This window comes from Trachurus japonicus, chromosome 17 (assembly GCF_045865225.1).
Source record: "Trachurus japonicus isolate A0001 chromosome 17, Traja_1.0".
In the NCBI taxonomy this organism is placed as follows: Eukaryota; Metazoa; Chordata; class Actinopteri; order Carangiformes; family Carangidae; genus Trachurus; species Trachurus japonicus.
This window is the reverse complement of record NC_140923.1, coordinates 10,464,031-10,587,404: the sequence shown is the minus strand read 5'-3', so window position 1 is coordinate 10,587,404 and position 123,374 is coordinate 10,464,031. Positions and strand designations below refer to the sequence as shown.

Sequence of the window (123,374 nt, the reverse complement as noted above, 5' to 3'; positions counted from 1 at the left end):
AACTAGTGGCCCAGAGTCAGTCAGCGCACGGTGGATATCGTCTACTTGGGTAAACAATCCCGCTAACAAACAATCTTTTCCTCCCACATCTGTAGCGGGACCCAAGCTGCACACTGGGAACCTAGTTTCAGTCACGTCCCTGCACTTAGGCTACCTGGCCTCTTTATACAGTCTATGGTCCCAACTCACCTGTGTGTGCTCGGTCAAACCGGAACAAAGGACTTCCGCAGGTTTAAGTATGTTCATCTGGCGCCAGGTTTGTGGTCATGTGGCCGGAATTTGAAGGGCCATTACTGTTTTTTCTTTTCTGTAGGAACCCTGTGTGGTAGAAAGGTGCATCTGGTAACTGATAGAATTAAACCTTAATATTGAACCGGAGAGAGGAGGCAGTAGGTTTAGGGTCGGACATTTTGCGAAACATTGCGTAAAATTGGTAAGCATTCAGATGCAAAGTGTGAGCATTGTGATTCAATAGACTCCTACCCACGTAAAAAGATCTCAGTTTTCTGAGAAAGAACAGCCTGGATTGGGCCTTTTCAATCACAGCATTCAGGCCCTCGTCAATCAAGGTATTTATCAGAAGACACTATTTCAATCGGACAATTACTGATGAGTGGAACAGGCTTGGCTTTTAAAAATTTTTTTTTTTTTTTTTTTTTTACTAAAGTCGATAACTAACTCTTTGGTTTCAGTAACATTTATGATTAAATGGTTACCATCACACCATTTTACAAATGTGTCCACTTCCTCTCTATTGGTAATAGGGCCGACCATGGCTGAATCGTCAGTACAGAAGGCCTATATTTTTGTAGAAAGAATAATGTAACAAAACCAATGTGGACCTAATATTTATTGAGATGAAAATTGTTTAAAATCTCAGCTCTACCAATCTTGGTCACTTATAATCACATTTACTCATGTGGGAGCCAATTCTATCAAAAGCAACACACAAGTCCCCCAACACACAAGCGTCAATGCAACAAGAAACCTTGGTGTAAGTATTAAATACTACATCTATTATTATATGAGTGCAAGGAGAAGGTGAACCAAAAGTTCAAAGTAAAAGCTACTTATCACTGAATCTGTGCAGCGTGTGCTTTTGGAGTGTAGAAAGTATGAGGGGAAAAGGAGCTGGATTCTGAAGGCAGGAGTGGAAAGTGCAAAACTAGGAAGTCAAAGGGAGTCATAAAGTACCTATTTATCTCAATAACACAGCGTTGATGGCGGTAATGTTCCTGGTTGCCAACTGCCAAAAACACAACAGAAGAAGATGAAGAAGACCCAAACCGTGAATGACTCCAGCACCTCCATGGCATCTCTGGCAAAACTTAGTAACTATGTCACCTGCACTTTCCAATGTGACTTTAAGTGTGTATGAGATGTACATGGGTTTCTAAATGTCTAGTATCCACATGGATGCATAGTCTATGTAGTGTTTTCAACATGCCACAGTGTTCATGGGACCTCACTGCCGTCCATGATGCCTCCAGCTGTCCCTCCATCACAGCTGCAGCCAGGCCCCCGGTAAGTAAACTACTACATATCTATCATTACTGTACACCTGTCAGCCGTGCTCGCCCCTGCTGCTTGGGGAATAAGTAACTCCATTAATGTCACAGTGATAGTGACAGTTGTCCTCCTTCTCCTCCACTCCTCCTCGCACACAGACAGAGTTCTCATCTGTAACCACACCCTGAAAGACAGAGAAGGTGAAGCTGCTGAAATATGGCTGCAGCAAATAGAGGAAGGTATGGATCGAAACAAAACAGCTGGTAGTTCGGCCAGAATGCGGCATAGACATGAAGATACAGTTAAATATGTACATTAATTAAACACTGCATTATTTTACTATGAAATATAACAAAAGCTACGACGGTGTATTGGGGCTATTGTAGGTTAAAGAAACAAGTTGTTTCATTTACAAGAAAATCAATGTCTTTTTCTTTCCTTTCAAACATTTGCAACACTACACTTTTTGGACACGTTTGCATATTTGCCTGCATCAGAAGATCTCATCAAAATCTACTTTCTTTTTAGCAGGATTTATCACGGAACATTTTTTTTTTTTTTCTCACAAATATGTGTCTTTATAATGGCAGAGAAAATCTTAAAAATTCAAACCCATTATTTTACCTTAACTGGCCCTAATATGTTGGTACATAAAATTAACCAACAAACTCAAAAAAAAAACTCAACAGCATCCTAATGTTAAAACATATTAACCTGTCTGTATTATGATTCATTTATATTCATTTTTTATGGATAACTTCATAATAAATTAAGATTCTGGGACTTCGTATTCCTGCAGTGGTGAGCTGAGTCCACAAGATGGAGACAAACAACAAAAAACAGAAACGGGCACCAAAAGTCCAAACTGTCTCTGGTCCTTCACTTTCTCCACAGGACCTGAGCACTGTTAATACTTTAACCTGTTCACTCTAACACACACACACACACACACACACACACACACACACACAGCATAACATGTCATTCTTTGTCACCTGGACATAGTAGCATACTGGCAGGTCGCTCTTGCCCTCTGGATATGATTACATAGAAAATGCAAAAACTCACATTTCATCCTATAAACAACTGTTTCTTTGTTTTTTTACACTAACTACAATGCTGCTCTTGCTCTATAACTCCAGACATGTTGCTGCCAAAAGAGCTTTACATTGCAGCTGCTTAGATTTGGAGCGCATGCTGCAAATTCCTTTAGCGTTCATGTGTTTGTGTTAGAGGAAAGGAAGTCGGGGAGGTTGTTGAATTCAGCGCTGCAGTGGCAAATAAAGAGTTTGTTTGCGTGCATGTTGCCCTCCCTTTCCCATTTTTGGACATTGAAAACAATAGCTGCATAACTATTCATAAATATTTACACTTTTGCCTTAATTGCATGTGTGTGTTTGTGTAGGTGGAGGACGCCTCGGTTTTTGTGCAGCGCAGCCAGAAGTCATGATCCTGCGAATCACAGCTGTTTCATAGTAAGTACTTTGGCAAGGCTCATCATAGTCATAATGCATTCGATACTGTAGATGGAGGCTCCTCTCTTTGTCTTTAATTTTAGATTCACTCAAACACCTGTTGCTTGTGGCCTTTAAAACTATGTCGTGTGATGTGATGTTTATAAAACTGCTGCTGATATACAGATTTAGATGCACACTACCATTTGGATGATATTAATGATGATGATTATGATATTAATGCAAATAAACCTGATCCATGCTTCTTTAATAAAAACCTGTGAAGTTAAATATGGTCCCGCTCTGTGCTGTATAAGACTCCTGTGTACTGTAGCAGCCCCCTTGCAGAAGCTGGATCGCACTGTGCTGCTGCTGCTGCTGGATTGTAGTTTTAACAGCTGATTCGATCCCTCCTGCACTGGGAGCCCGAAGCTTCCTGGCTATTTATGGCAGATGCCCGTCTATCGAGGCTGCTCTCTTCAGCCCATACATGGTTGCTGTGGGATGAGGTTACCACCGCCGGTTTTGGCCCGCACTCCCTCCCCAAACCCTTTGGAAGCAGTGTTGTGTCGCCTCTCACTGTCAGTCCCAAACTCTGATCAGAAACACGGGTCCCCAAAAACAAGAATGGCCGTTTCAGGATCCACAGACTTTTACGCTTTTGCGGATTAGTTTGAAGAAGCACTTAACTGTACTGTAGGAGTATCAACCTGTTGCAGCTGTACATTTTTTCTTTTTTCTTAGCTTCACCTCAGTCCCCGCTGCTGCTCTGCTTCACCCCTCTCCTGCTATAGCCTCTACCCTTCTCCCTCTCATTCTCTCTCCCCCTCTCCCCTCTTCCCTTTCTTATTTGCGTGGCTGTTCCTGGACAGATTTATTTGGTCTGGTGCAGCAGAGCCAGTGGGGAAAGCACCGGGCTATATTTGTCAGCTGCTGAAGTTGGACCTGCTTCGTGGTGGATGACTCTGGGGATCTTTTGTTGGGTTTACCTGCGCACACCTGCACTCCTCCTCCTCCTCCCGCTGCATCGGCACCTGCTTCGCTCTGACTAAAGGAACTAGTGAGACCCTGTGTTGGGTGGTTTCACCTCCCTGAATGCAACTGTATGGATAAATGGACTTCACCTGCGAAGCATCTCTCCCCGACCTGTATTATTGGAACTAAACCTTGTAAGTACTGTTTTCTCTTTCCTTGTTTTATTCTCCATACTGTCAAATATATGAGGTTGGCAATAAAATAGACAGTCACTAATTTATGATGTAGAGTTGCGAAGCATAAATTCCCACTTGGATGTTAAACTAAGAGATTTTTTTCATACATTTTATGATGTAAAAGTGAATTTTGTAAAGTACCAGACGGGTTAAACCTGTCACAGTTTGTTCAACCCAATCACGTTCACTCACAGAGAAAATATCAGAATCATTTCATCTGCAAAAAAAAAGTCAAAATGAATTTGATTCTTCTTATTCTTAAGATCACAGACAAGTGTTTTCTCCTGCAGCCAAAAAAAATACAAGTTTAAATATTGTACCATCTAAATATTTAACATCAGGGAAGTCATTCATTATCGCTCAGTATCATCTTTGTCTAAACCACCGTACAGAGTTAGTAGAAGACAAACACTGGGACGCAGCGCGGCACCGAAATGGCATCTGGTTTAATTTTTCTCCCCTGCTGAGCCTGAGTGTGTGGTGTCCCAGCTGAGCCCCTCTTGTTGCTCTGAGCTGTCTCAAGTAACCACATGGGTGTTAGCATACCAGCCTCCAGATTATGGTCGTGTGTGTGTGTGTGTGTGTATGTATGGTGGCATGTGTGTGTGTGCAGCTGATCTATCAGCTATGGGGTATTCTGGTGTGTTGTTCCAACACCGAACAGGCGTCATGCGTCTCCACAGTTTTGTTTTCATAGTCATAGTATGTGTGTGTGTGTGTGGCAGAGAGAGAGACAGAGAGATTGTGTGTGTGTGTGTGTGTGTGTGTGTGTGTGTGTGTGTGTGTGTGTGACTGCACCTGCTCCGCCCATCAGAATGCACAGACAGGTTTACTGGTCTCTTTGTGGACTCTCTGCCACCGGATCGTCTCCATCCAGTCTCAGACTACAGACATGCTGTTCTACATGCGTTCATTAGTTTTAAGATCAGTGTTCAAATATACAACACAAACGCACAACGTAAAGGTACTATACAAGGTAGTTTCATGTATTTTTCTCTCTAAGAAAACAAGTGCACGTTCTGTAACTTGACAGTGACTCCATGTGTCTGTGGTTGGTGTTTGGAGGGAGATGATTCTGGTATGTTTGTTGGGGATTTTTGCAGCAGATTGTTGTAGCCGTAAATGAACGGGCAGAGATTCAGTTCTCAGTACAACAAACCGGCTTGTTGATGAGTCTCTTAGTGAAGCATTTCAACAACAACAACAACAACAACCACCACCACCCTCAGCTCCTGGAAGTGATCAGCGTCTTCTACGTCCTTAGTTTCATCACACTCTCACTCACATTTATGACCAGAGTGACTCCAGCTCACAGACCAGCGCTGTGTTCATGCACCAGTTCTCACCAGCTGGTTCTCAGCACCGTGTCTGTTACCGTCAGCACCTGGTACGTCAGAACTGTCCACAAGCTGCTGCTGACCCGCTAACATGCTAACATGCTAACATGCTGGCCTCTTTCTCAATGTATGATTGCTGGCAGGGCCGGCCCTGCACTCTAAGCACAAACACCAAATCACTGGTTAAAACTGAACACAGACGTGTTTATGCCCTCTGAGGTTTGAGGCCATTTTCTCGACTTTTAAATATTTTCTTAAATGTATCTTTTTAAGATACTTGCAGATGTAACATTACTCAAGTGTTTTATGTCTAAATATTAGAACCTCCGCTGTAAGCACACTGAGGCCAGTTTGTCCTAGAACACTGTAGAAAGAAATAATTTAGGACAAATGCTGGAAATTTGAGGTCTGCTTTTTGAAACATTTCAAATCCCTTGTGACAACACTCCTTCAGTCATGAGAATGAACTGTTTTGGTGCTTGAAATAGGATATGAATACAGTAATAGATACGTGTAGAAAACAAGTCTAAAATGACATTTTGTAAGATTGCTTTTTGAGCATAAATGTTGTCATTCTGCCGTTCTATTTTCACCAAATGTCTCAAATGTGAGATAAAAGAAGCTGAATATTGACTTCACATTACATATAAAGCTCATAGCTGCACGTGCAGACCTCAGGATGTTTAAATGACTTGATGAACCCCGGTACCTTTCTGATCATGTGGCCCCCCACCTAACGGCTGTGGCCCTAAACAACGGCATACAGTGTTTATGCCAGGGGCCGGCCCTGATTGCTGGTTGGAATATACAAGATACAGGAACTATAGGTTACAAATGGTCCTTTGTTTTATAGAATAGATACAGTATGTTTCTTGGGTAACACTTTATAATAAGTACACACTATTAAGCATTAAGCATTAGTTAAGCATGAATAAATACTGAATTATTAAAAACACGTACAAGAAAATAAAACAAAACTAAAGAACAAAACTACAACAAAAAAAGGATGTGAAACTACTAAAATTAAATTAACAGTAACTACTTAGTATACCTTCACTCAAAAGTAAGTTTTTCACATTTTTTATTATGCATTTCTATCTTGTCTTGATTGGATGCGATAATTTTTTCCAAAAGAAATTGGCGTCACACTTTATTTCTAAAAAAACGTGTTTTTATTTTTTATTTTTATTTTTTTTTCTGTCCTGTTTTTGGTCATGTCTTTGTTGTGTTGTTGAATCTGCTCTGTCTTTTGTCTTCTGTCTGTTTGTTTATTGGTCAGTGTATTGTCGGTTTATACATTGTATATGCCTGTTCCCATTAAAAAAAACAAAAAACTGAATTCTTCATTTATAACACATGAATACTCATTAGTATGTAGTTTATAAATACAGTTGGTGCTTATCAATGATGAGTAAAACATTTTTAACTGTGTTTATAAACTACATACTGAGTATTCATGTGTTATAAATGATGAATTCTGCATTTAATGCTTAATAGTGTGTACTTAATATAAAGTGTTACTCTTGCATCATATGATGTAACGTTTTGTGAGCCGGCTGGATCTAGTAATTGTCTGTGTTTCTGGATGTTGTGCAGGTATTTCAACAGAAAGGAAATCCAATCCAACTTTTTGTAAATTAAAACAGTGGGAAACGACTGCATATAAGCCCAAAAATGCGTGAGTGTAGGTTATTGTCATTGCTTTAGTTCCGGTTGTTTTGTACAGGTATCATTAGTCACTAAGACTAGCTGTTGTTATACTTGATTATCCTGCCAGACTGTGGATTTGTAAATGTGCTGGAGAAATGACTAATGTCATAATTTCATCGTTTGTTTAGGGCTGCAGGGAAAGAACCAGCTGTGGATTTCACAACACGTACAAAAAATGAATATCTGACCTTTTTAAAGTTCACGTTCGTTTTGTCTTGTTTGTGTTATGATACATTCTCCACGTTGCGCAGCCTACCGTCTGTCTGGAGACACGCTAACTGACGACTTCACCCGTAAACTGATTGCTCTGTTTTGTCTGCTCTTGGATTGCACCACGTTGCCTCATCGTGTTACATAATGGGAAGATGTTCCTGGATGATTTACCTTTAAGAGAGTACAGCCAAATCCTCCAGTAACCATTTCTGGCCTGAGATCTTCATCTTCTTCCTCCTCCTCCTTCGCTCTGTCTCTCTTTGCTTTCCCCCAGCTCCCTCCCTCCTTCCCTCTCTCCCTCCCTCCCTCCTTCCCGCCGTGCCGAAGTGTTGCAGAACTTCCTAAGTGTCTCTCCTCGGCACTCAGCTGTGTGCTCATCGATATCCATATAAGAGCAGAGCAGGCAGGTTTCTGCGCCGAGTGTCAGGCAGAGAGTTGATGCAGGGCAGCGCAGAGGAACGCAGATCTGGATATAAAGGGGGAATGCCAGAGTAAATGTTTAAGGAAGGATGAAGGTTCCTGCTCTGCTGCCTCAGGCTCTCACTTGACCCGTGCTTTTCTCTGTGTGAGAGTCGCTTCGGAGCGTGAACGTCATCTACATCTACTGTATGTGTGTGTGTATTTGATCATTTTAGCAGTGGACAGTAACGGAGTAAAATTTCTTGAGTACTGTACTTTCCAAGACATATATTTTTACTTTTACTCAAGTTAATTTCTAGGAAGGCTGAAAAGTACTCGTTTCTTTCAGGTCTGCTCTTTTTTTTTTTTTTTTCTAAAATCCTATTGGACACAAGCTGTGTTTGTCAAAGAAGGAAACCCTAACCCCTAAAAGCAGCACATCAGTGCAGCTGCTTTCAAAGAGTTCATTCTCACAAACAAGAGTTAAAAGCTCCTTATATTCATTTAGAAAAAAATATAGTAATTCATTGATGTGAAAAATAAGAAATTTACTCTTACTTTTATTTTTACTTAAAGCAGAAGTAAGTGGTCCGGTCGTTTTCGCTAATGCTGCGTTCCAGGCAGGCTTTTGAAATCGTAAATTACAGCTTCAAGTCACAACTTACGACTTTGTAGCGTTCCAGGCAACCCACTCGTGTTTCTCCGACCTGTTTTACCGGTGAAAGTTCCCTATAACGGCCACTCGTAACTTCTGACCCGTGAACTCGTACCAGATCCAACTGGTACGACTTCACGGTCGGAAAAATACGAGTTTCCTTGAACGCACCATAACAGTCCTCGTCCCTACGTCACCACATTCACGGCGTTCCTTGGCTGCACACACAGCCCTGCATGCCGTTCTCTCTCCTCATTGGATAAAAACTGTAGGATACGAAAAAGTTTTCTCCTGGGCTCAGAGCAGAGCAGAGTGACTGACAGACCCGTGTTTCAGACCAAACACTCTATGTAAGTGATTGCTGTCGGAAGATATAACTATTTAAGACTTATATTAACACAAATATTCCGCTTACTTCTGATTTAATTTCTAGGAAGGCTGAAAAGTACTCGTTACTTTCAGGTCTGCTCTTTTTTTTTTTTTCTAAAATCCTATTGGACACAAGCTGTGTTTGTCAGAGAAGGAAACCCTAACCCCTAAAAGCAGCACATCAGTGCAGCTGCTTTCAAAGAGTTCATTCTCACAAACAAGAGTTAAAAGCTCCTTATATTCATTTAGAAAAAATTATAGTAATTCATTGATGTGAAAAATAAGAAATTTACTCTTACTCTTATTTTTACTTTAAAGTAAATGTAAAAGTATGTACGTTTGGTTACTTAAGTACCTTTAAAAGCAAGTACTTTTTTACTCTTACTGGAGTAACATGTCGACTGAGCTACTTTTACTTGTAACGGAGTAAATTTTGACCAGTAGTATTTGTACTCTTACTCAAGTATTGGGGTCAAGTACTCTGTCCATCTCTGGATTTTAGTACAGTGTGTCTGTGCCTCAGTGCATGTTAGTGAACATTTGTGCCAGCTAAGCTAACCAGAGAAAGTTTCTCAGTGTCTGTCTCTAAAGTGCAAGGAAGACCTAAGTTGATTATCATCACTAATTCTCATTCAAGAAAAAAGAAAAATACCTCCAGCTTACACACGTACAAACACCTATAAACAAAACAGGCAGAGAGACAGGGAGGTCGATATTGGAGGTATTGTTTGATTCCCAATACAACCATAGAAGAATAAGAATATGAATACAGTGCAGCTTTAGTTATAGTTTACTTTATTTATACAAATCCCTTGTGTTCAGGGTGTTGTCATTAACAGTGTGGTTACGGTAAAGGTGCCAAACCTTTATTCAAAAAAGAAAAAACCCAAAATCTGTTAGCCCCAATGATTTTTACTAGTCTGTTCTACTAATGGTAACATGGAGGCACTTGATGGAAAAAAACAAAACAAAAAAACCCCCAAAAACCAAAACAATCCTGTTTTTCACTTCTTTTGATTACAGTAATACCCCAGGTCTCAGAAAGATACTGAACCAAAGTTACACAATCACAAACATGGTACAAATGTAAGCTATTGTTTTGGGGTTTTTTTTGCATAAAAAGTCAATGCAAGGTTTGTAGAAGCGTTTTCTGTGTGGAGCAGATTGTGAATCCACAGCTGCTGTCGTGATACGAGGAGTTCATTGCTGCTTTGTACAGATACAATCAGGAGACTTGTAGTTTTAGAACTGTGTATAATTTGTCAAGGCTGACTAAAGACTTTGAGTGTGGTACAGACCATAACACATCTAAAGTCGCCCTTAGTGTCCTTAAAGGGATAGTAGCATTTTTTTAAAAGTGTGGTTGTATGATCTACAAATAGCCCCTAAGTACATTAATTGCAGTAGAAGACTCTCTGCACTCCTCCCGTTAGCAACGCCAGCCCATAATAGCCCTGCCCAGAGATTTACAACATACATTGTTGTGAATGGACCCAAAGAAACGGCCTATTTTTACGACCTAAAAGAGGTTTACGTGAAAAAAAATACACAGTTCCATTGTTCACTATAATATAATTTTTTCCAGCCCTTCAAAGTGCAGGAAAAACACAGTTTTTATTTGGACCTAACCAACTCACGTATCCCTCCGCCCAGGGTTAGCGCCCGCCGATCAGCAGTTGGTTAGGTCCAAATAAAAACTGTGTTTTTCCTGCACTTTGAAGGGCTGGAAAAAATTATATTATAGCGAACAATGGAACTGTGTTTTTTTTTTTCAGGTAAAACCTCTTTTAGGCCGTGAAAATAGGCCGTTTCTTTGGGTCTGTTCACAACAATGTATGTTGTAAATCTCTGGGCAGGGCTATTATTGGCTGGCGTTGCTAACGGGAGGAGTGTAGAGAGTCTTCTACTGCAATTAAAGTACTTAGGGGCTATTTGTAGATCATACAACTCCACTTTAAAAAAAATGCTACTATCCCTTTAAGGTTTGATTGTGCATTTTAAATACACAGTATGTTACTATTATGTAAGTTTACCATTTACTTTTTGTTAATCTAATGGCTGCAAGAAGGGGAAAACATCCAGCACACTCACTGGTTCATACTGGTTTAGTGAGGTTTAGTGTTGTGTTTGTCTGGTTAGTTTGAACACTATTTTGGGAAGTTTTTTTCTCCAAGCAGAAATTAGTATCAAAATATTGGTTTATGGAATAGCTGAGATAAATGTACTATTTAGGAAGTGACTTTACTTGTGAGATAAGCTTTGCTTGTGGCTCAACTCATCATTTACATCACAGGCTGAAACAAAAGATGGTGTAGTATCGTCGTCATCCTCGGGGCTGTTGAGCTCCGCAGCTTAAAGTCTGATTTGCTGAGAGATGCTTTGATGTTGAGTCACCCAGGGGTTTGTCGAGGCCTCGGCTCGTGGTGTTTACATCATGTCCTGGGTGGTGAGTTTTTATTGAATCCTGTAGCGCAGCACAAGGAGGTTGTTGAACTGAGATTCACGTCTCGATTTGGCTATAAGACCCGACACATGAAGAACCAGAGAGCTGTGAGACTGAACCAGCTGAGGTGACGGAGAAGCAGGATTAAACAGGCTACGAGCCCATTCCTTATGATTTATGTGCAGATAAACTTTTGGCCGTCGTTTTATTCACACTTTTCATTTCTCTCTTTTTTTATGAGCATGAAAAAGCCTGAATACTACTCTGCACATCAAACATTTTTTGTTTATAAAAGCAAAATCTGGCTCAAAAACAGCAGTGACAGAAAAGGGCTTTTGTTTAAGGCTGCAAACCAGATCTCAGTTCTGCACTAAATGATTTTTGACACACGTTCTCGCCTTGTCACATAAGAGTCACCTGAGTTTAGTCACTAGGAAGTCTCTAAGTGTTGTTTCTCATGAGCCGGTGGTGTAGTTTACTACGAGGAAAAGCTTTATGTGTGACACGTGGCGTGTTTTGAAATTGCAAATTTGCGTGCAACCGACGAGACGGGACGCTGAGTGACGGGAAGCGTATCGTGTTTGTTGGTGTGTGGGCGTTGGCACTGAGAGGAGCGGTAAACATAGAGATATAAAAAACAAAACGGACAGAAACAGGTGAAGAATCAAATGCAGAAGGACAGGATCTTAGACGGGAGGAAAGGAGAAGAGGAATGAGAGGGAGCTGAGAGGAACGAGTGGGGAGAGGAGAGGGAGAGAGGGAGGAGAGGGGGAGAGAAAGAGAGAAGAAGGAGTGGGGAAGAAAACAAGGCAGAGCGTCGAGCAGTCGTGGAGACGATCCGGTGGTAAACACGGGCCGGGCCGGCTGACAGGGTGACCTCTCCCTCAGGCAGCCACTCACAACACATGTTGCCTTATTAGGGGCGTCTACAGGGTTCGTAGGCAGACGAGTGAAGGTGGGGAGGGGAGGTGGGGGGGGGTTGTGTGTAAAAGGGTGAGAAAAAGCATCACACAGGAGGTGTGTGAGTGTGCAAGCAAGGAAGCAGAGAGAGTGCAGTGTGTTTTCATTATGAGGTTACCTGTTCACTGTTATGGATCTCATGATTATCATTATTAAAGCAGAAGTAAGCAATATTTTTGTGTTAATATAAGTCTTAAATAGTTCTATCTTCCGACAGCAATCACTTCTATAGAGTGTTTGGTCTGAAACACGGGTCTGAGGAGAGAGAACGGCATAAAGGGGCAGTCCTCTCTGTGTGTGCAGCTAAGGGATGCGCCTGAATGTGGTGACGTAGGGACGAGGACCAATAGATCCATGACGAGGGCGGGGGCTGCTAACTCCATCTGCTGACAAGAAGTTATGGTGCGTTCAAGGCAACCCGTAACTCGTGTTTTTCCGACCTGTGAAGTGGTACCAGTTCGATCTGGTACGAGTTCACGGGTCAGAAGTTACGAGTGGCCGTTATAGTGACTTTCACAGGTAAAACAGGTCGGAGAAACACGAGTGGGTTGCCTGGAACGCTACAAAGTCGTAAGTCGACTTGAAGCTGTAATTTACGGTTTCAAAAGCCTGCCTGGAACGCAGCATTAGCCAAAACGACCGGATCGCTTACTTCTGCTTTAAACATGCACTTTGTTGTTTGTTTTGTTACATACATCCTGAAAAGAACGTGGTAGGAGCGCACACCAGAATTGAAGAGGAGCTGACGGCCGGAACAAAAACAGTGAAGGAAGAAAAAAGCAGTCGCTCAACTCATAACCTTGATGTAGAAAAAATATATATAATTTATTAAAAAAGGACCGACGTTTCGACCTCACACAGGTCTTCCTCAGGGTGTACTGGCACACAACACCGATGAGGGGATAAGTAGGTACAGGTGTGTGGGGCTCGAGGGGGGCGTGTCCATCCACAGTCGAGCCAAGACAACATCAATATAAACAGGGTGATTAACCTCATCACATATTGTCACAATGCATGCCACAAACAATAATACAAAAAATATATAGAAAATCTTATGGACACCACCATAATGTGGTGCCAAAAAAATGCAAAAGATACAGCCACAACACGAAATACATAGAAAAATTTAAAGAATACGAGACCCAATCAAATAAAAGAGATGAATAACAATTAGTAGGAATGGGTGTCTGCTATAAACCATATAGAAACTGTGGAGAAATATGAGAAAACAAAACATCTCAACACATTAGACCGGTATGCCGTAAATAAATCACTAAATGCCGTATTATCTCAAAACATGCTTGTTCTCTTTCATCCTGGACAAGTGTTGTGTTTTTGTTCCAAGACTGGAGTGATTCATTGATTAGCTATAATTAACAGTAAGTGCCAGGTATGCAGTTTTTACTCTTAGCAGGAATTTAGGTTTTTATTTATTTCACAGACTCTCTATCTCCTATTATGACATAAATACGTGGTTTTTGTCATGTCTTAGATTAGATTTGTTTTTAAAACATGTTTATTGATTTTCAATGTGGAGAAAAATGAAAAATAATATAAAATAAAGAAAAAAGAGAGAGAGAAAAAGGAAGTGTCTTAGATTAGATTTAACCAGCAGCCAGTCTGTGTAATCACTGCATGTCTGCACCTTTGTGTTTAAGCCAGTGTTTGTAGATCAAGCATGAAGGGTTTCACCTGTACGTGTTCTAGGGACGATATCAGTAAGGACAGAACCTGAAATAGAAACCGTTGCACTAAATAAGAACGTATATGGCAGAGAAATGAATTATGAATACTGTCTCTGCATCACAGTGTCTTACTGTACTACAACCATGAGGAGTCATATTTCCCTCACATCAGTACAGTGAGTTTTACCACCTTGTCCGACTCAGTTCAGCGACAGAAAGAGAGCGATTTCACAGCCAAACTTTTTTTTTTTTACAACTTCATAATAATATTAATATCAATGCAGCTTTTTAGGAGTCAGTTTAGGTGGCAGTCGGCCATCTTGGTTGAAGCCTGCCTGATGTGAGCTTTAAGGACATCATCCGACTTCCAGTAGCCGCGGACCCCTTACCACCCCCCGTAGTCCTGCTGGCACCCTCCTCCAATCCTGTTCCAGAGTTTTTATCATCAAGGCTAATTTCTGCCTGTAATCTGATTAGGGCTCTGAGCTGCTTTAGCGCCCTGCTGTGCTGTCTCTCTCTCTCTCCCTCTCTCTCTCCCTCTCTCTCTCTCTCTCCCTTGCATGCACACACACACACACACACACACTGACACACACTGGCATGCACACTGACACACAGCCAGTCTGTGTAGGCTGCAGCTTGCTATGCAGCGCAGTGGAGTGGCAGTCACTCGGCCGTGGCTGCGTTCTTGTCCGCAAGAGTGTGTGTATGAGTGTTTGTGTGTGTGTGTGTGTGTGTGTGTGTGCATGTGTGTGTTTGTAGCAGCCCTCACCTCCGCCGCTGTCTCTCCTGCCGTCCAGCGCTCTGACCGGACGGGCGTCCAGCAGCAGCAGCAGCAAAGACTCTCTGCTGTCCACCTCCTTAAACATGTTTCGAAACCCATGGATCTCTAGTTACCATGTGAACCATGTGCAGCCCTGTGGCCCAGGTAAGGCCTGTAGGAGGAGGCGGCTTCATCCGCCTGTAGCATGACTTGAATTCCCATTAGACTATAGACCCATTGTGTGTGTGTGTGTGTGTGTAGGGGGGACTTGGATAATGCAATTTAGCTGGTTAGTGAGTTAAATGACAGGGTGTGGTGGGTGTCAGTTATAGAGTGAGGAGGGGATTCAGGTTGCCAAGGTGTTACAGGGAGGCTCCACACTTCGCTTCCTGTTTGTTGGTGTGGTAAAAAAACAAAGATTCATGCTGAGTGTTTGAATTCCTCATGTCAATCGCAGTCATATGAGCAGGTACAAGTGCTCTGTGTCTGTAACTATGGGCGTTGGTGTTGTGATGCAGGCAGCTCTGAACAGGTTTGGAGCTGCTTTGCTTCTTCTCCTTCTGCTTTTCCCTGCTCCCTCTTTACATGAAACACCTTTACCAGATATCACAGGCTCTTATCGCTGCCTGCCGAGGTGGAAGAGACGGCCGGTCGTCATGTTCCACCACAAACCTTTTTACCCGCACAGACTGTGTGCAAGCGAGGGCCCGGTTCAGTCAGGGAGTGTCTATTTTGCACCTCTGAATATTTATAGAAAATCCCTCTCCTCACCACGCTCACTTTGAGACCATCAGCGGCCTAAGCTGCTCTCTGGCACGGCCAGCCCCGAGCCTTGTGCTGCTTGTTTTGTTGACAACCTGCAGACGTTTCCAAGGAAAAAGCCAGACTGACTTCCGAGCAGGGGGCTTTCCATCAGAGGAAGCTGACGAAGCTGTGAAGTCACAAGGCCGACAGATAAACAGGCAGATGCAGTACATGGACGCACACACCTCCACACAAGGGCTCTGGAAATCTGTCATATTCATGGATTTCCGAAGAAATAATGTGTTAAAGCAGAAGTAAGGTGAATGTTTGTGTTAATCTAAGTCTTAAATAGTTGTATCTTCCGACAGCAATCACTTCTATAGAGTGTTTGGTCTGAAACACGGGTCTGTCAGTCACTCTGCTCTGCTCTGAGCCCAGGAGAAAACTTTCCTTGTATCCTACAACCTTTATCCAATGAGGAGAGAGAACGGCATAAAGGGGCAGTCCTCTCTGTGTGTGCAGCCAAGGGATGCGCCTGAATGTGGTGACGTAGGGACGAGGGCGGGGACTGCTAACTCCATCTGCTGACAGGAAGTTAGACAAAACCACCGGATCACTTACTTCTGCTTTAAATGGTTACGATGTCATCAATGTTTGGTCTAAAAACAGACTTTTATGACCAGTTCTTTACACCCCTGCGACAAATGTAATGAAAAATTATATAAATCCAGCAGCAGTCACAAAACAAAGGGCTCCAGTCCAGATTTATGACCTCTCCGATGTCTAATTTTGACATAGTACGTCCTTTCTGAGGTCACAACATCAGATCATGAATTGCATCGGAGGCCTTGAACTTGAAGTTCAAAGTGGGCTTTGCGTCACACACCACATCTTTCCACACACCTCACTCTTCTCCCCTGCCGACCGTTCCCACTCGATTGCCACACGGTCTTTCGGTGGCCAAAATAAGTGTCCTGGAGGCGTCTGGAGCGGTAACACGAGCCGGCTCCTATACTGGAATACAACTTTACAACAAGAGAGAGTTAAAGGGTCGGCTATCGGCTGGGAACTTTCTGACTAACTGTTATTTAAGTGACTCATAATGAGGTCGGAAATTTCCCTGCATGGTGAAAACACAGAGAGATGAAAAACAACTTCTGTTTATCAACTTTTCAGTTTCGAAAAAACACATTTTAGTCGATAGTTACCAGAGTTGTAACATTGTTTTACTGACTTTGAAATATAATGATGTATCATTTACTAAAGAGTTGGTGAAATGTGGAAAAGGTTAAAAAAAAAACCTGATGATTAATAGTAATCATTATGTGTATAAGTCTGATCAAAACAACAGCATTTATTATCTTGTCTGTTGTTTTGTGATCGTGGTGCCTTATTCAGAACAAAGAGAGTGTGTGAAAGTAGGAGAGTATTTACTTTAATTGTATTATAAGTTACTGATTGGATCTTATTTTTTTCCCCTCTCATAGGATTTGGATCTAAAGCTCCGGCCAAACTTCGCAACTCGGCCTCGTTTCCAACCGGAGCCTTAAGGTGAGGAAGAAGACAGTACAAGTCTACAAGTTTAAAGACAAAAGAAAAAAAAAGCAGGTCTACAGACAGAGTTAACACGTCTAAGAGCATTTACATTCCTCTCCTTTGCTTTGTCAACAAGACGGGGATATATACTCTACACAGTATGTGTGAGGATCCAGGTTTACTAGAGTGCTTTAGCTCATCTTGCACAGTAAGCATTAAAAGCTGAGGATGCCTGGAACAGCTTATCCTAAGACACTTTTTTGTTCACATGGTATTAGAGCCATAATACTTCCTTTAGGAGTACTTTGCACCAAGTCCCATTAGAGCTCTATCGCAAAGAAAAATATGTTTCCAGTCTTGAAAAGTGGTTTTAAATTGTAGTTTTTTGCCTGTTTGTAGATTAGTGTGCAGTTGCAGCGCTTAACTGTCCAGTTTATTGTCATAGCTCTGAAGAGTAAAGATTTCTTTCAATGATACAAGCAGAAACTCAAAGGGAATGTACTGTATATACAGTATATCTCTGTATATATAAACACATACGTGAGCTCATGTGATGTATAGATGCTGATACGTAAAGACGTTAAGAGAAGAGCCATGATGGTCTGTTTCCACTTGGCTCAGTGTCAGGGCTTCACGACCTAGATCCTAAGCTGGATTCTGATGGAAGTGACACCACCTGAGCTTCACCTGCCATCACCTCATTAGGAGAAGTCACTTAAGGCGGAGTCGGAGTTAAAGCTCAGATAAGAATTCAGGCACCCGCTTATGTGTAATGTGCTTTTAATTTGACTTCTTTTCCATATGCCATGGGAAAGGGATAGTTTACCCAAAATTCACTCATTATCTCCTCCCCCTCATGTGGACTAAAGGCTGGGAGAAGTTTCAGAGTCCTCCGTGCCTTCTCTGAGTTACAGCGGGGCTCCGTGCAGCAGTATTTGTCCATATAATGATTGTGAATGGATACCACTTTTCTTCGTCCAAAAAGACACACCAAAAAACATCCAAATACCTCCATACTGCTCGTCTGTAATGTCCCTCTTGTATTGACATGAGAAATTGTTCCGCTGGTCTGCACTGACACAGGAAGAGCAGTGAACTGAGACACTGGGAGCTTCCGCTACAAACAAGCTCAAAATAGAGACTTATTTAATTTTTTTCGGAACAATTTCTCATGTCGGGGCTTCAATACAAGAGGGATATTATAGACGAGCAGTATGGAGGTATTTGGATGTTTTTTGGTGTGTCTTTTTGGACGAAGAAAAGTGGTATCCATTGACAACCATTATATGGACAAATACAGCTGCACGGACCGCCCCGTAACTCAGAGAAGCCACGGAGGACTCTGAAACTTCTCACAGCTCTTAGTCGACATGAGGGGGAGTAGATAATGAGTGAAATTAGAATTTTGGGTGAACTATCCCTTTAAGGCTGCTGCATTTTATTTCTCAGCAGGTTTGTGACTTCTGTGTCTTCTCCTTCAGTTTTCAGAGTGACTTCTCCGTGGGTGACAAGACCGCCTTGGTCAAGAGCGTTTCGGATACAGATGCCAGCCTTCTGGCTTCCCCTCCAAAAGGTCTGCACTGGTTCTAATCATTTATAATAAACCAAAATTAACGAGTATAACAAATAGTGTTACTGACGTTGGAAACACTCAGTTTCAGAGCTGAAGAAATACTTTGAGGGAGCTGTGGTAACGAAGGATTCGGGGATGAACAGGTACACTCAAAACTCACCAAACTGAACTTTCACATCATTTCATAAAGATAAATTTAACATCTTTTATCCTCTGCCCGTTGTGTGTGACAGGAAGGAGAGGATAGCCCGGCGCCTGGAGGGGATTGAGAGCGATGTCCCTCCTGCTCTGGTGCCTGGTGGTTTGGTGGCCAACAGGATGCTAGAGGAGGATCCCCCACGGTACACCCGTGCCTCAGACCCCTGTGAGCCATGTGTGATGGGTAAGCATGGCACGATGCACTGCAAAAAAAAAAAAAAATGTACGAAGTGGAGTGGATTTGGATTTGGACTGACACTGAAAAGTATCTTGTCTGTATTGTCAGAGCTGTAGTCAGTAGTTATGCTCGGTATCATAGTACTGCAGCTTGTCAGTGGGGCTGTCTTGTGCGCTGGTGGAAAAGAAATCTGGTGATAAGATATTTCTGATATTTATTCTTCCCTGTATTTGTATTTCACAGTTATTTATTTTTATTACATCCTACATCTGAATCTATAAACATCTGCCTCAATCAGTGAAAATAACATTAAGAAATTAAATTTGTGAGCACTATTTTTATCATTCAGAGGCTCAAATAACAAAACAACTGTCATCACGTTGAACTATTAAAGGGATAGTTAAACATTTTGGCAAATTGGCCCATTGCCATAATCCCTATAGTCATAGCAGTAGGTTTGTTACCTTTAATTGTCGGTGCAAGCTATTTTTAGAACGGCGGAGCAGAGCCGCGAGCTGCTCAGAGCTACGCTACGGAGGCTCATTATGGGATTTCTTGGTTTCCCTCATCAAACTCATCAAATACACAATCCAACAACTCCACAACGCTCTGGTGGACAAGTTGTGAGCTGCACATTCACCACGCTATGAGATAATAACACAACGTTACCACACAGAGTTGTTTTAGAGGGAAATTCATGCAAAACAGCTGATGCACGTTGCCTTCAGGGACAGTTTTTCATCAAGCAGTCTCTGCATTTCCCTCTAAAACAACTCTGTGTGGTAACGTTGTGTTATTATCTCATAGCGTGGTGAATGTGCAGGTCACAACTTGTCCACCAGAGCGTTTTGGAGTTGTTGGATTGTGTATTTGATGATTTTGATGAAAATAGCTTGCACCGACAAAGGTAACGAACCTACTGCTATGACTATAGGGATTATGGCAATGGGCCAATTTGCCAAAATGTCCCTTTAACTATCCCTTTAATACAAAATATTGATATATATTGCGATATTTTGATCTATCAATATTTTCTTACACCCCCAACTTGTCAGTGATGGTTGAAAAGTCGCTTCATGATGTGATGATGTAGATGTTAAAACCATCTACTGTTATTTTGTTTATGTTCAGTTACACCATTTGTACTTGTATAAATTAGGAATGTATGTGCAAAAGAAAAGAAGCTAATTTTACAGATTTTTCCAGTTTAGACACAGACACAAACTGTTGTTCACCTGCCTTCCTCTGTCTCCAGCCACAACATACACCTGTGCTGTGTATTGATAAAACCATGGCGCTGTCCGTGGTGCTGACGTAACAAACAGATTTATACAACCTCCTCATCTGATAAATAAAGTAAATTGTCTCTAAAGTAAATATCAAGTTCCTGTGCGTTAATTTTAGTGAATTCTTGCAGTTTGTTTGCATGTTGTTGCATTTTGTTAAATGTGTATTTTTGTGATGCATGACTTTTTTCTCACGCGGGATGGAAGATGGTGTGTTATGTCATCCGTATTTTTTTTTAACCTTTTGAGCCATAGTAAGGGTGAATTCCAATTCCTATTTTAACCCTCAATCTCAAAAATGCGCACTCCCACGAAGTACTAGTGCTGTCCCGATTCTCAGGACTCTCAGCCTCAGTTTGAAGGCTGTATAGCCTCAATATTGAGATTCTCCGACACCACCCTTGGGAGCAAGGGCTACCCAGAATGCAGTATTTTCTTTATAAATATTAGAAAAACCATCGTCTTATCTCAGTTTAGGCACATTTTATGGATTATTTACCTCATTGTTGCATAACATTTATTTTATCACATACATTCCTAATTCATAGATTATTTTTTAGTTGAGTTAGTTAGCATATAGCTACAAAAAAAAGAACAAATAACCGAAGTAATAACTGACAGATAGTCCACAACAATTTCAAAAACATGGACCTGATGGACCCGTCGATGATAGAGCTGCGTTTGTGGCTTATGATTAAACTGGCAGGGTTCAAGATTCAAGATTCAAGAAGTTTATTTGTCACTCAGATGTACAAGTACATACATTGTGAAATGTTTGAGTTGGGGGCTCTACAATATGCATAAATAAATTAAAAGGAGACAGTAAATCAATACAATACTAGAACCTAAAAGGTTTAGGGTTTAAAGGGAAGTTAAAAGAATCCAGACCAGCTTACAAGGCCGCAACAAGAATCCATTGTCCATTTGGATTGATTGTTAGGTTGGTTTATTTAGTAGTCTGGCAGCTTGGGGGAAAAAACTGTCTGAAGACGCATCTGCATTTAAGGGGTGTCCCATTTCTAAGTCACAAAATAGCCCTTAACACTTGGTTTTGAGGGCTACTAAGATTAAGAGTTGAGCTGGAGGGTCAAGATAGGAATTGGAATTCACCCTGACATTATCTAGCATCAAAGCTTCACGAAAATACTTAAGTTCTGTTGTAACTGTCGATGAAGGTTGATGTGAACGGTGTTTGAGATACCGGTGTCTCCCATGTGGCATGAATTTGGCTTAACTCCTGGTTGTCACAATGTTGTGTTAAAGGGATAGTAGCATTTTTTTTAAAGTGGGGTTGTATGATCTCCAAATAGCCCCTAAGTACTTTAATTGCAGTAGAAGACTCTCTGCACTCCTCCCGTTAGCAACGCCAGCCCATAATAGCCCTGCCCAGAGATTTACAACATACAGTGTTGTGAACAGACCCAAAGAAACGGCCTATTTTCACGGCCTAAAAGAGGTTTTATGTGAAAAAAATACACAGTTCCATTGTTCGCTATAATATAATTTTTTCCAGCCCCTTCAAAGTGCAGGAAAAACACAGTTTTTATTTGGACCTGACCAACTCACGTATCCCTCCGCCCAGGGTTAGCGCCCGCTGATCAGCAGTTGGTTAGGTCCAAATAAAAACTGCATTTTTCCTGCACTTTGAAGGGCTGGAAAAAATTATATTATAGCGAACAATGGAACTGTGTTTTTGTTTTTTTTCAGGTAAAACCTCTTTTAGGCCGTGAAAATAGGCCGTTTCTTTGGGTCTGTTCACAACACTGTATGTTGTAAATCTCTGGGCAGGGCTATTATGGGCTGGCGTTGCTAACGGGAGGAGTGCAGAGAATCTTCTACTGCAATTAAAGTACTTAGGGGCTATTTGTAGATCATACAACCACACTTTTAAAAAATGCTACTATCCCTTTAAGTATTTCCACCTTTTTACCACCAGTGAGGCGCTACAGTCGAGAGGATCTGGAGGCGCCTCAGAAGCAGGTGTCATCTCCGGACCGATCGGCTCAGGTCAAAGGCGGAGTCGGCAGCAACCGTCCAGACCCGGTGTTGGTGTACGTCGACCCCGTGACTCTGTCCACCCCGTCCACGCCCACATCCGGCCCGGCCGACGGCACCAGCCTCAGCTCCAAGGCCGAACGCATCGCCCGCTACAAGGCCGAGCGCCGCCGCCAGCTGTCGGAGCGCTACGGCATCCTCCTCGATCAAGAGGCGGACATCGATTACTCGCCGCGGTACCGGTCCCGCCGAGAGCCCGAAACCCCCGAGAGGCACAGTACCACGACGACGACGACTTCTTCCAGACGAGACAGACAGGAAGTAGTAGAGGAGCCGGGACGGGAGCCCAAGGCGCCGTACCGCTCCGGGGTGGGCCGGGTTTACATGAGGACTCATCCAGAACCGTCCGCTGCACCTGTTCCCACATCGAGTCCCGCCCACACAAACCAAGCTCCTCCTCCTCCGCCGACGACACAAGAAAGGCCGAGCAGATTTTCGGAGCGGGAGCGAGCGATGAACATGGAGAACTACCGGCGTGGAGGAGCTCAAGAGCGCTCGGCAACGTCGAGAAGCAGAACCCAGCAGGAGCAGCATCCTCCTCCCCAACACCACCACCAACAACAGCAACAAAGCCCCCAACACCACCAGGAGCCGAGCCCCCCCGCCGCCGCCAGGGATTACAGCATCGCCGCCGTGCCCAACTCGCCTCGCACCGCCCGCCGGGCCTCCCTGCCGTCCGCTCGCTACGGCATCTCACCTGGGGATTTATTCATAGAGCAGCAGGCCCAGAGCATCCTCAACAGACAGGGGTGAGTTCATAACCTCATCGTAAAAGGTTGTAAGGTCGTCACGAGCTCATGAATGTGATAGACAACGATGTCTTTTAGGGAGAACAACCCTCAGGAAGTGTAGTTTTTATGATCTAGATGGTAGAACGTCCTCTACATGTATACTAGGGGTGGAAGAAAAAATCGATTCACATAAATATCGCGATATCTTTTTTGACGATTTTTAAATCGATTTTTTTTTTCAAAAATCGATTTTTTTTCAAAAATCGATTTTTTTTTCAAAAATCTTTTTTTTTTTTTGAATTTTTTTTTTTTTTGATTTTTTTTTTTTTTTTTTAAATATTGTGCAGTGTGCATTTGTTCGCCTTTTTTACATACAGAGAGTACAGGTTTTGAAAAGGGTTTAAGTTCACTTTATAATGGAGTATGTTAATTTATAGGCTCCTACAGTATTTGTGTGCAGATAAATGTTAAAAACGCTAAAGACTAAAAATCGAGAGAATCGGCAATATCTTAGAATCGCAATTTAAATCGAATTGCCATCCAAAAAATCGTAGAAGAATTGAATCGGGAGAAAAGCATATCGTCCCAGCCCTAATGTATACCCAAGAGAATAGCCTCAATGCACCATCACGCCCTCATTATACCCCTTTCCCACTGGCCAAAAACCCGCTAACAGTCAGCTTTTGGTGGCAGTGGGAAAGGCACCAGCCTTCAACAGGCTCGGCTCTGATCGGCTTGCAGTGGGAACGCCAGACCCGGGTCAACCCGCTAATTTACGTGATGACGCCCACGTCATAACATCGCGCCGTCTACGTACCGAAACAAAGCTCTGCTCGCATTCCAGACTGGGATTTGATCAACATGTCGCAGCACTGGCAAGACGGGGAAATCCGTGAGCTTCTTTTGTGTCCGCTGCCTTTCCACCGTTTTGAGTGCGAAACAAGAAAGAGCACTGACCACCGCCTGACTCGCTTCCATGTTGCTCTCCATTGTTTACTTCACTGAATTCTGTCGCACTTATGATAGCATCAACGTGATCTCAGCGTGATGACGTCACCAGGCCCGGCTCCTTTTGGTCAATGGGAAAGGAGCCAAATGCCGATTGTTAGCGTTTGGTAGCCCGTGTTTAAAAAACCCGCGTCGACCCGCTAATTTTAGTGGGAAAGCGTCTTTTAGAGATCATGAAGTTCCTCTCTGGGTGCTTCTGTTTGGTGTGTGATGAAGTAATCTTCCCCGGAAGAATCTGATGTTGTGTCTTCACTTCAGTGTTATTTTTAGAGAACATTAAGTCCCAGAGAATTCAAACCCCCGCCATGAAGCACAGCGTAGTCCCACTGATAATAATCACACCAGTCCACTTGCTAGTAACTTCCTGTAGAAACACAATCCATCTCAAACCAACAATGCCGCAATTGGTGGCACAATCAAAGCCGAGGTATTGAAGCACAGTTGTTTGAAGGTGAAGTCGGTCCGAGCTGTCGACCGGCTGCTTCCACCGCTATGCCGGCGTCGGGATCTTTCTAGACTGTGGGTGTTGCTCCGTCACGCTTGCCCTGCTCCAGTTTCACATAGAGAGGTGATCTGGGGAGCTCATCAGGGAAAAGGCCGACGGGGGCAACAGGAAAAAAAAACTGCTGGGTTGCTTTTTGGGAGGGGATATGATTCCCCTGCTCACCCTGAGAGATGACCCTGATCTGACAGTTAGGTGCTTATGTCACTTTCTACTGATGAAGGATTTAACTTGATGACATTAAGTGACCGATTGGACTCTGAGCTACAGCCTATAAATAATGCTGTTTATTGATTTATTTATATATATCTGCTCAACATGGTTCAGCTGAATTTGATTTGATCGTTGAAAGAATGATCAGAAGTTTCCCTCAGGGTTTGACACTGTCACCACATCATCCTGCAGCCTGGCTGCGCTGTCAAAGAGCGACCGGTCTCTCAACACAGACTCAGAGAGCGACACTCAGACAGTCTTCGGCTTGCCTTCAAGGTACTGTCCACTCAGGATGTCGTCAGTGTGTGAAGACCTATCAAACATCAAACATCCACCGGGTGCATGTGTTTTTGTTTTTTTTAGCTGGCAGCTCTCGGGCATTTCCATTAATCTTTTAAAAGTGTATTTACGTGTCTATAAACAATTAAAAGTGTTAGGGATCTATTGAATACAATTCTTTAGGTAAAAGAGAGCCTTGGAAATTGTACGACCTTTATTAAGGAAAAATTAATCATTAACTAAGCCAGCACTGTCAGAAACACATTCCCGGTGGACAAGTAGCTAACTCTGTCCAACATATAAAAACCTATAACACATCATTCAATAATACTTCCCCATTTTAATTGGTGTCATAACAGTCGTTTGGGGTTTTATATAATTTTCATTCTTCAACTGACGAACTTTCATTTCTAACTTAGTCTCATGGTTAAGATTTAACAAGATTTACCAGACATGAAGTCTCATTTTACCTGGTTTTCTTCAACAGGTCAGTCTCTACTGTGGTAAAATCTTAGATGGGAAGATCTAAAGTTTAAGGACAAATGAATAATAGCACGGACACAGCTTTGTTTGAAGCAGTGAAACACACAGAATACATCTTGACACTGGCAAATCTTTAGTGCCATTGTTTAATACTGTGAACCACCACTTTCTTTTAAAATAGGTTTGTCTAGAGCAGAGGTCTTCAACAGGGGGTCCCCGCTCCATCTCTCCATCAGTTTGGGGGTCCTTGGCCTGGAAAACGTTGAAGACCCCTGGTCTAGAGCCTTGTTCTAGCACAAAAATGTTACATACGGAGTACACCAAGGATCAGTTTTAGGACAACTACAGTTTGATTTTTATAGTTTTTTTTATATGTTATTACTTAAAAGTACAAAACTTGACTGATTGATTGAAGATTACCACTTTAAAAATAGATAAATGCAATTGCAATTGTCTTGAAAATGTCTTGTTTAATTAGGTAATCCATTCTTTCTCACTCCTGTATCAACTCTGAAACGATGTTGTTCATTAGACCTCAGGCCTGCCTGAGACACCAAAAAATCAAAGTCTTGGCTTTAATATCGCCAAAGAGCAGACTGATGAAGCTGCACTCACATGCTAGACGATTTTGAAATCTTAAATGTCATAAATAAACTTGTGAGGTCGAAATAATTCCACCAGCAGCTCTTATTGTATTTTCCTGCCAAGTTTGTGAGCTGTAAAAGTACACAACATTCAGCTGGCGATGCTTCCCATCTGGTCACTCTCATTGGTTATTGCAGGTATTTGGTACATGTTGATCATGATATTTATATTTAAAGATCGGTAAAGTCAAATAATCTTATTGACACAATATACAGTAGATTATTTGGACAAATACCAACATGCAACATGCCTTGGTATATACGTAGCTAACATAATATAATGTATCACCAGGCCAACTCAGCACTCTGACCCTAAAAGTGAGATCTCACTGTGGTCGGTTTTCCAGTACATTGTTCTGGGTATGTTCACACCTTGTCATCAGTAACACCCCTCACCCAACTCCCACCCTACATTCTTGTTAAATTAGTGTGACTGTGTGTGGCCTGGTTGTCTTCAGCAGTCGAATGGTGTTAGTGAACCGGAGTTGATGGGGTGACAACATTAGTCAGCTTCAGACCCTGACCCAGTCAGTCGCAGACCCACTGACTCAGCACTTGTCAGCTGAGACTCGCTCTCACACTGCACCCCCACACCCCCACCCCCCCCACCCTGGCTTCTTACTCAGATTCTGGCCTGTTAACCCCTATGAAATTACATCTGAGTCTTGACCCTCCGTCAGTGACTTTGACAATGTCGTTGCATAAGGAATGTACGGTGGCCCGGATGCAAAGCACAGTTGGCTTAAGCTGATAGCTTATGAAAAGACGAATGTTCATAACCAACCTTTGTGCTCTATGGAGATGTAAAATCCATAGACGCATGGATAAGTTTAGTTGTTAGTATAGCTTTATTGGTTTCATCGATTTCTCTCACATGCTAGTTTGATGAACTAAAAAAAAAAAAGGGATTCTAACATTGTCTTTTTAGAGGCTTATTAGGCTTTCTTATTTTTATGTATCTCTACTCCACTTGTATAAATGTCTGTCTCACGCCACCGGCACTTGACCGCCTTTGTGGTCTTATCAGCTGCTTATGCTTGCTAGTATTCGTGTGTGTACTCATGTAGCAAGAGCACTGTTTAAGTCCTTCATGCCGTGTCAGATAAAGCAGAGGCCCATCAATTATGTCTGGCTTAGTGGTCTACAATGAGATTAGAGCAACCTTTGGCCACCACAGGTCAGAAGTTGTAGATGAAAATAGTTTGGATTACTTTTTTTTGGCACGGAGAGAGAAACAGAGAGGGAGAGAGAGAGTCATTTGAAGTAAAAGACTAAAATTCAAACCCAGGTCATGCTGCTGCTGCTGCTGCTGCTGCTGCTGCTCGACCTTGTTGCAATCCTGATGTGGGATTTAGGAGGTTCATGTTGGTCCCATGACGGTGTAATGCTGTAAATCTTTGTGCAACTTGTTTGAGCTCAGAACAGCCTTTGCAGATGATATTTGTGATTAGGGATGTCACAATTACTTGTTTTCACAATTAATCGTGGTATAAAACACCACAATTAATAAATACAAAAAAGATTATGTCGGAACAGATGTGAAGGTAAATTTGCAGATTCTGGTCCCTTTACCTAATGTAACATTGAATCGGTAGGAATTTAAAAGTTTGCGTGTCATTTGTAAATAAAAACAAAAACGATTGACAACTAATGACTTGAATAATTCAAACACTTCCCCTGAAGAATATAATTGGTCCTTTATTAATGTTTGTGTAAATAATTAGCATTGCAATTATTTAGGCTAGACTATATTTGATTTTACACATACACAGTGTTGTGAAATTAATTAATGCATAATAATCGTGATGGATGATCGTAATACCGTGATTATTTCTCAGACAATGATCGTACCAAGAAAATCTACAATCGTGACATCCCTATTTGTGATAAGACAGAATTAACTAGAGAGTATTCAAAATCAGTATCGGCCAAATGTTGTTAGATTTGAGCTCCTGAGGTACCAGATACACCCCCTCTACTGAAAATAGACTGTTTGATCGTAAAATTGTGGCTGGTGCGAGTGTTTTTATTGAGTTTGCAGAGCGCCGTACTGTAGTTGTTTCATTGAACTGGATATTCAGTGACCCTTATCCATTCCTTTTCCCAAGAATCCGAGTAAGGGAACGATTGTCAAGGGATGAAACTGTCCAGAGGCCTGACTGGAGTCCAGATAGGCACCAGGCTCACAGACATCGTACTCAGGGGAACACTGTGCAGCACACGCCGCAGCACTCAGAGCCCGTCCAACAAAGGACTGTTTACCAGCCTCCCCAGCCGAGCCCGGGCCACCATCCTGCTGCCCACGGCCAGACGGCCTATCCCTCCTCCGCCCCCGAGTACCAGCACTCTGGTCCCGCCGTGGACTCTCAGCCATATTTGGCCATGCCTGCCCCAGTGGCCACCGCCAAACTTCCCGGACCCCCCGAGGTGCAGCCGCGGAGGAGAGTGAGTTCTGACCTGATCTTTGCCGCCCACAAGGAGGCGAGATCAGAGGCCAGGCAGGCTCTGAAGGAGGAGGCCCAGACGGAGGGCCTTCTGAAGAGCAGGAAGGCCGTGCTGCCCTCGGAGATCCGTCGAAGGGAGAGGAGCGTGGACGACATTCACAGAGGCCGTCACGAAGATACGGACTGGCAGAGCTACAGCCCAGAGCAGAGGAGGATGAGTCGAGGAGAGGAAGACTGGGATTGGGAGCGAGGAAGGGAGAGGGGGAGGGAGAGAGGAAGGGAGAGAAATGTTGAGAGGATCAGAGAAAGGGGGAGAGAGCATGTCTCCAGCCACGATAGCCAAGAGGAGAGAGGATTTAGATCCGTGCAGCCTTCCCTCTCATCCGTTCACCAGCAGCCCAGGCAGCATCAACCCATCGAGCCGGTGTACAGCCAAGAGCCCCAGAGTCAGCATCAAGAGCCGCCGACACAACCGCAGTATGAACCCAGAAGGAGGCAACACAGTGCTCAGATTCACCAACAAGACCCTCAGAGGCAGCATCAGTACGACCACTCCAGACAGCCGCAAGAGCCCCAAAGGCAACAGCACCCTCAACGGCAGCCGGAGTCTGATCTCCAACGACAAGAGCCTCCGAGTCAGCATCAAGACTTCCAGAGGAAACAACCAGATCCCAAACCAGATGAAGAGCTGGAGCCTCCGAGGCGGCATCACCATCATCATCCTCAGCAGCAGCAGCAGGATCCATCGGCGCAGCAGAGGTCTGACTCGGCCGTCTACCTCCAGAAGGGTTCCTCCTTGCCACAGGCCAAACACAGAGGCCTGGAGACGAGCGGAGGGCCCAAACCCAAGACGCGAATCCGCTCCATGTCCGACATCGGCATCAGTCAGCATTCTGCCCTGTACCGGATGGAGAGGGCAGCGGCCAGCAGAGAGAAATCGAGGGCCGCCGCCGCTCCGGCCTCGGGGATGGCGAACGGCGAGATGGGCACCCTGGACACCAGGGTGTCGGTGGCGCAGCTGCGACACTCTTATCTGGAGAATGCCAACCGGAAACCTGAGTTGTAGGTCCCGCGGCATGGTCTCTGTGTGGCATCGCTAAGTAACTGTCTAACTCTTGCATTAGTGAGCTGCTGCAACAAATAATCCAATGATGATTTAGGAAAAATAAAACTGATAGAACGTAACTCTGAGGCATGAAATGTGTCAGGGTGTATCTTTATAATATCACCATTTGCAATTTTGTGTTTCAGTTCTTGCAATTGATCCTTTGACAGTTGTCTCCTGCTGCATGTTAACATTGGGTAATGGCTCTTCACAGTTAGGCTGCAATTAGTGTTCAGTGTGTGAGGCCCTGTTTGATCTGGTAAACTGTTAATCTACCAAAACAACATCAAAACCAACTATTCTTAATTTCTTTCTTTCTTTTTTTTTTTACTTGTACTGTCCCTTTTCGTTGTCTTCGTCAATCCGTCTTATTTGACCCACCGCCCCAAAAGTGAGACGACTAAAGTCGATCTCTCAGCAATGGAGGTAGAGCCCGCTAGCAGCAGCAGCATCAGCGATCGAGACCGGGGCGCTCGGAGGCCTCGACGCTACATCACTCCAGGAGAGAGTCGCATGTCGGAGAGGTTTAGGACCCAGCCCATCACCTCCGCAGAGCGTTTGGAGTCCGATAGGTACAGGAGAGCCTCTCTGTAGCCACCTGCAGGAGCTCTTCATTATCACTGAATTGTGTGGCAGAGCATGAAAATATCCAGTGGTTCCAGTTCCCTCAAAAAAAAGTTTTTAAATGCATTATTCATACTGATGTTTCCATGCATTTATGTTCTCTGCAGGTCACGTCTAAGCCCATCACAGCTGCAGGACAACGAAGGCAAGTTCACTCTGTTGCATTCATGCACAACACATACAGATCTGTCTTTTTTGATGCCATATAATGTGAATCTTTCATGTTTTCAATAGATGAAGAAAAGCTCGATGACCGAGCTAAGATGAGTGTGGCTGCCAAGAGGTCTCTCTTCAGGGTAAACGTCCTTTTAAACAATGAAGTCATGCAGTACATTTTAAGATTAATAATGTTTGAATTTCATCATTTCAACACCAAAAGACAAAGTCGATTGTTTGAACGGCGGAGCAGAGCTGCGAGCTGCTCAGAGCTACGCTACGGAGGCTCATGGGATTCTTGATTTCCCTCATCGAACTCGTCAAATACACAATCCAACAACTCCACAACGCTCTGGTGGACAAGTTGTGACCTGCACATTCACCATGTTATGAGATGATAATGTAACATTACGAGACAGAGTTGTTTTCGAGGTAAATACAGACTGCTTGATGAAAAACTGTCCCCGAAGGCAACACGCATCAGCTGTTTTGCATGAATTTCCCTCTAAAACAACTCCTAACGTTGTGTTATTATCTCATAGTGTGGTCAATGTGCAGGTCACAACTTGTCCAGAGCGTTTTGGAGTTGTTGGATTGTGTATTTGATGAGTTTGATGAGGGAAACCAAGAAATCCCATAATGAGCCTCCGTAGCGTAGCTCTGAGCAGCTCGCGGCTCTGCTCCGCCGTTCTAAAAATAGCTTGCACCGACAATTAAAGGTAACAAACCTACTGCTATGACTATAGGGATTATGGCAATGGGCCAATTTGCCAAAATGTTGAACTATCGCTTAAATACAGTATATTTAACAGAATAAAACAGTTTGTTGTTTTCCGACATCTCCCTCCAGGAGCTGGAGAGGACATCGGATGGAAGTATTCCCAAACCACGCTCTCGAAACGCTGCCGTTGAAAGGCGTCTCCGAAGAGTTCAGGACCGCTCACACACACAACCCGTCACCAACAAGGAGGTGGTCAACGCTTCGAGGTTGGTCTTATATATATTTATCCTATAGCTGTAGTTTAGAACAGTCCAATTTCTCTGTTGGTGTTTTCTGTTCTTTCTCCTCTGTATTTTTCCTGCACCCCTGTCAACTATTTACTTTTTTTTTTGCTTCTCTTGAATGATCTATATTTCACTTTCTTCTCTCCATTTGTACCTTTTTGTATCTTTTTCTTCTCCACCTTTAAGTGATCCTGCCGCCTCATCACAACCTATGGCCGTAGTTTGCATCCCCAACACCTCTGTAGTCAACACCAGTGTGACTAGCATCAGGTACAACAGGGCTGGGATGTGTTTTATCCACATGTGTGTGTGCAAAGTGTCTATTGCATCAAAGTCGTCTGTGATTTTCAACATCTCAGTTCTGTTAAAGTATTAACTGGATGACTCACAAGATGTTACCAGTTGGATTCTTTACTATAATCCTACATTTTGCATTAAAGCCAGAATCAAAACAATCCTTTTCTTGATACCAGGCAGCGTTTTTCATCCTTCCCACTTCATGCCTCATTTGTACCGATTCTAAACTATGTTAATATGCCTCAGAGGCCTTTAACTCACCATCTCCCTCTCCTGGCCGCAGTGCAGATCTGTTTATCCAGCTCATTTTAACCCCGTCACATCTTCCCCCCGCCTGTGCTGTGCTGTGTAATAGCTGTGTGTGCACCTTTTAGGGGAAAGAAGCCGGTGTTTACACAATGGCTCATTCACTACTTTCCATGCGCAGTTTCCAAGCATTACTTTGTGTGCACCGTTTCCCACATGCAGCAGCAGGTCACAAATGTCAGCAAAGAAATAGGTCGCATATCTTATGGAAAGGTCAGAGGTTGAGCCAGTTAAAGCCCCCCTGCATGACTGGGTTCACGTGTCCCGCGGCTTGTTTACCAACTCTGGTTTAACTGAGCGCACTGCAGGGAGATCACCATAACCCCTGCAAATATATGAGTGCATTATATGATTATCTGGCATATGTGCGCTGATCTACTTAACGTCTCTGTTGCTGCGCTTGTAATCGGACACAGCTGTCAGAGTTATTTACCTGCCTGGGATCAGCATGCATGTTCAGTTGTTGGATATTCAGACAGTGCAGGAATACATTGTTGTCTCAGATTAGTTTCCTTAAAGCAGAAGTAAGTGGTCCGGTCGTTTTCGCTAATGCTGCGTTCCAGGCAGGCTTTTGAAATCGTAAATTACAGCTTCAAGTCACAACTTACGACTTTGTAGCGTTCCAGGCAACCCACTCGTGTTTTATATCACTTACTTCTGCTTTAAATTTAACAAGATTTTCATTAAAGGGATACTTCACCTAAAATCAATAATTTGCCAATTTTCTACTCACCGTCATGCCAAGGAAGGGTTTGGAGAACTTTCAGAGTCATCAAAACGCTTTTGTTTATTGTTTATTTTTTTATTTAACCTTTATTTAACCAGGCAGAATCAATTAAGAACAAGTTCTTATTTACAATGATGGCCTGACAAGAGGCATAAGCTTCTGGAGGGGGAGGGGGAGGGGGGCTGTGAGGGAGAAAAGATAGGTTAAAAGACAATAGCAAATATGCACAACTATACAAACATTCAGCAGAAAACAAGGCATAAAAGTTAATAACAAGGGTATTCAAGCATAAAAAGACAAGATTTTTACAAGCATAAAAAGAGTAAATGTCTGTTACAGACATTACAGGATTCTTTAGAGAGCAGTGTGTCACAGAAAGTGGCCTAGGCCGACGGCGGCAGGTATGGGCATGCAACAAGCAAAAAACTGAGGAAAAGGGTTAAATAGTTAAATAGTAGGGAAGCAGCTGCAAGAATCTGTAAAAAGGTGTGAGATGGCGTCTTTGAAGGCCGGGATGGAGATGAAGTTATCCAGTTTAAGGTGTTTTTGTAATGCATTCCAGTCAGAGACAGCAGCTGACTGGAAAGATGCAAGGCCGGATGTAGATCTGGTTTTAGGAGTTCCAGGGGGGGTCCGGCTGGCAACGGATTTTCATGTAATGGCGGTGGATAGAGTTCATTTTTGAATCGTCCAAAACACACACTATGAAACATCCAGATACCTCCATACTGCTCGTCTGTACTGACCCAAGTGTCCAGAAGCCGCCAAATGAAAAAGTTGATAGGAGAAAATAATTTGATCTCTGTTTTTATCCTTGTGGTAGCAGCAGCTCCCAGTGGCTGCTGAGATGTTTGTGCTCATGTGTGAGATTTGCTGTGAGATGTTCGTTCGTCGTTGTAAACCATTGGATGTTTGATGTAAACACGGAAGAACATCTCGCAGCCACTGGGAGCTACTACTACAACAAGGATAAAAACAGAGATCAAATAATTTTTTCCAAACAACTTTTTCATGTGGCGGCTTCAGGACACTTGGGTCAGTACAGACGAGCAGTATGGAGGTATCTGGATGTTTCAGTGTGTGTTTTGGACCCCCCCCGGAACTCCTAAAGTGTTTTGATGACTCTGAAAGTTCTCCAAACCCTTCCTTGGCATGACGGTGAGAAGAAAATGGGTGAATTATTGATTTTGGGTGAAGTATCCCATTAAATTCTCATCCATGTACTGTAGATTTTCATTCATACGGGTGACAGGATATCTAAAAGAACCAAGTCAAAGGGAGGTGGATTTAGTGTTTTATCATTGAAATTGATACATGTAACGATACCGTCGTCTAAAGATATGACCTGCTATTTAGTTTTAGACACCCATATAATGTGTACCCATTATGACATTTAGGAAACCTTGAGTTATACATTTAAGCTACTTAAATAGGCTTTATGCACAGCTCTACTACTTCCTGAACTTAAACAAGCTCCTTTATTTCCTGTCTTACATTATTGGACAAACTGATTAATCATTAGTCACAATGGTCAGACACACCTGGATTAATCAGTTTGTCCAATAATGTAAGACAGGAAACAAAGGAGCTTGTTTAAGTTCAGGAAGTAGTGGAGCTGTGCATAAAGCCTATTCAGGATTTAGCATTTTTCAGTAGAACAGCAAAGCCATGTACTGCTGTGATTAAGACATAAACACTTCCTGGTTGAAAAGAGGACTTTAAAATGAAGTGGATATTAAAGCACTGTCACCCATCACCTCCCCCATGCCCCTCCCTCCCTCCCTCAGCATCCAGGCCCCCTCCCAGCCGAGCTCGGCAGTGCAGGAGCCGGAGACCCAGGAGCTCCAGAGACCAGTTCAAGCTCTGCACGGCGGGGCAGAAGGAGACAGACAGCTGTCGTCTTTCCTGGACGAGCCCGACCTGTCCACCCTCAGCCTGGCGGAGAAGATGGCTCTGTTCAACCGCCTCGCTCAGCCTACAGGTACAGGCCAGACCGCTGACGGGGCCCGGGGGGACACGCGGCAGCGCAGGGCCAACGCCCGGTTTCAGACTCAGCCCATCACTCAAGGAGAGGTGGATCAGGTACAAACGTTTAGCTTTATTGAACTTTTCTTTGGTAGAAAACACTGGTGCTATACAAACAGTAATAAAAATGTGACATTTTCCTACATAGGAGAACAACTAATAGAAAAGAAATAGAAAAAAACCCTAACCCTACTAGAGATTCATAATTCAATCATTTCACGCAGAAACAACATCAGATGTACAAAAACCACCACAAGTGAATTAGGGCTGCAACTAGCGATTATTTTCATTATCGATTAATCTGTTGTTTATTTAAAGATCGATTAGTTGTTCGGTCAATAAAATGTTCAAACATTTTGAAAAATGTCAATCAGTGTTTCCCAAACAACAAGATGACGTCTTCAAATGTCTTGTTTTGTCCACAAACCAAAGAGAGACTCAGTTTATTATCATGAAGGAACAAAGAAACCAGAAATATTCACATTTAAGAAGATGAAATCTGAGAATTTTGACCTTTTTTTCTTAAAAAACGACACAAACCGATTATTCGATTATCAAAACAGTTGATGATTTATTTAATAATCGATTATTGTTCGATTAATTGTTGCAGCTCTAAAGTGAATAGAAATGAATAGCACTACAACTTTATCAAAGCGTTACATGGATGTACAGTAGGATCCTCTGAACAAGCCCAGCAGCTACAGACAAGACAACTCACTTCCAGGTCACTTGCACTTAGCACAGTGAGTTTTTATCAGTGCACCAGTTTCCCTCGATGGACGACTGGATGGATCTCTGGGTATTAGCATCACATAATGAAATACTCTCGCACTGATACTTGAAATAAGGATCAGAAACGGTTCCTTTGTGTATTTGTGCTACAATCCAAACATGTTGTTTAAAGGGATAGTAGCATTTTTTTAAGTGGGGTTGTATGATCTACAAATAGCCCCTAAGTACTTTAATTGCAGTAGAAGACTCTCTACACTCCTCCCGTTAGCAACGCCAGCCCATAATAGCCCTGCCCAGAGATTTACAACATACATTGTTGTGAATGGACCCAAAGAAACGGCCTATTTTCACAACCTAAAAGAGGTTTTACGTGAAAAAAAATACACAGTTCCATTGTTCGCTATAATATAATTTTTTCCAGCCCCTCAAAGTGCAGGAAAAACGCAGTTTTTATTTGGACCTAACCAACTGCTGATCGGCGGGCGCTAACCCTGGGCGGAGGGATACGTGAGTTGGTTAGGTCCAAATAAAAACTCTTTTTCCTGCACTTTGAAGGGCTGGAAAAAATTATATTATAGTGAACAATGGAACTGTCTATTTTTTTTTCATGTAAAACCTCTTTTAGGCCGTGAAAATAGGCCGTTTCTTTGGGTCTGTTCACAACACTGTATGTTGTAAATCTCTGGGCAGGGCTATTATGGGCTGGCGTTGCTAACGGGAGGAGTGCAGAGAGTCTTCTACTGCAATTAAAGTACTTAGGGGCTATTTGGAGATCATACAACCCCACTTTAAAAAAATGCTACTATCCCTTTAAGACACAGTGACATAATCAGCTATTGGATGGTAGCTTTACCTCGCCCCCCCACCTCTCAGCTGTCAATCATAGTCGATCACTGGTGTCCACACAGGAAGCCGAACCACCTGCAACCTCAGCAGCGTCTAACCACCACCACTCTAACTTAGAGGGAGAACATGTAAGACCCCTGCTGCCTGTGCAGAGCGTGTGATTGGTTTCGTTGACCAGTCTTGGTTTGGCAGTGGATGCTTCCTGCAGCTTTTAGTAGTGATGAGCTTGTTGGTTGCTTGTCATCTGTGTATTTTTATGGTTTAAACGGCTGTTGAACTGTGAAGTTTTTTTAGAAGTTTAGGACGCTCTGTTTTCCGTAGCTCCTTTTGTCATGGGAGCTGTTTTCTGCGACATGCTTGTTCATTGCATAACAAGCATGAGCTGTTGGAGTGCTAAATGTGCCTGCTACTTTATTCAGGCCTCGTATGAACCTGAATAAACCAGCAAAAAAAAAAACAGCTTACCAAGGGACGGAGTATACGGATGTAAGAGTCAATACTCAAGACCTTGAATTGCAACAAGAAAGAATCAGTAGAGAAAAGCCTGGTGTGGAGTTTGAGCATCTCACAGACGGCTGCATAATACTGCAAAAACATTCGATGGTTGCACTGAACACAGGAAGAAAACCACCACTGTTCATTATAATGTAACTACACGAGCTAGATAGATGTTAATTGTGCTAGAGCCATTGTGTTTAAGGCTATTTTGATCATAGGTAATTATAATTTTGTGATCTTTAAAGCTCAGTTTATATAAACACCACACAATATAAATGAAATGTCTCAATCGGCTTTGCCTTCATTAAGATATTTAATATTATATGAAATATGAAAGGTTATCAGTGTATTTTCTTATATTTGATTCCACTGTCAGTTTCACACTTTGTAAAATGCTTTTGTCATATTATTGTGTGATATTTCGTTATAAATGAGTCAGTTGTGTTAACATCTCTACTTCCTGCTGCTGTTTTGTGAATGACAGTAATTTGCTTTGATTGTTTTTCTCTCTATGTGTCTCTCTCACGTCCTCTAACATACAAATGTCTTTTTATTCATTTATAACGCTCCTGCCTCGACCTTTATTATATTTAATCCGTCGTTCCCTCTTCTGGCTCCTCTGACACGACTCCTGCTGTTCCCTGCAGCTGAGGAACGGAGGCGAGATCAAACTGGAGCCCCTGTCGGCTTCTCTGGTTCGATCCGTGGCGGCGGTCACCTCCCAAGCGTCTGTCACCAAGGTAACCGACAACGATGATGACGATGGCGATCTCCTCCATCGAGGGAAGTCCACCGCCGTCCCCTACATCCCTGCCCAACAGCAACAGCACCAGGAGAGGGCGCTGAGGTATTTCTCCATGAGCCAGAGCCCCATTTCTCATTATATTTATCAATATCATTTGTTATACTATAGGATATCCTTTCAAAAGCAGCTACTTTGCCTAACTCTAGCGAAGCGTTTTCACACTACATTTATGAGCCTCGAAGACGATCACATACCGTCGTAGTTCCCACCATAAACGGCGATTCGGCGGCGTTATTCTCATGACTCGCCACGCAAAACCGGAAGTAAGGAAACGCTGGTCGGATCGACCAGCATTTCCACCACCACTAATAATAACAAAATAACCACAGAGACAAAACCATAGATTTATCGAAAATGGGCCCATTAAGTGTCTGTTAGAGGGGTTAACATCTGGAATAACTGTCCTGAAAATATTAAATGATGCTGTACTCTAGTCAGCTTTAAAAAACTTTATAAGAACAACATCATTTCTCGTTACAGTATGGAAAATTAAGTTCTATGATTTTGTACTATTTTGGGTTATGCGCTGTACAATTCTTTATTTTGTTGTGATCAGAAATTTAAGTGTACTGATTAATTTCAAATGTCTGTGATCTGATCCTATTGTATTAATGCGTATATTTTTTATTTTATTTTATTTTATTTTAATTTTTTAAGGTAAAAGGGGTAGGGGTATATAAGCTTTGGCTTCAACCTACACCCTTTCGGTTATATAAGCTTGATATACCGAAATAAATAAATTCATTCATTCATTCAAGTGTGGGTAGCGTAGATTCATCCACATTAATATGAGACTTTTTTATTGTCGTGGAATTTTTGGTTCTGCCGATGGAGAAACTCCTCGTTGTCCCTTTAAATCTGATTCTAAGCACGAAAATCAAGAAAAAACACAGTAATATTGTGGATGTCAGGTGTTTGTGAACATGCACATTACTCTGAAGAGTCGACGTTAATCTCACACATTGTAACTACAAGACTCGTGTCCTGTGTCCTCCTCTTCCAGAGTTGCTGCCCAACAACAGCAGCAACAGCAACAGCAACAGCAGCAACAGGCTTCCAGCAGCAGCAGCAGCCACCAGGAGAGGGCGCTGAGGTACTTCTCCATGAGCCAGAGCGCCGGCGACCCCGAGCCCAACTTCTCCTCCTCCCCTCCTCCTCCTCCTCCTCCTCCTCCTCTCCTCGCCGAGAGCCGAGAGAGAGTGGGGGCTCCTCCTCCCGCCGGTCACAGGCAGCAGGGGGAGGCTGTGGCGGAGAGCTGGAGAGAGCAGCAGCAGCAGCAGCAGCAGCAGCAGGAGGAGGAGGTTAGGGGGAGACACAGACAGCAGGGAGGAGCCACAGACCAGAGCCAAGGCGGCGGCACTAAGGGGAAGCCGCCGCACTCCCCCGATAGAGACAGAGACAGGGACAGGGACAGGGACAGAGATAGGGACGTCCGGCAGCAGCAGCAGCAGCAGCAGCAGCAGCAGCAGCAGCATCCTCCTCCTCAGCCCGTGCACTCTGCCGAGCCCCGTCTGTGGAGGGGCATCGAGTCAGAGCATCTGCCCGGCTGGAGAGCTGCTGCAGACGGAGGAGGAGACTCCCAGGAGGGCAGAGAGAGAGCAGAGGGAGGAGGAGGAGGAGGAGGAGGAGGAAGAGGAAGAGGAGGCTACCTGAGAGAAGCTGCAGCGGCGGCTCACGGCTCATCCACACAGGAGAGGGAGAAGGAGAAGGAGAAGGAGAAGGAGAGGAGCGGCGGCCGAAGCCAGGCGGGCGTCTCAGGTACGAGGCTACTGTTCACTCTGGTGACTTACTGTAACGAGGGCAGAGAGAGGATGGATGACAGGGTGGGTGAAAGGAAAAACCTGAGATGTGGGTGTGAAAATGAATTTAAAGATAAAAAAAAAGAGGGAGAGGAAGAGAGGAGCTGGAATAAAAGAAAGGGAGTGACAAAAAAATTAAAGAGGAGGCAATGTCTATAGGGAAGGGGCTGCTGTGCTCTCATTATCCTCATTGTCTTATGCAGCATGCTCCCACGCATGATTGCTCTCTGTCGACTGCACACACACTTCCAGTCCCAGCTGGGGGTATTTGATTTGGCTCAGAGAGAGAGAGAGAGAGAGAGAGAGAGAGAGAGAGAGAGATGTCTGAGGCTGCATCTAATTAGCATATCTCTCCATGCATTTGCCTCGTGGCTCTCTTTGTCTAGAAACAGGAAGCCCCTCTCCTGACACGCCGTTTGTCAGCTAACAGATCAAACTGTGTGTCGCTCACTGTCGTGGCCTTAACGAAAGAAAAAAGAAAAAAAAAAAGGGGCTGTGGTCCCCCATGCACCACATCACGCCTGTGAGTTCACCGTTTGCACACACACACACACATAGATACATTCATTCATTCATGCAACACAGTGATGGACCTGACCTGCTTTTATGTCCTAATGCACAACGTGTCCAGGGGTGGTCTTTTTCCCATGCATGCACACACACAAACAACACACACACACACACAAAGATGAAAGCACTCAGTGAGAGAGAGCGCAGAACAATTGGCCGGCACTTATATGAAGCAGGTAGAGGACAGAAAAGGACACAATGGACGCCTTGTCTGCAGGCCGTACTCTCACTTAGTTCTGCATGGACGGAGCTTAACTAAAGTTTCGGCTGTTTTACTACACTACAGCGCCATGAGGTTACAGGGACTTGCACCGATTTACACTTTAATTCCCCCGGGGACTTATCGCTGCATTATGTATGACACCGGCTCAGAGCACCACCTCAACAAAAGACTGATGTCTTCCGCCTGACGGCTTCTCTTGTAGGGACCAGATTGTTTTGTCCCAAATAGGAGGAGAGTGTGTGTGATGTGGACACATGGACAGATTTATTTATTTTTTCTCTTTTCAGGGACGTCCAGGATTCAAAAGACAATTTAGCACCTAAAACACTCCATATATATAAACACACAGTGATATACATGGTGGTAGAAACACTACACATCTGCCTGTCAATTCACTTAAACAACTATAAATATCTGATTAAAAGACGTCACACTCACAAAACACACAAGTCTCCTTGATAGTGCAGTAAAGGTGGCAATTTAGTATTAATTATAAGCTAATGTACCCAATTTGACCACAATCCCTTTAATTTATCTGATTCTATCTTTGCAGAAAATGTTTTATTAACATTTATTTTTTAACTTATCATCTAATGTTTGATAAGTTAAGTCTGGTGTTATTTGAGTTTTGTGCAGTCCTACATTAATAGATAAAAGTCAGACACATCTGAATCACACAGTTTGCTCCAACACAGACAGATTTTTATCCACATTATGTGATGAATACAGAGACACAACAGACTTTGTGTGGTTTTAATTTAGCTTTTCCCTACAAACTTACTGTGCATACGGATGAAAACTGGTTAAACTGTAATTTAATACAGACCTGTGTACATTTGCTGACATGCACATTGCACATGCACGTTCATGTCCATACTGGACAACTATGGGCATCATGATCTGCCCTGTCAGCAGGTTTGTTTATACAAAATCCATAAAGCTCATAGGATATCAGAGGTTTTTTTTGTATTTTAGCTGATGAGCCTTAAAAGAATCGCCTGCGTCTGTCAGTGTGATTTAATATGATCCCTGCTGATGCATTAAACAATGATGTAACAGATCAGAAAACGCTGTGTGTTGTCAGAAAGGTTCATTTAGAGGAGAAATACCACATAGGGTAATAGTTTGGTTTCTACTAGGGCTGCATGATGCATTTTTACTTAAAAAATATAAAATGATGATATGATTTCTTTTTGATCTCGTCTCTTAGAGGATGTGATTTGTTGTTGAGGACGTCTCTGCTGCAACATTGCCCTCGGCCACATTGCGATTTCAATTACATTGTGATTAATTGTGCAGTTCTACTCTATTTTCTATAGCTAGGAAAACTCCAACATGCCAACAGGCTACTGCACATTCATGTTCTCTGTTATCTCATGTTCAACCTGCTGAAGGTGGATTTTAAGGCACCCACACTGTGTCTTTTTTTTACAAGTAAAATTAGTCCCTGCTCAATATGTTAAGCAGTGTTACCAGGAGACAACCTTCACACTGTTGCGTGTCTATTAATTAAAACATTTTAAATGTTTATTGTCTGTCTGTCTACTGTCTGCACCGAGGGTCTGAGAGTAACACAATTTCGATTCTCTTATGTCCCGTACATATTGTGGAATTGACAATCAAGCTGACTTTGACTTTGACTTTGATTGTCCCATGTGAAATTCACTGTGCACAGGTAGTCTTCCAGTTAACAGATCCCTGTATTACACCCAGTCCACCTCCACCTTCACTTCCACGCCAGCCCCCCAAGAACAGCCCATAATGATCAGTGTATGCAGATATACTGTATTTTAGCTACCCTGTAAAGAATATAGTCTTAAAAATATTCCCCATTTCTCATTATATTTATCAATATCATTTGTTATACTATAGGATATCCTTTCAAAAGCAGCTACTTTGCCTAACTCTAGCTAAGCGTTTTCACACTACATTTATGAGCCTCGAAGACGATCACATACCGTCGTAGTTCCCACCATAAACGGTGATTCGGTGGCGTTATTCTCATGACTCGCCGCAAAACCGAAAGTAAAGAAACGCTGGTCGGCTCGCCCAGCATTTCCACCACAACTAATAATAACAAAATAAGGATAGAGACAAAACGATATATTTATCGAAAATGGAGCCATTAACAAGTGGTAACGTAGATTCATCCACATTAATATGAGACTTATTTATTGTCGCAGAATTTTTCGTTCTGCCGATGGAGAAAATCCTCGTTGTCCCTTTAAATCTGATTCTAAGCACGAAAATCAAGAAAAAACACAGTAATATTGTGGATGTCAGGTGTCTGTGAACATGCACATTACTCTGAAGAGCAGGGCCGGTCCCTGGCATAAACCCTCTATGCGGTTGTTTAGGGCCACAGCCGTTAGGTGGGGGGCCACATGATCAGAAAGGTACCGGGGTTCATCAAGTCATTTAAACATCCTGAGGTCTGCACGTGCAGCTATGAGCTTTATATGTAATGTGAAGTCAATATTCAGCTTCTTTTATCTCACATTTGAGACATTTGGTGAAAATAGAACGGCAGAATGACAACATTTATGCTCAAAAGGCAATTTTACAAAATTTCATTTTAGACTTGTTTTCTACACGTATCTATTACTGTATTCATATCCTATTTGAAGCACCAAAACAGTTCATTCTCATGACTGAAGGAGTGTTTTCACAAGGGATTGGACATTTTTTCAAAAAGCAGACCTCAGATTTCCAGCATTTGTCCTAAATTATTTCTTTCTACAGTGTTCTAGGACAAACTGGCCTCAGTGTGCTTACAGCGGAGGTTCTAATATTTAGACATAAAACACTTGAGTATTGTTACATCTGCAAGTATCTTAAAAAGATACATTTAAGAAAATATGTAAAAGTGGAGAAAATGGCCTCAAACCTCAGAGGGATAAACACGTCTGTATTCAGTTTTAACCAGTGATTTGGTGTTTGCGCTTGTGGACCACAAACAAAAACCTTGTTTAGGGGGCCACCAACATCCTAGGGCCGGCCCTGCTGAAGAGTCGACGTTAATCTCACACATTGTAACTTCTTGACTCGTGTCCTGTGTCCTCCTCTTTCAGAGTTGCTGGATCATCCTGCTCCACTGAGGCCGCTGATCGCTAAAGTTTCCTCCAGGACGGTGTCTCACGTGTCGGGCAGCCAGCAGCAGCAGCAGCAGCCGCAGCCGCAGCCCCCTCCTCAGACGCTCCCCAAACCCTCGACCTTCATCGCCCCCCAGCCCCCGCCCCCGCCCCCGCCCACCTACCCCAAACCGTTCACCCAGTCCCCTCAGACCCAGCCCAAACCTCAGGGCTTCTTCGTCCAGCCGCTCCCGAAGCCGTTCCCACAGACGGCCCCCCCCCAGCCTCAGCCCAAACCTCAGGTGCCTCCGCAGACGCCGCCCAAACCCCAGTCCTTCCCCCAGGCCCTGGTCAAGTCCCAGTCGCTGCCCCTGGACCCCAGCGAGGACTTCAGCAGGCACAGCGTCCACTCAGGAGACCCGCTGTCCCCCACGGATTCTGGAGACCAGCTGTCCGACAGCATGTCCAAACAGATGTCGATCAGGGAGAGGTGAGTCCTCGCGGTTGGGTTTTTATTTAACAGACATTTGAATTGTGACATTTATTGTCAGGTCAAATGGTGGTGACACTGAAACCAGGAAACTCCAGAATCTGCCCATCTGTCTGAAACTAAAAACTGATTTAACATCATTAACATAGCCTACTGTTGTTACCAAAATCTACTATAATGATAATGTAACAATAAACTTCATTAAAGGGATAGTTCACCCAAAATTGAAATTGCACTCATTATCTCCTCCCCCTCATGTGGACTAAGGGCTGGGAGAAGTTTCAGAGTCCTCCGTGGCTTCTCTGAGTTACAGGGGGTCTCGGCGTAGCAGTGCATGTCCATATAACGGTTGCAAATGGATACCAACTGTCTTCGTAACAAAAAGACACACCAAAAAACATCCAGATACCTCCATGCTGCTCGTATGTAATGTCCGTCTTGTATTGAAGCCCCGAAATGCGAAATTGTCCCAAAAAAAAATTAAATAAGTCTATATTTTAAGCTTGTTTGTAGGAAGCTCCTCTTCCCAGTTTGTCCAAATTTGACAAACCGGGAAGAGGAGCTTCGAGAAGCTTCCGCTACAAAACAAGCTTGAAATATAGACTTGTTTAATTTTTTTCGGGACAATTTTGCATTTCGGGGCTTCAATACAAGACGGACATTACATACGAGCAGCATGGAGGTATCTGGATGTTTTTTGGTGTGTCTTTTTGTTACGAAGACAGTTGGTATCCATTTGCAACCGTTATATGGACATGCACTGCTACGCCAAAAAAAAACAAAATGTGTAAAGACCAAAAAAGAAGAAGAACAAAACCAGAGAAAAAGTAAAATCCTGTTTATTCAAAAATAACAAGTTAAAGCATAAAAGAGCCCAACAGAAAACAGTATATAGTGGTGAAAGATGTAGCAACTATTCGCTAAAATCAATTTATTATACTCCTAAATTTATAAGAAAATATATTTTTAACACTTTTTTTTCCTATTGGTATATTTTCTTCTATCTTTATTATTTTACTGACCAAATGTGGACACTGTGAATTTCTCCATCACAGCTGCAGGAAGAGCATCATCCACAATTAAAGGATGAATGTTAAACCTCATGTTTTGGTATCTATCAGGACTCAACCAGCAAAATGCTGAGCTGTAATTTTGCACAGAAGCCCAGAGGTCGTCCAAGGATAGGGAGATGCTGTGGAAAAGGGGGAGAAGCATCAGGCATTTTGTATCAATAAACATGAACATGAATTATGTGAATACCAGAGTGAAGTTTGACCAAAAGACATGAAAACGCACTTTGACAGTCTCTATGAAAACCTGCAGAAAAGTTGCTCATCTGGCTTAAAAACATCATCAAACATGATCAATAAAGTCTGAACACACTGATCTCCATGTGCAAAGGACTGTTAATAACACTTTAATAATAATAATAAGCACTCGTCATCCTGCCCTCTTTTGTAATATCAGCCTCAGTTTTCCAGACAAAGCAGCATCTGAGTCTCTAATTTTAGCTGCTTGAAAAACAAACCGTCCTGGAAAAGTTACAAGCAGCGTTCCACCTTGGATCCCATCAGTGCACCTTACAAAATGAAAACTGAGGCGTCAGACTCCGACTGAGAGATTTCCTGCTCGCTGGGTCAAAAGTCGGCGTCTCATAAATTAACAGCGTCTGACAGAATCAGGCCTCTCCCTGCGCCGTCCTTGCAGAAGACAAATGTAGGTTTGTTCCTCCGTTTCCTTCACGTTTTCTTTCTTTTGAAGGTGAGAGATTTTCATTTTTAGCATCATTGTGTTTCTCCTGGCAGCCGGCACAGAGCTCTATGTGTGTGTGTGTGTGTGTGGACGGGACAACTCCTCTGAGATTCAGCAGATTCCTCCTCGTTGCCCTCATTTCTGCCCCGTCCACGCTCCAACAGCGGAGACGGTGACACACTTTTTGCTTTTACCCCTCAGCCATCCGTTATCAGCGCTGCTCCTGCTGCTGCCTTCAGAGGCCGTTTCAACCGTCACGTTCGCCGGCCGCCGAGCAGAAACCTGACCTGGTTTTTCACCCTTTTTTCTCATGACCTTGATGGACATAATGGAAATCATAATAGTTTACTAGCATCCTGCAAAAAGCAATTTCAGCCACAATTGATTCTCAAAAACAGATAAATCCCAACAACTCAGTCAGTGCAGAGCAATTCAAGAGGTTCAAACTAGTCACAACAAACAAATCAACCATTAACCAAGTTGTAAACTTTTGAAACTTGATCTAACCACTGCTGAGCTTCGTCCCTGAGCTTCTGGAGGCTCAAGATCAGTTGGTGCTAAGGAAATCTCGGTAACCCTTTAATGTACAGGCCGCTAATTATGTGATAATGTCAAGAAATAGCCAAGAAATAATGGTCAATTTCATAGTAATGTCATGTTTTTCAAAAAGACAACAGACTACACATTTCATGCTTTGCATTTTTTGGGAGTCCTTGCAGTTGACCGATGTTTCTGGGCTAATTCTACACAATCAATCGTTATTTCTTGGCGATATTTCTCGACATTACTATGAAATTGGCCGTTATTTCTAGGCTATTTCTAGACATTATGATGCAATTACTTGTTATTTCTTGACATTATCACGTAATTAGCGGCCTGTAAATTAAAGGGTCACCAAAATCACCCCCCCCCAAACCATCACATCACCACCAGCAGCCTGGACTGTTGTTACAAGGCAGGATGGATCCATGATTTTACATCGTTTATGACAAACTGTGTCGCTACTGTTTGAACGCTGCAGCAGAAATCGAGACTCATCAGAACAACGTTTTTTAAATCTTCTTTTGTCTGAAAAAAAAAAGCATGAAAATCCCAGTGAATCAGCAGTTTGTGACCACGCTGCGTTCAAAGTCACGTCGTAAAATCACCTTTCATCTCAGTTTGAACATCAGCAGATCATCTTGATCAACACGTCTACGCGTGTAAATGTTATCAAGTTGTAGATGTTTGCATTAAAGGGATAGTTCAACATTTTTGGCAAATTAGCCCATTGCCATAATCCCTATAATTTTAGGAGTAGGTTTGTTACCTTTAATTGTCGGTGCAAGCTATTTTTAGAGTGGCGGAGCAGAGCCGCGAGCTGCTCAGAGCTACGCTACGGAGGCTAATGGGATTTCTTGGTTTCCCTCATCAAATGGACCGCTCGTTGTGTCTGCAATAAAGATTAATAATAATAATAATAAAACTCATCAAATACACAATCCAACAACTCCACAACACTCTGGTGGACAAGTTGTGAGCTGCACATTCACCACGCTATGAGATAATAACACAATGTTACCACACAGAGTTGTTTTAGAGGGAAATTCATGCAAATGTTCCCGTTGGGGGCAGTTTTTCGGCAAGCAGTCTCTGCATTTGCCTCAAAAACAACTTTGCCAAAATGTTGAACTATCCCTTTAACAACAATAAAGTGACCAGTGAATGGATAAGCTGAAATCTTTTCAGAGTAAATCTCCACCTCCTCACATATAAAACACGATCGGGTTGGAGAACTTCACACCAACAATAATCAAGACTTTAAACATGTGTAACAGAGGCTGTAACGCTGTCGTCCTGTGTTTTCTGTCTCGCCTCAGGGTGGCGCTGCTGAAGAAGAGCGGTGAGGAGGACTGGAGGAACAGGATCAACAAGAAACAGGAAGTGTCCAAAGTGGCGTCCACCGAGCAGCAGGCGGAGGTGTGGGAGACGGAGCAGACGCAGGTCAGCTCAGAACAGACACGTGTGTGGTGTCATTCAACAAAACAACAAGGCATTTCTAGACATAACGTTACTATTACACCATGACCATGTCGAGTTTGAAACAGCTTCAGTATTAACTCCATCACTCTCATCTAATCTCTGTGTTCAACTCGAGGCAGCTCTACAAACCGTGGCTCCACGGTGTGCGTGACTTTACATTTTGTCAGACTTCTCCATCGTCCTGAATGTTGCCGCCCTTTTTTTTTGTTTGTTTTGTTTTTCACAAAGCACAGGTGTGCAGTGTGCAGAGGCTCTGCAGCACCGACTGTCTCCCCAACCAAACTATCACTGTAAACTAAACTGTGTTTGCTCATGAATTATGACGCATCCTCTAAATTTAACCCGAGGATCTGCAGTGTGGTTGACGTTTGCAATAAGAAATCAAGGTTACAACTCGAATCATTTCACTCCTAAATGATTAAATTGGATTTTTTTCTCATAATGAAACAGCTGTTTGCTCTAATTCAGGCTCTGCTGCTGATTCCTATATTAACATAACCAAAGTTTAAAGGGATAGTTCAACATTTTGGCAAATCGGCCCATTGCCATAATCACTATAGTCATAGCAGTAGGTTTGTTACCTTTATTTGTCGGTGCAAGCTATTTTTAGAACGGCGGAGCAGAGCCGTGAGCTGCTCAGAGCTACGCTACGGAGGCTAAAGGAATTTCTTGGTTTCCCTCATCAAACTCATCAAATACAAAATCCCAAAACTCCAAAACGCTTTTGTGGACAAGTTGTGACCTGCACATTCACCGCGATATGAGATAATAACGCAACGTTATGAAACTGAGCCGTTTTAGAGGTAAATGCAGAGACTGTTCGCTGAAAAACTGTCTCTGAACGCAACGCGCATCAGCGGTTTTGCATGAATTTCCCTCTAAAACAACTCTGTGTGGTAACGTTGTGTTATTATCTCATAGCGTGGTGAATGTGCAGGTCACAACTTGTCCACGACAGCGTTTTTGAGTTGTTGGATTGTGTATTTGATGAGTTTGATGAGGGAAACCAAGAAATCCCATGAACCTCCATAGCGTAGCTCTGAGCAGCTCATGGCTCTGCTCCTCCGTTCTAAAAACAGCTTGCACCGACAATTAAAGGTAACAAACCTACTGCTATGACTATAGGGATTATGGCAATGGGCCAATTTGCCAAAATGTTGAACTATCCCTTTAAGGAAATAATAAACTCTCTAAACACTCTTCAACCTATTTCCATTTGCCACATAGTGCTGTCAGATCTATACATCTCCAGAAAAGGGAATTGATTTCTCTCTAATATCACCCACCCTGGTGGTATTATGGTTTAGCAGAGTAAACACCAGTGCCACATTTCATCCCCCATCCTTCACGGTTGCCATGCCAGCTCCCGTCCTCTCTGCTCTTTTTAGCTAAGTGCTCCTTTCATTTCCCCCCCATTTAGTCCATCTGTTGTTTGAGCCCAGGCGTCCAGATCCCTGCAGCATCCAGCCCCCTCGTGGACTCTAAGACTGTAAACACCAAAACATATGGCCCAGTCTGTTCTTTTGTAGGAATTAGCAGCGTTTAGCAGCACTGGGTGTGAAATTGTTCTCTTTTTCTTTTTTTCTTTTTTTTTACAGGATCAGATGTGAGTAAGCTTCAGGATAAGTTTCACTTAAACCTCAGGAGATAGACACTTTGAAACGATTCCAGGATCTCTTATACAAGTTTCTATGTGTCAGTATTAGTTTAAACAGTAAATTTCAAAGCTGAAAGAAACGTCTGATTTTCAGGATTTAGGCCTCTTTTCTCCCTGCAGCTCGTCTACTTCACATTAGTATTCAGTGGGGAGACTGTCTGCCTAAACCCTGGATGGTAATCCTCCAGGCAGTCTCACCCCTAAACCCATTAAACCAACAATGGTGGCCCCCCTCCCCCTCCTACAACCCTCCCACCCCTCCTCCTTCTCCCTCTGACCAAGCACTTCCCCTGTTTTTAACCCCTCAGGAGGAAGGGGTGGTCGTTCAAGACTACTCTGCTGTGTCTGTGTCTGAGCAGCTGTGGGTAAGACCCGTTGGCGGCCTGAAGCCGGTCGGTTGGTCGGCGTGCGTGCGTGTATGCGTGTGTGTATGCGTGCGTGCGGTGGGACCTGTGTCGTCCACTCACAGTTTTTTGCTTGGATGCCGTGTGAGGCTGATTTTGCTTCTTGTGAATTTCTCGGCAGCTCCACGTTTTGCAGCTTGTAGCAGCAGCAGGATGGTGATGATGATGATGATGATGGTGATGGTGGTGGCTGAGAAGTGGCTGAAGCTTTTGCTTTTTCTTTTTTTCTCTCCTCCTCTGCTGATTCTGTCTTACAGGAGCATGAAATAATCAATTTAATTAGATGTAAATCAGTGTAGTTTTCATCAGCTTTAGTTCAAACTCGGCTGCACTTTGTTTGGATTCAAGTTACTCCACAGACACTGTAGCGTCTGGATAACTGAGAAAAACAAATTAGACATGTTAGAAGTGGAAAGAAAATATTATGTTGTATTGGTAAGATGACATTTTCACAGTAAAAAGCGATATATGCATGAGAAAAGTCAATGTTTCTCATAGATATTTGTTTCTCACTGCCCTGTTCACAAAAGCAGCTACTTAGGACTTCATGCATGTTTTTAAATCAGTGCACAGGAAACACTGGGTCATTCATTCACAACATCTCAGGTTTGTTCACCACTGATGATGTTTGGCCTCTCTATACATTTCATTTCATGTTATCTACCTTTTTTTTGGCTTGAAAACAATAGAATCTATAAGTTTAAAACCTGCAGTTTCTAAAATAAGTCCTCAGTGCTTTGTTTATCTGAGACGTAATGAACTGATAAATACATTTGGACAGAAGATCAAAAAATTTCAAAGCCTCTAAGAACAACTCTCCTGATCGTTAAGGCACAGACATAAACTTGAGTCCAACATGCAGCTTAAACAAGGACGGACGTCTCAGTGAAGCAAGAGACACGTTGAATTCTACAGTTAAATTATGACATGAACGCTCAAATATAATTAATATATGTCATAAGATCCTGTCAGTGAGAGAGAAAGACTAGTTTTAACTGTAAATATTGAACTAGTTTGTTGAGTTAACATTTGATTCTGATTACTGTCTGTCTTTGGACTGTTTGACCAGGTTAAATAAAACAACTTTCACCTAATGCACCTCTAATCTCAGTGAAAGAGACGATGGGTTCTGCAGTTTGCTGCCTCGTTACTAACAGCACATGTTTAAACCTAATTACTTATTTCTCTTTGATTCAATCACATTTTTTTCTTTAGAAATGCTTTTGTAGTTTTTTATAGATGCAGCCAGCAATACATTGATGGATTTGTTGTGTGTGACTTCATTCATTTAAATGAATGAAGTCAGATGTTGGTTGTTGTTGTTGTTTACAGAGCTGTTTGGATCAGATCGATAAGTTTTGGAGTTTGGGCTTCTCTCCTCTGCATCCTCCATCCTCCTTCTTGCATGTTCAGTGTTTTCCTCCTTTCTTTTCCCCCCCTCTCTTCCTTTTCCTGTCGTCCACTTATCCATCCACCTCTACATCCTCCTCCAGGAACCTGTCTTCTCCTCCACCTATTCTCCTCCTATCTCACTCGGCCAAAAGTGTCAGTACATTGACCATCACAGCCAGGTAAGGACGTGAGCCCCCGCGGCGCTGAGCTGCTGCATGTCCTGCAGTTTTTTATCTCCCCTGCTCGGTTTGCAGCCTCCGTCCGGTGTGAAGGACGCTCTTTCTCTCTGAGTCGTTTGATTTGGACAGCATGAGCACAGTTGGGTGGACACACGTCACTTCTACTGTGGTTATTGAGAGGATTATATACAGTATAGTAGTGAGAAGAGCATGCAACTCGCACGCTTGGATGCATCAGATCTTTTTATATCTGCCTGGTTTGATACTGTTAGTTACTATATGAATAATAGCTCCAGAGGGAACAGAGGAGTCACATGAAGTTTAGTGAAGCCGTGTCAGAAGTGATGAGGGTGTTATATCGTAGATGCAGCGGTGTCCATGATCTACTTTTAGCTTTGATGGAGCTCTTAATAATAACACCAACGTGAGAGAAATGAAACCCGACAGTCGGACTCAACTGTGCAGACTCAAAGTTCATTGTTTTGCATGAGAGAAAAACTTAGTGATGATGAGTCATGTGTTGATATTTTGTCTGGTTTCCTCCTGGTGTGTGTGTGTGTGTGTGTGTGTGTGTGTGTGTGTGTGTGTGTGTCTGAGCAGAAGATGGGAGAGGAGATCGAGGCTCAGGTGACTCAGATGACCATCGAGGAGCGGAAACAGATGATTTCGACCCGTGAGGACGCCTGGAGGTCGAAGGGCCGAGGAGCGGCCAACGACTCCACCCAGTACACCGTGGCTGCACGGATGGTCAAGAAAGGTCAGAGGGCAAACCTGAAAATAAATCGAACTAACTTAAAGGGATAGTTCAACATTTTGGCAAATTGGCCCATTGCCATAATCCCCATAGTCATAGCAGTAGGCTCGTTACTTTTATTTGTAAGTGCAAGCTGTTTTTAGAACGGCGGAGCAGAGCCACAAGCTGCTCAGCGCTACGCTACGGAGGCTCATGGGATTTCTTGGTTTCCCTCATCAAACTCATCAAATACACAATCCAACAACGTGCATCAGTGGTTTTGCATGTATTTACCTCTAAAACAACTCTGTGTGGTAACGTTGTGTTATTATCTCATAGTGTGGTGAATGTGCAGCTCACAACTTGTCCACCAGAGCGTTGTGGAGTTGTTGGATTGTGTATCTGATGAGTTTGATGAGGGAAACCAAGAAATCCCATGAGCCTCCGTAGCGTAGCTCTGAGCAGCTCACGGCTCTGCTCCGCCGTTCTAAAAATAGCTTGCACCGACAACTAGAGGTAACGAACCTACTCCTAAAACTAAAGGGATTATTGCCAAAATGTTGAACTATCCCTTTAAATGCAAATATCAGTTTCCTAAAACAGCATCAGTTATTTTTATCCTTTTTTTCTGTGATTGATTTACCTGAGAATTTGAGATAAATATTCAAAACAGTTGTTGAATTCATTGTGGTTTACTATGCAACACCAGTCGACTGTCTATTTGCTTTTCAACATGAATACAAACAACTAGAACACAACAAACAAACAGTGGCCACACAATCCCAAAACAAATGTGCACAGATACATATAAAGGTTCAGTCCCTTTACAGAAAGACAGTGATGTGACAGAATGTAATGAAAACTGCACAGTAATATGGACTTGGAAATACCAGATGAGATATACTGATGTAAAATGGAGTTTCCATGTCCTTATTGCTCCACTGTGTCTGACATATTTAAGCAATATATCACGACAGGCCATGGTATATGCTCATTATACCACGTTGTTCGGCCCGACGCGAAGCCTTTATTGGTAAAACGGTTACCAATAAAGGCAATATGGAAGAGGGATACGCAATCAATTTCATGTAGTTTTACTCAACCATAAATACATATTATCCAATAAAATAGCCTCACTGTGAAAAAAATAGTCCCACCTCTCCAGACGTTAGCTCCAAGTAGCTCTGCATCTCGTCTTTTCCTCCGCTTTTTTTCAGGTGAAAGTCACTGCTCAGTCCCCTCTACCAGTTCACCTTAAACATGTGAATTCAACTACTTTAGTCCATTTTTTAACATCGTAAAAACACAGACTGTCTTTTGCTACGGACTGCAACAGTCCGTTGTCACGGATACATGACAACAACTTCCATTCATAGAGTGCCGAAGCGGAAGCAGCCCCATGGGTCCTCAAATCGAAAAAAGTCTCCATACGAATGAACGGGAGTCCAAGTTTTATTTCGTGATCCGTTTGAATTGTGCCATGAGAAAAAAATCTGTCTACCTGTTTAAAACATCACGTTTCATGAAGAGAAATCAGCAGTTTGTTGTAAAACGGCAACAGAAGAATGTATTTTGTGTGACGACGCTCTGCGGACTACAGATCTGTGTCCCACAAAAAATACCTCACCAACTGACACGGGAAAGGGCGGCAATTGGTCGCCATGGTGACGTCACCTACGCGACTTGTAGTCTTTCTGGTTACGGACTCTTCGGGATTTTATTTTACAATAGTTTTACAACAAACTGCTGATTTCTCGGCATGAAACGTGATGTTTTGAACAGGTAGAGGACAGAGTTTTTTCTCATGGCACAATTCAAACGGATCACGAAATAAATCTTGGACTCCCGTTCATTCGTATGGAGACTTTTTTCGATTTGAGGACCCATGGGGCTGCTTCCCTTTCGGCTCTCTATACCAGTCATACGTGCCTGACGCGGAGTGATAGCCTACGCTGTGATAAGGCTTTAGAATAGTACCACGGTTAACAACCAATCAGATCGCCGGATTTCACCTTTCCGTTTTATAATGTCCTATATATGTGTGTGTGTGTGTGTGTGTGTGTGTTTGCAGGCCTGGCAGCCTCCTCCTCCGTTATCAGTCCCATCCTGTCACCAGTCTCCACCAAACTGAAGAGCAGCAGCGCGCCCGCTGTCAACAAACCACAAGAGGGTGAGAGAGATCACAGAGTCTCGTGTCATCATCGCCGCCACCTCAGCTAAACAAAACCCAGACAGAGGATTTCTCAGTGAAGTCCTGTGACTTTAACCTCAGTGGGCTGAAAGACACATTATACTCAGATGTGATCAGTAGTTTTACTTATAAGCTTATAAGCAATTTGCACAGTTGCACAAACATTATTAAAGCCAACCAAAATACAAAATAAATTAGAATGAAATCACATTTCCAGAACTCGAGGCTCGGCCAGACATGGAGTCAGATAAGAAGCTGGACAAGTTGGAGAGCTTCTTGGGACGTCTGAACAGCAAAGGTCTGTTGTTTTTCCGTTGAGCAGTATTTTCTGCCATCGTCAGCTTCCTTTGTATTGATCTGTGTATCGATTAATTTGTCTTCTCTGGTCGATCAGTGTCGGGTCTCCAGGAAACCACCATCACAGTGACTGAGAAGGCGGTGAAGGAGGTGATGAAGCTGGACGACGAAATCTTCTCCAAGTTTTACCGACGCGTCGCCGAGTTCCCACGCATGCCCACCAGGATCGAGATCAGCGAGGACTTCGACGCCATCTTCGGTTCTCAGGGTCCCAAGTAGGTTTACATTTTTTACACAGGATTAAAGGGATAGTTCACCCAAAATTCAAATTGCACTCATTATCTCCTCCCCCTCATGTGGACTAAGGGCTGGGAGAAGTTTCAGAGTCCTCCGTGGCTTCTCTGAGGTACAGGGGGTCTCGGCGTAGCAGTGCATGTCCATATGACGGTTGCAAACGGACCAGGGTCCATCCTCTTCCCGGTCCGTCCAATTTGGACGAACCGGGAAGAGGAGCTTCCGCTACAAACAAGCTTGAAATATAGACTTATTAAATTTTTTTCGGAACAATTTCACATTTCAAGGCTTCAATACAAGACGGACATTACATACGAGCAGCATGGAGGTATTTGGATGTTTTTTGGTGTGTCTTTTTGTTACGAAGAAAAGTGGTATCCATTTGCAACCGTTATATGGACATGCACTGCTACGCCGAGACCCCCTGTAACTCAGAGAAGCCACGGAGGACTCTGAAACTTCTCCCAGCCTTTAGTCCACATGAGGAGGAGGAGATAATGAGTGCAATTTGAATTTTGGGTGAACTATCCCTTACAAAACACTAACCTTTTGCAGGTTGTTTCAGTAACTTCCTCTCCACCTTTGCCAGGTTGACTTCGGCCATGGTGCAGCACAAGCGCTCGGTGCGGCCGTCCAGGAACGTCCAGGCGTCCAGGAACCCTGTGAAGATGCTGGCAGCCAGACAGGACATCAGACACGAGTACACGGAGCAGAGACTCAACGTGGCGCAGCTGGAGAGCAAGAGGATGAAGGCCGAGAAGGGTGAGAGCTCAAGTCCAGTCCAGTCAGTTTCATTTCAGATTCAAATTATTAAAGTAGAATTTAGCAGCAGGCTTTAGACAAGATCCTGCAGTAGAAGATGGTTCATTGTTGCAGATCTGGACTCAAAAGCTCTGCAGCAGCTGGTGAAATGAACAGAGAGGGAACTAAAGCTGAAGTTTAAACTCACACTGAAATATAACTGAAAAAAAAGATCCATTCCATTGAACCTAATCTTGCAGCAAAGTGATGTCTGATGGGGATTTTAAAACAGGATTTTTAAAGTTTTATCATTTTTACAGGTGAGGATTTTCTGTCTAAAACCAAAGTTAGAGCTTCGTACTGCAGCGGTGTCAGGGTCTTGTCTCTTTAAAAGTTTAATGAAGCTGAATGTGCTATTTTCTTCTCTGTATTTCTGTCAAACTGTGTGCCCTCTCTCATCCCAGTAACTAAAACCTCAGAGTACTCTGAAGCGGCTCTGGCTGGTCTGGCCAGTAAAGAAAACTTCAGCAGCGTGAGTCTGCGCAGCGTCAACATCTCAGAGCAGACGTCCAACAACAGCGCCGTGCCGTTTAAGAATCTGATGCTGATGCAGATCAAAGGTAAAAAGAAAATAGATAGATATAAAATAATGATAATAAACATGTTTGCATTGGGTTTAGACTGACATTTCATTGTTTTCCAGGGCGCCGTCATGTTCAGACCAGACTAGTGGAGCCCAGAGCATCGTCACTCAACAGTGGAGACTGTTTCCTGTTGGTCACTCCAGAGCACTGCTTCGTCTGGATCGGAGAGTTCTCGAATGTGATCGAGAAGGCAAAGGTGAGCACCACATCTGGATTATCTCATCCTGACCCCGACCTGAAACCTCCTCAAGGGGATCTGCTTTCAAATATGGATCAAACCTGCACTTGCACTCAAGGATGAAGTTATTACATTTAGGAGTTTGGAGTTGAGGGTTCGTCTACCCCATCATCTCGCTGTGAGAAAGCCTCACACAAACGTTTGATATTGTGTTTATTGTGGCCAGATGTTCCGCTTTGTGCAGGTTAGTCCCGCATTCCCATCAACATTCACACGTCCTGCAGATTGAGACACTGTCCTGAATTGTTATTTGACAGGCTCCTGTTTTGTGTTAAAATCTGGCATTTATAAAATGATTTTGTGGCGAAAGCAATGAAGGGTCGAGGCTGATTTGATTGACATGAATGTCAATCAAGCTAGGAGGCGGAACATTAATACAGGTTAAGGCATAACAAACAAACCAAAAAAAAAACGGCAGAGTGAGCATGGAGGAAAGGGAGACAACGACTGCGGCGAAGAAAAGAAAATGCAGTTATAACAAAGACTGGGAAGCATTGACTGCCTATTCTGTTTGATTGTGTTAACTTAAGAGGAACTGTGAAAGCTTCATGCTTATGTTTCCTTATGTGAGAGAAATTGAGAAAGCTGAATTTAAATAAAATATATAATATATATAATATAATATTTGTTAAGTTTTTGTAGTAATGTTATGAACTAAGAGGCAGAATAGAAAGTTTATTTTTGCACGGAAATCTCACCTTGTCACACATACAGTATGTCATAGTCTTTGTCCCACATTTGGAGAGTTGGGATCTGCTCACCCCAATTGTGTTTGATTCTGGGTAAATAATGAAACAAGCTGTAACAGGTCTGAGCGGTGGAGGCAGACCAACACAAAGAGGTGATTGTAGTTGTTTTTGACGTCCAGTGCGAAAGCTGCTTCGGTTTATTGGTGTTTGAACAAAGATGATTCATTGGCGATTGACGATTCGGCCTCTCACTGGCCCGTCTCATCAGACACATGTTTCCTTCTTTGTCTGCAGCTTCTCCGTTTTCCTCAAAGGAGCTGTGTCCAGACTCTTTTTATTAATAAACAGTTGTCTCTCTGTGCTGCCTCTTTGTTCGCTGCTATTTACTCATATTATTACTATTATCACAATTTCATGCACAAAAACGCAGTCATGCACTGCAAAAACTCAAAATCTTACCAAGAATATTTGTCTAATTTCTAGTCAAAACAAATCAAATTATACTTAAAATAAGACTCATCGCATAAAAAGTAGCTTGTTTTCAGACGCTTTTTACTTCTTTCAAGCAGATTTTCACTTGAAATAAGTAGAAAAATCTGATAGTGGAGCAAGTTTTTTTTCCTTATAACAAGCACAAAAAACCTGCTTTCTCTTATTTCAAGTGAAAATTTGTTTGAAACAAGTGAAACTGATGTAAAAACAAGTTAATTTTTAGGTTATGAGTCTTATTTTAAGTGGAAAGAAGTTAGGTTGACTAGAAATGAGACATTTTGACAAGAAATAAGACAAATATTCTTGGAAAGATTTTGAGTTTTTGCAGTGTGTATCTTCACTGCAGTCTTGTTCAGTCTCCATTGTCCTGATTCAGTCAAGAAAAATCAAATTTCTTTACTGTTTAATTCAAAGCACCTCCTCCCTGGTCTTTGTTTCTTGCCCGCAGGCCGTAGATTTGGCCACTTTCATCCAGACGAAGAAGGACATGGGCTGCAGGGCGAACCAGGTGCAGACGGTCGAGGAAGGCGTCAACCCACAGGGTCCGGACGTCCAGCAGTTCTGGTCGATCCTCGGGGGACAGGCGGCTTACCAACGTAGGAATCCTCCTCAGAAACAACGGTGTCAGTGATCTCCCTGCTGGTATACTCTCTTGATTATTATTATGATCTTCTACTTGCGCCACAGCGGCCGGTCCACCGGAGGACGACGAGCAGTTTGAGAACGCCATCGTGGAGACCAACTGCATCTTCAGACTGGTGGACGACAAACTGGTTCCTGACGACGACGAGTGGGGGAAGGTCCCTCGCTGCTCTCTGCTGGCGTCCAAAGAGGTCGGTGTATATTATATCAGTGGTTCTCAACCGGTGGGTCGGGACCCAAAAGTGGGTCTAGACCCGTTCTGGATGGGTCGCGGACAGCTGATCAAAAAAGTAAATAATATTTAATGCACATCTGATGTTGGGCATGTCTTTTATTTTGAAAAATAACTTATATTGAAAGACATGCGCCATGTGAACACATGCAGTTGTAATGCTCCTCCTCACTTTCTTATTATTTGCTCTGAATGCAAAGATCTCAGTTTCTTATTAATGTGGCCTGATGCAGTGAATCTTCTAATTTGATATTTATTCACTTTTGTGAACATGCTCTGAATGCAGAGATGCATTAGAAGTCAAATATATCGTTTTGTTGGTCTCCATTTTGTGCAGTTTGATATTTTTTTATTCACTTCTGTACATGCAGTTGTCATGGTAACTCCTCAGTTTCATTCATGTGCTCTGAAATGCACTTTGCGCAATAAAGAGCAAAATGAGTTTTTAAAGGCTTTAAAAAAAAATCTTGGTTTGAATTCTATAAAAGTGGGCGCGACTTAATGACCATGGGAACATGTGGAGCCCAGAGTGAGACTAGCTGAGAACCCCTGTATTATATTATAGTGTCTGTGTGTGTGTATACAGTGTGTGTATATATATAGTATATATGATTATATCATAGCCCACTGAGTATTATTCACCCACAGACTCATACAGGAGCATGAGTTGGTACCAACCTCTGAATATTAAAATAACTCAGGCGCTTTCCGAGGGGCTTTCTGCGCTTCGAGCTGGTTTTAATTTGTTGCCTAGCAACAGCAGGTGCTGTGACGACCACCTCCTACATCCATCTGTGCTCTGCTGCTCTGCTGCTGCTGCCGGGAAACGGAGATGGGTTCAGGGACCGGGCTGAGACCAGAGACTCACTGTCACTGTTTCACTTCTTCTTACTTCATTCATCATTTATAAAGAATTCTTCCAACATTGATACTGATTATTATGTAATTTATGAATGTTTAACAATGCATGCATAATCATGTAATAGTAAATAATCATTTACCAACACTTTATAAATGATCTTGTAAACCATTGACGTCTGCTAAATAACAGTTTTTTAATTGATATAATACTTGATTTATAATTAATGAATCCAGTGTTAATTTAGTATGAAAATACAATAATTAAACACATTGTAGACAAGTTTATTAAATCAGAGGAAAACGGGGCGGAGTTTAGCTCAGTTGGTAGAGCACCCGCCCCATGTGTTGAGGCTATAGTCCTCGCTGCAGGCGGCCCCGGTTCGAGTCCCGCGTCGGACGGCCCTATCCTGCATGTCATTCCCCCCATCTCTGCCTCCCATTTCCTGTCACACTCTCAACTGTCCTATCAAATAAAGGCATGAAAAGCCAAAAAATATACAAAAAAAAAAAAAAAAAAAAAAAAAAAATCAGAGGAAAACATTTATAACTAATGTGTATTATTATAAGGAGAAAGTTTAAAACTAAGGCTTAATAATGTGTATTACCAATGTATTTTCTTTAATATTATGAAATTAGCTTTTTGTGTTTGCAGGTGATAGTTTGTGTTTTTATTATTCTACTATTTCTCTTGTACATTCATGCGAATTTGAATGATCTGCATCTCATTGTTTTCATCAGTCCACATCTAGCAGCTGTGCAGTGTCAGCTAACTGGACGTTGTTTGTGTTGTTGTGCGTGCTGTGCTGCAGGTGTTGGTGTTTGACTTTGGCAGCGAGGTGTACGTGTGGCACGGTAAGGAGGTGACCCTGGCCCAGAGGAAAGTGGCCTTCCAGCTCGCCAAACACCTGTGGAACGGGACGTTTGACTACACCTGCTGTGACATCAACCCTCTGGACCCGGGAGGCTGCAACACACTCATCCCCAGGTCAGAGCCGACTCTGAGGTGCAGCAGCCGCTACAACCAATTTTAACGTTGCTAGGTAAAACAGGCCGTTGCTAGGGACGCTGCTCTGATCAGAGGACAGCAGAGGAGGAGAACTATGGATATTTACCTTATGTTTCATATTTACCGTCATTTAACAGCATAATAAATGACTTGTAGCTTGTTACAGGGACAGTGGAGGCTCTCTGCCTTCCACACCGCTGCTGAAAACCAAACCTGCACTCAGCTCTGGTGTCACTGCTTGTCTCGGTGAAAAAAAAAAAAAAGGAGCTCGGTGGCAGTCCGCGACAGTAAACGTGTTTATGACAGATAAGACTACACAAATACACCCATCCTAACATGTATATGATAATAAAAACAGCGGAGAATTGAGCCACAAAGCAATACTTCCATTCTGTACCCCACTAAACGCCCCGTGGGTGTATTATTTTTGACAAAATATAGCTTTTAATAAATATTCTACATTATTCAAGCTTTCATTTTAGTAAAAAGACCAGTAGAGTGTAGAATAGAGAGAGTCCAATGTCCAGAAAGTAGTTAGGAGCACGTTTGAGGTGATTTGTAGTTGATAAATCTGACGGCAGTAACTTCAGACGAGATTAAAAATGATCAGCAGGTAACGGCAGTCTCCACTTGGTAGGAAGCGCTGTGACGTAAATCGAACGGTCCTAGAACTGCGGTTACTCCGGTACTGCAGCTTCACCCTACTCGCTACAACGTTAAATCATTAAATCATTCTCACCTGTGTGTGTGTGTGTGTGTGTGTGTGTGTGTGTGTTAAAACTCCTCACAGAAAGGGCCAGGGCCGTCCTGATTGGGCGATATTCGGCCGGCTGACGGAGCACAACGAGACCATCCTGTTCAAGGAGAAGTTCGTGGACTGGACCGAAGCCAAGCCGCTGACACCGAAGGAAGGAGGCGAGCTGGTGCCCGAGCAGAAGGTGGGAATCCTGATAATCACATTAATTACACAAGGGCCAAAACTAAAGATTATTTTTATAATTGATTAATCTGTCAATTTAAACGATTAATCGATTAGTTGTTTGGTCAATAGAATGTTAAGAAATCTTGAAAAATATCAATCAGTGTTTCCCAAACCACAAGTTGTCGTCCTCAAATGTCTTGTTTTGCCCACAAACCAAAGAGAGACTCAGTTTATTGTCGTAAAGGAACAAAGAAACCAGAAATATTCACATTTAAGAAGCTTAAATCATAGAATTTGGAATTTAGAATTTTCTTAAAAAACTACTCAAACCGAATATAATATCGATAATTGAGAAACCCCGAGGAGTTTGTTTTTGGTTATAAAAGAGTCTCATATCAATGTGGATGAATCTACGTTACCCACTTGTTAATGGGTCAATTTTCGATAAGTATATTGTTTTGTCTTTATAGTTATTTTGATATTATTATTTAGTGGTCGACTCGCCCAGCATTTCCTACTTTTGGTTTTGCGGACTCTTCTCATGGGAATAAGTCCGCCAAATCGCCGTTTACGGTCAGAACTACATCGGTATCTGATCGTCTTCGAACCTCCGACTTTCGTTCTTGATGAATGAAAACATTCCTGGCAAATGTTTTCATCTTCGTCCGTCTTGCACCGGTCCAAGAATTTCACCGTGCCCGCGGAGGCTCATGGGAAATATAGTGTGGAAACACTTTGCTTTCCAAAACTCCTCGTTGTCCCTCGATTAATTGTTGCAGCTCTAAATTACACTGGTCACTCACACACACACACACACACACACACACACACACACACATCAGAGACTCTTCATATGTTTTTCTCAATCCTCCCATCTGCTTATTCACCAAACTCAGTCTCAGCCTCAGTTAACGCAGCCAAGTAACGTTGGTTTCATGCTGGGACTGACACAGGGATGAGAGAACATAATGTCTCTGTCTGGAGCTGCAGTGCAAAGCATCACACAGACTATTTTGTAATTTTTTGTAATTTATTTATTTAGAAGTCAGGACAATGCAACATTAATAAAACATGTACCGTAGTACGTGTAAATGTGCCAGATTGTAGCCCGTAGGCTAATTTCCATCAGGAGTCCTCTAGGCAGGTTGGTGTTACAATACAGTACAAAAGGTTAGAATACATTTTAAGTAGGAAATAGCATAAACACATACAATATTACAACACATTACTAGTACTAATATATGTTAAGTCAGTACATTAGAGACAGACAGATCAGTACATTAGAAGCATGCAGTTAGGACATTAAAGGTGATTACATGTTTGGTTGGCTCTAAGCCATACCTTCAGGTGGCTCTTAAAAGTAGTCAAGGTAGGGCATTCCTTTATGGGTAGGGGTAGTGTGTTCCAGATTGCAGTTCCTTTTGTTGACAGGGCATTTTGACTGAAAGAGGTTTTCCTGTATGGAACCACACAGTCCCTATTAGTAATTGATCTGGTGGTCCTCGTTTGTTTAAATGCAATAAACTCTTTAAGTGGAGATGGCGCCAGGCCATGAAGTACTTTACATATTAAGCATACAGAGGAGAATTTACAAAAATTAGGAAAACTCAGCAAAGTATATTTCACTAGAATGTTACAATGATGGTAAGAAAACGTTTTTTTGTCTAAGATTTTGAGTGCTTTTTTATACAGAAGCTCAACTGGTTTCACGATAGTAGAGCCGGTCATGGACCAGCTGGTGATACCGGAGCTTAAATGAGAAAAAATCATAGAGTGCAGAAACATCAGAGCAGCTGCTTCTGACAACGAACCTCTGATTTGCTTAAAGTTGCAAAGGCGATATTTAATTTTTTTTGATAACATTTTAACATGATTTTTAAAAGAAAGTTTAGAGTCTATAATCACACCTAAATATTTAAATTCATTAACAACTTAACAACAGACACTTGAACGCATCACAGCGCGTCTTTATCCCACCTGTGCCCTGCCCCCCAGGAGGCGCCGGGGCGGGAGTGCCGGCCGTACGACGCCACGCTGATGCTGCCCGTCCTCCAGTCGTCCATCGCCACCGTGCTGGACGGCGTCAGCGTGGGCCGCGGCCACGGGCCGGTGGAGACGGAGGACCACATGAGGACTCAGGAGATCTGCACGGCGTCCGTGGACGTCTGGCACATCCTGGAGTTCGACTACAGCCGCCTCCCACGCCAGAGCATCGGCCAGTTCCACGAGGGAGACGCCTACGTGGTGAAGTGGAAGTACATGGTCAGCACCTCAGGTTAGTCACACTGTGGGTTTACGCTTGTAACACCTCGGATGAATTGTTTTTGTGGGGAAAAGAAAGAAGAAGTCGGATTATTAAACATGTTTAAATATTCAGTATGGTTTTTTGGATGTGTAGCCACAAAGGAAGCAAAGAGATGGAGGAGAACAGACAAAGAGGCAAATCAAGTTTATATCAGATTTTTATTAAAAATCAAAACCTGGGACCTTGAAACAATAGATTGTGAATGCAATAACTTTGAATTCAAAAACATTACATGTAAATGAAGGCTGCACTAAATCTTTAAACTAAGTCCAAATTGTATGTATGTGAAGGTTCAAACCACCAGGAAACACAGGTTCAGTAAGTTATCATCTGTTTATTTCCCAGAATTATGTGAGTAGACTGATGCCATTGGTAAAAGAAAATAAACAAATTACAATATTTAGCTATAAATCCTGCTTTAAATTGTGTCACATACTTGCAAATTAAAATGCAACTAACATTTCAAATACAGTAAGGATAAGCTGAAGACATTTTGAATCAAACCGAATTAAAACAAAATGTTCCTTGTAAGAGCCATATGTATTGCTTACAATAGTTAGTAGTTTTCCTTTAAAATGTGGAACTGCTCCTTTAATTATGATGTTGATGACATCACAGTAGCTTAGCTCTCAGACCAGACAGGTTTTTGACAATACCTCAGAGCCAATCTCGTAACTTTGTTTCTGCTTTTTAAGTAAAGTTATTTTTTGAACGGAGTTATTGCCTTGTAGCGGTAAAGCAGAGTAGGCTGAGGAAGAAATATTGCCGCTACATTCCTCATACTAAACTAATACACTTTAAATACACCTTAGGTTAGAAAATAGACTAGATTCTACTTAAAATGAAGAAAGTTTAAAGGATGTTTCCAGGCCTCTATTTATAATGTGGGAGGAGCTCACATTAACCACGTGGTCTCCTTGTAAACGTTTCTACACTTTGTTCAGGATGTGTTTTAAACAAGAGCATTATTATTTTAACATTATCTATTAAAATTCTTCTTTAAAGTTGTGTAATCTTTACCGTGCGTGTTTTGTCCCAGTCGGTCGGAGGCAGAACCCCGAGGCGAGGAGCACCGGCCCGGGGAAGGAGAAGTGCTGCTACTTCTTCTGGCAGGGCCGCCACTCCACGGTGAGCGAGAAGGGCACGTCGGCGCTGATGACGGTGGAGCTGGACGAGGAGAGAGGGGCTCAGGTACGACGAGTCACGACGACTGTACCCGTGAATCACTCGCACCCTTACAGAGTCCAGCCTTCTTATGTGTGTGTGTGTGTGTGTGTGTGTGTGTGTGTGTGTGTGTTGCAGGTCCAGGTGCAGCAGGGGAAGGAGCCTCCGTGTTTCCTGCAGTGTTTCAACGGAGGGATGATCGTCCACGCTGGCAAACGAGAAGAGGAGGAGGAGAACACTCAGAGTAATCATTATTTCTATACTGCACAGAAAGAGAACAGGACACAGCTTACACACACTGCAGTGATCAGACTTTTAAAGGGATAGTCCAACATTTTGGCATATTGGCCCTAATTGCCATAATCCCTATAGTCATAGCAGTAGGTTTGTTACCTTTAATTGTTGGTTCAAGCTGTTTTTAGAACGGTGGAGCAGAGCCGTGAGCTGCTCAGAGCTACGCTACGGAGGCTCATGGGATTTCTTGGTTTCCCTCATCAAACTCATCACATACATAACTCCAAAACGCTCTCATGGACAAGTTGTGACCTGCACATTCACCACGCTATGAGATAATACGAGACAGAGTTGTTTTCAAGGTAAATTCACGCAAAACTGCTGATGCGTGTTGCCTTCAGGGACAGTTTTTCATCAAGCAGTCTCTGTATTTCCCTCTAAAACAACTCTGTGTGGTAATGTTGTGTTATTATCTCATAGCGTGGTGAATGTGCAGGTCACAACTTGTCCACCAGAGCGTTGTGGAGTTGTTGGATTGTGTATTTGATGAGTTTGATGAGGGAAACCAAGAAATCCCATAATGAGCCTCCGTAGCGTAGCTCTGAGCAGCTCGCGGCTCTGCTCTGCCGTTCTAAAAATAGCTTGCACCGACAATTAAAGGTAACGAACCTACTGCTACATGTATGACTATAGGGATTATGGAAATGGACCAATTTGCCAAAATGTTGATGATCTGTTACGATTAGATGTGTGTGTTTGTCTTGTTTTTTCACTACTTGCTGTGAAACAAATTGCCCCTAGAGGATAATTAAGATTCTTGTCTGTGTCCAGGCGAGTGGCGTCTGTACTGCGTGCGCGGCGAGGTGCCGGTGGAGGGCCACCTGCTGGAGGTGGCGTGTCACTGCAGCAGCCTGCGCTCCAGAGCCTCCATGATCCTGCTCAACATCAACAAGGCCATCATCTACCTGTGGCACGGCTGCAAGACGCAGCTGCACACTCGCAGCGTGGGCAACACGGCCGCGCTCAAGATCAAGGAGCAGTGAGTTTTGTTTTTTTTTTAAAGGAGGGGGGGGGGAGTGGGGGGGAATTGTGGGAGTTTTTTTGACGGTATCTCATGATCTTGTGTTTCTCCGTTGTTGTTGCTGTTGTTTGTCGTCTCAGGTGTCCTCTGGAAGCAGGTCTCCATAGCAGCAGTAAAGTGACCATCCACGAGTGCGATGAGGGGGTGGAGCCTCCGGGCTTCTGGGAGGCTCTGGGCAGAAAGGACAGGAAGGCCTACGACTGCATGCTGCAAGGTCTGATCCTCTTCATGAGGTCATTGATATCAATCAATCAATCAATATCCTTTATTTAACCAGGTAAAAAACTCATTGAGATTTAAATCCTCATTTCCAAGAGTGACCTGGCCAAGACGGCAGCACAAAAGCAGAATGGTTACACCAAACACACAAGACACAAATAAAATACAGTCCAATACAATTGTGCTCATTTCACTGTCTTTTATAATTGACTTGAATTCCCCCAGAGTTTACAAGATGTGTCAATTTCAAGTCCTTCTGCATGTCGTTCCAGGTAGACGGGGGAAGGAAATTTAAAAGCCTTTTTTCCCAGTTCCTTTCTGACTCTCGGGATCTGCATTTTAAAGCAGAAGTAAGCGATCCGGTCGTTTTGGCTAATGCTGCGTTCCAGGCAGGCTTTTGAAACCGTAAATTACAGCTTCAAGTCACGACTTACGACTTTGTAGCGTTCCAGGCAACCCACTCGTGTTTTTCCGACCTGTTTTACTTGTGAAAGTCACTATAACGGCCACTCGTAACTTCTGACCCGTGAACTCGTACCAGATCGAACTGGTACGACTTCACAGGTCGGAAAAACACGAGTTACGAGCTGCCTTGAACGCACCATAACGTCTTGTCAGCAGACGGAGTTAGCAGCCCCCGCCCTCGTCATGGATCTATTGGTCCTCGTCCCTACGTCACCACATTCAGGCGCATCCCTTGGCTGCACACACAGAGAGGACCGCCCCTTTATGCCGTTCTCTCTCCTCATTGGATAAAGGTTGTAGGATACAAGGAAAGTTTTCTCCTGGGCTCAGAGCAGAGCAGAGTGACTGACAGACCCGTGTTTCAGACCAAACACTCTATAGAAGTGATTGCTGTCGGAAGATACAACTATTATATTAACACAAAAATCCCGCTTACTTCTGCTTTAAATGAAAATTTAATGAAAACACATCTGATACAGGATATAGATCCTCTACATAAGACTCAAAATAATGACAACATACAGAAAATAAACACAATATACCATTAGAAACTTCAATAACCCATACATAATATCACTTAAGTACATACTGTATATCAGAATACTCCGAAAAATAATCTCCCACATTACCTCAAAGAAAAACAACATACAAAAAACAAAAAAAGTGGAGCCTGCACTACATCCTCAGGAAGCTCATTCTATACTTTTACAGCCCTGTAAGTGCAAAAAAATGTTTTCTTTTGTCACAACGACACCTGCATCATTCTGTATAATGTCCAAAGAGTGTAGGCCAGATCGGCTGAGGTTTTTACACATGTGTAGACACAAATATGTTGTAGTCCAAGAATAGATTTATAAATAAAAGTCAGCCAGTGAGAGAGTCTACAGACATACAAAGATGGACAATGTGCGACGGCATATAAGGAACAGTGATGTACACGATCGCTGCAACCAGTCATAAAATGCAATACACTTGTGCATTTACAGAAACTTGTGCAGAAACAGGAGAGATCGTGTGTCTCTTCAAAGTATGTTGTTACTGTACTAAAACTAAAGAGCTCAAGATCAAATTTGAGCTTTTTAAAGGTCTCAAACATGAGTCGATACTTGTGCCGATAGAAGTGGTGCGAGGTGTGGACGTTGTGGTGAAGAGGCTCTTGATTAACAGTCGATTTTTCTTTCTAACCTTCACCTTCAGACAGGAGCTCTGTGTAGAAATGGATGGAAGCAGCTCATCCTCTGTAGAGTGGCTGGTAGAGTCGCTGCTCTGTCACATTGATATGAGCCTGTTGAGGTGGTTCAGTCCTCTGATGAGCAAAACAGATAAAGAGAAGATGATGGCTGGATGGAATAAATGTCAAATATTACACAGAAAATACAAAATCCAAAGCAACGAAACATAAAAAATCTAAAATGCTGAGGTTCAACGACCACATCCAGATCTAGATCCAGATCCTCTGTAGATGCTTCAGTGCAGAGCAATGATTCATTTTATTAACTGCAGGTTTCATTTTTCATTTCAGATCCCGGTAAATTCAACTTCACCCCGCGGCTCTTCCAGCTGAGCAGCACATCTGGAGAGTTTGTAGCGACCGAGTTCTTCCACCTGTCCAGAGCCCCAGACCTGGTCAGCTCGCTGCCTTTCCTGCAGGAGGACTTGTACAACGTAGCACAACCCGGTGAGACGGGGACACAAATGCAGACACACACACACAGTGCACGGTATTCAGACACACAACTTCTCCCTGCATGCAGGCTGTGTGTACCCTAGACTAAGAGACTTGTCTCCTCCCTCCACAGCCTTGTTCCTGGTGGATAACTTCCATGAGGTTTACCTGTGGCAGGGCTGGTGGCCTCAGGACAGCGAGAGCACCGGCTCCGCTCGCATCCGCTGGGACGCAGACAGGAAGTGCGCCATGGAGACGGTGCTGCAGTACTGCAAAGGTCAGCCAACCTGATATAAACTCTCTCCACTGAAGAAAAAATGTCAATATGTGAAGGTTCAGATTTTTACTTTGCATGATAATAAGGGCAGGAGTTTAGTGAAAATCTCTTATATTATTTTCTGTAACTTAAAAATGTCACATCTTGATCATAAGCCAAAGCAAACAATTTAAAGGTATTCAGAAAAGAATGAATGGGATCAAATTTGATCCCATTGTGGGTCTTAACATTAGTGTAATAACTCATCTTTCAGACGATGTAGCTCAAACTTTGTGCAAAATTCTATTTTCGAGTAAATTCGGGCTGAAAGTGGGGTATTTTTTTTCCGCATTTGGATAATGCAGGCGCACGAATTATGCGTCATGTTGCTCAGGATTCATCAGCCAGTGGTATTGGCTCCGTCATCCGTCAATCAAACGTCTGAGACAAACACACACACACCCCGAGCTCGGTCTCACCTCAAACATTGAATATCCCGCCCGCTCGATAACAACCAATCAAATTCATTTTCCTTACTCGGGTAAACTCGTGGAAACTCGTGGAAGGAGGCGCGACAAACAGGACAAACGGCCGTTTCTGTACACCTTTAATTCTACTGAGATGAATGAGGAACGTCTGAAACGTGCTGCATGATGCCAAAAAGAAACAAAAAATGAGATAAAGGAGCAGTGAAAATGAAAGTGTTCATCTTCTCCTCCAGAGAAGAACGAGAAGAAGTCTCAGAAGTCGTATCTGATCCACGCCGGTCTGGAGCCGCTCACCTTCACCAACATGTTCCCCAGCTGGGAGCACAGAGAGGACGTGGCTGAGATCACAGAGAGGGTCAGCAGCACACACACACACACAGTCCACACACACACACACACACACACACACACATACAGACCAGACATCCCCGTACTGTTGTAACTTCTCTGTCTCTGTGTGGCGGCAGGAGGCCGAGGTGTGTAACCAGATCATCCTGGTGGAGGACGTGTTGGCCCGGCTCTGTCAGAACACCTTCCCTCTGGCCCAGCTGCAGGCCCGGCCCCTCCCCGAGGGCGTGGACCCCCTCCGCCTGGAGGTCTACCTGTCCGACCAGGACTTTGAGGTCAGTGAGCCCGACAGCTGTGTGATTTTGTTCTTTTTTAGTTACATTTTCTTTTTTTCCATCATGAAACATCACATTGTCATTGTACAGTGGTGAATAGATCATCAAACAACACACACTGCTGCCTCACTCTCTGGAAGCTGATAGCAATAAGCATAATTAAAGTCCCCCTAAACCAAAAATGGACTTTTTGAAATTTTTGAAACATGTCAGTGTAGTGTTTGGGTTTTGCTACAAGACATTTCAGCAGCAAAGTCGCTAATGCACGCCATAACTTAGCATTTTAGGTTTGAAAATGCAGTTTCAAAGACAGGGTCTGAAAAAGTTGGATTCAGTTTTTCAGCAAACAGTCGGGATTAATACGTCAGAATCCCCAGCAACCAATCCCGTTGATTTTGTTTTGCATCTCATTTGTTGTTCACTGTGATGGTGACACTTCACATCTACTTCTACAGCTCGATGTTCAACTACAGTATCATTAGTTGCCGTTACTCTGTAGAATCTGGATTTTTCAATGAGGGAGAAATAGTAGACGTATTTTTAGCCTCTTTGGGAATTCTTTTAAACAACATTTTTGTGGGAAAGCAATTTTAATCAAAAAATAGTCATAGCAGAGCATTTTTACAAATTTTGTGCAAATTTTGTGCTTTAATTACATTTTGGAGTCAACACTTCAGTTGACACTCGGAGTGGAATTAGATAAGAATAAAAACAAGTAAAAACAACTTGTAAAAAACAAGTAGAGTCTAGTAATAAGTGGTGGCGTTATAATACACAGAGAAGTGATTAATAATGTCCTCATATAACATTTAACTCGTAGATTATTTACTTTGTGGCCATGAAAAGCCTGTTTGAGGCAGATGGTGCAGCTCAGAGTTGCAGAGAGAAGTTTGCAGAAGTTTGTGTTTGAAGGTTGATGAAGGTTTTTGTCCTCCATCGTTTCCTCTGAAAGGAAAAATCCACCAGGACGTTCGACTCTTAAAACTTCTTCTGTCTTGTGGTGAAACTCTGGTCATGTTTGTCTACGGCACGAAGAATTAGTCAAAGTTGTGTCCAGCCTGGCGCCAAAAGGCAAAAGACCTAATGTAGACTGTGCAGTGAGTGTATTCAGAGGAGACGCCACTGAACAGTCAGCGGTGGATTTTTCCTCCAAGTCTCTGCAGCTCATTCACATAACTCATGCTAACTCCATCTAACTCTCACTTCACAGAGCAAGTTGTAGGTGGACTCAGGTAAGAGGAGCCTCTCGTGTGATTCATCAGCCCCGACGACCTGTTCCTCTCTCTCTCCTTCTCTCCTTCTCTCTCTCACTCTCTCAGCACGAAACCTGATTCACTCCTGTTCTCACTCTCTCTCTGTCTCTGACGTGTGGCGCTGGTTGAGGAGGAGAAAGTTTTGCTGCTCGGCTTCATGTGAAACGACGGTTGTGACGACTCAGTCACAGTCGGTCAGGTCCTTTACATATCAGCTGAGAGATGTAATATGAAATGAGACAACCAACATTAGATCCTGAAATAATCAAAATGATAAAAACAGAGAGAGTCAGAAATTAAAAATAGAAATTTATGTAACATAACCACAGTATTTATAGTTTATTGTTTGTCAGACTTAACAGATAAAAAGTGAGATTTTCACACACACAGAGCAGAAACTATCAGTATACTGTCAGAAAATGAATTGTCAGCTATTTTAATAGTCGTTTTAACGGGACAACGAGGAGTTTCTCCATCGGCAGAACGAAAAATTCTGCGACAATAAAAAAAAGTCTCATATTAATGTGGATGAATCTACGTTACCACTTGTTAATGGGCCCATTTTCTGTAAATATATGTTTTGTCTCTATGGTTATTTTGTTATTATTAGTGGTGGTGGAAATGCTGGGCGAGCCGACCAGCGTTTCTTTACTTTCAGTTTCGTGGCGAGTCATGAGAATAACGCCGTCGAATCTCCGTTTATGGTGGGAACTACGACGGTATGTGATCGTCTTCCAACCTCTGACTTTAATTCTTGATGAATGAAAACATGAGTCTGTCTTGCGCCGGTCAAAGAATTTTACGGTGCACAGAGGCTCATAAATGTAGTGTGAAAACGCTTCGCTTTTCCAAAACTCCTCGTTGTCCCTTTAAGTCACTTGTACATAATATCATTATAAATGAAACACCACTGGAGCATCTAAAGACGTCTCTTTCAGCTCCGTGATGTACATCGAGACTGTTTTTTAATATATTCGAAACATTTTCTAGTTCGGCTTGATATTCCAAGATAAAAATAATCATAATCATTCGTATACAGTATATGGTAAAGTGGGTGAGTTTGTAAATCGTCTCTTTAAAGCCTGAAAGTTTCATTGTGCAGCATCACTTCCTCTCTCTTTAAAAGTATGTCAACTGCACCACCTTCCTCTACCTACACTGTGCTGCTGCTGCTGCTCCACACACACACACACACACACACACACACACACACACACACACACACACACACACACACACACACACACACACACCCCTTCCACCTGAGACTCTTTCCTCTCACTATAAATAAACACACCTGTGATTCACCGTCGGCTTCACCCCAGTCTGACTCACTGTGTCTGCCGAGCACAATGTCCACGCATGAAAACACTCAAACTACTAAACTGTCCTTCACGGTACAAGAGGTTCACTGAGGTATTATCCCAAGTAAAGACTCACACACAGTACAGAAGATCAGATATAATCTACTTTTCAGTCTATGTTTTCATATTGTTTTCTTGTTCTGCTCTTACAGCTGGAAATGTCCGAGAAATTCCCACGACATTGAACTCACCATGTCGGCGTCGCCTCTAAATCTTTAGACTGTAGCCTCACGTAGCCTCACATGTAGAAGCATGTCGGATATAACAGCTATGCAACAACTGCTGCTGGAGCCTGATGCAGTGACTGTGCAGTGAACACATACGTTTATCCTTTATATGTTTAGTTTCAGCCACAGATATAAAATCAAAATCAAAGCTGTGGACGAACTTTACATTTTCCCCTCAAGAATCAGATAAAGAAATCTCCAAATATTGTACAAAAGGACTCACAGAGTTATTGTTAACTTATTTATAAGGAATATACTCCTCCTCATTTCTGATTAATAACTTTTTTATTACTATTATATTTTTCTTATTTTTTATCAGAGTTATATCCAGTATATTGTCACAGTATAATATTAGAAGGGAAATCTTATGGACTGTTTTTTAAGCTCACATCCACACTCAAATAATCAGTACCTTCATTAAAACAGTATGTTTCAGCTTCACCCTAGATCCTGTTGGACTGTTTGTGCTGTTGTTTAATCGGTTAATTAACAAACTCTTTTGTTTTCCTTGTGTATTGTTGCAGAAAGCTTTGGACATGACGAGAGAGGAATATGAACGTCTGCCAGGGTGGAAGCAAGTGAACTTAAAGAAGGCCAAAGGACTGTTTTAAGGAGGTTTTTTTTTGTTTGGTTGTTTTTTGTTTTACATGGAAGATGGCGTGTGAAGTGGACGGCAGTGGAGATGGAGATACAGTACAGGAAATGTCACATGAACTTGTTTTTTTTAGTGGAGACGTGTGAGGACGTCCACCGTGTCCCGACTCTGAAGTTGACGACAAATACGACGACGACGACGACGATGAGACTGGAGATGCACCCGCCTCGCTTATAGTCATGTTTTTACTTGGACTTTGTCATCACATAATGAAATGAAAGTCGAGTGGTTTAAAGTGAAGGGGAAAGAAAAACGCCACCTTGCTTTGGTTCATACGTGGTGTGTGTTTGGAGGCTCCTCCTCCGAGCACCGAGAGACAAACACTATAGGACGCTTGGTGTCAGAGTGCCATGCTATGGTTGTGTGTATGTGTGTGTGCGTGCGTGCGTGCGACTGTATATAATGTGCGTGTAATGTGTAATCTGTGTAAATGTGTGTGTAGATGCGTTTGTGACTTTGTATCTATGTAAAAAAAAAAAAAAAAAGAAGAAAAACAACTCCTGTCCTGTCAGATGTTGTGAGGAAAGTTGTGTTTTTTTTGTTTTGTTTTTTTTTGTCCACAGTGTCAGGCCACGTAGGTGAACTCATGTCGCTCGACTGTGCTGAAGTGCTGCAGTGACTCTGACTGACTGAGCTGTAATTTAAAGGTTCGACTGCGACGAGAGGACAAACAGCAGCTTGAAGAATCTGAATGTATAGTGCCTTGCTTTTTGTGTACAGTTTATATACAGAAATTCTAGTCTGCATTTTTAAAGACTTTCTTTGTGATATAAGACATAGTGAATTAAATCACAATAATGCTCCAATCAATCCAGGACTCTGTGTCTTCTTCTGTGTCTCCTGCTACAATGTTTGAAAACTGTTTATTGATTATCTGAGGTCTCCTTCTCAGCGTGATTCGCAAATAGAAAAGTATTTTTGCTGATCTATAGTTGAATTTCCATCAAAAACCCCAAAATGTTTGTTTTTATCATCAGAGGAAAACAGAAAGAAAAGCATCACATTTTAAAATGTTTCTATTGATAAATAAAATGACATCTTTTTTTAATCTTTTTATCTGTATTCATTAAGCTTCTTGTGCAGACTGCCTCAACTGGAAATTGAAACAATGAGGGAAAAAATGTAAAATTCATATCATCTATTAAGTCTTTTTACATGAGTGCTGTTTTTCTAATAATAAGAGTCACGAGCCTTTAAAAAAAGAGAAAGATGAGCAAAATATCTAACATTTTAAAACTAATTCAGACTCAATGTGTTTTCCTTTTCTATTTATTCATGTCACTTCTGACTGGATATTTTTAACAGGAGCTTGTTGTCACTCATCAAGGCCACTAGATGGCGATGTTAGGCCACTGGTACAGGAGCAAAGAGGAACTGAACAAACACACTGGTCCTTCAATTCATTGTAGTTTATTGAGTTCGTGCAAGAGTCAAATGATACAAATATGAAACATTACAATGGATTTGGTCACATATTGAATCAGTAAAGTTTGTTAAATGACTTTTGTTCAGTGATTTCATGCAGATTCACATCAAACAATCACATTGTTTCACCTAAATCAATCACTTCCTCATTGATAATAATCATGATATAAGACGTCATAGACCTTAAATGTGATTCAACAGTATCAATGTACATGTTATTATAGATTATAGGCCCAAACAACAACACACAAACACATCAACACAAATATCCAACAAACATTTAGAGCTCAGAGAAGTTTCTATTTTCATGTGGAGAAATGTGAGTTTAAGTAAAGAAACATCATCATGAGCAGTGATCTCCTCCACGGCTCCAGCTCCACCTCAACAAACTCAAACATCAACACAACAAGAAATGACAAGAGGTCAAAGTCCCGCCCGTAAAACATTCCGTCAATGATCCTTGTCTATTTAATTTTGCACAACTCAGCTGTGTCTCCACTATTCACACCAAAGATATCATCGGGGAACCAAAATCCAGCATGTAGAGGCTGAGTGAATGTGGTCTGGACTCTGTGGAGGAGAGTCATGGTTTCAGAGACGCTGTAGAAGGACAGAATACCTGCTCTGTGATCCAGGTACACTCCTACTCTGGAGGACGGATGACCTGAAACTGGAGTGTCGACGTTGTTGTGTAAAAATCTAAATCCGTTATCGTTACAATATAACGCCCAAGATTTCTCATTGAATCCAAATCCACATTCATACGGCCTCCCTGCTCTCCTGATGTCCTTGTATGCGACTGCAATATAAACTCTTACTCCTCTCCACTCCACCTCCCAGTAACAACGTCCAGTCAGACTCTCTCTACTCAGGACCTGAGCACATGTAGTGAATCTGTCTGGGTGACTAGAATAAGACTGTTCTTCACTCATTGCTGTGACTTTCCTGTTTCCCTCAGATAAAACCAGCTCTGTGTTTGCTGTGTTTGGATCCAGTGTGATTTCCTGTGAATATTGTAAGAACCCAGATCTGGTCCTGGGCTCTGGTGGTGCTGACAGTAAAACATCCACTTCAGTCACTGTCAGTGAGATGTTTGTCCATGTGTCTCTCAGAAGGTCCTGTAGTTTGTCTCTGAGCTCTGACACAGCTGCTGTCACATCCTCAAAGTGTCTGAGAGGACGGATATTGATGCTGGATGAGTGTGTAGATGGACTGAGTGCTGACAGTGAGGGGTAGTTGTGTAGAAACTGGGTGTGATCCTCTGTGTTTGACAGCAGCTTCAGCTCAGCGTCTTTCCTCTTCAGCTCAGTGATCTCCTGCTCCAGCTTCTTCTGAAGCTCTTTGACTCCACTCACTTGAGTTTCCTGCTGGGATCTGTTCTGCTGCTTCAGCTCAGAGCTTCTTTTCTCCATGAGACGGATCAGCTGATTGAAGATCTTCTCACTGTCCTCCACTGCTTTATCAGCAGAGCCATTGATGGCCTCCACCTCCTGTTGAAGCACCTTCACATCTTTCTCTCTGAGCTGGATTCTCTGCTGGATGTTTTGTCGACTCAGCTCCAGCTCTCTCTGCTTCTCAGTCCTTTCTGCTGTAGCTGAGACTGTTTTGTGGCCTTTATGTTCATCCACAGAACAGAGATAACAGATACACTGCTGATCAGTGCGGCAGAACATCTTCATCACCTCATCATGACGAGAGCAGATGTTCTCCTGGAGCTTCTTGGTTGGCTCCACCAGCTTGTGTTTCTTTAACGGAGTTGCTTCATAGTGAGGCTGCAGGTGTTTCTCACAGTAGGAGGCCGGACACGTCAGACAGGACTTGACAGCTTTGAGTTTCCTCCCAGTGCAGACATCACAGGCCACATCTTCAGGTCCAGCATAGCAGTGATCATCAGGAGCAGCTTGGAGTCCAGTCTTCTTCAGCTGCTCCACTAAAGCTGCTAACATGGTGTTTTTCACCAGGTCAGGCCTCTGTATGAAGTCCTTCCTACACTGAGGGCAGCTGTAGATTTTCTTCCCATCCTCTTCATCCCAGTGGGTTTTAATACAGTTGAAGCAGTAGCTGTGTCCACAGGGAATAGTCACGGGATCCTTCAGTAGATCCAGACAGATGGCACAAGAGAAGGTCTCCTGGTCCAGATGAACTCCTTTCTGAGCCATTTCACCTCCTCACGGTCTCTGTCCAACAGTCTGACTTTCACCTCTCACAGACAATGACTGTGTGAGTTTCACTTTCCTGGAACAGATACTAGTTTGAGCTCTGATCTAAACAACATGTGTCTCTGCAGTGAACGGGGCCTGTCAGCTCTTCCTCTTCACCACATGTTGGTTCCACCCATCTTCAAACTGTAGATCTAAAGAGGAGGGAACAAGGAAACAACAGGGTGGAGCTCAGTGTTTGAGAGCAGGAAGAACAGGGAGGGTTGTCTGTGTTGTCTTGACCTGAAAGGGGAGAATAGCTGTCGCTGTAGTGAAGTAAAATGTCCAGTATTTCTATCTATAATGTGGAGGAGGTGAAGTACAAATGTGCAGAAAACAGAAATAGTGTTTTCTTTAAGAAGTAGAAGAAACAAGGAAGTCCATGTTGCTGAGGACAACACATTTATCATTACTTAATCCCTCTGAATAAATATCTCTCCCCAAATAATCCACAGTCGGACGTCTCAGCATCAACAATGTTATTGTCTGTTTGTATATTTATCTTTACTTATTCATCTAACCACTCACTGGATACTTGCTACAACACTATAAAAGGAGTTGTTTTGGTTATACTTTGCATTTTGCCATTTATAAAGGAAATTTGTCAATATATAAGAAGTCATGAAAATAAAACTATTCTCATGGTGTTTCATCTTCTTATACAATAAATAAATGAACCTTGTGAGTTTTATTTATAAAACAAATTCAGACTCAACTTGTTTTCCTTTTCTATTTATTCATGTCACTTCTGACTGGATATTTTTTAACAGGAGCTTGCTGTGATTCATCAAGGCCACTAGATGGCGATGTTAGGCCACTGGTACAGGAGCACAAAGGAACTGAACAAACACACTGGTCCTGCAATTCATTGTAGTTTATTGAGTTCGTGCAAGAGACAAATTATACAAATATGAAACATTACAATGGATTTGGTCACATATTGAATCAGTTTGTTAAATGACTTTTGTTCAGTGATTTCATGCAGATTCACATCAAACGATCACATTGTTTCACCTAAATCAATCACCTCCTCATTGATAATAATCATGATATAAGACATCATAGACCTTAAATGTGATTCAACAGTATCAATGTACATGTTATTATAGATTATAGGCCCAAACAACAGCACACAAACACATCAACACAAATATCCAACAAACATTTAGAGCTCAGAGAAGTTTCTATTTTCATGTGGAGAAATGTGAGTTTAGGTAAAGAAACATCATCATGAGCAGTGATCTCCTCCACGGCTCCAGCTCCACCTCAACAAACTCAAACATCAACAACAGATGACAAGAGGTCAAAATCCCGCCCGTAAAACATTCCGTCAATGATCCTTGTCTATTTAATTTTGCACAACTCAGCTGTGTCTCCACCAATCCATCTAAGGAGATAAGGAAACCCAAGTCCAGCATGTAGAGGCTGAGTGAATGTGGTCTGGACTCTGTGGAGGAGAGTCATGGTTTCAGAGACGCTGTAGAAGGACAGAATACCTGCTCTGTGATCCAGGTACACTCCTACTCTGGAGGACCGAGGACCTGAGACTGTAGCTTCGACGTTGTCGAAGCAGAATATAAATCCGTTATTGTTACTACATAACGCCCACGATTTGTCATTGAAACCAAATCTACATTCATCCCCTGCTCTGCTGATATTCTTGTATGCGACTGCTACATAAACTCCAAAAAATCCTCTCCACTCCACCTCCCAGTAACAACGTCCAGTCAGACTCTCTCTACTCAGGACCTGCCAATATGTAGTGAATCTGTCTGGGTGACTAAGATAAGACTGTTCTTTCCCCATTAATGTTACTTTCCTGTTTCCCTCAGATAATAACAGTTCTCTGTGTGCTGTGTTTGGATCCAGTGTGATTTCCTGTGAATATTTTAAGAATCCAGCTCTGGTCCTGGGCTCTGGTGGTGACAGTAAAACATCCACTTCAGTCACTGTCAGTGAGATGTTTGTCCATGTGTCTCTCAGAAGGTCCTGTAGTATGTCTCTGAGCTCTGACACAGCTGCTGTCACATCCTCAAAGTGTCTGAGAGGACGGATATTGATGCTGGATGAGTGTATAGATGGACTGAGTGCTGACAGTGAGGGGTAGTTGTGTAGAAACTGGGTGTGATCCTCTGTGTGTGACAGCAGCTTCAGCTCAGCGTCTTTCCTCTTCAGCTCAGTGATCTCCTGCTCCAGCTTCTTCTGAAGCTCTTTGACTCCACTCACTTGAGTTTCCTGCTGGGATCTGATCTGCTGCTTCAGCTCAGAGCTTCTTTTCTCCATGAGACGGATCAGCTGAGTGAAGATCTTCTCACTGTCCTCCACTGCTTTATCAGCAGAGCCATTGATGGTCTTTACCTCCTGTTGAAGCACCTTCACATCTTTCTCTCTGTCCTGGATTCTCTGCTGGATGTTTTGCCGACTCAGCTCCAGCTCTCTCTGCCTCTCAGTCCTTTCTGCTGCAGCTGAGACTGTGTCGTGGCCTTTATGTTCATCCATAAGGCCGAGCTGACAAATACACTTCTGATCAGTACGGCAGAAAATCTTCATCACCTCATCGTGACGAGAGCAGATGTTCTCCTGGAGCTTCTTGGAGGGCTCCACCAGCTTGTGTTTTTTAAATGTAGGTGAATGAAAATGAGGCTGCAGGTGTTTCTCACAATAAGAGGCCAGACAATGCAGACAGGACTTGACAGCTTTGAGTTTTCTCCCAGTGCAGACATCACAGGCCACATCTTCAGGTCCAGCATAGCAGTGATCAGCAGGAGCAGCCTGGAGTCCAGTCTTCTTCAGCTCCTCCACTAAAGCTGCTAACATGGTGTTTTTCATCAGGTCAGGCCTCGGTATGAAGTCCTTCCTACACTGAGGGCAGCTGTGAATTTTCTTCCCATCGTCACCATCCCAGTGGGTTTTAATACAGTTGAAACAGTAACTGTGTCCACAGGGAATAGTCACTGGATCCGTCAGTAGATCCAGACAGATGGAACAAGAGAAGGTCTCCTGGTCCAGATGAACTCCTTTCTGTGCCATTTTACAGCCTCAAAGTCTCTGTCCAACAGTCTGGCTTTCTCTGTGCTCTGAAGGAAAACTCTTCTCTGCTGCTTCTAGTCTTGTTCACCTGCTGGACAATGACTCATCATCAAAGACAGGTAAGGTAAACTTTTATACATGGACAAAGTGTGAGACAGGGTGTGTTATCTGTCATTTGCAATGTGATCAAACCAACCATGTGATGAACTGATCATCTGTCATAAAAGGAAATCATCCACTACTTTAAACTGCACTGTCAGTATGGACTTGGATCATATGAACTTGAGTTTTATTTCTTTCTGGTCTCCAGTTGAGTGTTTACTGCAAAACGTCTCCAGGAGGAAACTCATCCAGAGGTTCTGTCCTCCTACAGAGACAAGCTGATATAAAACAGTATATTATTGAAGATTAACCCACTGGGTGAAAATCTGTTTGTTTTATGACCCCACATAAAAACACAGTGGTGGCTCCTTGTGGTGTTTAACCTGTAAATGAGTCATTTACCTGGTTGCACTCCTCCTCCAATAGGAAGACGTGTGATGAGACATGTGGACAGGAGCAGGAAGAAGAAGAGGGAAGTGCTGTCAGGCTTTGATTTGTTCCAACAACAGGAGCAGTTTGAGGAAGGCAGGTCGACTTATCACCTGGAACAAGTGGGATGAAAACAGTTCATGTCTCCACATCTCCACCTGGTTCACACCAAATCACTGAGTCTTCACACCTGTTCACACTCTTCATGTTTCCCTGAGGCAGAGTTAAGACCTGATTCAGTCTGAACACATGATGTGACAACTATCTGATGTCCACCACTTGTCCTTGTAGGCAAATGTACATTTATTTAAAATTCCTGTTTTCCTACAGTCATTGAATGCAGCTGCTACTGAACATCGACCCTCTCCAGCTCCCACTAACAACATCAGTCAGACTCTCAGGACCTGTCAGCGGTTATCAAAGAGTCTGAGTTACTAGAATAATATTTGATCTGTCACCATTTGTTCTTCAGGTCAAACACAGATATTTATTGACAGTGTTTGAATCTTTATTTCTGCTGTTTTAGAAAGAAAACCTCTCACATTAGTTTCACATTTCTCCATCAGCTTTGAATCAGAACCTGGACCAAAGACACAAAAAAGATTAATTGATTCTTTGGTGAAAACAGTTTTATTGATGATGTGAAGCTTAGTTTGTTTATACATTGATCAGTAGAAGTCTGTTAAATGGCATTTTAGTGATTACATGACCAGATACATCAATCAGTCGTCTCCTTATTGATTATTTTCCATATTTACACTTTGATAAAACCTCAAAAACCTTATTTGTAACTCAACAACATTTGATCAGAAAAACACATCAATGTGATTCTATATTTCTTAGTTTCCACAGTGAGAACAAACTTCATTGATAAAGGAAAGTCTGGTGATTTCTCTGTTAAGGCCCAAACAACAACACACAAACACATCAACTCAAATATCCAACAAACATTTAGAACTCGGAGACATTTCTATTTTCATGTGGAGAAATGTGAGTTTAGGTAAAGAAACGTCATCATGAGCAGTGATCTCCTCCACGGTCCAGCTCCACCTCAACAAACTCAAACATCAACACAACAAGAAATGACAAGAGGTCAAAGTCCCGCCCATCAAACATTCCGTCAATGAACCTTGTCTATTTGATTTTGCACAACTCAGCTGTGGCTCCATCACACAAATCAAATACAGAGGCAGGGATCGAAAATCAAACATGTAGAGGCTGAGTGAATGTGGTCTGGACTCTGTGGAGGAGAGTCATGGTTTCAGAGACGCTGTAGAAGGACAGAATACCTGCTCTGTGATCCAGATACACTCCTACTCTGGAGGACTGAGGACCTGACACTGGAGTCTGGATGTTGTTGAACCAAAATGTGAACCTGTTGTTGTTACACTCTAATGCCCAAGATTTGTTATTGTGTCCAAATCTACATTCATTTCCTGCTCTGCTGATATTCTTGTATGCGACTGCTACATAAACTCCAAAAAATCCGCTCCACTCCACATCCCAGTAACAACGTCCAGTCAGACTCTCTCTACTCAGGACCTGATGACATGTAGTGAATCTGTCTGGGTGACTAGGATAAAACTGTTCTTCACTCATCTCTGTTACTTTCCTGTTTCCCTCGTATAATAACAGCCATGTGTTTGCTGTGTTTGGATCCAGTGTGATTTCCTGTGAATATCTGAAGAAGTCAGCTCTGGTCTTGGGCTCTGGTGGTGACAGTAAAACATCCACTTGAGTCACTGTCAGTGAGATGTTTGTCCATGTGTCTCTCAGAAGGTCCTGTAGTTTGTCTCTGAGCTCTGACACAGCTGCTGTCACATCCTCAAAGTGTCTGAGAGGACGGATATTGATGCTGGATGAGTGTGTAGATGGACTGAGTGCTGACAGTGAGGGGTAGTTGTGTAGAAACTGGGTGTGATCCTCTGTGTGTGACAGCAGCTTCAGCTCAGCGTCTTTCCTCTTCAGCTCAGTGATCTCCTGCTCCAGCTTCTTCTCAAGCTCTTTGACTCCACTCACTTGAGTTTCCTGCTGGGATCTGATCTGCTGCTTCAGCTCAGAGCTTCTTTTCTCCATGAGACGGATCAGCTGAGTGAAGATCTTCTCACTGTCCTCCACTGCTTTATCAGCAGAGCCATTGATGGCCTCCACCTCCTGTTGAAGCACCTTCACATCTTTCTCTCTGTCCTGGATTCTCTGATGGATGTTTTGTCGACTCAGCTCCAGCTCTCTCTGCTTCTCAGTCCTTTCTGCTGTAGCTGAGACTGTGTCGTGGCCTTTCTGTTCATCCACAGAACAGAGATAACAGATACACTGCTGATCAGTGCGGCAGAACATCTTCATCACCTCATCATGACGAGAGCAGATGTTCTCCTGGAGCTTCTTGGTGGGCTCCACCAGCTTGTGTTTCTTTAATGGAGCTGCTCCATAATGAGGCTGCAGGTGTTTCTCACAGTAAGAGGCCGGACACGTCAGACAGGACTTGACAGCTTTGAGTTTTGTCCCAGTGCAGACATCACAGGCCACATCTTCAGGTCCAGCATAGCAGTGATCAGCAGGAGCAGCTCGTCGTCTCTTCTTCTTCAGCTCCTCCACTAAAGCTGCTAACATGGTGTTTTTCACCAGGACAGGTCTCGGTGTGAAGTGCTTCCCACACTGAGGGCAGCTGTAGATTTTCTTCCCATCCTCTCCATCCCAGTGGGTTTTAATACAGTTGAAGCAGTAGCTGTGTCCACAGGGAATAGTCACTGGGTCCTTCAGTAGATCCAGACAGATGGAACAAGAGAAGGTCTCCTGGTCCAGATGAACTCTTTTTTGTGCCATTTCAGCTCCTCACAGTCTCTGTCCAACAGTCCGACTTTCACCTCTCACAGACGACGACTGTCTGAGTTTCACTTTCCTAGAACAGAAACTAGTTTGAGCTCTGATCTAAACAACATGTGTCTCTGCAGTGAACGGGGCCTGTCAGCTCTTCCTCTTCACCACATGTTGATTCCACCCATCTTCAAACTGTAGATCTAAAGAGGAGGGAACAAGGAAACACCTGAATAGGGAGGAGCTCACTGTTTTCGAGAGAAGGATGAACAGGTTTTTTCTGTGTTGTCTTAAGGGAGAATAGCAGTCGCTGTAGTAATGAGGAGGAGGACAAGTACAAACATGCAGAAAACAGAAATAGTCCTTTCAATCCAATCAAGTACATCCAGATTGTACATGTAGTACTGTATATGCCATATCTCATCTCTACCAATCAGTGCAGTTTAAAAGAAACAGGAAGTTGATGTTGCTGAGGACAACACATTTATTATTACTTATTCCCTCTGAATAAATATCTTTCCCCAAATAATCCACAGTCGGACGTCTCAACATCAACAATGTTATTGTCTGTTTGTATATTTATCTTTACTTATTCATGTAACCACTCACTGAATATTTGCTACAACACTATAAAATGAGGTTTTTTAGTTCTAGTTTGCTTTCTGCCATTTATAAAATAAATGAGCGAATATATAAGAAGTCATAAAAATAAAACTTTCTTTATGGTGTCTCATCGTCTTATACAACCCTGAGTCAAACAATAAATAAGTGAACCTTTTGAGCTTTTATTTTTTGTGACTTATTCCTCGTTATTATGACCTGTAAGAGATGACCCAGCTGTTCAGGACTAATGAAGAATCACTAACAAGTGATTGTAGGCTACATGTAGAAAATACTGTGTACACAGTAGATGAACTGTAAACAGGAGCTTGCTGTCATTCACCAAGGCCACTAGATGACGATGTTAGGCTTTCTCTGAAGAGCAGAGCTGCAATTGGTGCAGGAGCACAGAGGAACTAAACAAACACACTGATCCTGCAATGCATTGTGGTTTATTGAGTTCACACAAGAGACAAATTATACAAATATGAATTATTTCAATAGATTTTTTTCACACCGAAGCATTAAAGTCTGTTAAATGACTCTTGTTCAGTGATTTCATGAACAGATTCACTTCATCCAAACAATCACTTTGTTTCACCTGAATCTCTGAAAAAGAATTAATGATCTCCTTATTGATAATTGTAATATTTACACTTTGATAAGACATTATAGATCTTATTTGTCACTCAACAACATCAAATATGTATTTGTGGATTTCTCTCTCCACAGTGAGAACAAACCTGGCCCAAACATCAACACACAAACACATCAACACAAATATCCAACAAACATTTAGAGCTCAGAGAAGTTTCTATTTTCATGTGGAGAAATGTGAGTTTAGGTGAAGAAACATCATCATGAGCAGTGATCTCCTCCACGGCTCCAGCTCCACCTCAACAAACTCACACATCAACACAACAAGAAATGACAAGAGGACAAAGTCCCGCCCATAATGTTTGATTGACAGCTGATCTCTGCAGTGCAGAGACACAACAGCAATGAGCTTTTAGCAACAAACATGGAGACTAAAGAAACTGAAATGAACTAAAACATAGATTTTAACCAACTGCACCTTTAATGATCTTTGTCTATTTGAGTTTACACAACTCTGCTGTGCCTCCAACATTCCAACCCCAGCCATTACTAAACCAAAATCCAGCATGTAGAGGCTGAGTGAATGTGGTCTGGACTCTGTGGAGGAGAGTCATGGTTTCAGAGACGCTGTAGAAGGACAGAATACCTGCTCTGTGATCCAGATACACTCCTACTCTGGAGGACTGAGGACCTGACACTGGAGTCTGGATGTTGTTGAACCAAAATGTGAAACTGTTGTTGTTACAATCCAATGCCCAAGATTTGTTATTGAATCCAAATCCACATTCATTTCCTGCTCTGCTGATATTCTTGTATGCGACTGCTACATAAACTTCTCCTCTCTTCTCCACCTCCCAGTAACAACGTCCAGTCAGACTCTCTCTACTCAGGACCTGAGGACATGTAGTGAATCTGTCTGGGTGACTAGGATAAGACTGTTCTTTCCCCATTAACAATACTTTTCTGTTTCCCTCAGATAATAACAGACGTGTGTGTGCTGTGTTTGGATCCAGTTTGATTTCCTGTGAATATCTTAAGAAGTCAGATCTGGTCCTGGGCTCTGGTGGTGACAGTAAAACATCCACTTCAGTTGTCAGTGAGATGTTTGTCCATGTGTCTCTCAGAAGGTCCTGTAGTATGTCTCTGAGCTCTGACACAGCTGCTGTCACATCCTCAAAGTGTCTGAGAGGACGGATATTGATGCTGGATGAGTGTGTAGATGGACTGAGTGCTGACAGTGTGGGGTAGTTGTGTAGAAACTGGGTGTGGTCCTCTGTGTGTGACAGCAGCTTCAGCTCAGCGTCTTTCCTCTTCAGCTCAGTGATCTCCTGCTCCAGCTTCTTCTGAAGCTCTTTGACTCCACTCACTTGAGTTTCCTGCTGGGATCTGATCTGCTGCTTCAGCTCAGAGCTTCTTTTCTCCATGAGACGGATCAGCTGAGTGAAGATCTTCTCACTGTCCTCCACTGCTTTATCAGCAGAGCCATTGATGGCCTCCACCTCCTGTTGAAGCACCTTCACATCTTTCTCTCTGTCCTGGATTCTCTGATGGATGTTTTGTCGACTCAGCTCCAGCTCTCTCTGCCTCTCAGTCCTTTCTGCTGCAGCTGAGACTGTGTCGTGGCCTTTATGTTCATCCACAGGGCAGAGATAACAGATACACTGCTGATCAGTGCGGCAGAACATCTTCATCACCTCATCATGACGAGAGCAGATGTTCTCCTGGAGCTTCTTGGTTGGCTCCACCAGCTTGTGTTTCTTTAACGGAGTTGCTTCATAATGAGGCTGCAGGTGTTTCTCACAGTAGGAGGCCGGACACGTCAGACAGGACTTGACAGCTTTGAGTTTTCTCCCAGTGCAGACATCACAGGCCACATCTTCAGGTCCAGCATAGCAGTGATCAGCAGGAGCAGCTTGGAGTCCAGTCTTCTTCAGCTCCTCCACTAAAGCTGCTAACATGGTGTTTTTCACCAGGACAGGTCTCGATTTGAAGGTCTGCCTACACTGAGGGCAGCTGTAGATTTTCTTCCCATCCTCTCCATCCCAGTGGGTTTTAATACAGTTGAAGCAGTAGCTGTGTCCACAGGGAATAGTCACTGGATCCTTCAGTAGATCCAGACAGATGGAACAAGAGAAGGTCTCCTGGTCCAGATGAACTCCTTTCTGCGCCATTTCACCTCCTCACGGTCTCTGTCCAGCAGTCCGACTTTCACCTCTCACAGACAATGACTGTGTGAGTTTCACTTTCCTGGAACAGAAACTAGTTTGAGCTCTGATCTAAACAACATGTGTCTCTGCAGTGAACGGGGCCTGTCAGCTCTTCCTCTTCACCACATGTTGGTTCCACCCATCTTCAAACTGTAGATCTAAAGAGGAGGGAACAAGGGAACAACAGGGTGGAGCTCAGTGTTTGAGAGCAGGAAGAACAGGGAGGGTTGTCTGTGTTGTCTTGACCTGAAAAGGGAGAATAGCTGTCGCTGTAGTGAAGTAAAATGTCCAGTATTTCTATCTATAATGTGGAGGAGGTGAAGTACAAATGTGCAGAAAACAGAAATAGTGTTTTCTTTAAGAAGTAGAAGAAACAAGGAAGTCCATGTTGCTGAGGACAACACATTTATCATTACTTAATCCCTCTGAATAAATATCTCTCCCCAAATAATCCACAGTCGGACGTCTCAGCATCAACAATGTTATTGTCTGTTTGTATATTTATCTTTACTTATTCATCTAACCACTCACTGGATACTTGCTACAACACTATAAAAGGAGTTGTTTTGGTTATACTTTGCATTTTGCCATTTATAAAGGAAATTTGTGAATATATAAGAAGTCATGAAAATAAAACTATTTTCATGGTGTTTCATCTTCTTATACAATAAATAAATGAACCTTGTGAGTTTTATTTATAAAACAAATTCAGACTCAACTTGTTTTCCTTTTCTATTTATTCATGTCACTTCTGACTGGATATTTTTAACAGGAGCTTGCTGTCATTCAACAAGGCCACTAGATGGCGATGTTAGGCCACTGGTACAGGAGCACAAAGGAACTGAACAAACACACTGGTCCTGCAATTCATTGTAATTTATTGAGTTCGTGCAAGAGACAAATTATACAAATATGAAACATTACAATGGATTTGGTCACATATTGAATCAGTAAAGTTTGTTAAATGACTTTTGTTCAGTGATTTCATGCAGATTCACATCAAACGATCACATTGTTTCACCTAAATCAATCACCTCCTCATTGATAATAATCATGATATAAGACGTCATAGACCTTAAATGTGATTCAACAGTATCAATGTACATGTTATTATAGATTATAGGCCCAAACAACAGCACATAAACACATCAACACAAATATCCAACAAACATTTAGAGCTCAGAGAAGTTTCTATTTTCATGTGGAGAAATGTGAGTTTAGGTGAAGAAACATCATCATGAGCAGTGATCTCCTCCACTGCTCCAGCTCCACCTCAACAAACTCAAACATCAACACAACAAGAAATGACAAGAGGTCAAAGTCCCGCCCGTAAAACATTCCGTCAATGATCCTTGTCTATTTAATTTTGCACAACTCAGCTGTGTATCCACCAATCCATCTAAGGAGATAAGGAAACCCAAGTCCAGCATGTAGAGGCTGAGTGAATGTGGTCTGGACTCTGTGGACGACGTCCAGTCAGACTCTCTCTACTCAGGACCTGACAACATGTAGTGAATTTGTCTGGGTGACTAGAATAAGACTGATCTTCACTCATTGCTGTTACTTACCTGTTTCCCTCAGATAAAACCAGCTCTGTGTGTGCTGTGTTTGGATCCAGTGTGATTTCCCGTGAATATCTTAAGAATCCAGCTCTGGTCCTGGGCTCTGGTGGTGACAGTAAAACATCCACTGTCTCTGTCAGTGAGATGTTTGTCCATGTGTCTCTCAGAAGGTCCTGTAGTTTGTCTCTGAGCTCTGACACAGCTGCTGTCACATCCTCAAAGTGTCTGAGAGGACGGATATTGATGCTGGATGAGTGTGTAGATGGACTGAGTGCTGACAGTGAGGGGTAGTTGTTTAGAAACTGGGTGTGATCCTCTGTGTGTGACAGCAGCTTCAGCTCAGCGTCTTTCCTCTTCAGCTCAGTGATCTCCTGCTCAAGCTTCTTCTGAAGCTCTTTGACTCCACTCACTTGAGTTTCCTGCTGGGATCTGATCTGCTGCTTCAGCTCAGAGCTTCTTTTCTCCATGAGACGGATCAGCTGAGTGAAGATCTTCTCACTGTCCTCCACTGCTTTATCAGCAGAGCCATTGATGGCCTCCACCTCCTGTTGAAGCACCTTCACATCTTTCTCTCTGTCCTGGATTCTCTGCTGGATGTTTTGTCGACTCAGCTCCAGCTCTCTCTGCCGCTCAGTCCTTTCTGCTGCAGCTGAGACTGTGTCGTGGCCTTTATGTTCATCCATAAGGCAGAGTTGACAAATACACCTTTGGTCAGTGCGACAGAAAATCTTCATCACCTCATCATGACGAGAGCAGATGTTCTCCTGGAGCTTCTTGGATGGCTCCACCAGCTTGTGTTTTTTAAATGTAGGTGAATGAAAATGAGGCTGCAGGTGTTTCTCACAGTAGGAGGCCGGACACGTCAGACAGGACTTGGCAGCTTTGAGTTTTGTCCTAGTGCAGACATCACAGGCCACATCTTCAGGTCCAGCATAGCAGTGATCAGCAGGAGCAGCTTGGAGTCCAGTCTTCTTCAGCTGCTCCACTAAAGCTGCTAACATGGTGTTTTTCACCAGGTCAGGCCTCGGTGTGAAGTCCTTCCTACACTGAGGGCAGCTGTGCATTTTCTTCCCATCCTCTTCATCCCAGTGGGTTTTAATACAGTTGAAGCAGTAGCTGTGTCCACAGGGAATAGTCACTGGATCCTTCAGTAGATCCAGACAGATGGAACAAGAGAAGGTCTCCTGGTCCAGATGAACTCCTTTCTGCGCCATTTCACCTCCTCACAGTCTGACTTTCTCTGTCCTCTGAAGGAAAACTCTTCTCTGCTGCTTCTGCTCTTGTTCACCTGCTGTGCACTGACCCGTCATCAAAGACAGGTGCTTATAAGATGAATTTCAATGTGATCAAAACAACAATGTGATCAACTGATCATCCGTCGTAAAAGAAAATCATCCACTAGTCAAACTGCATTATCAACATGGACTTGGATCATGTTAACTTGTGTTTTACTTCTTTTCAGTGTCCCGTTGTGTGTTTACTGCAACATGTCTCCAGGAGGAAACTCCTCCAGAGCTTCTACAGAGACAACACTGGTCCTCTGTTCTCCACTGAGGATGAAGAGCTGCTGTGCTGAACTCAGCTGTTTCATATTTACCTGATATCAATAAAAAAAAGTTCTCCATAGTCTGAGAGTACACACAGTATCTAATCAGCTGATATAAGACAGTATATCTTTGATGATTAACCCATTGGGTGAAAAGCTGTTTGTCTTATGACTCCACATAAAAACACAGTGGTGGCTCCTTGTGGTGTTTAACCTGTAAATGAGTCATTTACCTGGTCACACTCCTCCAATAGGAAGACGTGTGAGGAGACATGTGGACAGGAGCAGGAAGAAAAAGAGGGAAGTGCTGTCAGGCTTTGATTTGTTCCAACAACAGGAGCAGTTTGAGGAAGACAGGTCGACTTATCACCTGGAACAAGTGGGATGAAAACAGTTCAGTCAGTCAGTAGTCAGACTCTCTCCTCAGGACCTGTCAGCAGTTTTCAAAGAGTCTGAGTTACTAAAATAACATTTAAACTGTCACCGTTTGTTCTTCAGGTTACGCACAGATATTTATTGACAGTGTTTGAGTCTTTATTTCTTCTGTTTTAGGAGGAAAACCTCACATTAGTTTTACATTTCTCCATCAGCTTTGAATCAGAACCTGAAATAAAGACACATGAAAATAGTTGATTGATTCTTCAGTGAAAACAGTTTTATTGTTGAGGTGAAGTTTCGGTTTGTTCACACATTGATCAGCAACGGTCTGTTCAATGACATTTTAGTAATTACATGAATATATATATATATCAATCATCCATCTACACATTGATTATTATCATGATATTTAGTACACATTGATTAAACCACAAAAACCTTATTTGTAACTCAGCAACATTTGATCTGGCAAAGACGTCAATGTGATTATAGATTTCTCTCTTTCCACAGTGAGAACAAACCTCAGTGATAAAGGAAGGTCTGGGTCCTACTCTGGAGGACTGAGGACCTGAGACTGGAGTCTGGATGTTGAACCAAAATGTGAAACTGTTTTGTGTGGCATTACGCCCAACATCAACATCCCTGCTCTCCTGATGCAGCTGCTACATAAACTCTTCTTCTCCACTCCACCTCCCAGTAACAACGTCCAGTCAGACTCTCTCTACTCAAGACCTGCTCATATGTAATGAATCTGTCTCGATAACTAGTAAAAGACTGTTCTTCTCTCTTTAATGTTGCTTTTCTATCTCCCTCAGATGTGTCTGTGCTGTGTTTGGATCCAGTGTGATTCCCTGTTAATGTTGTAAGTCAGTTGTAAGTTCAGTCACTGTCAGTGAGATGTTTGTTCATGTGTCTCTAAAGACACAGCCTAAAGGTGTTGACACATCTAATGGCACAGGAGAACTCACAGAACTCACTGAACAGACAGTCGGTTGCTTCAGATGAGATGTCCTCTCAAGTCAGACTGAGGCTGCTGCCGAGCTCCAGATGTTTATTCGACGAGCCCATTCAGGTGAAGGTGTCTGGGCTGAGGTCCAGGCAGGTGGTTGCTCTGAGAGCCAGGTCAACAGACGAGAGAGGGGTGGAGTTCAGCTCCTCGGCCACATACAGGGCTGATGGGAGCGGAGAGATCCACCTGGACAGAGACTCCTCTCTCAGCGGGAGCTATGTTGGAGTTGAACCCATGGGTCTGCTGTGGTCGATGAGGGCGGACAACTTGCACAAAAGGTTTCAGAAAACTAATTCAGTCAACCCTCATGTGGTGAAGTTCTCTGTGCATGAAGATGAAGAGGAGGGGGATGGAAGGATGTTGGCAGAGGTGACTAAAGAGAGGATTCTGATTGGAGATGGGGTCGTCCGGCGCCCTGTCAAAGAGGGGAATTTTCAGGGAGTCCTCTTTACTCCCCCAGGTTAGTGTCAGCTTTTTTTCTTAGTTTAATCTAACATCAATTACTTTGTATGACTTCTGTGTCTTGTGTGTCAGGTCCGTTTCCTGCTGTGTTGGATCTGTGCACCTTCATGTCTGAGAAAAGAGCGTGTCTCCTGGCCAATAAAGGATTTGTGGTTCTTGCTGTAGCAGTGCACAATGACAAACCTGGCAACATCAAGCTGATGCACCTGGACCACTTTGAAGAAGCTGTGAATTTTTTACAACAGCAGCCCAAGGTAAGTTTTTTGAGTGGGTAACCTGCTAAGCTGTTAGCACATACACTAATACCTGCTAATTAGTGCTAATATGTGAATAAAATTAAATAAGCACAGCCTTATGTGCAGTATTTGCATATGTTCAGGGACTTGAATTCTTTAGCGATGGTCTGGCAAGGAAACAAAACAGGCAGGCAGTTAATCCTCCATCCATCCACCCATCAGCAGGTCTATCACAGGGCTGATATAGGGTCATACAACCTGATAGTCACACTCATATATTGGCCATTTGGAGCCAACATTACTCTACTACACTTGTATTTGGACTGTAGGCTACTGAGAGAACCCAGAGAGAACCCATATATCCAAACAAAACAAAAACTGTCCAGTTTTTTTCAACAGTCATGGTCGTGAACAGTGTCCTCATGTGCTTGAAGTCATATTGATAAAACTCTTGAACAAAAAAACCAAGCAATGAAACACAAGCCAGACAAACCTGTACCATCAGAGGATCTTATAGTTTCTCTCTCACTGTCTCCACAGGTGGGCAGTAAAGGAGTCGGTATTGTGTCTCGGTCAAAGGCAGGAGATATTGCACTTTCACTTGCTGCTTTTGTGCCTGGTGTTGAGGCCATAGTGTGGATTAATGGTTGCAATGCCAACGTGGCTTTTCCACTCTACTATAGGAAAAGCCAAATCCTCCCTGCGTTAATGTCTGACAACAGAAAGATGATTCCCACTGAGTCAGGAGCCCACATGATCAAGCATTGTTTGGGCAACCCCTTGGCAGAGGAGAACAAGTCCACCCTGGTCCCCATTGAACAAGCCAAGGGTCGGTTCCTCTTTGCAGCTGCAGAAGACGACCTCAACTGGGACAGCAAGGCTTACATGGACGAGATGGTGGAGAGACTGAAGCATCATGGGAAGGAGAACTTTGAGACTGTGAGCTACCCAGGAGCAGGACATTATCTAGAGCCTCCTCATGGACCCTACTGCCCCTCCAGCTTTCATGGTTTTGCAGGTAGACCAGTCTTGTGGGGGGGTGAGCCGAGGTCTCACGCTGCAGCTGAAGTCCACCTGTGGAAGAAGATCCAGGAGTTCTTCAGAGCTCACCTGAGCTGTGACCATACACAGACTTAAGCCAAGTTGTGCAAAAAGTCTTTTTTTTTTTTTTTTTTTTTTTCAGTTTGCCTTCTTGTGGCTTTTTGGCATGCCAGAATTGTATGAATTTAAATCATATAAACAGAGAGGAAAAACATCAAGTCTATGACTTTACTAACCGACAGTAGCTATTTTTCTGGCAATAAATCGATCAACTATTGCAGCTCTCGGTTGGATACTGCTGAAACAAGATAGTGATTAGTGTTGTCATGTGTTGGCGTGTGAAATTAATAATGCATCTTCTGTAATATATATACAGTAGTATTGTATATTTTGTTAAAGTGGATCAGAGAGCGCTCTGGGTTTGTTTCGTTGTCTTTTGGGTAGTAGTGCTCTTAAGTAGCAGTTTTACATGTGCATGAAGAAACACTTAACATGCAGATAACTTCTGCCTCTAACCTCTTGTATACAGACAAGCTCGGATGTCTTTTAGCAAAGAAACTAAAAAATACCCAATGGCCATTTGGACCCTTTTCACTGGAACACCCTTGTACAAACATTCCCACAAGTGCCTCTACAAATCTGTTAGATAGTTGTCATGTTGGTATATTAAATTAATAATGCCTCCTCTGTATTGTTTCTTTGTTTTTCTCCCTTACTCACAAGATAATTTCTGCCTGGGGCCTGTCAAGTGTCACTCTGGCCACTAGGTGGCAGTATAACCATCTCCAGATGAACACCTAAGCTATGGTAAAGAGCAATGGTCCTGGTTAAAATGGCTGTAATATCATACGTCACCAGTATTGCAGTACTGGATACTGGAGAAGAAGAAGCATAAAGGTGCAGAAAACAGAAGCAGCTGACTTAAGTTAAATACAAGAACCTCAAGGTGCTCATCAGTAGTAATGCAAGTAAGCTTGAAATTCTAGTTATAAAATAACCTACACACACATTTGCACTTGCATGACCAAAGATGTTTGTTGTCTCCTGCAGTGTATTTGTTCATTTTAAGATTAACAGTTCTAATTTTTATCAGTTCTTTTGGTAGCACTACATAATACGGCCCGCGACTTACAGCGTACCTACCGCTCTCTTGCCGCGTAGGTTGCCGCTTATTTCACACAAGTACTGAGTAACTGCAGCTCACTTTCCCCCCTGTTTCCCCCGTGCATTTACAGTGTAACTAGGCTGCGTCTTAGCGCGTAACTTACATCCTGCTTCACACCAACTTCCACAGAAGTACAGGGTAACTCTCGCTGTTTTACAGTTTAACTAGGCTGCGTCTTGGCACGTAACTCCTGTTCTACTTTACACCAAATTACACAGTAACTCTCGCTCACTCCGCCACTAATTACCCCGCATTTTACAGTATAACTAGGCTGTGTCTTAGAGCGTAACTCCCGTACAATTACGTCCTACTTTCCCCGGACTTTCAGTGTAACTCCTGCCAGGTACATTAGAAATTAAATAGTCTACTGTACAATATGAGCACAGTTGCAATCCATGTTTTCCAAAAGTGTCAGCAGCGACATTTCACCTCTATTTCAGATATTTATTATTCATTATTTAATTGTATGGTTTGGAATAGGTGAGAAATGGGTATAGAGTGTGGACATTTTCCAATACAGTAACAGGCTGGCTGGTAGCAAACTTACCTCTCTAAAATGCACATCTATGAAAGTCTAGTTCTGTCATCCAAGGGCAAAACACAAACTATACAGTAATACATCCACAATAATGAGTCATTCGGAGAGTTAGAAAATGTTTTTATTATTTATTAACCAGAAAACACATGACACATCCACATCCATGATCATTCATAAACTTTAAGTACAGTAAGTACCCTACTGTAAGTGAGCACTGTTACCCCTCCTTAGTCTGCACCTATACAGTAGCTGTCATGCACCTACACACTACTTGTCTTAGAGTTACCCAGTAAGTAGAGGGTAACGGGCTGTATTATAAAGTAATGGCTGTTACTCCCTCCTTAGTCTGCACCTATACAGTAGCTGTCATGCACCTACACACTACTTGTCTTAGAGTTACCCAGTAAGTAGAGGGTAACGGGCTGTATTATAAAGTAATGGCTGTTACTCCCTCCTTACGCTGCACCTATACAGTAGCTGTCATGCACCTACACACTACTTGTCTTAGAGTTACCCAGTAAGTAGAGGGTAACGGGCTGTATTATAAAGTAATGGCTGTTACTCCCTCCTTAGTCTGCACCTATACAGTAGCTGTCATGCACCTACACACTACTTGTCTTAGAGTTACCCAGTAAGTAGAGGGTAACGGGCTGTATTATAAAGTAATGGCTGTTACTCCCTCCTTACGCTGCACCTATACAGTAGCTGTCATGCACCTACACACTACTTGTCTTAGAGTTACCCAGTAAGTAGAGGGTAACGGGCTGTATTATAAAGTAATGGCTGTTACTCCCTCCTTACGCTGCATCTATACAGTAGCTGTCATGCACCTACACACTACTTGTCTTAGAGTTACCCAGTAAGTAGAGGGTAACGGGCTGTATTATAAAGTAATGGCTGTTACTCCCTCCTTAGTCTGCACCTATACAGTAGCTGTCATGCACCTACACACTACTTGTCTTAGAGTTACCCAGTAACTAGAGGGTAACGGGCTGTATTATAAAGTAATGGCTGTTACTCCCTCCTTAGGCTGCACCTACACAGTAGCTGTCATGCACCTACACTGTACTTGTCTTAGAGTTACCCAGTAACTAGAGGGTAACGGGCTGTATTATAAAGTATTCTTTGTTATTCCCTCCTTAGAGTGCAAATACACTGTAATTGTCCTGCAACTACAATGTAGTTGTCCTGGAGTTACCCAGTAACTACAAGGTAGCGGGCTGTATTATAAAGTATTCTTTGTTATTCCCTCCTTAGTGTGCAAATACACTGTAATTGTCCTGCAACTACACTGTAGTTGTCCTGGAGTTACCCAGTACCTTCTACTACAGCTGTAACTACTGTCTAAGTAGAACCAGTAAGTTAGAACACAGTTTGTTTCACGAGATAACATCATCTGAAAGTACAGCAATACAAAGACAAAACTAACTGAAGTGTCCCTGACATCATAAAATAACAGATTTCTACTGGCTTTTGTTATTTACATTAAAGTTCAGTTTTGTTCCTTCTGTTATTAACTGTTTCATTTAGTTTTGATCCATCTGTCTGGTCCTTCTAGGTCTAAAATAGTCAGTCAAGTCAGTTTCATTTGACAAAATGTACTTTCTAAGTTAGAAGAGTCAAGTTGAAAAGATTGTTGTGATACTACTATCACACCGGAGTGTGACACTCAGTAATGGAGAATGGATGGGCTCCTCCATAAAAGGTGATCTTGATCTTGATCCAGCTCCTTGGGTCAAGGCAGAGATCAGGGTCATGGGTGGCGTGCCATCTCCCTCGTCAGGCACCATTTTCATGGCATCTCAAAAACCTCACCTGTGTAGAAACATAATTATATATTGTATCATCAACTTCATCACATAAATGCATCACTGTAAAACAAAGTGAGAAAATTAATAACTTTGAACGGTACAGTTTTTCTCATCATGGAATACTTAATCCCTGTTTTACCTTTCACATCATAAATCATTAGCCTTTTAAACCAGAACTTGTGATTTTTTAGCATATTAATCAATTACAAATTATACATATTTTTTTCTTTAACTATTGAGTAAATATTTTAACCATTTAAAAATCTTCAATTTTACAAAATCAATGTAACCATACTGTTTCACAACTGTAGGCTGCACCAGTACATTATTGTTACTCTTGACTGTATTCATCATACCAGTCATTACCAACAGTAACGTTAGCTAATGGAGCTAATGTGGACAGTACTAACACAAATACAGTTCCCGGTTAGCGTGGTTCAGGGGAAAACACACACTATTATCTTTAGCACAAGCTAACATTGCTAGCTGCGTTAGCATAGCTACTTAACTCACCAAGAGGTTTATAACGCGGTCAAACTGCCGTCGCACAGGTCCTCGGTTCATCCCTCACGTCTCCCGGGGTGTTTGCTCTGTGTTTATATCAACATATCACATCGTAGACATTGCATAATTTCCCTCATTTCTCCACTTCGTCTCCTCCTGTCGTCCCTGCGGCGGTGTCAACAAGCTCCGTCCTCGCTGTGAGGTGGGACTTTCTACCTTCTCAACAGGCAACCAATGGCAAGTGAGCAGCTTCTGGTCTGACCAATGACAGATGGTCAAAGGTGAGTGACTGTGATTGACAACTTATTTCATCCTATTTGACTACCACAGTTTCTCAGATTTGACCATCTGTCATTGGTCAGACCAGAAGCTGCTCACTTGCCATTGGTTGCCTGTTGAGAAGGTAGAAAGTCCCACCTCACAGCGAGGACGGAGCTTGTTGACACAGCCAGGGACGACAGGAGGAGACGAAGTGGAGAAATGAGGGAAATTATGCAATGTCTACGATGTGATATGTTGATATAAACACAGAGCAAACACCCCGGGAGACGAGAGGGATGAACCGAGGACCTGTGCGACGGCAGTTTGACCGCGTTATCAACCTCTTGGTGAGTTAAGTAGCTATGCTAATGCAACTAGCAATGTTAGCTTGTGCTAAAGATAATAGTGTGTGTTTTCCCCTGATCCACGCTAACCGGGAACTGTATTTGTGTTAGTACTGTACACATTAGCTCCATTAGCTAACGTTACTGTTGGTAATGACTGGTATGATGAAAGTCAAGAGTAACAATAATGTACTGGTGCAGCCTACAGTTGTGAACAGTATGGTCATAGCATTGATTTTGTAAAATTGAGGATTTTTAAATGGTTAAAATATTTACTCAATAGTTAAAGAAAAAAATATGTATAATTTGTAATTGATTAATATGCTAAAAAATCACAAGTTATGGTTTAAAAGGCTAATGATTTATGATGTGAAAGGTAAAACTGGGATTAAGTATTCCATGATGAGAAAAACTGTACCGTTCAAAGTTATTAATTTTCTCACTTTGTTTTACAGTGATGCATTTATGTGATGAAGTTGATGATACAATATATAATTATGTTTCTACACAGGTGAGGTTTTTGAGATGCCATGAAAATGGTGCCTGACGAGGGAGATGGCACGCCACCCATGACCCTGATCTCTGCCTTGACCCAAGGAGCTGGATCAAGATCAAGATCAAGATCACCTTTTATGGAGGAGCCCATCCATTCTCCATTACTGAGTGTCACACTCCGATGTGATAGTAGTATCACAACAATCTTTTCAACTTGACTCTTCTAACTTAGAAAGTACATTTTGTCAAATGAAACTGACTTGACTGACTATTTTAGACCTAGAAGGACCAGACAGATGGATCAAAACTAAATGAAACAGTTTATAACAGAAGGAACAAAACTGAACTTTAATGTAAATAACAAAAGCCAGTAGAAATCTGTTATTTTATGATGTCAGGGACACTTCAGTTAGTTTTGTCTTTGTATTGCTGTACTTTCAGATGATGTTATCTCGTGAAACAAACTGTGTTCTAACTTACTGGTTCTACTTAGACAGTAGTTACAGCTGTAGTAGAAGGTACTGGGTAACTCCAGGACAACTACAGTGTAGTTGCAGGACAATTACAGTGTATTTGCACACTAAGGAGGGAATAACAAAGAATACTTTATAATACAGCCCGCTACCTTGTAGTTACTGGGTAACTCCAGGACAACTACATTGTAGTTGCAGGACAATTACAGTGTATTTGCACTCTAAGGAGGGAATAACAAAGAATACTTTATAATACAGCCCGTTACCCTCTAGTTACTGGGTAACTCTAAGACAAGTACAGTGTAGGTGCATGACAGCTACTGTGTAGGTGTAGCCTAAGGAGGGAGTAACAGCCATTACTTTATAATACAGCCCGTTACCCTCTACTTACTGGGTAACTCTAAGACAAGTAGTGTGTAGGTGCATGACAGCTACTGTATAGGTGCAGACTAAGGAGGGAGTAACAGCCATTACTTTATAATACAGCCCGTTACCCTCTACTTACTGGGTAACTCTAAGACAAGTAGTGTGTAGGTGCATGACAGCTACTGTATAGGTGCAGACTAAGGAGGGAGTAACAGCCATTACTTTATAATACAGCCCGTTACCCTCTACTTACTGGGTAACTCTAAGACAAGTAGTGTGTAGGTGCATGACAGCTACTGTATAGGTGCAGCGTAAGGAGGGAGTAACAGCCATTACTTTATAATACAGCCCGTTACCCTCTACTTACTGGGTAACTCTAAGACAAGTAGTGTGTAGGTGCATGACAGCTACTGTATAGGTGCAGCGTAAGGAGGGAGTAACAGCCATTACTTTATAATACAGCCCGTTACCCTCTACTTACTGGGTAACTCTAAGACAAGTAGTGTGTAGGTGCATGATAGCTACTGTATAGGTGCAGCGTAAGGAGGGAGTAACAGCCATTACTTTATAATACAGCCCGTTACCCTCTACTTACTGGGTAACTCTAAGACAAGTAGTGTGTAGGTGCATGACAGCTACTGTGTAGGTGCAGACTAAGGAGGGGTAACAGTGCTCACTTACAGTAGGGTACTTACTGTACTTAAAGTTTATGAATGATCATGGATGTGGATGTGTCATGTGTTTTCTGGTTAATAAATAATAAAAACATTTTCTAACTCTCCGAATGACTCATTATTGTGGATGTATTACTGTATAGTTTGTGTTTTGCCCTTGGATGACAGAACTAGACTTTCATAGATGTGCATTTTAGAGAGGTAAGTTTGCTACCAGCCAGCCTGTTACTGTATTGGAAAATGTCCACACTCTATACCCATTTCTCACCTATTCCAAACCATACAATTAAATAATGAATAATAAATCTCTGAAATAGAGGTGAAATGTCGCTGCTGACACTTTTGGAAAACATGGATTGCAACTGTGCTCATATTGTACAGTAGACTATTTAATTTCTAATGTACCTGGCAGGAGTTACACTGTAAGTCCGGGGAAAGTAGGACGTAATTGTACGGGAGTTACGCTCTAAGACACAGCCTAGTTATACTGTAAAATGCGGGGTAATTAGTGGCGGAGTGAGCGAGAGTTACTGTGTAATTTGGTGTAAAGTAGGACAGGAGTTACGTGCCAAGACGCAGCCTAGTTAAACTGTAAAACAGCGAGAGTTACCCTGTACTTCTGTGGAAGTTGGTGTGAAGCAGGATGTAAGTTACGCGCTAAGACGCAGCCTAGTTACACTGTAAATGCACGGGGGAAACAGGGGGGAAAGTGAGCTGCAGTTACTCAGTACTTGTGTGAAATAAGCGGCAACCTACGCGGCAAGAAACCGGTAGGTACGCTGTAAGTCGCGGGCCGTATTATGTAGTGCTACCGTTCTTTTATATTAACATTTTCATAATGAGTTGCAACATTTAGTATTTCACATCACAGAATTACATTGGTAAACCAAGTTATTCCATAACAAACCGTTTTCTTTATTGCATCATGTCTAAACAGGCTGTTCCTCCTTTTGCTCTGAAAACAGCCTCAGTTCTTCATCATCTGATATTTCTGATATTCTGCCCTGTCATGTTGACATGATGGAGCAGATCATGTGATGTCTGTAAATTTGTCTGCTGAGCACTCATGTTGACAGTTTCCAGTTTTACCACAACCTAAAGGCGTTGAACTGGAATCTGATCCAGTAGCTCAGGAAAACTCACTGAACTCACAGTTTAAAACAACTTCTGGTTTGTTGCACGGCGCATTATCCTGCTGGAAGAAGCCATTAGATCAATGATTTTCAACCTTGGCGTCGGGACTCGGGACCCCACATGGGGTCGCCTGGAATTCAAATGGAATGTCTTGTAATTGATTAAAAAAATTCCTGATAAAAATATTTTTAAACTAATTATTATTCTTTTTAAAATTATGATTAAAAACACCACACACAATCTTAAACTAAGTATTCTATACTTTCACTTTCTTGAATATAAATCAAGTTCAAATAAGATATAAAAATATCTGAGCTGAAGCATCTTGATTGACGGGGTCGACAGAAATTTGTGATGTCAAAATGGGGTCACAAGCCTAAAAAGGTTGGGAACCATTCCATTAGATGATGCTCAAATGTGGTCAATAACAGTATTCAGATAGACCTGGCATACAAACCTTGATAGATTGGTGTTAAGGGGTTGGTGTTTGGAGTATAAACATTGACTCTGTTCTTTGGCACACAGCATAAACACGTGACTGAATTATAACTGTCCTGTTTCCTTTGTCACAGATCAAAGTCTAAAGTGAGGAGAAAGTCTGTTACTTCAGACGAGATGTCCTCTCAAGTCAGACTGAGGCTGCTGCCGAGCTCCAGGTGTTTATTCGACGAGCCCGTTCAGGTGAAGGTGTCTGGGCTGAGGTCCAGGCAGGTGGTGGCTCTGAGAGCCAGGTCAACAGACGAGAGAGGGGTGGAGTTCAGCTCCTCAGCCACATACAGGGCTGATGGGAGTGGGGTGATTGACCTGGACAGAGACTCCTCTCTCAGCGGGAGCTATGTTGGAGTTGAACCCATGGGTCTGCTGTGGTCAATGAGGCCGAACACCCTCCACATAAGGTTTCAAAAAACAAATTCACTAAACCCCCATGTGGTGAAGTTCTCTGTGCACGAAGATGAAGAGGAGGGGGTTGGAAGGATGTTGGCAGAGGCAACTAACGAGAGGATTCTGATTGGAGACGGGGTCGTCCGGCGCCCTGTCAAAAATGGGAACATCCGTGGAGTTCTGTTTACTCCCCCAGGTTGGTGGATTTGTATTTATCTTTTTCCTTTTTTTGCTATAATTTGTTAAATCAGTAAACGTTATCGTCATTTACAAATCTTATCAAGAGCCAAAACCAAAAATAAATGTAGCTAAGTACTTACAGCCAACAGTGTAGCACCCTCACATTCCTCTGGTCTCTACAGGAGTGGGTCCTTTCCCTGCTGTGCTGGACCTGTACACATTTGGTGGAGGTTTATCAGAGAAAAGAGCCTCTCTACTGGCCAGCAGAGGATTTGTGGTTCTGACTCTAGCACTGTACGGTCACGATGACCAGCCAAGGAACATCAGGGAGGTTCATCTGGATTATTTTGAAGAGGCAATAGAGTTGTTAGGAAAACAAGACAAGGTGAGTGGTTAAAAAAGACTGCAATGGTCCTGGTTGTTCCATTTAAAAAAAAATTGTGCTTCAAATGTTGGAGCATTAACAGAGCGAAATCTAATGGTTGACTTGGCCCCATTTGCAGCATGATTGCAAGAAGACAAATATCAAACTACCATTCCTTTGCCTTATGAGATGCATCCAAGAAAATCTCCACTCCAAAAAGACTGATAGTGTAAATGTTTTTCCACAGGTGGGCAGTAAAGGAGTTGGTGTACTAACTCTTTCCAAAAGTGCAGATATTGCACTTTCAATAGCCTCTTACCTGCCAGATGTTGAGGCTGTAGTGTGGATCAACGGCTGCTCTGCCAACACAGCTTTACCTCTCTTCTATAGGAAAAGCCAAATCCTCCCTGCATTGATGTTTAATGCCAGCAAGGCAATCACCACTGAGTCAGGGGCTGCCTTGGTCAAGTATTGTGGTGACAATCCTCTGGCAGAGGAGAACAAGTCCACCCTGGTCCCCATTGAACAAGCCAAGGGCCGATTCCTCTTTGTAGCTGCAGAGGACGACCTCAACTGGGACAGCAAGGCTTACATGGACGAGATGGTGGAGAGACTGAAGCATCATGGGAAGGAGAACTTTGAGAATGTGAGCTACCCAGGAGCAGGACATTATCTAGAGCCTCCTCATGGACCCTACTGCCCCTCCAGCTTTCATGCTTTTGTAGGTAGACCAGTCTTGTGGGGGGGTGAGCCGAGGTCTCACGCAGCAGCTGAAGTCCACCTGTGGAAGAAGATCCAGGAGTTCTTCAGAGCTCACCTGAGCTGTGAACATACACAGAATAAAGCCAAGTTATAGATGCAAAAAAGAAAAAATATATATATACATAGGGGTGTCTAGTTTTCTTTTTAAACCATCTTCAACCATTTTATCTGCCATTTCACTTTCCAATCATAAACCCCCCACTGCACAGTATTGGGTGAACCAAAATTCGAATGCAAATATAAATTGCAGACTGCTTGCTGCGCCACCTGACCGAATCCGACTGCGCCTTCAGTTTGCCTTCTGGTGCTGAGAGAAGTATGCCAGAAATGTATGACATTAAATCATATAAACAGAGAGAAAAACATCAAATCTATGACTTTAATAACTGACAGAACAAGTTGCTACTTTTCTGGCAATAAATGCAGCTCTCAGTTGGATACAGCTGAAATTAGATAGTGATTATCGCTGTCATGTGTTGGCATGTGAAATGAATAATACATCTTCTGTATTGTGGTGAGATGTTTTATTAAAGAATATCAGAGAGCTCTGTGTCTGTTCTGTGTCTTTCTCCCACATTCACAAGGTCTTTCCTGCACAGGGCCTGTCAAGCTTTACTCTGACCACTAGGTGGCGGTATAACCACTTCATGTAAGCTCCTCTCATGTAGCTGAGCTCCCTCGAAGTCTGCTGTAATATTCTGGTTAGATTTTTTTTTGTTGTAGTTGTTTTTCTAAAGGAAAAAAAATATTGAAACAGTTATAGTTCATGTATTCCCAGAAAACAAACGGATGAAACGTACGTTGGTCGTCATACAGCTTTCTGTTATTTTTGGAAATGTCCATAAGAAAAATGGTCAAACCCCCAACCAATTTTCCTGCATATAATTATTGAATTCTAACAATAAGACACCACATTATCTAAAGTGAAAACAAAAACCCTAACCCTAACCCACAAAAAAACTATTATATGCTCTTTTTCACTTGTAAACTATAGCTAATTTAAAATTATTTTTTGGTTTTCATCATTAGGCTATTGGTGTTTTCTTAGCATCTTTGGTGTGTAGCTTGTGTATGTGTAATGTGTAGGCTACAATAAAGACAGTGTTGGGGAAAAAGTTGTTCAACTATGCACATGACAAACAGTCCAAACACAACTGTCCAGCATCTGTTTACAGGGAACACACACACATTTCTGCATATGTGTGTGTCTCCTATAGCCTACTTTAAATTTTTTTGATACAGACTCTGACTGAATAACCAAATATCTGCCAAACAGGTGAGATGTGAATTGTTGATTAAATATGTGTCTGAAACAATTCCTAACATAACCAACTCAAGTCTGCAATAAGAGTACAATTTCATGATGCTGTGTCAGCAGTCCAAATAAAGTAGTTGTAGTTACTCTAATAAACTGTTCAAATTGTTATCAGAAGCATTTTACTATTAGTTCTTTTAATCAGTTGTCGTGGTGGAGATGTTTTGGTCATGATTGATTGATTTTGGTTCTACTATGTCACACTGCCCTCTTGAAATATCACCCATCTTGTTTACTTTGTCACAGATTAAAGTCTAAAGCTGCAAAGAGAGAGTCTCTAACTTCAAACGAGATGTCCTCCCAGGTCAGACTGAGGCTGCTGCCGAGCTCCAGATGTTTATTCGACGAGCCCGTTCAGGTGAAGGTGTCTGGGCTGAGGTCCAGGCAGGTGGTTGCTCTGAGAGCCAGGTCAACAGACGAGAGAGGGGTGGAGTTCAGCTCCTCAGCCACATACAGGGCTGATGGGAGCGGAGAGATCCACCTGGACAGAGACTCCTCTCTCAGCGGGAGCTATGTTGGAGTTGAACCCATGGGTCTGCTGTGGTCGATGAGGCCGAACACCCTCCACAAAAAGTTTCAAATAAAGAATTCAGTCAACCCCCATGTGGTGAAGTTCTCTGTGCACGAAGATGAAGAGGAGGAGGGAGGAAGGATGCTGGCAGAGGCGACTAACGACGGGAACATCCGTGGAGTTCTGTTTACTCCCCCAGGTTGGTTGTTGCATATTTTTCAGTCTAAGAATGAATTTATCCAAATTTAAAAGTTGCATTCATCATGTTAGCTGTGTGTCATTTAGCTTTGTCTGGTTTCCTCTGCTGCAGGAGATGGTGTGTTCCCTGCCGTGCTGGATCTCTACATCTTAGGAGGAGATTTGTCCGAGAAGCGGGCCTCTCTGCTGGCCAGCAGAGGATTTGTGGTTCTGTCTGTCGTGGCGTTCGGACATGACGACCTGCCGAAGAATATCAAACAGCTTCATCTGGATTATTTTGAGGAAGCAATACAGTTTTTGAGAAAACAAGACAAGGTGAGATCTTTGATATAACTGTGATTTTGGGGAACACATCCCTTCTTTTGGTTGAGTGGTTGTAGATTGTTTTTGCTTTTTCCCCCACAGGTGGGCAGTAAAGGAGTTGGTGTGCTATCCCTTTCAAAAACTGCAGATGTTGCACTTTCAATAGCCTCTTACCTGCCAGATGTTGAGGCTGTAGTGTGGATCAACGGCTGCTGTGCCAACACAGCTTTACCTCTCTTCTATAGGAAAAGCCAAATCCTCCCTGCGTTAATGTTTGACGTCACCAAGATGATTCCCACTGAGTCGGGAGCCAACATGGTCAAGAATGTTTTGGACAACCCCCTGGCAGAGGAGAACAAGTCCACCCTGGTCCCCATTGAACAAGCCGAGGGTCAATTCCTCTTTGTAGCTGCAGAGGACGACCTCAACTGGGACAGCAAGGCTTACATGGACGAGATGGTGGAGAGACTGAAGCATCATGGGAAGGAGAACTTTGAGAGTTTGAGCCTCCCAGGAGCAGGACATTATCTAGAGCCTCCTCATGGACCCTACTGCCCCTCCAGTCTTCACTTTCTTGCTGGTAAACCAGTCTTGTGGGGGGGTGAGCCGAGGTCTCACGCAGCAGCTGAAGTCCACCTCTGGAAGAAGTTCCAGGAGTTCTTCAGAGCTCACCTGAGCTGTGACCATACACAGAATAGAGCCAAGTTGTAGATGCAAAAAACACACACATCATATAAACAGAGAGAAAAACATCCCATCTATGAAATAACTGTCAGAATAAGTGGCTATTGTTCTGGCAATAAATCAATCAACTAATAATTGCAGCTCTCAGTTGGATACAGCTGAAATTAGATACTGATTATCACTGTCATGTGTTGTCCATTGTGAAAGTAATAATGCATCTTCTGTATTGTTGTGAGATGTTTTATTAAAGAATATCAGAGAGCTCTGTGTCTGTTTCTGTGTCTCCCACATTCACAAGGTCTTTCCTGCAAGGGGCCTGTCAAGCTTTACTCTGACCACTAGGTGGCGGTATAACCACCTCATGTAGCTGAGCTGGTGGTTTGAAATTACGTTTTTTTTATATATATATATAAGGAAAAGAATAAATTAAATAACTAAATATTGAAACAGTTATATTTCATGTAATACTATATTTTTGTCAAGCTTCAAAGTAAGAATTTGGCTTTCTGTTATTTTTGGAAATGTCCATAAGAAAATGGTCAAACACCCAACCAACTTTCCTGCAGTTAATTATTGAATTTTAACAATAAGACACCACAGTATCTAAGTAAGTTAAAGCAGAAGTAAGTGATATATTTGTGTTAAAGCAGATATCAGTGGCACGGCCGTTTCGGCTAATGCTGTGTTCAAGGCAGGCTTTTGAAACCGTAAGTTACAGCTTCAAGTCACAACTACGACTTGGTAGCGTTCCAGGTAACCCGTAGCTCGTGTTTTTACCGTCCTGTTGTCTGTGAAAGTTCCCTATAACGGCCACTCGTAACTTCCGACCCGTGAACTCGTACCAGATCGAACTGGTATGACTTCACAGGAAGGAAAAACACAAAGTACGAGTTTCCTTGAACGCACCATGAGTTAGCAGCCCCCGCCCTTGTCAGGCATCAATTGGTCCTCGTGCTACGTCACCACATTCACGCGCATCCCTTGGCTGCACACACAGCCCTTCATGCCGTTCTCTCCCCTCATTGGATAACACTTGTATCCCACAAGGAAAATTTTCTCCTCGGGTTACAGCAGAGCAGAGTGACGGAGAGACTCGTGTTTAGGCTGAAATACTTCATGTAAGTGATTGCTGACGGAAAATAGGACTATTTAGGACTTATATTAACAAAAACATTCCACTGATATCTGCTTTAATATAAGTCTTAAATAGTTAAATCTTCCGACAGCAATCACTTACATAGAGTGTTTGGTCTGAAACACGGGTCTGTCAGTCCCTCTGCTCTGCTCTGAGCCCAGGAGAAAACATTTATCGTATCCTACAGTTTTTATCCAATGAGGAGAGAGAACGGCATGCAGGGCTGTGTGTGCAGCCAAGGAACGCCGTGAATGTGGTGACGTAGGGACGAGGACTGTTATGGTGCGTTCAAGGAAAAGCCTGCCTGGAACGCAGCATTAGCCAAAACGACCGGATCGCTTACTTCTGCTTTAAAAACAAAAACACGTACCAAAAAAAAAAAAAACATTACAGGCTCTGGCTTTTTAACTTGTAAACTGTAGCTAATTTCTATTTATTATCATTATTTGGTGTTTTCTTTTTTTTTCTTTTTTACTAGCATAACCTATTTGTTGTGTAGCATGAACTTGTGGGCAAAAAAGACCGTGTTGGGGGAAAAGTTGTTCCTGGTTAAGGTTTTGATATTGTAGATACGATATTTCCTTTCACTGCTCCTTTTTTCTTTTTCTTTTTCTTTTTTTTTAGCGCTCATTGGTTGTAGGGGAGAGTAGGGCAATGTGAGACACCGGGTAATGTGAGACACCCCCTGTATCTAGAAAACAGAACATATTTATGGTCATCTGACCATTATGTTTTCAAGCCCCTCCCATTTCCCCATGGTCATGAAGGAGAGGACCTCATGATGCTGTGGAAAGCATGTTTTTTTCACAAAAATATCATTTTTGCATGTAAAGTAAATTTTCTTGGTGTCAACTTAATCAACTGTTGTGCCAAAGCAAATTGATTTAGGTAGAAAAACGTATATGATACATGATGATGAACTACCAACACACAAAACCACGTGATGATGCTGGCTGAAAATTAGCCTGAATTTCTAAGAGAGGTCGTTTTTTCTAAAATGGGGGTGTTGAGGTAAAGTGAGACAAATGCTGCGGGGTAAAGTGAGACCATGGATGTATTATAACAAATCCATGAGTGAGACTGTGAGTGTAGGAGGCCGTAAAAATGTATTTCAAACATGTATATAGTGTATTAGTATTATTTTTTTCTTATTTTGTTTCATTTTTATTTATTAACTAACTGTTATCATTTTAGAATGTTGAGTTGTGGGGCGCGAGGCAGTGGGCTGTTGTCATGGGCTTCTGTTGCTATGGAGCAGTTACAGTAGCGACATAAACACAAAAGTTGTCACTGTGTATCTTCTCCGCCCTACAGGTAAAGAAAAAGCTAGAAATAGTAAATATTGTTGTTTATCTTGGGTGCTGTTGCTTGTTAAATGTGTGTGAGTGTTAGTTTTACCATTTTTTACCGTAGTTTTTGCCGTTAGTGTAATTAATTAATGTTTAATGTTTCGTTGTTGTCGTCTTGATGAACGTTATGTAGAGTAGCCGTTGTAACTGTTTTCGTTAGTACCGTAGTCGTTGTGTTGTTCTGTGTTTATATTATATGTGTGAAATAAATTGTTGGAGCAGTTACAGTAGCGACATAAACACAAAAGTTGTCACTGTGTATCTTCTCCGCCCTACAGAGGCGTAACATTTTGGAGGCACCGCTGGGATGAGAAGGCTTGAGGAGCGTCCGGAACCCGTAGGAGAGCCTCTCGTCTATCATCCCCCAAACTACCCAGGCAACAGAACGGAACCTGACGAAAGCAACGGAGGCGGTTTACCGGCGGCGTTGGTGACGTGCATCCTGACGTGAGCAAAAGACACCACTAGGGAGCAGCGAGGACCAATTAAACCAGATAAATCCCCCTTTTCACTGCTTTTGCAACTCATCTGATGAAGATGGAGTCTGAATTAGAGAACCTGCAGCTGGAAATTAAAGGAACACTGTATAGGCTGACTGTTGAGCAACTGATTAAAGTGTGCAATGCACTGAAGATCTCAGGATTAGGAAATGAATGTGTAGCTGGTAAAACACGTAGCCAGTTAATCTCACATGTTACAAAATACCTGGAACGGGACGAACTGGCTGATCTGGAAGATGAGGGCATGTCTGATCTTCTTATTGCCCAGGACATTATTAACAAAATACAAATGACCAAAGAGCAGAGTGCAGGTGATGCTCTGAATCTGAGTGGAGAACAGGAGAGCCTCCAGAGGGAAGTAGAGGCACTAAGACTGTCACTGCGAGAAAAGGAGAGAGCAATGCATGACCTGATGGTGAATAGCCTGACCCCTCCTCTGCATTCAAACGTCCCAGTACAGGCCATGGCTCCAGCATCACCAAATGGCTCTCTGTGGCGCAAAGACTTTAAAATATCAGGCCTAATAGGGGAGCCTGGACAAAAAGACAGACTCACCTTCTCCAGCTTGGCCAGGCAAATTGAAAATGGGCTCAGCAAAGGATACCCAGAGTCAGAAATCACAGATGCAGTAATCCGTGCCATCACACCAGGTCTGCAGTTAAGGAGTTACCTTGAAGGGAAAGAAAACCTGACATTGCCTGCCCTTCGTAGAATTTTGAGGTCTCATTACCAAGAGAGAAATGCCACAGAACTGTACAAGCAACTCACTTCTGAAGTCCAGAGTAATAAAGAAACACCACAAAATTTCCTGATCAGAGCAATGGACCTGAGACAGAAAATTCTGTTTGCTTCGCAAGAGGTTGAATCAAGTCTCAAGTATGACCCAGCACTAGTCCAGAGTCTCTTCATGCATACTGTTTTGACTGGCCTGCAAAATGACAATGTTAAAAGTGATCTCCAGCCTTATCTCCTGCAGACAAATACGTCAGACGAGCTACTACTGGAAAAGGTGAACACTGCATGTGCTAATGAAAAGGAGAGACAGGACAAAAAGAAACATTCAGCCCCACCACGAGGAACTCATGTGAACACTGTCCAGTCAAGTGAACCCCGAGTTGAAAAGAAAAACATTCCCCAGCACAGTTCAACCACTATTTCCCCTGATCTCCTCTCAGAAATTAAAGAACTGCGCTCTGACATGGTGTTGCTGAAAGATCTGAGAGCTGAGGTTTCCCACATCAAAGAAACTATCCAACAGTCTGCACCTGCACCCCCCCAGCCACCGTCTTGGAACCCTGCTCAAAACTACATGCAGTTCTACCACCAGCAACCGTCAACAGCAGCACAAGAGTACCGACCAACACAGGGACCTGCACATGTGAGGGAAACGGCGCAGTTCCAGCAAAGGTTTGCACCCCAGCGATCTTACCCAGCACCACGTCCACGCCCCAGGTGTTTTGCTTGCACACAAGCAGGAGAAGAATACTGCCAGCATTGCTTTAGGTGTGGAAGTAGTGAACATTTCCGTGCTGGATGTAAAATGCCAAGACCAGAGAGGGAGAGCTCTTTAAACTAATGAGAGTTGCTTCCATGGGACAAGGAGCAACTTGCAGTTCAGAAAGGTCCCACTATTGTGCACATAAAAGTTACTGTGAGCCATATACATGTGCAACTATTAGGGAACAGGGAAATCAGTCATGTGGGGAGTCCAAGCACAGAAGAGTTAGTGACCAAGTTAAAACATCCACTGTGAGGGAGTTAGTAGGAAACAAGTGTACAATCAGGTGTTTCCTGCATCAGCAGCAATTTCAGGCACTTTGGGACACAGGCTCACAAATTTGTGCTATAGATGAGATCTGGAAAGAGAGTTATTTGCCTGATGTACAGTTAAGAAATGTTGCTGAGATAATTGACACAACTCACCCCTTGCAAATAGAAGCAGCTAATGGAACAGGAATGCCATACATTGGTTGGCTTGAAGTGAGCTTTAAACTCACTGCTAATGATGAAGAGTTGTTTATACCCATGCTAGTGTTAAAAGGCAGTCAACAGCCTTGTCCCATCATTGGGTTTAATGTCATTGAACACCTAGTAATAAACAAAGTACTGGATCGGTCAAGACACAGAGACAAAGAAAAACTTTTGAAGACAGTAATGATAGCTTTCCCTCAACTCAGGAAGAATAAAGCAAAAGCCTTTATTAGTGCAGTGAGTGCAGGGCAGCCACGTGAATACACTGTGAGGACAGTAAATGAGAGAGTCAGTGTGCCTAAATGCAGCTCTGTCCAGATTGAGTGTAGGGTCCAGGCTCCACCTTTTAAGGAAGACAACTTTTTGATTTTTGAGCCTCAAGTGAACCCACAGTGGCCTGAAGGACTTGAATTTTACGACACCTTGATATCAGTAAAGGCAGGAATGACCCCAAAAATTGTGGTCAGTGTGCAGAATTCAGCTAGCTGTGACATTACTTTGCCAGGAAGAACAATTATTGGCACAGTACAGTCAGTTAGATCAGTTTATCCTGCCGACATCTTCAGGTCAGATTGCCCATCCGCTGCATCAGTCCACCAGATCCAAGCTCAGAGCTCCAGTGAGGACACTGCCACCTGTGACCAATGGGACCCTCCTGTCAATCTAGCTCACCTGAATGAACATCAAAGAAAAGCTGTTAGTCAGATGCTAAGAGAAGAATCACAATCATTCTCTAAGTCAGATGATGATATAGGATGTGTGGAAAACCTGCAGATGAACATTTCACTGAGAGACAATGAACCAGTGTCACAGGTATATCGGTCAGTCCCAAAGCCTTTATACCAAGAAATGAAAGACTATTTACAGGACCTGATAGCGCAGGGGTGGGTGGAGAAATCCACTTCATCCTATTCTTCTCCCATAGTCTGTGTGAGAAAAAAAGATGGCACACTCCGCTTATGTATCGACTACAGGGAACTCAACAAAAAGACTCATCCAGATCGCCACCCCATCCCCAGAGTACAGGACATCATGGACAGTCTGGGTGGGAACACACTCTTTTCATTACTGGACCAGGGTAAGGCATACCACCAGGGGTTTATGGGCAAGGACAGTAAACATCTTACAGCTTTTGTAACTCCCTGGGGCCTGTATGAGTGGGTGCGGATCCCATTTGGACTCATGAACGCGCCTGCAGCATTTCAGCGCTGCATGGAAGAGTGCTTGGAGGGATTGAGAGACAGAATATGTGTGCCTTACCTTGATGATGTTCTCGTGTTTAGCAGAACATTTGAGGAGCATGTCAACGATGTGAGAAAAGTACTGCAGCGTCTGAGAGAGAACGGAATAAGACTAAAACCAAAAAAATGTGACCTGTTTAAAGGATCATAGGGCAGGATTTGTGAGAAAATACCCATGCGTTTTACGTTTTTTAAATAATAATGGGTGAGGAAGCGTTTAAAACCAAAAAGAACGAGCCCACCCGCATATCTCTCCATTGCCCTGAACGGGGTCTGTGCTGCAAAATGCGCTGCTATTCAGGGGGTGAATTTCGCGCGCTGGCCGGCGGACCTGACGTCAGCGCGTCCACGACTGCCTTCGAATGGATCAATGGAATGGAGACATGAAGAGGGCAACCGCGGCAGAGCCATTGATACAGTAACAGAGTGGCGACACTCCCTGTTATATCAATCGCTCTGAACCACGGTGGATCCAAATTACTGTTACTACCGGCAAACGACCCAGCACAACTGAAAGCCCTGTTAACCCCCCGCCGCCACTCTCTCTCCCCCTCCCTTCACACACGCACACAGCAGCAGGCAGGTCACTAACTTACACACCCTCTCCCTCTTCACTACTGTCTTATTATTAGCCGTTAGCCGCAGCTAGCGGTTAAAAGCCGACGTTATAACTTTAACAACGTTATCAGGCAGGTGGACAAACGTCCTCTTTTGCCCGGACACGTCCACTTTTCACGTCCTGGCCGGCGTGTCTGCGACGCGTCCGTTTTTTTTTTTTTTAATGAAATCATGAATATGTCCGGTGTTTATTGGTTTTCATGGGACCGCGGACCCTGACAGATGCGGCCCGACACCCGGACCCGGCGCGTTAATTCTCGGTACCGGCCTGTAGGAGTAGGAGCCCATACAGATCCATGCAGAGGAGCTCAGAGGAACAGACAAGCAGCCTCCTGCTGCAGCACAGTGAAGAGGCAGGTGTGTGTGTGTGTGTGTGTGTGTGTGTGTGTGTGTGTGTGTGTGTGTGTGTCTGTCTGTCTGTCTGTCTGTCTGTGAGAGAGAGAGAGAGAGTGAGAGAGAGAGAGAGAGAGATAGAGAGAGAGAACCTACAGTAAAATACCCCCCCAGATAGGAAAGACTGTAAAGAGTAAAGTAAACAGTGAAAAGTCTGTGCGCGCTCCCGTGCCGGTGGCTTCGCTGGTTGCTGTAGTTACGCGCAGCGGCCGTCGCGTCACTGGCCGTTCTCATTAATCCTGCCCTATGATCCTTTAAAGAGCAAGTACGGTACCTCGGCAGGATTGTGTCAGCAGAGGGCAGCAGGATAGATCCCGCCGATACTGCTGCAGTGACAGCTCTAAAAAACAAACAGCCACGTACTGTCGGTGAGTTAAGAGCAGTGTTAGGACTGTTGAGTTATTACAGACAGTATATTAAGGACTTTTCAAAAATTGCTAGCCCTCTGTATGACTTGCTCAAAGGACCTACAGAAACCGAAAGCCTGCAAGATAAAAGGAGGAAGAGGCAAGCAAAGCGAAACAGCAAAGGAGTTCCATCCAGCAAACCTATCGAGTGGACAGATGTGCATCAGTCAACATTGGAGCAGTTGATAGGCTGTCTAACCCAGCCTCCTGTCCTGGGCTTCCCGGAGTTTTCACAGCCATTCGTACTCCATACTGATGCCTCCAATCAGGGATTAGGTGCAGTATTGTATCAAAAGCAGAATGGAAAGCTCCGTGTAATTGCATATGGTTCTCGCACTTTGACTGTAGCTGAGAAAAATTATCACTTGCATTCAGGCAAACTAGAGTTTCTTGCTCTCAAATGGGCAATCACAGAAAAGTTTCGTGATTACCTGTATTATGCACCATCTTTCACCGCCTATAGTGATAATAATCCTCTCACATATGTACTTTCTACTGCTAAATTGAATGCAACAGGGTGTAGATGGGTATCAGAACTAGCTGATTTCCACTTCACAATTAAATATCGCCCTGGTAAAGAAAATATTGACGCAGATAGCCTGTCTAGGATGCCCATAGATATGGAGGCATTCATGAAAGAGTGCTCGGAGGAAATGTCACATGAGGCAATTGGTGCAGCTTCACATGCAGTTGAAAATCAGGATGAATCCAGCGTGTCATGGTCCATGGGCATCTCAGCAAGTTGTGCAACAGTGACTCTTAAACCTCCTGTCACACCACTAACAACAGACCAGATCAGAGAAGATCAGAGGAATGATTTGGTTATTGGGCCAGTGATTCAATGTAAACTAACAGAGCAAAAGCCATCAGGTCCAGAACTGAAACAACTCTCCTCCCAAGCCATCCGTCTTTTCAGAGAGTGGGACAGATTAGAGATGAGCACAGATGGAGTGTTGTACAGAAAAACAGTAAATAGAAAACAGCTGGTCTTACCAGAAGTACACAAGAGTACAGTGCTGAAGGAATTGCATGATGAAATGGGCCATCAAGGTGCAGACAGGACAATGTCACTCATACGGGACCGGTTCTACTGGCCTTATATGCAGAAAGAGGTAGAGGAGTACGTTATGAGAAAATGTGTGTGTCTGAAACAGAAGAAGCCATGCCACAACACCAGAGCTCCTCTAACAAATATTGTGACAACACAGCCGTTTGAGTTGGTATGTATAGACTTTCTTCATCTTGACCGGTGCAAAGGTGGATATGAATATATCCTTGTTATTGTTGACCATTTCACACGTTTTGTGCAAGCATACGCCACTACATCAAAGTCAGGAAAGACTGTTGCAAACCTCATCTTCAATGACTTTGCCCTGAAGTTTGGTTTTCCCTCTCGCATCCACCACGATCAAGGAGGAGAGTTTGACAATCAGCTGTTCAGCCAGTTAAAGCAGCTCAGCGGAGTCACTGGGTCGAGAACAACACCCTATCACCCGATGGGGAACGGTCAGGTGGAACGGATGAACAGAACGTTGTTGCAGATGCTTAGAACACTGACTGAGACACAGAAATCAAATTGGAAAGACTCCCTGAACAAACTGGTATATGCTTATAATTGCACACAATGTGAAGTGACTGGCTACTCACCATTTTACCTTTTGTATGGAAGGTCACCAAGGCTCCCGGTCGACATGTTCTTTGGACTGCATGCAGAGTCAGGCTCTAGTGACCAGCGAGAATATGTGGAGAAGTGGAAAAAGGGCATGGAGGAAGCATACGCCATCGTGAACCAAAATACCCAAAAAGCTGCAGAAAGGAGTAAAAGGTATTATGACACAAAAGTGAGGAGTTCAGTGCTGCAACCTGGAGATCGTGTTTTGGTTAAAAACTTAACACCCAGGGGTGGAACGGGTAAACTCAGGAACTATTGGGAGGACATAGTTCATACAGTAGTGAGACAGATGGGTCCTGATCTGCCAATATATGAAATAAGACCAGAGAAAGGTAAAACCCGCTCCAGAGTTCTGCATAGAAATCTGCTAATGCCCTGTGACTACTTGCCCTTTGAAAAACAACCAGAGCTTGTTAAAAATGACAAGGAGAAACAAAAAAGAGAACGCCGGCCTGTATCCAAAGCTCAGGAATCTGATGAGGAAAGTGATGATGAATATGAACTTCATTACAAGCCACTTCCAGATCCCAGACTGCCAGGAGAAAGGAATGAGACAGAGATTGAATCTGGGACTGAGCATGAACAGGAGCACCGACTAGTAGAGGACAGAGTTGGAACACCAGCTCCATCTCCATCACCAGCGCAGTCTTCCCGAGGAGAGCCGCCGGAGGAGTTGAGTGCACCTGCTGAAAGCCTGCCTGGAGAGGAAACAGACTCACCTACAGGAAACGTGCCTGATGAAGCCTCTCCTTCCTCCTCGTCGAGTGCTGCTGCGGAATCTGAGGAGACATCATATCAGCTACCAGCAAGACAGAGACATCCACCGAGACGTTTGACCTACGACCAGCTTGGCATCTCTTCCTGCTACAGTGTGCAGCCAACACCTCAGATGTTGTCTGTGTACCACGCACCTGGACTGGCCCCATGGCTGCCACCGCTCCAGCCATACTATTTCCAGTCTCCTTCCATGTATGGACTCCAGCGAAATGTGAGCCTACAGACTTAACAAGTTTGACTGTTGCCACGGACAACATATGGACTGTTCACATGGACTGTTGCCATACCCTAGACATGTACTTTTTACACAGATTGCTGCCATGAACATATACAGTATGAACTGTTTACACTGACTGTTGCTATGAACAATATACAGTATGAACTGTTTACACTGACTGTTGCTATGAACAATATACAGTATGAACTGTTTACACGGACTGTTGCTACAGTATGAACTGTTTACACATGGACAACATAAGGACTGTTTGCACAGATTGTTGCCATGGACAATGAATGTACTTTTCACAAGCTGTTGTCATGAACAACATTATGGACTGTTTCTACACGGTGTTGCCATGGACAAGTCATGGACTTTCTACAGCTGATGGACTGTTTATGGACTGTTATGGACTGTTCACACAGAGACCAGTCACAATGCAGGGACATTGGTTCTGTGAATATGGATTCAGTGACCTTTGACCTTTACTACTTGTGCATCACAGAAGATCGTCAGTTCCAAGTTGATAAGAGAATGTAAAAAAAAAAAAAAAAAAAAAAAAAAATGTGGAAAATTGTCTTGGGTTAATTTGTCAGTGTTAACTTCATGGTAATGTCGGGACGACATTATATTTTGTTGGGAAGTGTGTAGGAGGCCGTAAAAATGTATTTCAAACATGTATATAGTGTATTAGTATTATTTTTTTCTTATTTTGTTTCATTTTTATTTATTAACTAACTGTTATCATTTTAGAATGTTGAGTTGTGGGGCGCGAGGCAGTGGGCTGTTGTCATGGGCTTCTGTTGCTATGGAGCAGTTACAGTAGCGACATAAACACAAAAGTTGTCACTGTGTATCTTCTCCGCCCTACAGGTAAAGAAAAAGCTAGAAATAGTAAATATTGTTGTTTATCTTGGGTGCTGTTGCTTGTTAAATGTGTGTGAGTGTTAGTTTTACCATTTTTTACCGTAGTTTTTGCCGTTAGTGTAATTAATTAATGTTTAATGTTTCGTTGTTGTCGTCTTGATGAACGTTATGTAGAGTAGCCGTTGTAACTGTTTTCGTTAGTACCGTAGTCGTTGTGTTGTTCTGTGTTTATATTATATGTGTGAAATAAATTGTTGGAGCAGTTACAGTAGCGACATAAACACAAAAGTTGTCACTGTGTATCTTCTCCGCCCTACAGAGGCGTAACATGAGCACACCACACACAAAGATTTACACTAGAATCTCGTCCCCCAAGCCAGAAATCTCGCGTGATCAAACATGATCTGTAGCCACACTGCTTTGTTATGCTATGTGCTCTCAGTCAGCTCACTTTTTTATTGGTTAATTAACTCAATTTTAGTCACATTCCACTTTGTCGGCTCCCCCCACACACAAGAGGACTTTTGATCAAAATGGTCACGATTGTCGGGGCCTACAATCTGACCCCCAGACTATCTAACTGGTTCTATCTGTCATTTAAATGTTAATTAAAACATTTTGTGTTGTATTTGATTTTGGTCTTGAGTTACTTTGTGTTGAGAAAACAAAAGTGCTTAATTGACCAATCCCCATGATTCTGTTACTAGTCCGACATTAGTTCTGGGAAGTGTGGTTGTCAAGCTAGCTGTCAGGATTCTAACTGTTACAACATGTGTTGTTATGGTAGTTTCAGAGTGGAAAAAGTAAGTGGATCAGTTTACCCCCTTGATTTCTCTGGTCTGTCTCAGTTTACCCCTGAGCTGGGGTAAAGTGAGACACAAGACCACTTTTTTAAAAACAATCATATTTTCACTGCCCTTCGTTCTAAATACATTCTGATAGTTTCCACTGCTAGGAAACATCCTGAATTAATGAGAAATGTGTAAATTTTACTGATAAATCATTTTAGCTCACTTAGAGGGGAGCAAATGTAAAAAATGTCTCACTTTACTCCACTCTCCCCTAGGCCAGACTTTGTGCAAAATTCTATTTTCGAGTAAATCCGGGATGAAAGTGTGGTATTTTTTTTTCGCATTGGATAATGCAGGCGCACAAATTATGTGTCAGCCTGCTCATGATTCATCAGTCACTGTTATTGGATCCGTCATCCGTCAATCAAACGTCTGTACACATACTGTACACACACACCGAGCTCGGTCTCACCCCAAGTGTGACAGTTGAGGTTCCTGTCACTATGCCTCCAATTGATCATCTGCCCTGGCTACTTGGCCAAGGGGATGTCCCTTTGGGTGACTGGCAAGCGCGCATGACTCTTACCCGGGAGGTGTGGGTTCAATCCCCGCCCGGGCCCTCTTCACCTTGCCACACAAGCATTGAATATCCCGCCGCTCGACATCGACCAATCAAATTCATTCTCCTTACTCGGGTAAACTTGTGCGGCAACTCGGCGCGACAAACAGGATAAACGGCCATTTCTGACTTTGTTTTTTTCTGATGTGACGTCACCAAGTTTGACAGATGTTGTGGATGTTGTTACTGAGTGTAAAACACACAGGTGCTGAGCAAACAGAGGAAGAATAATAAGAGGTTGATGACTTCCTGTTGACCAGTGTCAGTCTGATGAAGGTGGTTGTTGTGTTGCAGGTTCAGAGAGTCTCTCTGCTGGTGTCTCTCTCTGCCTGGTGAAGACAGTCGTCTTCTCTGTGGGTCTGGTCGTCATGGTGGCTGCTGTCATCAGTGTCCATGTCATGGAGAGACTCCAGAAGAAAAACTGAAATGTCAAGTTAAAGGAGCCTCTGTGTTGTCTCTGACCACTGGGAGCACTGTGGACACGTTTGGACTTTTTATTTTTATTTTATGTGTGAACCTTTCTCTAGTTTGATGCATGTGAACAAGAAATGAAACCTGGATGTAAACAAGTCAGGATTTTATTTCCTTGTTAAATCAGCTTCTAAAACACACGGAACTCTTTTGTAAAGCTTCAGTGATTCTCAGCTTTAACCCAAATCCTGCTCATGATTTGATGTATAATTTAAATAATGAGAAACAAATGAAATATTCTCTGAATGCAGCAAAGACACAAGATGCTAACAATGATAGCTGGATCAATGAACCACAATTATCAGCAAAGAACAATAAAATCAACTGCTGGCTTCTGCAGAACTTGAGGTTGAACTGTGTGATTTTTGTGCACATATAATATACATTATGAATATCTTTGAATTTGGTTTTTGAAACTAAGTCTCAGTTGCAAAGAAATTGTTTCAGTCAATGGGATTTTTTTTATTGGATTTTAGATCATTGCATTAAATGTGTTCAGCAACTTAATCTCCACAAATGAATAAAGATAAAACACATAATACAATACAAATTGAATACACATTTACAAATAAAAGCATTGACCAAAGTGCTGTACAAAATAAGCATGACAAAATCACAGGAAGTAACCAGATAATATCTCATGTTTTTCGCTGATAAGGAACACTGATGAATTATGAATCTATGAATTTGTTTTTTAGTCTCCGCCTTCAGCAAGTTAATCCTCACAAATGAATAAAAAATAAAATAGAGTACAATACAAATTTATTCATACAGTATAGCACATTTACAAACACAAGCACCGACCAACGTGCTGTACAAAAATCACAGGAAGGAACCAGATGTTTTTCACTGATAACGATCACTGACACTAATGAAGATCTATAAAACAGATCTTAAAGAGGAAGTTTGAATCGAGGAGTTCAGTTTGATATGGAGATTATTAATCTAAATGTGGCAATGACAGGAAGGGCGACTCTATCTCATGTATTACAACCCACCACCACGTCACACTGGTTCAGTTTGGTCTGAGAGAAGCCAGAAAACATGAAGTCTGTCTTTGTGATACTGGGACTGCTGGTCTGCGTAAAGGCTGTAGGTAAGACATGAACTGTCTCATCAACTAATACTGATAGATAGATCAATGATAATGGAGGTCTGGATCATTAAGTAGAAGTTAAATTTCAGAACCGTCACTCAGCCCTGTGTTGTTAATGTTGGACACTATTTGTGATGCACTAGTGAGTGTTAGTCCACACAGACAAGGAAGATGCAGGTCGATGTGCTGCTGATTTGCAAGTCCTGCTGTTGCTGTCCTTGTCCAGTGATCTGCACTTGTCCTGGCTGTGGTTTCAGGGTCAGTTTCCTACGGTGGCCGACAAGGTCAAACGTGACGCAAACGGCCAAACGCTGCAAATACAGAAATGATGCAAAACCCAATGCACAAACACATAAAACCAGTGAAATAGAAAAACGCTGCAACTGAGAAATGCTGCACTCACAGAAAGGGTGCAGAACCAAAAACAAGAGTTGTCCTCGACTAAGGATTTTCATCGTCAAATCTGATTTGTCAGATTTTGCCTTTAGTTGAGTTGTTTTTTCCCTTCATTGGTTCATGATCTCATTTGCGTCTTTTTTCGCTCCAGAGAAAAGAGCAAAGACACCCAAATAAACAATTTTAATTCTACAGTTGGCGTAAGATAACAATAACAGGACGTTCTCAAACCATCCTTGTCCTGATCTCACAGTGTCACTGCCTGCACGACATCATCGTCTCTCTTTCGGGGACAGTGTAGCAATGATGAGTTTGTGAAATCATAAGTGTGTATGGTGAATGAAAACATGAATTCCCATCATTGTGTGGCCACGATATGTGGCATGGCAATTATTTGTATAGTGCATCAGTGCTTGTCGCTGGTTCAGGGGTTAAGTGTCACAGCACGATGGACAGCACTTTCCCCTTCATTGAAGGGAAACAACATCAAGTAGAGAGAGAGAGAGAGCGAGGTGTGCCAGTGCTCGAGCACTCACTGTGATGTTTGAATCATAATAGACTCGCTCTTATTATAAAATTACAAAGACATTCTGTCTAATATATGTTCAGCAGCGGAGGGCACCCGTATTCAGAATGGTACTTTCTTTTTTTCATAACCACATTTTGCAACCAATCAGACCTCTCTGATTCGAATCGACGAATGGTCAACTATTCAAGTTCAGGTCACCCCTACAAAAGACATAAAAACCCACAAAACAAATGCAAGAGAGAAATGCTGCATATTCACAGAAAACTGCGGTAGTCTGCCAGGCCTCTAGGGGACCTAAGGGATGGACATCCCATGGGACAAGACCGTCTTTAAATTTGGCCAACTTTTGGACAGGCGAATAAAAACGTATATTTTCCTTATATGTCTTTTTTTTTCAAACACTTGGCCGATCATTTACAATAATATAAAAGAGTAACAGATTTATGTAGCAAAGTTAGCATGCTAGAGACTTTGATTAGAAATTGCATTTCTGATTGGTCAATCACTGCATTCTATGGTCTGTAACCGACCGTTGTTAGGGACGCTGCTCTGATCAGTGCTGACATTTGTTACCTTTCCAATCTACAAAGTTTGACAACGGCTAAACTTAACTACAGTAAATGTTATCCATAATGGTAACTACAGTCACTGCAAATACTTTCCCAGAAAATGAGTTCAAATCAGTAGCTCCTCTGTCATTGACTGTCATAATTAAAATCAACTTTAATGATCACTGAGACTGAATGATGTTGTGTAGTTTATACAGGGCCCAGGACTGTGTTTGTGGAGACAGGAGAGGATTTACTTCTGGAACTCATGGATACTCGTATACCTTGGGACTATATGACTCTTACGTGGGACCTCGGACATGGAGACACTTTAGTAACATTTCCATCTGGCAAAGAACCGATAGTCTCTGATCGTTACAGAGGAAGGCTCAACGTGTCTGTGGAAAATTTCTCTGTCAAACTGAAGAATCTACAAAAGTCAGACAGTGGATTTTATACTGCACTAGTGGACGTGAGTGACTACTTAGACTTCATGGCTGAATACAACGTCACAGTTGAAGGTGAGTTTGTTACTGTACCACTTCAGTCACTGACAGAGAGAATCTGCTGCTGTTTCTAAAACTCTTCCTGTAAACTCTCCCCTCAGATCCAGTGTCTCTAGTGAATCTGACAGTCGACTCTGTGACAAACAGCTCAGACTCCTGTGACCTCACTGTGACCTGCAGATCACTGGACTCACATCAGATCAGCATCAGCACCACTGTTACCTGTAACACCACCACCTGCAGTCAGGAGGGAGGACAGGAGTTAAAGTTACAGTTCTTTGGAGCTACTCTCCATGTTTACCCACTGAATGACACAATCATCTGTAACCATAGCAACCAGGTCAGCAGGACCAATGACAGTGTGATGATTGATCCGAGCCTTTGTCCCCCACCCCCTGGTAAGTCTGACAGAGAAAACATCCTGTTGATAATATTACACAGTTACATTTAGAACAAATGAGAATTTATTTTCTAAATACTAAAAAGTAAAACCAAACTTCTTTCAAAGAGACAGTAAATGATGATAATGATTAATAACTTAATGACATCACCTACTTTGTTTTTTTCTGATGTGACGTCACCAAGTTTGACAGATGTTGTGGATGTTGTTACTGAGTGTAAAACACACAGGTGCTGGGCAAACAGAGGAAGAATAATAAGAGGTTGATGACTTCCTGTTGACCAGTGTCAGTCTGATGAAGGTGGTTGTTGTGTTGCAGGTGTCTCTCTCTGCCTGGTGAAGACAGTCGTCTTCTCTGTGGGTCTGGTTGTCATGGTGGTTGCTGTCATCAGTGTCCATGTCATGGAGAGACTCAAGAAGAAAAACTGAAATGTCAAGTTAATCTGACCACTGGGAGCACTGTGGACACGTTTGGGCTTTTTATTTTTATTTTTACGTGTGAACCTTTCTCTAGTTTGATGCATGTGAACAAGAAATGAAACCTGGATGTAAACAAGTCAGGATTTTATTTCCTTGTTAAATCAGCTTCTGAAACTCTTTTGTAAAGTTTCAGTGATTCTCAGCTTTAACCCAAATCCTGCTCATGATTTGATGTATAATTTATATAATTAGAAACAATTGAAATATTCTCTTAATGCAGCAAAGACACAAGATGCTAACAATGACAGCTGGATCAATGAACCACAATTGTCAGCAAAGAACAAGAATAAAATCAACTGCTGGCTTCTGCAGAACCTGAGGCTGAACTGTGTGATTTTACATTATGACATACATACACATAAATCTTTAAATTCGTTTTTTGAAACTAGGTCTCCATTGCAAAGAAATTGTTTCAGTCAATGGGATTGTTCTATTGGATTTTAGATTATTGCATTAAATGTGTTCAGCAATTTAATCTTCACAAATGAATAAAGACACAATACAGTACAAATTTATTCATATAGCACATTTACAAACACAAG

General features: G+C 42.8%; 7 protein-coding genes and 2 pseudogenes across 11 annotated transcripts; 4 read left to right on the top strand and 5 right to left on the bottom strand.

Moving 5' to 3' along the window:
- Window positions 1–3,517: 3,517 nt before the first annotated feature.
- On the top strand, window positions 3,518–74,059 carry svilb (supervillin b). Of its 4 annotated transcripts, XM_085804948.1 has the most exons (42): window positions 14,645–14,873; window positions 16,940–17,003; window positions 18,470–18,561; window positions 18,644–18,704; window positions 18,795–18,943; window positions 22,160–23,027; window positions 24,925–25,008; window positions 28,247–29,644; window positions 30,080–30,259; window positions 30,419–30,456; window positions 30,546–30,607; window positions 31,318–31,454; window positions 31,659–31,742; window positions 34,590–34,884; window positions 36,468–36,533; window positions 37,551–37,750; window positions 38,712–39,466; window positions 43,372–43,861; window positions 47,473–47,596; window positions 49,601–49,657; window positions 51,190–51,267; window positions 51,868–52,024; window positions 54,072–54,170; window positions 54,409–54,489; window positions 54,586–54,763; window positions 55,372–55,544; window positions 55,988–56,143; window positions 56,227–56,363; window positions 58,035–58,182; window positions 58,274–58,419; window positions 60,131–60,306; window positions 61,118–61,265; window positions 63,245–63,524; window positions 64,594–64,745; window positions 64,857–64,962; window positions 65,784–65,991; window positions 66,114–66,247; window positions 68,240–68,395; window positions 68,517–68,660; window positions 69,361–69,482; window positions 69,595–69,750; window positions 73,119–74,059. In XM_085804948.1, the coding sequence occupies exons 1-42, from the start codon at window positions 14,813–14,815 to the stop codon at window positions 73,203–73,205; spliced, it is 8,487 nt and encodes a 2,828-aa protein (XP_085661074.1). In that variant the 5' UTR covers window positions 14,645–14,812; the 3' UTR covers window positions 73,206–74,059. The 4 variants fall into 4 exon arrangements, with proteins under 4 accessions (XP_085661078.1, XP_085661074.1, XP_085661077.1 ...); XM_085804952.1 differs by lacking the exons at window positions 14,645–14,873; window positions 24,925–25,008 and adding an exon at window positions 3,518–4,132; XM_085804951.1 differs by lacking the exon at window positions 24,925–25,008 and having other exon boundaries at window positions 18,795–18,925.
- A 956-nt stretch (window positions 74,060–75,015) lies between these two features.
- Window positions 75,016–76,959, bottom strand: LOC146970147 (tripartite motif-containing protein 16-like). The gene has a single exon (XM_085804953.1). It carries the CDS (start codon window positions 76,831–76,833, stop codon window positions 75,139–75,141), a length of 1,695 nt encoding a protein of 564 aa, XP_085661079.1. The 5' UTR covers window positions 76,834–76,959; the 3' UTR covers window positions 75,016–75,138.
- Window positions 76,960–77,984: 1,025 nt separating this feature from the next.
- LOC146970146 (tripartite motif-containing protein 16-like) lies at window positions 77,985–79,902 on the bottom strand. The gene has a single exon (XM_085804947.1). It carries the CDS (start codon window positions 79,900–79,902, stop codon window positions 78,217–78,219), a length of 1,686 nt encoding a protein of 561 aa, XP_085661073.1. The 3' UTR covers window positions 77,985–78,216.
- Window positions 79,903–81,567: 1,665 nt separating this feature from the next.
- Window positions 81,568–84,871, bottom strand: LOC146970145 (tripartite motif-containing protein 16-like; annotated as a pseudogene).
- A 67-nt stretch (window positions 84,872–84,938) lies between these two features.
- On the bottom strand, window positions 84,939–86,615 carry LOC146970144 (tripartite motif-containing protein 16-like). The gene has a single exon (XM_085804946.1). It carries the CDS (start codon window positions 86,613–86,615, stop codon window positions 84,939–84,941), a length of 1,677 nt encoding a protein of 558 aa, XP_085661072.1.
- A 1,535-nt stretch (window positions 86,616–88,150) lies between these two features.
- Window positions 88,151–89,427, bottom strand: LOC146970143 (tripartite motif-containing protein 16-like). The gene has a single exon (XM_085804944.1). It carries the CDS (start codon window positions 89,425–89,427, stop codon window positions 88,216–88,218), a length of 1,212 nt encoding a protein of 403 aa, XP_085661070.1. The 3' UTR covers window positions 88,151–88,215.
- Window positions 89,428–91,111: 1,684 nt separating this feature from the next.
- Window positions 91,112–93,686, top strand: LOC146970142 (acyl-coenzyme A thioesterase 1-like; annotated as a pseudogene). The gene is made up of 4 exons (XR_015038047.1): window positions 91,112–91,612; window positions 91,681–91,862; window positions 92,385–92,986; window positions 93,653–93,686. The product of XR_015038047.1 is annotated as an acyl-coenzyme A thioesterase 1-like (transcript).
- Window positions 93,687–101,145: 7,459 nt separating this feature from the next.
- LOC146970141 (acyl-coenzyme A thioesterase 1-like) lies at window positions 101,146–102,957 on the top strand. Its single transcript, XM_085804168.1, has 3 exons — window positions 101,146–101,728; window positions 101,895–102,097; window positions 102,324–102,957. Exons 1-3 carry the CDS (start codon window positions 101,266–101,268, stop codon window positions 102,930–102,932), a joined length of 1,275 nt encoding a protein of 424 aa, XP_085660294.1. The 5' UTR covers window positions 101,146–101,265; the 3' UTR covers window positions 102,933–102,957.
- A 1,416-nt stretch (window positions 102,958–104,373) lies between these two features.
- On the top strand, window positions 104,374–106,111 carry LOC146970140 (acyl-coenzyme A thioesterase 1-like). The gene is made up of 3 exons (XM_085804169.1): window positions 104,374–104,863; window positions 104,975–105,177; window positions 105,268–106,111. Exons 1-3 carry the CDS (start codon window positions 104,446–104,448, stop codon window positions 105,874–105,876), a joined length of 1,230 nt encoding a protein of 409 aa, XP_085660295.1. The 5' UTR covers window positions 104,374–104,445; the 3' UTR covers window positions 105,877–106,111.
- Window positions 106,112–123,374: the final 17,263 nt, after the last annotated feature.

What these genes read in the sequence shown, in the direction of transcription:
- svilb (XM_085804948.1), top strand. Translation starts at nt 14,813, where the DNA reads ATGTTTCGAAACCCATGGATCTCTAGTTACCATGTGAACCATGTGCAG. An exon ending in AAGGATTCGGGGATGAACAG is followed by an intron (nt 18,705 to 18,794) that starts GTACACTCAAAA and finishes TGTGTGTGACAG; the next exon opens with GAAGGAGAGGATAGCCCGGC. An exon ending in TGTCCGACCAGGACTTTGAG is followed by an intron (nt 69,751 to 73,118) that starts GTCAGTGAGCCC and finishes GTATTGTTGCAG; the next exon opens with AAAGCTTTGGACATGACGAG.
- LOC146970147 (XM_085804953.1), bottom strand. Translation starts at nt 76,833, where the DNA reads ATGGCTCAGAAAGGAGTTCATCTGGACCAGGAGACCTTCTCTTGTGCC.
- LOC146970146 (XM_085804947.1), bottom strand. Translation starts at nt 79,902, where the DNA reads ATGGCACAGAAAGGAGTTCATCTGGACCAGGAGACCTTCTCTTGTTCC.
- LOC146970144 (XM_085804946.1), bottom strand. Translation starts at nt 86,615, where the DNA reads ATGGCGCAGAAAGGAGTTCATCTGGACCAGGAGACCTTCTCTTGTTCC.
- LOC146970143 (XM_085804944.1), bottom strand. Translation starts at nt 89,427, where the DNA reads ATGGCGCAGAAAGGAGTTCATCTGGACCAGGAGACCTTCTCTTGTTCC.
- LOC146970141 (XM_085804168.1), top strand. Translation starts at nt 101,266, where the DNA reads ATGTCCTCTCAAGTCAGACTGAGGCTGCTGCCGAGCTCCAGGTGTTTA. An exon ending in AGTTCTGTTTACTCCCCCAG is followed by an intron (nt 101,729 to 101,894) that starts GTTGGTGGATTT and finishes TGGTCTCTACAG; the next exon opens with GAGTGGGTCCTTTCCCTGCT. An exon ending in TGTTAGGAAAACAAGACAAG is followed by an intron (nt 102,098 to 102,323) that starts GTGAGTGGTTAA and finishes GTTTTTCCACAG; the next exon opens with GTGGGCAGTAAAGGAGTTGG.
- LOC146970140 (XM_085804169.1), top strand. Translation starts at nt 104,446, where the DNA reads ATGTCCTCCCAGGTCAGACTGAGGCTGCTGCCGAGCTCCAGATGTTTA. An exon ending in AGTTCTGTTTACTCCCCCAG is followed by an intron (nt 104,864 to 104,974) that starts GTTGGTTGTTGC and finishes CCTCTGCTGCAG; the next exon opens with GAGATGGTGTGTTCCCTGCC. An exon ending in TTTTGAGAAAACAAGACAAG is followed by an intron (nt 105,178 to 105,267) that starts GTGAGATCTTTG and finishes TTTCCCCCACAG; the next exon opens with GTGGGCAGTAAAGGAGTTGG.